This window comes from Camellia sinensis, chromosome 11, assembly GCF_055761805.1.
Source record: "Camellia sinensis isolate YWXY chromosome 11, ASM5576180v1, whole genome shotgun sequence".
Taxonomy (NCBI): domain Eukaryota; kingdom Viridiplantae; phylum Streptophyta; class Magnoliopsida; order Ericales; family Theaceae; genus Camellia; species Camellia sinensis.
The window spans coordinates 113,879,498-114,023,676 of NC_138971.1; the positions used below are offsets into that span (position 1 = coordinate 113,879,498).

The window sequence follows — 144,179 nt, forward strand, 5'->3', positions numbered from 1 at the left end:
GAAGTCCTGATGTAACGAGTGAATTTGATATATGAAGGACACTCCCAGCAACAATGAAAAATCCTAAAATTGTAAGAATAATGTTGGTTGCATACTTACACATCTCAGCACACTTGAATGCAAAATGATCGGTAACACTCTGTTTTGCATTTGTATGTTGATGTTGATGGCTAAATGAGCATGACTTTTGTTGTCTAATTGACACTAATCGACACAGTGTTAAGCTCATTTTTGTTGCTATTATGTAATTTACAATTATGTCGAAATGTTTGGGTTTACTATTTACAAAATGTACGATATGACATTGACTGAATATGTATGTATAACATTTGGGAGTATGTCAGCTATGGACAACCAAGTGGGACAACAAACTACTGTTACAAAAAAAAAAAACAATTGCACACTGCGATATGGTACTTTGATGATCAATTCAATAATAAGTAAATATAAAGTATGGACAGTGTGGTAATGTAATGTTTTTGTAACCTGTCATTTGTTTCATTTTTGGTTGTAGTTCCTTATTTGTGAGCACACTGACATTGTGGAACCTGGTCGGCGTAATGTGTCGCCCAGGTTTTGTCGGTGGAACATCGGCAAACTTGTTGGGAAGCTAAAAGGTGTAGACTTGTCGGCGGACAATTCTGTAGAGGTATGAATGATGAATTGGTGGTGGTATGTTGTATACGTTTGATTTATTTGTTTTTTTTTATTTGTTTGAGTTGTTGGTTGCAGGTTAACTGTGAAAAAATTTCTAGGTCTGTCGTCGAACGTTATTTCATGCAAATGGTACCAGACGTCCATGTACCTATCAAGCGTGATGAAAAGTTGTTAGATGTTGATCCGGTGAATGTATGGGATGGGTGACGTCTTAATATTGGGGGTGAGAATGTGAACGTTGTAGAGCTAGGGGTAAAGTCATGTACTGGGACATATCAGTTTGTGATTGTAATTATGGTAATGTAACATTGTGCATGAAATTACGGTGGTATTTTCTAGTGATATGTGTTTGTTGTCATCATATATTAGTGTAAGTGCAACGATGAAGTCATTAATAAATGGGTTGTCTTGTTTTGTTACAATGTCGAAAAGAGTCCCTTGTTTGTTCCAGTTGCATGTGTGTTGTAATGATGTGAATTGCGTTAGATGACCATGTTAGTGGGAGGGAAATTTAATTGATGATGTAGATGCTCAAGATGTTTAATGGAATCCTTCGGAAATGTGTTCTGTTTGAGTAGGGGTTTGTTGTATCGGTGGTGAAAGATTTTGTCGACTTTTGTATAGGATTTGATTGCAATTGTCCACATAAATGTTAGGATGTGTGACTTCCATGTTAGCAAAAATTAACCAATTTCAATGGAAGCAATGAATCCATTACATGAGTCTATGCAATGATAGGTATGTTAGAGTTTTTATGGAATGTTAATGACTTGCATGTTATTGGCAATGATTTGTTGGAGGTGTACATGTTACTAACTGAAAGTGCATGGTAATGAAGGTGCATTTGTCAGAATCATGTATGTAACGGGTCTTGTGTGGGTGGTAGTGTTAGAATCAAACAATAAATAAATAACAACCAACAACAACACCACGATTCCACATCAGTTCCCCCTCATCAAATGGCTAAACATCACTAACCCCACAAATCACTCCATGCAATCCTCCACAAAAATTTCAAAAATTAACACCATACCATAACCAACCCACCCAAACATTAGGAAAAAAATCACAACTAAAATCACACTCAAGGGTAAACAATTAAACTCCAGAATATACCATAAATAAAAAGACTAATTGGTTTGAAAGAAAACTTTCAGGACTAAATGGAGCAACATTTTCCTAAATGGGATTTTGGAGTAATTTTTCCTTAAATTTAATTGCGATATATGCCACGTGTGATTTGAATGCTAATTATGTGTTTTGTAAGATTTTGGAATCAATATCTATTCATCGTAGGAAAATTAGTTCTGAATCCTGCTAAAATTTGAAATTGAGGGCCGTAAAGGAGACAGAAACTACAAATTGATTACTTTATTGTGATCAGCGTAATTTTTAGAGTCTATTGTGAAATTTAATTAAAAATTAATTCAGATTGAATTAATTAGATTAAATTCAATTAAACTAAGCTCTAATTATTTAATTTAAGTTTTGATTAACTAATCAACCTAATTGAGCCTAATTCACATTAGTACAATTAAATTTAGCTTAATCTAAATTATAGTTTAATGATTTAATTAAGTTTATAAGTAGTGGAATTTAATTATTGCTTATAATTAATTAGAGCTTAGAGGAGGTTAGAGATTAATTAAGCTTCCTAAACCTATTCATCAATTTAAGTAGAAAAGAAGTTAGTGGGTTTTGTTGGAGAATATATAACTAGGGAGAGAGTTCTTGAGAGAGGGCTCAAGAAAGAAAGAAAAGAAGAGCAAGAAGAAGAATATGGAAGAAGAAAAGCTTTGATCTCCACAAATTCATCAACTTAAGGTAGGAATTCTCTTCTAATTTCATGAATTTGACTTTGTTATACTGATGAACCCATGGAATCCAAGTTTAATTAAGAAGAATTCAAGTTTAATTGGTGGCTTTATGGAAGTAAGTTGAAGCAAAATATATGTATGAACAAGATAAGCAAGAAAGTGTAAGAATTAGTTTAAGAACATGACATGCATGGCATACTTCATGGAAATTTTCTTCATACATTAGAGTTCATGCATACTTCATGAAAATTGGTGAGAAAACTTCCATGATACTGAAGTTTGAGTTCATAGTTTACATGTTTTATAATTTTCCATTTTAATTGAAGTTTTGATCCTTCAATTGACAAATTGAGTTCATAATGTTTTTACATGCATAGCTTCATTCTTTCTCATACAATTGAAATCTTGCTTGGTTCCTCAAATTTGAGGAGAAAATCTCACGGATTTTGATTATGGAACTCAAGATTGTATGGTTTATGATTTTACATGTTAAATTCAAGATTTGACCTTTTGCATGGAAGTTGAGTTTCAATTTGAAGTCATGATTTTTGTTTAAAATTATATATGATGAATTCAAGATGTTTTTGAAAGGTTTTGGGTCATGACATGCATGAGATTGAAGTTACAGTTACAAAAAAAAATTAGGTTTCAAAAACTTAAACAGATTTTCGGATTTGAGAAGACCTAGAACCGCACGTGCGGCTCCAAGCCGCACGTGCAAAAATCAGAATAGATAGAAGCTTGCTTTCTGCTTTAATTGCACGTGTGGTGGTAGTTCCTCACATTCGGTCAATGCTCCCGCACATGCGGATTTCAGAATAGTCCTGGTTTTGTTTTTGCTCAATTTTTCTATCTTCTGGGCCTCTGCTTGCATGGTTTTAACGTGCTCTTCATTGCATTCGCATCTCATGAACACAAATGAAATAAAGAACAAAAAGCTATAATCGAACGAATTGGCAACAAATAGAAACCGAATAAGTAGAAGTACTAAACTGAATAAAAATGACTGAATGACATGAATGTAATTGAGTTGTGCTTAAATTTGTTTGTTTAGATCGAACACCACATCTTTAGTGCATCTTTAACATGTGTTTCAAAGAGTTCACTATGAGTAACACTGTTGTAAAGCTATGTTCAATCGTAATTATTTTCTGATTGATTAAATGTATTGTTTTCTAAAGGAAAACTGTTTATTGAATGAATGATTGTCCTGTTTTTTGAACTGTACTTGTGGCATCCATAGTATATTACTATTATTATTGCTATTATTACAGAGATCTCTGTCAATTCCAATTCTTGGAACTATTGTTTATTGTATTGATAGCCATCAATTGATTGTTTGGTCTTTAAGACCTACTGAATTGTTCTGCTATTGGATGTACCACGTATGATCATTATGAATCCTAATGATTGATTGGTACGAGATATTGATTGAGAAAATGATTTATTGATGAACTGATTGTTTCAATTGCTGTAAGGACATCATTCATAACCCCTTTACACAATTGTTATTTACTGGTTTTAGCTCACTGTTTATTACATGTATGTAGGTGAACAAGCACTGGATCAGTCTTAGCGGCGTCGACCCGAACCTTGTTTTGTCAAACCAACTACTGTGGCTCACCGTGAGGTTCCGAACCATCACGTGCTGTGGCTTTTGATTGTTTCTACCTCGCCCACTTGTGGCTATGATCCTATGTTGTGAAGTTTTTGTTTCAAACTTATGTTTTCATTTTTGTTTAACCATTTTGTTATTGGGGATTTAATTCTCTCAGTTATGTCATGTGTTGTATCTATGTTTGGACTTGGACTCATGTGACTGTCTATAAATGCAAGTTTGTTTGTTCATTTAAGTTTTCACAGCTCGTTGGACATTATATTGTTTTGTTTATTGGCTTATGTCAGCCCCCTTTTACTGTAGTATTGTTATTACTGTTAAGCAAGCCTTTGATAATCACAGATTACTGGCCGGTTACGATGCTAAACTTAAAAAGCGGGTTTGGGTTCCACCTTCTTCAACCTATAATTTATTCCAAATGTGTTTGTATAGTGGAAATTAAATTGATGAAGTGTGGGATCCATGAGTAAAATCAATTTGAATCATTAATTCTTTTTTCTAAGTAAATTATGGGTTCATAAGTTTGGGTTTGTAGTGTTGTTGTAATACTAAATTGAGGATACAATCACTTTCAAAAAAAATCTCAACCATATAAAATCACTTTAAGATCATTATACAAAAAATCACTGTAGAGGATACGTATTCTGAAAATATGGTAATGCTATGGTACATGAGCTCTAATCCTTTGTAGTGGTATCCTATAGTGTTGCAAAATAACGTTGTTTTGGGAGCAAACTTTAAGAAGAAGAAAAAAAAAAAAACCCATTACTGGATATTTTAATTATAACCAAAATCACATAAGGTATAATAAAAAAAATTTTAAATCATAATTAAAATAATATTATAATCAATATCATAATAAATAATAACTATAATTAAAAAAAATACAACCATCACAGTTAAAAATGCACATGATACCAACCATAAAATGATTCCCAAAAAAAATATGAAGAAAAGAGTGGTATGGAATCCCACCATACTTCGGGTGGAGACCAAGGCTTTAAGTGGGACCCAACGACCCACAGGCAATCCCCACCCATAGCAACAACCCCCAAACGCCTTTAGACAGCAGCAAATGAAACCTTCCTTCGTTTTCACCACTTCCCCTCTCTCTCTCTCTCATATTTCTTGTCGATCTGGTTTGGTCTGTAATTCAAACCTCTGCTCTGCTCCAAACAAGACTAGGATTTGGATTTAGAAGCCTCTCTCTCTGTCTCTCTGTCATCTTCTTTCTCTCTCTAAACTCAAACATGGATCCGCCTACTTCTTGGGACTCCCTTCGAAAACAGGTACACAATTTTATACACGTATATATATATATGCATATATCTTATGTGTTGTGAATTTCGATATTTGGATTCATTTCATCGATCAAGTCCCAATTTTTCTTCTCAAATCACTAGCACTCTCCCTATATATATATATATATATAATTATATGGCTTTTGGCTTAATGAATTTCGAATTATTTGCATTGCTTGTTTTGTGATTTGCGGGCGTTATGTAATTTAGAGTTTGGGTTTCGTTAAGGGTCTGAAATTTTTATATTATTCCATTTGTAAGTGATGGAATATTTGGGATTCCGAATTCTATGAATGGAAAATACCATAAAGTCTAGGTTTTTTGTTTTTTTTTTCCCCCATCTATTGCACTGAGATCTGTGAATTTGGAATTGCACCTGTGACTGAATGGGTCATTGATTCCATTGAAATGTTTAACAACAGAAGGTCATAGTTGTCGGCAAACCTATTTTGTTGTGTCAAGAGTTATTTAGAGCATCCTTCTGAATAGTGTCACCTGAATTTCAACCCGTTTGGGAAGAAGGGTTGTAGGTTTTTTTGGCTATTTTAGCCACAAAAGACAAAATAGGCTATTTTAGCCACAATCAACAAAACATCACATCCAACCTATAATCATTATGCTCTTCTCTCACAAAAAAAATCAAAAAAGCCAAAAAGCCATTCCCAAATCAAGCTTTTTAGCCCAGGCTAAAATAGCCAAAAAAACAAAAAAGCCAAAAAGTCAACCCACTTCCCAAATCATAAAAAAAAAATAGTGTCACCTGAATTTCTCTGGAAGGAACAAAAATTGCCAAGACATGAATGTTTCTTTTGAGAAAAATGTTGAGTTCCTCAATAGCTAAGGTTGTTAAAATCGGGATCCTAAGTAGGATCGATGAGAGGGTCTGGTGGATCGGATCGTAGGATCGGATCGAGGATCGTAAGATCCTACTTTCTATTAAAAAAAAGGATAAAAATTAAAATTAAAATGATACATATTAAAAATAAGGTGAAAAATCATAAAATCTACGATCCTACTTGCTATCCTACCTACGATCCCATACGATCCTACACGATCCTACTTGCGATCCTATTATAATATCGATCCTACAACAATTTGGATAGTTTTGGCAAAGTAGGATCGTAGGATCGTACGATCCTACGATCCGGATCGCGATTTTAAGAACCATGTCAATAGCCTTGTTTTGAATGGTTATGCAAATGGTATGGTAGAGATAGTTTGGAAACTAGGGCAGGTGTAGTAGTTATTGTGTTTTGGGATGAAAGGGAACATAAAGGAAACTTGTGACGTATGGCATTTCTCTTCAATTAAATGTTGTGGAGCAATCATACTCTTCATGGAAAACCCTCATGAATGATGCCATGAATCTGATGTTGATTATCTCCTCTCTTTTCATTTTAAATCCAAGTGATCATCATCACTTTATCCTTTTGCTTTAATATTGCTATTGCTATATCGAATTCATGGTTATGAAGATGAGTTTTCTTCTGTTTAACTGTTTTTGAAGAATGGCATTATCTGGCATCATGTAGGCAAGGAAGCTTGAAGCACAGTTGGATGAACAGATGCATTTGTATCGTAAATTAGTTTCCACAAAAACTGATGATGGGACCGATAAAGATCTTGAATTGGGGATTGATCAACTACTCCAACACCTTCAGCAAGTGAATTCACATATGCAAGCTTGGGTGTCATCAGGAGGCTCAAAAATATTTTCTCATACATTGACTCGGCATCAAGAAATTCTTCAAGACCTTACTCAGGTATTGTTACTTTTAAATGCTTAAGAAAACATTATTAGAGTCTTAATAAACAATACAATTTTGGTTGTATGTATATTTGGAGTGCAATACATATGTGTGTGTGCAAGTGTGTTTATGGTTATATACAATAAGGATTCATAAATGCAAGCACCACCAAGTACAAAATCCTTACTACCTCAAATTATAATACTTCTACATAGAAAATTAATCAATAAATTAGCTTAATGATTTGATGACAATCATCTAAGTAGCACGACATGACACCAACATGCCGACACGTCAATTTTCAAAAAATGCAAGACATGAGACCCTTAGGACGTGTTAAAATTTTATACTTTTATAATTTTTTTATGTCATATATATGAATAATTTATACAAAGATAATTAAAAAATGCAGCACAACACATTTTCTTCATTAAAAAACTATATATTTCATCAATTAAACATTAAGATATCATTTATATAGCAATTACATTCTAAACAGTGCAAAACAATTATATAATATTGTATTGCACATAATGTATTCATCTTATAGATGTTTCAAAACATATTTAGGTTGCATAAGTTGTGTTATGAAGAATGAAGAATATTATTATAATGAAGAGATTCATTATATAGGACGTATTTGGAGAGTTCAAGAAATGTCATCAAAGTATCCGTGAAGTGTTGCTAAAGTGTCCTATGTTACGTTTTTTTTTTCTTCTCAAGACACGTTGAAAGAAGTGTCAAATGCGATTTTAGGAGTATCCAAAGAGTGTTGTGTCAGACAATCATATTAAAGGAAAATTTCCTCTTGAGTTCATTTTATATGAGACTGTTGGACAACCTTCTGGTTTATTGCCGACTGACTTACAGTTTAAAGGATGACCCTGAGCTAATTTAATTAAGTGACTATTCTATGGTGATGTTGAATACACCACCTCATAGATGGTAAATAGGTCTTTCTTTTCTTTGGAATGACATCAAGCATGAGGAGACGATGCTGCCACTACCACCCTTCACAAATTAATTTGAAGGCTATGAAGCAATACTTTGCCAAACTATAGCCTTTTGTTAAAGAATTGACTACCCTGAAAGCATAAGCTATTAGAGAACAATGTACATCAATGTTTTTCTCATGGTCCATTGAAGTTTCCTATAGCTGTGGAATGATTTCATTGCCCTGTAGTACGAAAAGGTTTGGTTCACCTTCTATTCCAACCTTTTATCTTGTAATTTAATCCTGAGACGGGGGGTTTTTAGGAGGACTAGATCACATACTAAAATCGTATGGTGCATCCACTTTACTATGGCGTTGTTTGGCAAACGGAAATCCAGGCTATTGTAGCCTCTTGAGAAAAAAAATCCAAAAACCAGTATTGTTGCTCATCACTTCCCACGTGATGCACAGGTGTAATGGACAGAGTGTAAAATGACTCTTTTGCCCTTTTAATTGTGAAAAATTCACGACAGCAGCAACAATACACACGGGCATTTTGGTCATTTGCTATCCCACATCATTTCAAAGCTGTAATGGACAGACTGTAAAATGACGCTTTTGCCCTTTTAATTTTTGAGAAACCCATGACATCAGCAACAATACACCTAGGGGCATTTTGGTCATTTACTATCCCACATCATTTCAAACACATTTTTCAATACATCAATCAAACAAAAAATTCAACTCATCTTCCCAAACACAAAAACTAAAATAGCCTACTAAAATAACCAAATAGCCAAAAGCCAAAAAAAGTAGCCACTTCCCAAGCGAGGCCTATAGCTAAGTGCATAAAACATAGGGGATTAGAATGGATCATTTCCTTTAAGAGAACCTTCTGTTTACCCATAGGTAAATTGTCTGGTTATTTAAGATTCTAGTGAACTTAGAGAGTTTTTCAGAAACCTGATGACTTGGATATATCAGATATGGGGTTTAATGTAATTAGATGAATATGGATTCTTATCTAAATTGATAATTTTTTAAAACATTCAAGCTATGTAAATATGCTCTTCTTCGTTTGGAATTGTAGTACTTATTCCCAGGAAAATGCCCAAATTGCTTTGGAATATTGATTTCTTCATCATGAAGTTCTTTATGTCATGCTTTTGTGGTAACAGCATGATGATGGTAGCATGTGATCTAGCAATTCTACCAATAATGTCAATTGGCCAAGAAGATTTTGCATGATGATACTTATGCTGTGCTTAACATGATTTAATTGCAGGAATTTAATCGGCTCCGCTCTAGTCTTCGAGCTAAGAAAGAGCATGCTTCGCTTCTTGAGGATTTTAGGGAGTTCGATAGGACAAGATTGGATCTGGAAGAAAGTGGGGGATCTTATGATCAGGCTCTCCTTAAGGAGCATGCATCCGTCAACAGAAGTACAGGGCAGGTACCTTGAAGCAAGTTGTATTTGATTTTTGCTACTCAAGAAATTCCTGTTCTTCTTTAGCTAGATATATGGATGTCTCTTAAATAGACTAACAGAGTAGAGTGTTTAAGATTTCACTCCATGGCTAAGTTGGCCAATTGGCTTGACACTAACAGACTGTATTGCTGGACCTTTTTTTTTTTTTTTCCCTCAACTGTACATGACCTAACGTCATCATTACGGTTCTTTTGCTTGTATATGCCATGCTATCCTATCCTGCTTTATTTTATGGCCTTCAATTTTTATTTTATTTTTAAATTTTTTTTGGGGGGGTCATTGATTTATTTCCTAACCTATTGTATTGAGTAGGCTATTGCAAACTCCATTCTTCTCTGGAGTTGAACTTGTACCATTATCCCTTTTTGTTGCAGCAGTAGATAGCACTTTTATAAATTTATTTGTAAGTAAAATTGTATTATAGAAAGTGCAGAAAGGGAAGTACCCTAATACAAGAGGAGAAGAAAAGAAAAGAAAAAAAAAAATAGGAAACAAAAAACTAACTAAAGCTATGACTAAAACTACCATACGAACCTTGCTCATGCCTACTTGCCAACAGATAATCCAAAACTAGGCCTCTGTTTTTCTTCGATAGATTTTATCATCTTCAAACCATCATCCTCAAATTCATCGCAAGGAAACTCGACAATATGGCTCACGCATCTAACTTTCTTCAATACCCACTCCAACACTTCTTCCTCCATCACTATTACTTAGAAAATATGAGGAAGAAGAACTCCGAAAATATGAGGAAGAAGGAATATATTTCTGTTATATTCAAAACTTCTTATTTTACAAGACCAAATGACACTCCTTATATAGGAGATATTACAAACATCATCATAACCCATTATATGCCACTTACATATTATATATTACCACTATCTACCACTATCATATTATATACATGCCATTATCTACCACCAACACCACTATCATATTCTATACATGCCACTATCTACCACCAACACCACTATCATATTCTATACATGCCACTATCTACCACCAACACCACTATCATATGCCACTATCTTATTATATGCATTAACACAAATTTCCAGCACTCCCCCTCAAGCTGGTTTGAAGATATCTTCCATAGCCAGCTTGCTAGTCAGCTTATCAAATTGCTTCTTGTGTAGTCCCTTCGTTAGCACATCAGCTAATTGTTCACCTGTTGGAAGGTAGGTCATACAGATTATGCCAGCATTGATTTTCTCCTTGATGAAATGTTTATCCACTTCTATATGTTTTGTGCGATCATGTAGAACTGGATTATGAGCTATAGATATAGCTGCTTTGTTGTCACAATAGACCTTCATAGGTGTCGGGTGAGAAAGCTTTAATTCTTCAAGAATTCTTTTAATCCACATTACTTCACAGATTCCATGGGCAACAGCTCTGAACTCTGCTTCTGCACTACTTCTAGCTACCACATTCTGTTTTTTACTCCGCCATGTAACTAGGTTCCCACCTACAAAGGAGCAGTATCCGGATGTTGATCTCCTGTCTGTAACACTTCCTGCCCAGTCTGCATCTGTGTATACTTCAACTTGAAGATGTCCATGTTTCTTGAACAGTAAGCCTCTCCCTGGAGTTCCTTTCAAATATCTTAAGATCTTATAAACGGCCTCAAAGTGCTCTGCCCCTGGTGAGTGCATGAACTGACTTACCATGCTGACTGCAAAGGCAATATCAGGCCGCGTATGAGACAAGTAAATCAATTTCCCGACAAGTCGCTGATATTGTTCCCTCTCTTTGACTTCTTCAGCCTTAGTAGCTTGTAACTTCAAGTTAGGCTCGATCGGAGTCTCCACCATCTTACAACCAAGCATACCTGTTTCTCCAAGGAGATCAAGAACATATTTTCTCTGATTAACGAATATACCTTCCTTGGATCTTACAAATTCCATTCCGAGGAAATACTTGAGAGCTCCCAGATCCTTAATGTGAAATTCTTTTGCGAGTTTCTCTTTGAGGGCTGCTAACTCTGCTTCATCATTACCAGTTAAAATGATGTCATCAACATAAACAATCAAAATTGCAATTTTACTGTTTTTTGAATGTTTATAAAATATTGTGTGATCTGCTTGACTCTGCGAGAAGCCACAACTGATAACTGCCTTCCCAAAGCGTTCAAACCATGCTCTTGGTGATTGTTTGAGTCCGTATAATGACTTGTTCAATCTGCATACTCTGTCGCTTCCAAGTCTCTGCTCAAATCCCGGCGGTAGGCTCATGAACACCTCCTCTTCAAGATCACCATTGAGAAATGCATTTTTAATGTCAAGTTGATGTAGAGGCCAATCTGAATTTACTGCAAGAGATAACAGTACTCTGATGGAATTTATTTTAGCAACAGGAGCAAACGTCTCCTGATAGTCGATCCCATAAGTTTGAGTGAAGCCTTTAGCCACCAGTCTCGCCTTGTATCTCTCAACGCTTCCATCTGCGTTACATTTTATCGTAAACACCCATTTACACCCAACTGTTTTCTTGTCTTTGGGTAGATCAACTATCTCCCAAGTACCACTTCTCCTTAAAGCATTCATCTCCTCCATGACTGCTAATTTCCAATTCGGATCATCCAATGCTTCCTGTATATTCCTTGGAACAAACAAGTGTGAAATCCTAGATGTGAAAGCTCTATGGTTTTTAGACAGTCTTTGATAGGAGAGGTAATTTGCAATAGGATGTTTAATGCAATTTCGGACACCTTTCCTAATTGCTATAGGAACATCAAGGTCGGAAATAGAAGGAATAGGATTACCTAAAATTTCGATGCCAGAACTCGGGTGGACATTCGGGTCATTAGGATGGACATTCGGGTCATTATTCCTCTGATGAAATCGCTTCCTAGTATAAACCTGAAGCTCAGGATTTAGATCATTTTGTAGTACTTCTCCCCCTAAACAAGAATCTTCTTGACTAGGCACCATAGAACTTGGTTCTCCTAAGTGATCATTATCAGACAAATGTGGTTTTTGTGTAGGATAAATGACATTGGGGAGCGGGATAGAAATATCCCAAAAACGGTCTTCTACTCCACTTGTCTCCCCCTGAAGAGAAGTGTTGGGGAAATAGGATTTTGTTTCCACAAATGACACATCCATACTCACATGAAATTTCTTGGTTTGAGGATCGAAACACTTATACCCCTTTTTGTTTGAGGAATAACCCAAAAAAACACATTTTATAGCACGGGGGTCAAGTTTTGAACGAAATTGACTAGGAACATGAACATAGGCAGTACATCCAAAAACTTTGGCGGGTAAATCAGAAAACAACCTCGTGTCAGGAAAAAAAGTTTTGAGACAATCGAAAGGTGTTTTGTATGTTAACACCTTTGTAGGCATCCTGTTTATCAAATAAGAGGCTGTTAAAATTGCTTCACCCCATAAATATTTAGGAACATGCATGTAAAACATTATAGCATGTGCTACTTCAAGTAGATGTTTATTTTTTCGTTCTGCAATGCCATTTTGTTGAGGGGTATCCCGACATGTAGATTGATGAAAAATCCCGTTTTTTTTCCAAAAACTCACCCAACTGCTCATTGAAATATTCTGTTCCATTATCAGAATGTAAAATACCAATTTTGGTTTGAAATTGGTTTTCAATCATATTGTAAAAATTTGTGAATAAATTTTTCACGTCAGATTTTTTATTCATCAAATAAATCCAACATAAGCGGGTATGGTCATCAATAAATGTAACAAACCATCTTTTACCAGAAAGAGTAGTGATTTTAGAAGGGCCCCAAACATCACTATGAATCAAATAAAAAGGTTTGGAAGCCTGGTAAGGTTTTGGCAAATAAGTAGAGCGATGAAATTTTGCAAAAATGCAACTTTCACAATGAAAAGAAGAACAATCAATCCCTTTAAATAATTCTGGAAATAAATGTTTCAGATAAAGAAAACTAGGATGTCCTAGCCTATAGTGCCATAGCATTATTTTTTCTCGAACAGAGATTGAACTAGTACTATTAAAGCTCTGAGCTTTTTTATTACTAACAGGTACTTCATCAAAGTAGTAAAGACCTTCAAGCATCCTAGCACGCCCAATCATCATCCCCGAGTTCTGGTCCTGAAATTCACAATGGGATTCAAAAAATGTAACACGACAATTAGAATCCTTAGATAGTTTACTGACAGACAAAAGGTTACAGGCTAAGTTGGGGACGTGAAGAACAGCATTGAGATTAATTTTCTCAGTTAGTTTAATAAATCCTTTTCCTGCAATAGGTGAAAAACTACCATCGGCTATTCTGATTTTGTCATGACCAGAACAAGGGAAATAGGTACTAAATAAATGGGAAAAACTAGTCATGTGATCGGAGGCACCGGAATCTATGATCCACGGAGAGAAGTTTAGGCAAGAGAAGGCTTTAGGATTTCTACCTGTTTGTGCCAACAAAATACTAGGAGTACCGGATGAGGAGTTGGATTTTATCAGCTTTAAGAGTTGATCAATCTGCTCTTTGTTGAAGGGACCTGAATCGGCTTCATTAGCGGTAGGAAAGCCACGATTCTTCTCTCCTTGTTTGCTGCTTTTCCAGTTGACAGGTTTGCCATGGATCTTCCAACACGTTTCGCGTGTATGGCGAGGCTTGTTGCAAAAATCACACCAGACCCGTGGCTTATCATCAAACCTGCGCTGGTAATTTGCAGCCTTGTTGGCCGCAGCATCGCTAATTAAAGCAGAAATTTCAATTGATTCACCAGTACCTTTTTTCTTAAGCATGACGCTCCTTCGGCTCTCTTCCTTTCTGACTTCGGCAAATACTTCGCCAATGGATGGGAGAGGAGGTCTGCCAATAATTCTTCCTAGCACTTCATCGAACTCAATGTTGAGGCCGGCAAGAAACTTGTAAATACGGCTGTCTTCCACAGTTTTCTTGTGGTGGTTGCAGTCGTCAACCGATTTCCATTCGTATGTGTTGAAGATGTCAAGATCCTGCCACAACCTTTTCAACGAATTGAAATATTTGGTGACGGAATCATCTCCTTGACAAATCTCTCCCAACTTCAAAGTTAATTCGAAAACTTGAGATTGATTTCCTAGGTCAGAATACATCTGACTAACATTATCCCACAATTCTTGTGCAGTAGGATAGCACATGTAATTAGAGCTTATATCCTCCTCCATGGAATTGACCAACCATGTCATAACCATGGAATTTTCAGCGTCCCAACTGTCGAACAGCGGATCATTAACAGCAGGAGCCTTCTTGTCACCAGTGATGTAACCGATCTTTCCTTGCCCACGGATATACATCCGAACAGATTGTGACCAGCGGAGAAAATTATCACCATTTAGGCGGATGGTGGTGATTTGGACAGAGTGAGAGTTTGACGTTTTCACCGGAATGGCAGCGGCAGGGGTTGAAGTGGTTTCGGACGTGACTTCCGACATGGCTATGACGGTTTTAGGGCTGCTGTGTTTTTTGTAGCTCTGATACCAACTTAGAAAATATGAGGAAGAAGAACTCCGAAAATATGAGGAAAAAGGAATATATTTCTGTTATATTCAAAACTTCTTATTTTACAAGACCAAATGACACTCCTTATATAGGAGATATTACAAACATCATTATAACCCATTATATGCCACTTACATATTATATATTACCACTATCTACCACTATCATATTATATACATGCCATTATCTACCACCAACACCACTATCATATTCTATACATGCCACTATCTACCACCAACACCACTATCATATTCTATACATGTCACTATCTACCACCAACACCACTATCATATGCCACTATCTTATTATATGCATTAACACAAATTTCCAGCACTATTAAAAGCATAGTTGTACGTTCCCCCACCCCTTCACCCCAAATTTGCCTTATTGCTACCTTTTTCCTTCCTAGGACCTAATGACAATACCACAGACCCGCCATCTTCATCACACGTGCCTTCTTACCCACCATGGCCCTTCAACTGCTTTGGGTTTTGGGTTCTCATTTTGAAAGAATTCCATTAGGTGGAGTTGCAAATATGCCCCCTCTCCCATTCTCAGTAGTACCATGACCTGGCTCCTCCACTTGTGTAATAACCATAGGCAGCTTTCTCACACCAACACTCTCCCAACTTTGCAATTGTCTTCACTGCTACCATCTAAAACATCAGAAGCCCTCCCATTACAACCTCTAGGCCTAGATGAGATTGTTCCAAAACAACCGCCACCTATAGCTAAGTTATTACACGTTGATCAATGAACTTCATCGATGCGGCTATCCTTGGGAAGAAAATCCATAATCACTTTCTCAACTTCCTTTTCTTTCATGAAAATCCATAATCACTTTCTCAACTTCCTTTTCTTTCATGAAATGGTTCTGTACCCTTTGTTTTTCTCGACCTTTGCTTGCATCTTGGTTTCACATGACAACCGAAATGTGAATCTACCTAAGTTGCTAGTGGAGTTGGGCCTCTCTTCATTGATTCTAGGCTTTCATCCTTTTGGTGATAAGTTTGAGCTAGTCTTTGTCCACCCCCAAAACCACATGGCTTTGGGCCTACTAGATGAATTAGGAGCCTACCTATCAACCTCATTTCTCTTGAGAAAAAGACCTCGCCCAACTTGTTTTATTTTCTCCTTGGGCTAGGGATCTATTACCATGTGAAGCAACCGATTGGGCTCCCACTTTTGCCCCCTGCTATATTCTGCAATTCCCCTTATTATCATGTGATGTATATGGTTCCAAAGCCCTCCTCCTACATGATGCCTCCTGCCTCCATAACCGACTATTAACCCTCTTAATAATACGAGAACCCATTCAAGAAAATTTTTCTCCCTTCATGCGTGTTATAGTAGCAGGAAACTCCTACTTAGGTGATATTTCTTACTAAGAAACGCATTTTTGCGCTCTCAAGTAAGAAACTTGTAAGAAAATTGCTCCCGTCGAGGAAAAAACTTGCTCCCAATGGAGTTAGAAACTCTTAGACATACAAATATCAAAGAAATAAAAGAAAAACAACCTAAACTTATTATATTACTTTCTATTTACATAATATTTATTTGTACTGCATAAAGACAGTTTGTAGTTGACATCAATCTAAAATATTTGTTCATATTTTAACACTTTTTTTAGAACTAAGCAGAAAAAATAATTGTTAGAATATATTTGTATATATAATATATACATGCTCCCATAGGTGCTTCCAACCTTAGAAACTTCTAGAGGCCCTTGCTTTCGTTTGTGCAACTAAGGTCTGGTTCAACAAAAGGTTAAAGTTTGTGTTGCATTCTCCTCCTACTCCTACCATGCACATGGTGATCCTCATCTCTAAGAGCACCACAAGCCTCTCTTGCAGGGAACCCCCTAGCCTAACAATTTTTTTTGGCAATGATCTTTGTTGACCTTGCCACGCCACAAACCTTGCGTAACAGTTTTTGGAAAGTGAGACTTGGACCCTTTTCAACCCAAATAGGTGTCTCGTACCTCCATCCACCCTAACCAACTCTTTGCCATGGTTGATCCTTCTTCCTTCGGCCACCACTCAATCAAAACCTTGCAACACTCTGACCAAACCCACCCAACCATCATTGTATACTAATTTTGGAAAAAAAAAGGAAAAAATATTGCTCCTCCCCAATGACAATGCCAATGCCAATGCCAAAAGTTGATCACATCCCCTATTTGTAAGGCTATGGCACTCCAACATTCAAATCCCTCCTTTGACTACCAAAATGCCACCTGTGTTACCTTTGCAACACCTCCCTCAATTTGCCACTCAACCACCAAACTTCAAATCCAAACAATGAAAGAGCTTGCTGCAAACCTTTTATCCATTCCACCATCACCACACAACTCCTCCCATCGGTTTCGTTTATGAAAATAAAGGTCTTTGTAACTTGTTGTATGATCTTTCTCCTTAGGGCTTTTCAATATAGTTGTCAAATTGGGATTCGTATCGTGAATCGAAATAGCCTTGTACCAAATCGCGAATCGAATTGTGAATCATAAAGATTCGGTCACTTTTTTTAAATTACTTAAAAACATATATCGACATATTTAGATGTTAAATATATCTTATAAATATGAAATATTTAGATTTACATAGTTTAATAGGTAAGAAGTTAACAAAGATTCCTATGTAAGATCACTATCTTACCTTTTTTCTTTTTTAGATTTCTTATCAACCATTCTTAATAAAGATAATAACCAAATAGACAAACTGTCAATTTCTAAAGTAACAATAATTAACAACGATATTGATATTTGGACAATAAGGATACATACTTTCTAAGTAACAGTGAACAAATAATAAGAAATAATTATTTAGAATCTTTTATTTTAAAGCTTAAAACATTTTAAAGGGTATAACTGATTTCACACATGTAATATTCAATTCAATAAAATAGCAATAGATAATCCATAGTGTAACTTTAATCTTAAACATCTTTAGAAGATATATTATGATTTTTAAAGGGAAATTTAGCTATAAACCCCTTTTACCTTCCTTTCATTGTTAAAAGGACTAAGAAAAAAATTATACTTTCTAAACCCCCTCATAATTATAAAATCTTACATAAAGGACAATTTATTATTTAAATATTTTATCAGACTATTATACCCCTCAACTAAATCTTTCCACCTTCTTCGTCCTCTCTCTCTCTGTCTCTCTCTCAATTTTCGCACAATCATTGCAGAGACTTTCTTCCATGAAACCCTAAATTTTCGATTTCACAACTCTGCTCAGAAACCACAAATGAATAGCTATTGAATCGTCTCTACAATCTCCAGGTACAATCGATTCAATACCTATCCGGTTATGTTAAATTCACAAATCATTCGAATCTCTTCACATTTCGTGATTTTTGTTGATGTTTCTACATAAATTTATCGACTCTCATCTTTAATTTTGTTGAAATTGAATGAGGATGTCGTTGGAGATTCGAAAGCTAGGGTTTCGGAGCAGATGGGGGAGATTCGGAGTGCGGTGGAGATGGCTCAATTGGAAGCGGAGAAGAAACATGATGAGGTTGTTGATGAGATGCTGGCGATGTTGAATGCGAAGGCTGAAGCTTCGAGATTGAAAGAAGTTGAACAGGAGGTTGGGAAGGATGTGGATGAGGAACAGTAGAATATATATATATATATATATATATTTGTGTGTATGAGTGTTGTTGAACACATGTATTCTTTTCATTGAGATTTGTGATTGTTGATCGAGTTTTAGAAGTTTTTCTTCTCAATTAGATATGTTGATTTGTTGATTAATTTGTTTTGTTTTTGTTTGTTTGTTTGTTTTTTATTTATTTTTGTTGTTTTTTATCGAATTTCATTTGACAGAACCAGAGTAAAATTTTACTCTGGTTCTATTGCTCTGTTTTTTTTCATTTGACAGAACCAGAGTAAAATTTTACTTTTATACAGAGTAAAATTTTACTTTTGTGTAGAGTCTAACATTTTACTCATTTTTCAGAGTAAAATTTTACTTTTATACAGAGTAAAATTTTACTTTTGTGTAGAGTCTTAACATTTTACTAGTTTTTCAGAGTAAAATTTTACTTTTATACAGAGTAAAATTTTACTTTTAGTTTCAGAGTGTAACATTTTACTCTTATTCAGAGTAAAATTTTACTTTTATACAGAGTAAAATTTTACTTTCATACAGAGTAAAATTTTACTTTTAGTTTCAGAATGTAAAATTTTACTCTTATACAGAGTAAAATTTTACTCTGAAATATATAGTGAAGATGACTTAATAGGAGAGCTGATAGATATGAGGGTAATATAGTAAAATATTAGGGGGTTTTGAAAATACTTATATAATTCTTGTCCTTTTGAAAGACAAATTAGATAGTGAGGGGGCTATCACCAAATCCCCATTTTTTAAAGGAAAAAAAAATGAGAAGAAAGGTTAAAAATATGTTGGGTCTAACTAAATCTGATTAAATCCTATTAAAAACTCCATTATCACTAAAATAACAACAAATCATGTATATATATTGGTTATTTTGGTATTAAACACTATTAGAAGTTGGATTATGTCATTTTTACCAAAAAATGGAGGAAAAAAAATAGTCAAAAATATGCCGGACACAATAATGTCAAAAATTGCATAAATCGTAAAAAGTGAATTGAATCATGAATCGATTGTGAATCGTGTAATTCACCAGAGTTTTACTTCCAAAATAAATTCATCTATAGAATCATATCGATTTTGCAAAAATTGAGAATCGAATCGTGAATCAAATCGCAAATCGTAAGATTTTGATAATAGAGCTTTTTAGTGCTCAAGCATATAAAAGAATTAGGACCGAGATATACCACTTGACCTATAATTTTAGTTACGTTCTTAATTTTGTATTTATGATTTTAATTATGTTTGTTTGGACAGCTGCCTTGGGTTTTATCCTCACTATTGATAACTTGATTCGGCTGCGGTGGTATGTGTTGGTAAATTGGTGTTGTATGTGTTGCTGGGGTCTGTGTTGGAAGTGTTGCTTAGCTGGGGTGAGGCAAGGGTGGGTAAGAGGCGTCAGAAGGCTTGGTTATTTGCTTTCCATTGCTTGTTTTGGTTGGTTTGGTTGGAGCGTAACAGACGCACTTTTCATAATATGTGTCATTCAATTCTTTGTTAGAAAGTAAGCTTTTTATGGTGTTGCATAGTTGGGTTACAGGTTCGGTTGATCCTGATATTTTGACTTTTGTACATTTTGTGGAGGATTTGCTTAGTTAACTTTTGCGGGCCATTGTGGGCTGCTATTTTCTTTGTATTGTTTGCATCACCTTCATGCTTTTCTAATAAAGTTTGCTTATTTATTCAAAAAAAAATAAAATAAATAAATAAATAAATAAATAATATTTGTTAAGTAGCAAGGCAATCACTCTTACATTTGGTAAAGTTTTATTGGGACACTTTTTCCATATTTCCTTCAGAACTATATTTCTAATCTTAGCCCATAGTTGTCTGAACTAATTACCAACAATTAGTTATTGGCCTCATTTGGCTAAACTTAGAAGTTAGTTTTTTAGATTATTGGCTTAAAATGGTTTGATTAAGTTTTAGAATTGTTTGGTGAAACTTCTTGCATAAGATGTAAAAAAGTTGAATTTGTTTGGTAAATAAGTTGTTATGCATCTTTTTGCCTTGTAAAGTTCAAAATGCCTACAGCTTTTTATATCATAACAACTATTGTATATTCCATTGGGCATTTTTGTCAAAACATTTAAAAACTAGAAAGTTAATCCAAAAAAGCACCCGAGGGTAGCTTAGAAAAAGTAAGTTGATGAAGTTGTATAAGTTGAGTGCAATAAGCTTTGCAAACACTTGTGACTAGCTTTTTTAAGACTATAATCCAAACAATCCCACTTAAAAGTTATGCCAAATAGCTTCATTGTAAGCGATGGTTGGTGAGGTTGGTAGCCATGGACTTTGGGAGGATGACGGGCAATTTAATGGCTGGGAGTTGCCAGAGGCAGAAGACGAGAGAAACAAGGTGATTTGGGAGGGAGAGAGGGTGGCAGTGAGTAAGAACCTTGTGGAGGAGCAAGAGGATGAAGATGGTGATTAAAATTTAGGGATGATGTTTACGTTGCGTGGATACCCCATTATGTAATGTTAGACTGTTGGAGGCCAACTCACTTGTGGAGTCTATGGATCGGTTGTCAATTCACTTGGCCTGACATAGTGGAGTTATTAGGTCTACCTCTGCGTCCTATGATTCAGACACTGGGATCGTATTGTGGGAGTTGCAGAGTTAGGTGTAATACCTAGTAGGATGTATCATGGCTTGACGTAAGTGGTAGGTATTATACCTGTTTTTGAGGTATCAACTGTTTGGGTCAATGCAACACAATCTCTCTCTCTCTCTCTCTCTCTCTCTCTCTCTCTCTCTCTCTCTCTCTCAGATCTATCAATGAGGGGCTGCTCCCTATGGGGAACGAGCCAAGCAACCTTGACAAACCCCTGGACCTAGATGCCATAATCCTCTAGCGATCTCTAGCAGTGGATATTTAGGTTCTTGTTCTAGCCATAGATGCCAAAGTTTTGGTGATGGAGATGATAATAGTATTAGAAGTCCCATCTAAGGGGTGCAGGGCATAGAGGAGACATGGCCATTAGTGGAATACCAAAACCTTGATGTTTCTATGGAACCGCACAGAAACACACCATAATGGTATGAAACATACCCAAATAACAAATTGTTTCGACACCTATAGGAATATCCAACTATGGTCATTTCCATTTGCATGTTAATTGTTAAAATCCACTTACTCTCCACCTACTTCACCCACTTAAACCTACTCCACTAAACCTAACCCACTACACCACTACCACCTCCACTTCACCTACTCCTTACCTACTACACACTCACCCTCTTCTATATATAGGAATCATGAATCATTGTAATAGACAATCAATATTCATCAATCAATAATACATATATTTTTACATGGTATCAGAGCAGTGTTAAGAACCTGATCATTCTGCTTCACCGGCGGGCGGCAGCCTCGCCTTGGCCGCCCGCCGGACCTCTACACATACCTTCACTCCTCTACCAGAAAGTCATAGCTGACCTCTTCTCTGACCTCCTCACCTTTTGAGTATCAACTTCAGGATCACCTTTTACCAAACTTTTCCACCATTCCATATGGTTCTGTTTGGTCAGAAGTACAGAGATGGATTTCTGATCCTCTAAGCTCCAGAAGCAGTCTTCAACCTTGATAGACTGAAACAGTTCACCATCAATTATTGGAGGTTGACCCTTAAGTCCAACTTTCAGATGGTTCTTCTTCATCTCACATGCAATCTCCCTCGATTTTGTTCCAGGAGGGACTGGAATATTAATTGTAACTTCTTGCAAGGTTTGAACCCGAGAGTACTTATCCAGATCAAGACCATTGCCTTTATTGGGGGCTCGCTTGCCGTCAGTCTCCTTCCCATCCTCCGTCATCTCTTCCAAGTACCCACGAAGTTCTGGATCAAAACTTTCATGGGCGTCGGGTACGGTTTCCTCTCGGATTTCGTCCTACAAGGCTTCGGCACATCTGCATATACAGGATCATCTTCTTCTTCCACCCGTAGGGTTAGGGTTCTTCTTGCAGTGACAAAATGAAAACCTAGGTACATTCGACTATTCAGTACCTTGAAGCCATGAATTTCTGATAGTCTCTTTCGCTGCATATGTTTTTTTTTTTTTTTCCGAACCCTAGTTGAATTTGATTAATATGGTCGGTAACCCAGGAGAGAACCAGGTCGAACAACAGATCTAGATCTGAAGCTTTTATTTTCATATAATATTTATATAATATTATAATATCACCCACCCTCTTTTCATGATGAAAACATGTTTTTTACTTAACCCACTCTCTCTCTCTCTTTCTTTTTGGCAGTTTGAAATCACATGGGATTGTTCCCATTCCACTCAGCTTTCTTTATTTTATTTTATTTTATTTATTTATTTATTTTATTTAAAAAAAAAAAAAAAAAAAAAACAACAACAACAACAACAACCAACCACACCAACACCACTCGTCACAGTGGGATTTTTCTTCTCTACTCTGCTGCCGGTCTCTTCTTTTTGCCTCCGTCCTGGGCGGTCCTTGCCGGTGCTGCCTCCGTGTTTCCCACTCCACTGGGCACGATCACTACTCCCTGCTCCTCCACTGCAGCATATGGCGGCCCTCCAAATCGGAACATCACGGTGGCCTTCCGCTTCAGCTCCTTATTTTCTGCTTTCAGCACACTTATCTCTGCTCGCGCATCCTTATACATGCGTTGGAGCAGAGCCAGCTGGGCGGTTAACTGCTGCACCTCATTTGTCCTACTCTGCAGCCGGTTCGACAAGTTTGTGACCGCCGTCATGCTTTCCACACATACCTTCAGAGTATACTGATTGGCCTCAATATCAGTTTGCACCGCCATTTTTTGCTCCACAGACCGCATCGGAAAGTTCAACGGAGTAAACTCCGGGGCGCTTGGTTGAGGTTCCAGTGCCACCGCACCAGTTGTCTCTCTTGTTGACTCGTTGAGGTCGGGAAAGAGAGTGAGCAGACTCCGGGAAGATGACGCCATTTTCTGGGCAACAGAGTGTTACAGAATATCTCTCGCAACAGAGTTTTTCAGACTCTCTCTCTCAGCACAACGAAGTTTTTTTTTTCAGAGGTTTTTCGCAGTTTTTCTCTGCCTCAGCCTCCGTCTTATAGCCGAGGCAGCCACGCGCATCGCGCGCCTCTTGCCACCAGCCGACAAACGGGCGCGCAAGCCAAGGCGCCCACGTGCCTCGCCATCATGTCCGGCACACCTTTTGATGAATTGGGCACGCCTTTTGATGGCACGCCTTTTGACAGATTGGGCACACCTTTTGAGGGTGCGACTTTTTAAGGGTCCGACAAGACTCTGTAAACTGTCCCGACATTGATTCCGGTTAGTTTCTACAAGGGTCCGACAAGACTCTGTAAACTGTCCCGACATTGATTCCGGTTAGCTCCTTTATGGGTCCGACAAGACTCTGTAAACTGTCCCGACATAGATTCCGGTTAGTTTTTACAAGGGTCCGACAAGACTTTGTAAACTGTCCCGACATAGATTCCGGTTAGTTTCTACACGGGTCCGACAAGACTCTGTAAACTGTCCCGACATTGATTCCGGTTAGTTTCTACAAGGGTCCAGCAAGACTCCGTAAACTGTCACCACAACTGTCACAATAGTGTCTGCTACAACGGTCCGACATGACCCCGTAAACTGTCTGCTACAACGGTCCGACATGACCCCGTAAACTGTCTTCTACACCGGTCCGACATGACCCCGTAAACTGTCTTCTACACCGGTCCGACATGACCCCATAAACTGTCTTCTACATCGGTCCGACATGACCCCATAAACTGTCTTCTACATCGGTCTGACACCACCATACAGTGTCCTCTACAACGTTATGACACCCCCATACCGTGTCCTCTACAACGTTATGACACCACCATCCAGTGTCTTCACCAATGGTCTGACACGACCATACAGTGTCACTTATCCTCTTTTATTTTTATGTATTTTCTTGTTTTGTTACTCTCTCCAAACTCAAGTTGGTTAGTTCCTATCCCCCTTGAGTTTGCGGGGGCTGTTAAAATCCACCTACTCTCCACCTACTTCACCCACTTAAACCTACTCCACTAAACCTAACCCACTACACCACTACCACCTCCACTTCACCTACTCCTTACCTACTACACACTCACCCTCTTCTATATATAGGAATCATGAATCATTGTAATAGACAATCAATATTCATCAATCAATAATACATATATTTTTACATTAATTTTATTTTTTATTTTTTATTTATTTATTTATTTTTTTTTAAGAAAAAAAAAATTTGAGAACAAAGAAAATTCTTATATTTATTAGAAAATATGAGAAACTAGAGAGAGAGAGAGAGAGAGAGAGAGAGAGAGAGAGGATAAAACAAGCATGATTGAGTCACTCATTCTATTTCTTTATTACCATAAAGTACTTTTTTTAAAAAAGATTGTCACCTCTATTTTATTTATTTATAATACTGCTAGAATTTTAATTTTGTTTTATTTTGTATTTATGTTTTTCTTTTTATAAAGGAAAGCCCCTTTTGACAACTAGGCCTTTAAACTTTTTTGTCTTATGAACTTCTAATATTCATAGATATCTTTCTGGATTGTTAGAGCAAGAAGCGTAACTAAATCAACATGTTGGATTTTGTAATTATTATGCATTTTGTACATAAGTTTAAGTTTCTATTTCCAAATAATTTCATACGCTTCCAAAGTTTTTGTAATTTCCCTTATGTTTTGAAATGTTTCCTTTTCCAAGCTAACTGACACAACATATTGTAGGGTGTTGTGCCATGGAATTGTTGAGTGAGCATGGGATGGGCAAGGGTGGCTTGGCTTCGTCAAGCAGTCCCTTGGTCATGCCTCGGGGCTTCCCATTCTTTGGCTTATTCACTTGGTGCTTTGGCCTGCAGCTAGGGCGCTGTGTGCCCTAGTAGTCCAAGGTAGTATACGTTGGTGATTGATATACCCTCGTGTAGGCTAGGCACATAACCCTAGTGAATTGCATAAGAGATTTTGTGCAACCCTTGCTGGCTTGCCATGTGGAGGGTGAAGACCCTGAAATGGCGATGATGTGGCATCCATAGGGCCTCGTCACATAGAAAAAATTATCCATGTACCCATAGTTAACCAACCAACCAAACCAAAACCAAACCAAGCCTTAAATCTCATCAAATGGGGTCGACTATATGAATCCTTCTTCTCCACGCAGCTCTATCAAAGGCCATTTTGTTAGTTAAATTAAGTATATCCATATCTCTATTTACAACACTAGCCAACATTAATCTAGGCCTACCTGGTCCCCTAACACTTCCATCTATCTTCACTACATCGCATCTCTTCACTACTTCCTCTGTTGGTCTCCGTTGAATATGACCAAACCATCTCAATTGATTATCTCTCAACTTTTCTTCTATCGGTGCTACTCTTACCCATTTCCTAATACACTTATTCCTAATTTTGTCTTGTCTTGTCTTGTCTAGTCTTGTCACACATCTACCTTAGCATCCTCATCTCAGCCACACTCATCTTATTCACATGTTGTTTCTTGTTTACCCAACACTCCATCCCATACAACATCGCTGGTCTAATAGTCGTTCTATAGAACTTACGTCTTAGTCTAGTGGGTATTCATTTATCGCACAGTACCCCAGATGCATTTCTCCACTTACACCATCTCGCCTTAATCCTATGGGCCACATCTGCATCAATCTCCTCCACCGTTGTAATAATCGACCCTAAATAACGAAATTGTTCACTCTTAGGCAGTTTTTGGTTCTCAATCTTCACTTTTCCTCTGCTTTCATTGTTACTGTTACTAAATTTACGCTTCATGTACTTTGTTTTAGTTCTCCTTATCTGGAATCCTTTAAATTCAAGTGCTTTTCTCCAAATCTCCAACTTTGTGTTAACTCCTTCATTAGTCTCATCCACTAGCACGATATCGTCCGCAAAAAGTATATATCATGGCACGTCATCCTGAATATTTCTCGTCAACTCATCCATAATTAAAGTAAAAATATAAGGACTCAAGGTAGATCCTTAGTGTAACCCTATAGTGATAGGAAATTCAGTTGTCTCTCCAGCAGGCGATCTAATAGTGGTCACCACGCTTTCATACATGTCCCTAATCATATCAATGTAACCTTTTGTCACTCATTTTTTCTCTAACACCCATCATATTATATCCTGAGGCACTTTATCATATGCTTTCTCAAGGTCGATTAACACAATATGAATGTCTCTTTTCTTTTCTCTATACTTTTCTATTACTCTCCTCAAAAGATAGATCGCTTCCATTGTTGACCTGTCAGGCATAAAACCAAATCGATTCTCTGACATCTATGTTGTATCTCACAATCGGCATTCCATCACCCTCTCCCACACTTTCATTATATGACACATTAGCTTGATTTCTCTATAGTTATTGCAATTATGGACATTTCTTTTATTCTTATAGATTGGCACTAAAATACTCTTCCTCCACTCATCTGGCATATCCCTAGTCAACAAAATTTTGCTAAACAACCTAGTCAACCAAGCAATCCCCTTTTTATCCAAATACTTTCAAGCTTCAATAGGAATATCATCGGGTCCTAAAGCTTTATTTGATTTCATCTTCTTAAATGCAATCTCTACTACAAAATTCCTAATCCTACGATAGAATCTATAGTCTTGGTTTATTGTACTATTGGCTATTTTTTCCCTTATTGACGTACCTTTATGTTCCTCATTTAATAATATCTCAAAATAGTTCTTCCATCTTTCCTTAATCTCTTCATTATTCACTAATACCTTAGAATTCTCACTCTTGATGCACTTAACTTGATTAAAATCTCTTGTTTTCCTCTCCCGTATTTTAGCAAGTTTGTATACCTCCTTCTCTCCCTCCTTACTATCTAGTTTAGTGTATAGGTCATCATAAGCTCTCAACCTAGCCTCTCACTACTTTCTTAACCTCCTTATTAGCCAATCTTTAGCTCTTGAGGTTTTCCTCAGCTCTATCATTCTGCCACTTTTTAAAGCACTCTTTTTTTGCCTTAACTACCGCTTGAACCTCTTTTCTCTACCACCAAGTTTTCCTTGAGCTGGGTCTCATTCCTTTCGACTCTCTAAGCCCTTACCTTGAGATTCTCCTTATACAATTGGCCATCGAGTTCCACATAGTGTTAGCATCATCTTCCAAGTCTCAAGTACCTTCCTTATCCATTCTATTCTTAAGTATTATTAGTTTATCCCTTTTAGGTCCCACCATCTCGTCCTAGGATGCCCACCATCCTTCCTAACTTGGTATTGCCCTTTAAAACACAAATCTAGTACCAAAATCCTATATTGAGAGGCCAGACTTTCTCCAGGAATCGATTTACAATCATTGCATTTTAGGCGGTCCACTTTTCTCACTAAGTAATCTATTTGACTCTTAATTGACCCACTCTTAAAAGTTATCAAATGCTCCTCCCTCTTCTTATACATAGTATTGGCCACCACTAGGTTAGAAGCTAATGCAAAATCTAAGATACTCTCTCCAGCCTCATTTCTGTCACTAAAACTATATCCATCATACACCATTTCATAGCCTAATTTATCTATGCCTACATGGCCATTAAAATCTCCACCTATAATCAGGTTCTCTCCTACGGGTATCTACTGTAAGATTTCATTCATTTGCTCCAAAAAATCCCTCTTAATCTGATCATCTAATCCTACTTGAGAGGTGTATGCACTAATAATGTTCACTTTATTCACTCAAATAACTAGTTTAACTAACATAATCTTATCTCCTTTCCTAATGATAGTCATTACACTCTCCACAAGACCCTTGGAAATTATAATTCCTACTCCATTCCTACGTCTATCCTTACCACTATAATACAGTTTAAAATCGGTATCCTTAATTTCCTTACCTTTCTCATCCGTTCACTTAGTTTCTTGTACGCAAGCTATACTAACTCTCCTCCTAATTATAGCATCTACCAATTCCATCGTCTTACCAATTAAGGTTCCTATATTCTAAGTGGCTACCCTAAACCTATAGTTTTGGATTAGCTTCTTTACTCGTGCTCGTCCAGGAAAACGCTAGAATCTTTACCCATTTTTCACCGCACCCCGGCGTTGATGCGGCACCCCTTGCTCACTTTCGAAACACCCGGAGGCGGGCGCAATGCGTCACTTGAGGGGAACGATCTAGCATTTAAACGATTCAAAGTAGGATTTATTGTCATAAGGGATCCGAGTGGCTTTTTTACGTGTTGGTTGTTGGCTACCTAACACAACCCTCCTCCTTTTTCTGGGCTTAGGACCGGCAGAGTTGTACACATCCCTGGCGGAGTTATCCATGTACCCACGGTTATCAATGAAATTATTCCAGTGATAATTAAATAATATTTCTATAGTTTGATGAGATTAATTCCTGTTAAATATACCTTTGTTTTTGCGTTTGATTATTAATGTCTAAGTGCGTGTAATGAAGCTTTATCTGGCTTCATGTGTGTGAGGTGAGTCTCAAGGCTTAATTCTCCTTTGAAAACTATGTTTATAGACAATAAATGAAATTCAGTATAAAAAGAAAGTAGACTGCAAGTACAGGAGAACAGATCAGCAACTGAGTATAAAACGATATATGTAATGAAACATGAAAAGGAGCACAAAAAAGGAAAGATATGAATGTGAAAACAACCAATATCCCTAAAGAGTAGTGAAGGGCCACAAGAAATTAGCAAGATGAGTGTGTCTCTCGTTTAGGTGGTTCAGCCTCTTATGTTGGTGCCTTCAGGATCAATTGGACCATCATGTTAGATGCCAGGTTCTGCACTTCTCTGCGTATGTGATAGCTCACCAAGGCCTTTGTGAGGAATTGACTCCTGTTTAGCTCCTTTTTTTTTATTTTTTTTTATTTTTAAAAGTATGTGGTATTATCCTCAGATCTCTACAATTTCATCCCCTAACAATTTTCTTCTCATGTCTTAGAGAGTACTGATTGAAGTTGAACTTCAAGTGCTTTGAATCTGGACACATCCATTGTTAGAATTTACCATCACCTACCACCAATTTACCATCACCTACCACCACCTACTCCTCACCTACTACACTCACCCTCTCCTATATAATGAGCCACTCACCATTTGTAATTGAAATCATCAGATAACAATCAATAATACATAAATTTTTACATGGTATCAGAGCCAGCTGGGAGTTTAACTGTTGCACTTCATTTGTCCTGCTCTGCAGCCGGTGTGATAAGGTTGTGACCGCCGTCATGGTTTCCACACATGACTTCAGAGTATACTGATTGGCCTCAATATCAGTTTGCACCGCCATTTTTTGCTCCACCGACCGCATCGGAAAGTTCAAAGGAGCAAACCCAGAAGTGTTTAGTTGGGGTTCACTGGCCACCGCACCAGTTATTTCTCTTGTGGACTCGTTCAGTTCTGGAAAGAGCGTAAGCAGACCACGGGAAGAGGAGGCCATGTTCTGGGTAGCTGGACGGGAAGAAGAGGCCATGTTATGGTTGCTGAGTGTTTCAGAGATGGGTTGGTTACAGAGTGTTTACAGAGTGTTACCAGTGTATCTCTCTCAGCCCACGAAGAGTTTTTCAGAGGTTTCAGACTGGTTTGATTTCCACATGTTCTCTCAGCCTCCGCCTTCATTTATATAGCACATGACGAAGAGGCCGACACGCGCACTGTCGATCACGTGCATCGCCGCGTGTCTGGCGGGCCTTTTGATGGCACGTCTTTTTATGGATTGGGCACGCCTTTTGATGGCACGCCTTTTTATGGATTGGGCACGCCTTTTGATGGCACGCCTTTTGAAAGATTGGGCACACCTTTTGAGGGTGCGACTTTTTAAGGGTCCGACAAGACTCTGTAAACTGTCCCGACATTGATTCCGGTTAGCTCCTTCATGGGTCCGACAAGACTTTGTAAACTGTCCCGACATTGATTCCGGTTTGTTTCTACAAGGGTCCAGCAAGACTCCGTAAACTGTCACAACAACTGTCACAACATTGTCTGCTACAACGGTCCGACATGACCCCATAAACTGTATTCTACAACGGTCCGACATGACCCCATAAACTGTCTTCTACATCGGTCCAACACGAGCCAGTGTCTTCTACATCGGTCTGCCATAACCATACAGTCTTCTACAACGGTCTGACACGACCATACAGTGTCTCCTATCCATTTTTTATTTTTCAGATTATTTTCTTGTTTTGTTACTCTCTTCAAACTCAAGTTGGTTAGTTCCTATCCCCCTTGAGTTTGCGGGGGGCTGTTAGAATTTACCATCACCTACCACCAATTTACCATCACCTACCACCACCTACTCCTCACCTACTCCTCACCTACTACACTCACCCTCTCCTATATAATGAGCCACTCACCATTTGTAATTGAAATCATCAGATAACAATCAATAATACATAAATTTTTACATCCATGTATCAACAAAAGTTGAGGAAAATTTGTGTTATGGCATTAACTGCCAGTAACTAATCATATGCAGTAGTTCTGTCCTTTTCAATTCTTGATGCTCAAAAGTTAACATTGGAGTGTGGAATTTAGTTACTTTCTGCAAAGAATCAGACTTCCTTCCACTTCTTATTTTCCTAGTCCTTCAAACAGACATCACAGTTACTTCTGTGAAACATATTCAAATTGTATGTTCAAGATCAGATATGATCTTTTGTAGGAGAAAACTGTGATTTTTTATTGATTGCCAAACATGTTTTAGCTATAAGAGCTTTTGCTGTAGCACATACAAGTTTCATCTTTGCATATTCAATATATGATCTTGTGTTATATTGTTTTCAAGTGCTTGACCTGTCAATCTTGTTACAAGTGCTTTGCGGAGTGCAAGAGACACGGTACATAGAAAAGAACAACAGACTTGTTAACTTGGTTTCTCTCTGATATATGCCACTGTTAATATTTTCTTGAAGCAGAATTACATGATGAATACTCGATTTAAAATTTGATTAGGTTTTTAAATGCTGTGAGCCACAATTTGCAGATGTAAATCACCAGCTAGGTTTTAATTTTTCTGTGCTGTGATCCAGTCATTGTACTATTGGGATCCCTCATTTCATTAATACTCTATTACATGGTTGTGTAGAATGTAGAGTAACCAAGGTTCTTAGGTGCTTGCTAATACAGATGTTGGTAATGTGTAAGGCCACAATTTCATAAACTTAATTCTTCCTGAGCAAATGCAACCAGCTGGCGGAAAAGAGTAGGCAATTTGAACTTAGTTATCATATATATCTACTAATATATATTGACAAAATGATGAATTTCAATTACTATACTTTCTTTGCTAGTTTCTCTTTAATTTTAACAATTACAGATTTAAAGAAGAGATACTGATCCAAAAATAAAGGCTTATGGTTATGGATTTTGTATTTTAAGATGAATTGAAGAGGGGAAAATTTGTCCAAGAGCTAGGTGGTGAAACTTTAAGGAGAAAAACAACACAATGGTAAGTAGAGAAAAGTGAAATTCAAAATGAATGATCACTGTTAAGTACCATATGAGAGTCTGAAGTGAATCATTCTTCTAAAGTTAAAATAACTATCAGACCAAACTGAGCATATTATCGAGCCTGGCCAAGATGAAGGTAGGGTGGGGTAGGTGGGAGGGGGCATAAAGCAGTAAGTTGAATGTACGTGGTGATTTGATCATAAGTTTGGTGCTGGGGAGATAAAACACATTACAAACTTTAGTTTGGAAGACAATAGAGATGGATCATTAGAGTTCTGTGCATCCCTCTCATATGATATTTGATCTTCTATTCAGTAATTTACTTTTAGGTTCTTGGCTCGTTATTTTTGCCACATGAGTATTCAAAGTGATCAGATTATGAAAATACTGTACAAACTTATTTATATCCAAAAAAAAAAAAAAATGCTGTGCAAACTTCTTAAAAGAAGTGTAATATAACCTTAGTGAAGTTGAATAATGCAAATGCCAATACCTCAAGGGAGGTACATGATATTTGTTTCTGCTTTGTGCATGTGTCTATTTGTGTCCACTAATGTGGTTTTGCTGCAGATGGATTCGGTGATTTCTCAAGCACAAGAGACCCTCGGTACACTCGTCTTTCAAAGATCAACATTTGGAGGCATCAATTCAAAGCTTAGCAATGTCAGCAGCCGACTTCCAACGGTATGGGAAATAAGTTGCCACTTGGTTTTGCATTCTTATAAATGCTGGTTTCTTGTTAATGATTGATTGGGTGTTTAGAAAAAATATGGGGGAGGGAGAAAAGTGGTTATACCATTTTGGTTTCCATAGCATTTGACTGTATGCGGTGCCTTAAAGAAGTCACCAGAACAAAACAAATTTTACTGTAAACTTGGACATGGAGCATTTTGAATTGCTCTGAAGCCAAGAATCATTGAAAATGCTATGGACACAAAATGGAATGAGTTGTGTGAGTGCCAAATATGGTTCTGCGCCAAGGGATTACTTCAGTGAAATTTATTGTTAGCTGGGTAAATTCGTATTTTGCAGGTGAATCATATTCTCTCATCAATAAAGAGGAAAAAGTCCATGGACACTATCATCCTTTCCTTGGTTGCTTCTGTCTGCACATTTCTCATTTTGATTTATTGGATGACCAAATAGGTAATGTTGCGAGCCTCGCTACTGGTCCTCCTTCCATTATATTGTTTGTAAATACCCTGTTGGTTTGTCAATAATTTTTGTTATATTCTTTATATGTATCATGGTATATTACTTGTGACATGGCATTAGAAAATCAGTGTCATTAAAACTTCATACCTTTGAACTTTACTCATGCTCCAATTGTCTGGCAGAAATTGCATTTTATGTCATTTCTGATTACTTCAGTGGCCAATTTAATATGAAATTACTGCATTGAGTTGTGGTCTTGTGTTAGAGATATATTGTGTATGAAGGAGTCAAAAAGTTACTGGATTTGTTACTTTGTAGGAACTGAAAGGTTGATTATTATTGATGTTGATGGAAAAACTACATCAACATGCTCTACAAGAACAAAGTGATTACATGGTGCTCATCGAGAATTCTTTTAGACTGCATTTGGTAGTGTGGAATTTGTGCTTTGGAATTGGAATTGCAATTGCGGTTTCTATTAACTGAAATCCAAACTTTGAGCTAAAATTACTTGTAATCTCAATTTCACTCATACCAATCTCTTCACCCGATGTCACCATTATCTACCTTATGTTTAACATTTTATTCTAGTAATGGTAAGATCAGAGAAATCTTTCTTAAAAGTTTCACTGTGTTTGGATCTAGGATTTAGGGAGGGATTTGTGAAGAGGAAGAGAAGGCGAAAGCAACAAAAAGGTAATATTAGTGATAAATTGCTATATCTTGATATCAAGGTAGCTATTACTATTTCCTCATAACTAGAAGGCAGAGAGAAAACCAAATGGAAAGGAAGAGAAGAATGCAGGGAAATAAAAAGGGTGGGGTGAATATAATAGCAGAAAAAGCAATGACTGCAGGGAGAAAAATGAACCGTCAAAGGAAAGAAAACAGTTGGAAATTAGGCTCAGGATAGTATCTGAACCAAATAGCAGTTGCAAGTTTGTTTTTCTAATTTTTAATTATTATTATTATTATTTTTTTTTAAAAAAAAAAAAAATAAACAAAAAGCATAGGCTCTAGGATGACAAACTAAGAAGTAGGAGTATTTACGTATAGGTCTTAGGCTAAGTTTGGCTACTCTTAAAAAATTCAAAAAGTCAAAAAGTCACTATCCTATTTAAATCACATCATCTTATTTAAGTCACATCACCTCTTTAACACATCACTTCAAACCCAACCCAAACTCAACTCATATTTCATAAAATGTCAAAAAGTGTACTTATTTAGTCTTCCCAAACTTGGCCTTAATAAGTGGATTTATTATTTAATAGGTCTTATGAGAAAAATTTGTCATAAAAAAAGTCACTAATTGTAAATTTTAACAACAATTTATAAAAAGTATGACAAAAAAAGTCACTAATTGTCAATTTTTAGCGATATATATAAAAATTTGTCACAAAAAATTTATTTTTAGCAACAAAATCATTAAGATTTATTTTTAATAAGACTTGATGAGAATTAAGTTCAACTATTAAGATCTATTGATAGTTTACCCTAAAAAGTATTGCCAACCAAGTCATACCTATTGGAGTGGTGGGTCTCGTGAACAAGCAACACTACTTAGCTGATTTAGGTTGGGAGAAATTTTAGAGTTCACACACATTTATTAGCATAGTCTGATTTAGAACTCATACGACTTAAAAGTTTAAGTTATGAGGTCTATCTAATATGGGAAATTTGGTTATAAATTTCCTTTACCTTCTTTTCATTGTTAGAAGGACTAAGAAAAAAATTATATTTTTTAAACCCCCTCATAATTATAAAATCTTGCATAAAGAACAAAATTTATTATTTAAATATTTTATCAGATTATTATACCCTCACATATACACAATCCAGATACAAAATTTATCTTCTCTCTCGTTTCTCACTTCTAACACTAGCTTCCTCCATGGCCGGAGCTGTGTCATTCATAAGCTCCGACGATCTCTCTCTGCATCTTCTCAACTCTCCTCCTTCAACTGTTCATCTTCTATCTCGTCTCTCTCTTCTAATCCTAGCTTCCTCCATGGCCGAAGCTGTGGAGAACTTACAAATCGTGCTGATACATATATATATCTATATATATGTGTGTGTTTGTGTGTTTTGAGATTTGAATTCGAATATATATATATATATATATGTGTGTGTGTGTGTGTGTGTGTGTGTGTGTTTTGAGATTTGAATTCGAATATATAGATTTTTGAAAGCTCAAAGTTTTAAAAATCTGAAAAATCTGTAAAATCTGAAGAACCAGGGTATGAAAAATTGAGATTTCTCTAAAATTTTCAGATTATAGGCCTGATTAAAGGATTATAGGCATGATTCAATGTTTTTCAAAGTAAACATCGATTGATTCAAGGATTATAGGCCTGATTCAAAGTTCAAAGTTCCATCGATTTTTCAGAGTAAACATCAAATTTCATTTGATAGAACCAGAGTAAAATTTTACTCTGGTTCTATTGCTCTGTTTTTTTCATTTGACAGAACCAGAGCAAAATTTTACTTTTATACAGAGTAAAATTTTACTTTTAGCTTCAGAGTCTTACAGTTTACTTATTTTTCAGAGTAAAATTTTACTTTTATACAGAGTAAAATTTTACTCTGAAATACATAGTGAAAATGTCTTAATAGGAGAGCTGATAGAAGTTTTAAAATATCAGGAGGTTTTGAAAGTACTTATATAATTCTTGTCTTTTTGAAAGAGAAATTAGATAGTGAGGGGGTTATGACCAAATTCCCCATCTAATATATGTGTGTGTTTAGAAAGGTGACTATTTTAGTAGATTATTTTAATTTTTGACTATTTTAGTAGGTTAAAATTTTTGTGTTTGAAAAGATAATTGGATTTTTTTTAATTGGATGTGATGTTTGTGAAAGAAAAAATAAAATGATTATAGGTTTGATGTGACATTTTATCTTATTAGTTATTTTAATTTATTTTTTCTTTTTGTGAATTTTAGCTCAAAAAGAAAAAAAAAAATAGTCTTTGCCAAACAGGGCCATCAAGACATTATTTATTTATTTAATTATTTTTTTTTGTCTGATGTGAGACTATAACAGGTTAGAGGTTGGGATTGATTATGAAGTCAAGACATGTGTATTCAAGTGAAATCAAGAAAATTATAGATTTGAGTTAATAATAATAAGTTATATTATGAATGTATTATTGAAAGGTGAGTTGTCCTCTTTTTGAGTAGTTAACCATTTTTCCGATATTTTATGGGTGCCAAGTGTTGGAAGACTGTTTCCTTTGTTTTTTTTTCTTCTACTTTTTCAAACATGGTTTGTTTTGCAACAATACATCCCACTAATTTGGGAGTACTAATGGACCACTAATGAGGTGGAAATTCAAAAAAAAAAAAAAACTTAAAGCCAAAACATCACATCAGTTAATGGAACTCACTCTCTAGAACTCCTTTAGTGCTCCCAATTTAGAGTTTTCAGACATTTTTCGTTTGTTTTGAGAGAAAGATATATCTAAGTAAAGAGATATTGATCCAATATGATTAGACAAGAGCAAATGGAACATGGAATCATATGGAGTGTCTCCATTTTACACAAGCCAATGAAAATGTAATGTTAAACTACACTCAACCATTTCTTTTTATTTATTTTTTTTAATGTGGGTGGGGTTTCATTAGGAGAAACAAGTTTGGTTAAAATGAAAGTAGGAGCTACTTTGCGAAAATTATTAGATTAATAATAAATAAAGCTAAGATTATACCTATCTCATGGGTTTACTTTGTAGATTTTATGATGTTAAAATAATCCCCCAATACTTTTCGGTCATTTGTTGCTATGCTATGCTATGCTATTCTTTTGACTGCAACGTATACGATGCTTTATTTTTAAATTTATTTTGTTATTAGTAAATATCTTTTTATTATTTTTAAATAAAAGTATCTTTTTAAAATCTGTTTAGACAACACCATCCTAAAAAAAATTATTTTTAAAAAATTGTACCTAAAGACAAAAATAAGCTAATTTTTATATATAAAAAAAAAAAAATTAACAAGATTTACTTGCTGTGTAGTTAGTGAATTTTTTTTGAATTTTATAAAAATTTTATAGTCATTTAGTGATCTACCTTAGATGACTTTTGAAAAAAAAAAAAAAAGCGAAATAATTTTTTAAAATTCATTAAAAACAAAAATAAGTTCAAAATAATAATAATATTAATAACTTATAAGTTGCAGCCAAATAGGGGTGCTCGTGGTTCAGTTGCTGTCGAGAAATCTTCAATCAATCTTCAATTGAAAACACAAACAAAATAGCTAAACAAATTAAAAACACAGAGTCTTACAAATTAGTAGGGGTGCTCGCAGTTTAGCGGTTCGGTTTGCAGTCAAAGTAATTTCAAATTCGCCATCCGTCCAAAACTAGGTGGATTGAAAAAAATCTATCTACAACCGTCTGCTCATCATCATATACCCGTTCAAAATACAGCAGATTAATTTAATTCAGTCAATTTAAACGAATCAAAATATTCACTAAGCACACTTATTGCCAAAGGTTGGCGACTAAAATTACATTGCTTATCTACACAATTACTTGTACTTGCCAAAAAAAAAATTAATTAAGTAATTAATTAATAGTATATTTGGATGATTATAGTAATAAAATAAAAGATAAAGCTGTGGAAATTTTTATGTAACAAATCTTGAACTATCTAGAACATTACTCATGTAATTGGGAAAACTTGAGAGAGATGCCTGATTGACTGATTGATCGAAACTTTAGTCGTGTAAGTTTGTGACGCAATCCACGTTTGTTTCACTTTAACATAAAAATTTCGTTCCAGATAGTGAGATGTTGCTTGAGAGCAATTCATGATTCATGTGTGAAAGTGAAAGTGATGTTAACTATCGTAATTTATTTTTTATTTTTACTTGGTAATTAAGGCAAATTACAAATATATCTTTGGATTTGTATAAAATATAAAATTTTCGCTCAAATTTTGAAAAAATATATTTCACTTATTGAGGTTTCAAATCGCGTGACAAATACCCATTTTTATTTTTTAGTCAATTGTTAGGTCAATTAACTGATTTTACTAATGTCGGTAATTTTATTTATCAAAATTAGTGACAGAGCTAGAAATTTAATGTGGAGGTGGCACACATCAAGCACATCACTTTGCTTGGTTCCTCTTTTTCAAAAACACTTTTCAAAAAATTCTACTTTCTTATTTTTCATTTTTTTTTTGTTTTTATTGAATTTTTTTAATATTTTAATTTTTTTTTTTACTTTTTAGACATACCTAACATAAATATACCTAAAAAGTAAAAAAATTGTAAAAAAAATCTTTTAAAAATTCACTAAATACCAAAAATAAAAAAAAATAAAAAACAAGAATTCAATATATTTTTTGTATTTTTAAGTATTTATTAATTTTTTAAAATATTTTTTCATAAATTTTTTTACTTTTTAGATACATCTAAGTAAGGTGCATCTAAATTTTTAAAAAAAATATGTTTAAAATTTTAAAAATATTCACTAAAAACAAAAAAAACAAGAAAATCAAAAATCTCAGTTTTCAAAAAACTTAATTCAAAAAACTCAAACCAAGCACACTGATTAATTTTTTTTTTCTTTTCATAACAAGTAACAACGAGATATTATTAAACTTAATACATTTTTATTTTTACTATAATTATCCTGAGATTTACATCCATCCGATTTATAAATTCACAATCAATAACTAAATTCTATTAACCCAACAGTATGAACAAACAAATAAACAAATAACTAAATCTACAATAAATAAGTTCAATCCTATCTACTCAACAAAAGAGCCCCACAATGAAGAGAAATGAATTATTAATTGATTCAATTCTTGCCTTGACATGTTGATTAAAAGTGTACAAGAATAACCAAAAGAATAGAATAGAACATTTTTAAAATTTTAAAAATACAAGGAGGTTTACCTGATTTAAAGACGGGCATTATTATGATTTTATAAGGGATAAACAATATATAATTTTTATATATATGGATAATAGTATAAATATCGAAAGTTCAGGGGGGAGACACAGGACCTCCTAGGTCTTAGATGGCTCTACGCTGATTAAAGTACTTATTTAACCATCAATACTCTTTTAAAAAAATAAAAAATAAAAGGGAGATGCAGTGAAATAACACTGGAATGGAGAGGTAAGGAGGCAACGGTGGAGGGTTGGGTAACGATTTGGGGAGCTGATAAAGGTGATGGTGTTGGAAATGGTTGGGAAAATTCTGGGTAAATCAGAATTTTTTCTTAACTTTAGTCTAATATTTAGGTGGGATCCAAGCGTCGATTTTCGCGGGTCTAAGTGGTAACGCGTTCAATGCCGCGTTGTGATTCACATGGTATATTTGGTTGCTCAAAACCATTATCGAGTGAATGGAAAATTGAAGCTAAAGTGTGTTCCATGAAAATAGAGTTTTGGTGGAAATTCCTTAAGGTTTGTGTAAATGGCTTGTCCCACATTGATTTGGTGGGAAGTTTTAAATGAGTTTATATAGCTTGGACTTATAACTTGGGGAGGACCTCAAGGTGCATCCCAAGTTTGTAGAAGGGAGAAGTTATGGACAAAATGGGCTAGACCCATTGGATCCAAAAATCACCACATGCGTGCGTGTCGTTGTCCGGCCCAATACTAATCTTTTTGGGCCAAAAATATTTGAATTCAATTTATTTTTGATAGAATAAATTCTGTCCAATTTAAATTTCAATTTTTTGAATTCAAATGTTTATTTGCACCTCTTCAGAAATTCTGTACAAGTTCAGATCTGTCCAAAACCGATTCTGTTCAGTTCAAATTTAAATCCACCTGAACAAATTTGAAATTCAAACAAATTCGGTTATCTGTTCAAATTCAAACCCAACAGGTACAGTACCTGTTCAAATATGTATGCTACTTGTTCAATTCAAAATTAAAGGGTGCCATTACTTCTATAAATAGACCAGTCCTCATTTGATCAGATTCACTCCAATTTTCGTCCATAAAATTATGCATTTATACTCTTCATTTTGCTGCATTATTTTCTTGTGAGAGAGAGTATAAAACACTTAGTGTGTTCGTTGTACAAATATATTGTAGTGCTGCATATATTTGTTATTAATCATTTCATCCTGAGAGATAGACGTCCATATTCTGAAAATACCGAGGAGAGGACGAATTTGTCTTAAGGACACAGTGTCAAACACTGGACTTGATCAGATTATTATTCGAAAAAATTAACCAAGTAAGTTGTTTAATTTATTATTCTGTTTTATTTGTTTATTAAATCAGATTTTATTTTGTTTTTGTAACAAAATAAAATCTATTTTTATTTATTTAATTTTATTTCTAGTTTGATTTTTATAATCAAATATTTTCTCTCATTTCCTTTATTTTTTGTATATTCTATTTGTTGTTAAGTACACAAACAAAATTAATTAATTACAGTGAAGATTGTCCAACAGATGATTGTCTTGGTAGAAAAGTGGGAGATGAGAGGAGTAGCCACAGTGTTGGTTAAAAAAAATAAAAAATAAAAGTGAGGATCAAAAGATAAAGATAGTAGTCATTTTCTTTACGTATTGTAGACTAATCAAGTATTTTAATGTTGACATTATTAAAAATGAATAGTTACCCTTGAAATTGTATCTGTCCTCCATATTTTTAAAAATAAATATGATTCAAACATATAACTAATGATATCCGATTATCTTAAATTTTTGAATGAATATTCTACTCAATAAGTCGTAAAAAGTGAACAGTTCAGATTAGTAAGGTTGGCCTCCAAAAAGACTTACCAACCCCAAATGCTCTCTCAAGTTGAGATGATCAACTTAAAGTAATATAATTCCTTTGTCAAACTAGAAGGAAAATCGGTATTTTAAATAAACCCTTCAAGAAATGTAATGTAATTTATCCTAACAATTAATAGGATAAATTGCAAATGCACTCCCTAGTATTTGCCTAAAATATAGATTATCTCATGTAGTTATAGAAATTATAAATATCTCTTTGTCAAAAAATTTTATTCAATAAAATTGCTAAAAAAATGAAATTTCTAACTATCCTCTTATACGACAATGAAATTATTAGAACCGTTAATTGAATTATATTATTAATATCATTAAAAACTGTTAATTGACTTAATGATTAATTAATGAAAGTATTACTATTTGTTATGTGACTAAAAATTTTAAGAGGTGGAATATAATTTCTATATTCATATAGGAAAATTTATATTTTAAGTAAACTTTAAGAGACATATTTGCAATTTACCATAATTAATAACTTAGTGCAGGCTTGGTGTACTCCGAACCTGAAGAGGCAACACACGTGCATTCCACAGCGAATGAAATAGTGCAGTTTCAGGAGTTTATATTAGATGTAGTGATAGAGAGAGATCATTAGTCATGTTAAATTCTTAAGCTATTAATCACTCATGATGGTTGAGTTTTTCTTTACTTGAAAATAACATATTGTTTTGAGTGGAAAATATTTGGAGAATAACATATAACTGGGCGTTTCAAAAATAATTTATAAATTAGTAAATAACTTTATCAATAATAATCAAAATCTAAAACTTTTCCATATATTTGTAATATTTTTTTAAAATCACCCCTAGATGTTAATTCCCTCAAAAATATTTTGTATCACATGTATATGTAAGACTTGATGTGATTACTCTTTCGGTTAAAAGTAGCATCAGAGCTTAATGTGGTCGAACACTCAACATCTCAAGTCAACATTAAATGACGTCTCAATTCTGCATTTACTACATAAAACATAATAAGTGAAATGGTAGAAAACACGACAGTTCAGCCAAATAACATACTCGTTACATAAAATACTTTCTCTTTATATTGTTTTATTTACATAAACTAAAATAATATACATAAACTAGGCATGATAACCATTATATTATTTTATTTACATAAATTAGGCATGAAGTGTGCACATTAAAATTTAATGGGAAAATTATTTGATTGACTAATTTACTTACCATCTCTTAATAACAGCTTACTCATTATCTTGTGGTTGCGTTTGAATTAGAAATTTATAGAAATAAAAGAGATATGAAGTAAAGATTATAACTGTTTGCGAAACTAGTTTTGAAAATTATTTTCTAAAAATACTCCACCTTCTAGGAAAGACACGCAAAAATAAAGACTATTTTTTTGAACTTCTCATTGTTTATGTTTCGTGAACATAAAAATATAAACAAAAACAAAAAAAATAAAAACGAAATTAAACATGTTCTTATTATCTTAAAACACTTGGGCGTGTGTGGCATCTAATGTTACTGTCATTGATTAAGTCATTTAGTTGATTGTTGGAATGCTATAGTTGTTGAACTATGACGGTAAATCTTTATACAATCAGCTCTTAGGAACCATGACCAGTAGATTAGTTATACAGTTATATAGCATTGTTTAGTTTCAATCAATTGAATTGAAACCAAGTAATCTCTCTCTCTCTCTCTCTCTCTCTCTCTCTCTCTCATCTTTACAAATTTCATATACTCCCCAATGGAACCACAAAGAGAGAAACCATGTCCTTCCAAGTCCTCAAGCACCACCTCTACACCAGAGGCTCCTCCATGTCCAGACACTTCAATGGAGAACACACAAGAAGAAAGAAAAGTAGTAGTAGTAGTAGTAGAAGAAGAAGAAGAAGAAGATGGACAACTAGAGAAGATGATTGATCTCAAGCTCTCTTGTAAGGACTCCAATGATATGTTCAAACCAGAACTCAATCTTATTGATTGTTTGAACATGGATTCAACTCGAACTTCATCAGCAAATCCCCAAAAACCGGCGGCCGAGCCAAGGGTTTTCTCATGCACCTATTGCAGAAGAAAGTTCTTTAGTTCACAAGCACTTGGAGGACACCAAAATGCACACAAAAGAGAGAGGACTCTAGCTAAAAGAGGACTTAAAATATGGTCACCTGTACCACCTCATGGGCACTCTTATTGGCACCATGATCAGCATGACCATTATTCTAGCTTGGCTTCTCTTCCCCTTCATGGTGCTTATAATTATAATTCTAGGGCTCTTGGAATACAGGCTCATTCGATGATCCATAAGGCTTCTAACATGCCAAGTTCTTCAGGATTTAGGAGTTTGTATGGACATGGTGGATGGTCAAGGCTTCCTATTGATCAACAACCAGCTGTTGGGAAGCTAGCCACACAGAATCACCATGCAAATCCATCATCATCAACTGGACTTTCTTCATCTCGAGGTGGCGTTGGAAGATTCGACGCGGTGAGGATGATGATGACCGGTTCTCCCGCCAATGAGGTAATTGGTGGTTATTGGTGGGCAGGTGGTGGCAACAGCCGGTTGAAGACCAATCAAGATGAGATGCAAAAGCTTGACTTGTCCCTCAAGCTCTAAGTACCCCCTTTTTTTTTTTAAAACAATCTCATTTTAAAGCTTTGATCTTTCCCTTGGTTGAGTTGAGGATTAGCTATAGTTTTTTTCTTTGAAAGTAATTTTGTTGTTTATTTATCATAGGGAAGTCTAGAAATTTGGTTTCTTTGTTCTAGACTTGGAACTGTTTAGTTCATACACGTATATATGTTCAATTTTTTGGTATTATTTTGTACTCATATTAGATGATTGCTTAAGATGGTTTAGTCCTCCGTGCCTCTAAATGTATAAAGGTGATACTAAATGTTGTAGCTGTACTTCTGTCTCTAAATTTAAAGGTAGAGTCGAAAACATTGTAAGGAATATTGGCTCCGGATCCTCAATCCCCAAAATCAATCCATGTCCCCTGATTCTAATGCACTTTCATCTGTATGTTCACATTTCAAGATTTTCATCACATCATGCGATTGAGAATGCATTGGAGACATAAATTTTGATACCCCTAGATGTTGCAAATGTAGAAAAAATTTCTCCCAATAGCTTTCTTGCTTATTTGTCAGTCCTTATCAACAACATAGTTGGTAAAGCTTTTTATGAATTTTTCATATCACAACACAGATTCAATTCTTCTGTCTTACCAAACTAAACACCTAACAAAAGGGAGTACTAATACTTCAAGACTACAAACATATGTGTTAACCTAATAGGAAATAGACCTAATATATATTAAGCTATCCAATACCATTCTTCACGTGTAACCCTGTTTTGCACATGGAGATGCAAATGTCCATATATTATAGAGAGAAGAAATAACGCAAACGAGAGAGAAATAATGCAAATGGGAACTAAATACAAATAGAGAGACTTGAACCCAAGATCTCTTCCAACTTGAGTTATGATACCACGTTAATCAATTAGAGAGAAAAACTAAAATTGTATCATTATTACATAATCAGATGTATAATACAAGAGAGTCTAACCCCAACAATAATAAGATAAAATGACTAAACAAACCTCAAAAGAAAATATACAAAATACATACCTCCAACAATGTGGATCAAATCCACACAAATTGATTGATATAGTGGCATATACTAAGACATGAGTTCTAGGACATCTATTAATGATTGATGAAGTGGCATTGGGTCCACGTGCAACACCTTGGAAAAACCATTCCACTACCATGTGCGACGACATGTCGTACATGGCATCCACACCTTTCATTGATGTGGGCCCACACAATATTAAAAGATTTAAAAACGGCATCCACATCGTTCATTGGTTGGGCCCACACAGTATTAAAAAAATTCTAAAAATACTGTTAACAATGAGATTACATGGAAAATGTGAACCTGTCAACTACAAATAGTGTGTGAAAAAATCAAAATAATGAGTTGGCTAACACTTCCAAAACAACACTTAAATAAAAGAAAAGGCCATTACTTTGTCCTTGTTCACAATTGTTAATGTACAATGTTCTATATTTCTTGATTAACTAATGGATGATATATTTGTTTTCTTTCATGGTTAGACGCAATTACTAAATCTTAACACAATCACTATATTTGTCTTATTAGTTAATTAAATGCTATCACTAAATCTAGGAAGATTTTGCTGTAATGTTCAAATCTAATCTAGAAGTACCTTATTCTCCATCACAACATATTTTTCTTAATTTCTTATTGAATATTTTTTTAGGGTGACCTGAATGATTATCATTTTGTCAGTGGACTCTGAATTGCCATGTATTGAGTTGTTCTTCTTTAACTATAGTGTGCACATAGACTCCACACAATATAGAAGTAGAATTCTTCCATACCTAAACCAGGTGATGCAACAAAGCTTTAAAAGCCTGACTAGATTTAGGAGGCTGAAAGAAGAGTACTTCCGAGAACTTAAACAGGAAGTCGACTCAAACTAATACTAACGCGAAGCACAGGAAGTCAAAGTGGAGTGTGAATGACTGCTGTGAAGTTCCCTGAGGCTGTCCTTTGTTCTCATAATAACATGTTCTCTGGTGGCATTGGCAATGCGTTTGTTGGCATTGCCAGCAAATATTGGCAGAGAACCCTGCTGACTAGTAGTTCAATGAACTATTAGTTCTAAATATTCTGAGAAAATTCTAATAAAGGGAATGAAACTTGATCCTAACAACAGCTGTAACAAATCATTTACTTCTGGTTTTTAATGGGGTGGGTGTTTCTCATCAAAGTCTTGAGTGTAAGTGGATATCATGGTCTAGGCCTTTTTGTTAGCACAAGTTAATTTGGAGTTTATGAATGATTTAAACACAAGTAATCTAGTAAACTTTACCAACCTTTCTTTTTAACTCACACGTGACAATTGGGTTGTCCTCGTCACATTATTCTAGTAGACCCAGTTTCAAATATCAAAATTTCACTATTCCAAGTCATATCTATCAATAAGAAAAATTTGTAAAATTTTTAGGAGCTCCTACCCTCTGGGAGTTGGACAGGATTATAATAGTATGATTCGCTGCCATCCGACCCCTTATAATCTCATCCACCTGTGCTGCACCTCCAAATTCCAATCAGGTTAGATTCAACTACATCGATTTTGTTCTTTGTAAATAATCACCATCCCTGAACTGAACAAATTCAAATTGTTTTTCCTTGTAACCAAGAAGTATTAGAATTCAAAATATCCTATGACATTCAAAAGAAGCATAAAAATGAAGCAATTGAGTTGAATTTCATGGGCCATAACAGTTCTTTCCTGCTCTTAGTTACTCTTCTTTTTAAGAGTCAAATATTCATTAGTTTTAGTAGAAGGGAATGGACTTTTTGGCCTCTGATTTCCACATAAAAAACACAACAACAAAGTTTTTATTATTTTTTTTTTTATTTTTAAGAATAGTGAACAACAAAGTATTTTTAATATGTATATTAAGAAGAAAATTCTAAGATCTTATCCTATAGAATTCCCAAATAAAAAAACAGGATCTGCCATCTGACAAGGGGAAGTTCATCCAACTTGCGCTGTGTTGATGCTACCTACTCTCACACGTTTGCTGCAAAATATAAAATCAAACACTAGACCAAGAAATTTTCAAATTCCAGAAAATTTCTTAAATGGTTCCGTAGTCTCAATCTGTTCCACGTGCTTAGATTTTGGTTAAAAAAGTAGACTAACAACAGGACAACAGGCGTACCTAGTTTGGATCCATGGTTTCAAATCCGCAATAACCTATTTAATTATTCAGTAGTCAACCAATCATAGGTATTAAAAATTGTTGGTGATGGTATGCATAAGATTTAAGTATTCATAATTTCCTATAAGAACTTACTAAGAAGAAATAATATCCATGAAAAATTAGAGGCATACTGACCGTGGACTAGGAGCACAGCCCACCATTGTTGACCCGAGGAGGGAACCAATTTGAGTCTTCCATTTCTTCATTTTTGTGATCTTCATGTCTTCTCTCATCCCTCCACTCTTATCTACCCTCATCATCTCATCATAACAGTTGATTGCCATTCCAAATCCTTTGTGCAAGCAACCACGTAGACTGTCGTGTAGGGCTCCAAAGCTAAGAAATATGTCAGCTTTTCACAGTGGAAATAAAATTACAAACGCTGTGTATCAATCTGACAAATTGTGCCGTTGGTTTTCACTTGTTGAGATTCAATTGGCGACCAACAACTTCGATGATGCTTTGGTCATTGGGAAAGGCGGATTCGGTAAGGTGTATAAAGGGTTCATCGACGGTGGAGCTACCACTGTTGCCATTAAGCGATCGAATGCAGAGTCCAAACAAGGGGCAGCAGAGTTTTGGACTGAGATCAAGACGCTTTCCAAGCTCCGACACACACATCTTGTGACTCTGATTGGCTACTCTGATGATTGCGAGGAGATGATACTTGTTTATGAATACATGGCCAATGGGACACTCGCCGATCATCTCTACAAAAGTAGTAGGAAAGGAAACGGGAATGATATTTATCATCTTACTTGGGAGGAGAGACTCAAAATTTGTATAGGAGCTGCCCATGGATTGGACTACCTTCATACGGATACTGAGCAAGGTGTCATACACAGGGACGTGAAGACCACAAACATTCTGTTGGATGAGAATTGGGTAGCTAAGATTTCAGATTTTGGGTTGTCCAAAATGGTAAACACAAGCCATACACGAACCCATGTTAGTACAGATGTTAAAGGCACTTTTGGTTATTTAGATCCAGCCTATTTCTTGACTCGTAGACTGACCAAGAAATCAGATGTGTATGCCTTTGGTGTGGTTCTATTTGAAGTGTTATGTGCAAGGCCACCGGTGGATACAAGTGTTGAGGAGGACCAAATGGGTCTAGCCCTATGGGCTCAAAAATGCATCAAAAAGGGAACCCTTGACCAGATCATTGATCCCTCTATAAGAGGACAAATATCACCAAATTGTCTAAAGGTGTTTGCAGAAGTTGCTAACAAATGTTTACTTAATTATCCAAAAGGAAGACCTACAATGAGTGAAGTTGTGGGGAGCCTCAAGCATGGATTGGCATCACAGGGCAATATTCGTATATCTCGACAAAAGGGAATAATAAGCAATCTGTTTTTAAGTACTGCACATGTAGTGGCTAAAGGTATTGATCTTGGGTGGAGGAAGTGGAAGAACAACGGTCCTAAGAATGGCATGTCAAGGCAGTTGTGGAAGGATCCAATTGCAGATGTCATCCAATTATACCGTCGTTTCTCTTTTGCAGAGATTCGAGCAGCCACAAATAATTTTCATGAGATTCTGGGGATTGGGCTCCGTGGTGATATCGAAGTGTATAGAGGCCATATCAGCCGCGAGAATCTTGATGTGGCAATTAAAAGGTGGAAAGAAGGAACATCAAGAGAGAGGAACTTGGACCAATTTAGGGCTGAGATCCAGGTGCACTCCTATATCCGTCACCTCCACGTTGTTTCTTTAATTGGATACTGCATCGATAAGCATGAGGTGATCCTTGTGTACGAGTATATGGCCCATGGGTCACTCTACTATCACCTCAATGAAACCAACAAGTATTCACTTAACTGGGAAAAGCGACTTGAGATTTGCATTGGTGTTGCACGAGGACTGCAATACCTCCACGCAGGTACCAGGCAAACAATCATTCATCGCAACCTGAATCCGACCAATATTTTGTTGGACGAGAATTGGAATGCCAAAGTGGTGCCCAAAACTGAACCGTGGACAAGCATCGTGGGATATATGGATCCAGAATACCTTGGTAATGCACAATTTACTATAAAATCCAATGTGTACTCATTCGGCGTCATCTTACTTGAACTATTATGTGGTAGGAAGCCAATGATCTACTCAAGCGACGAGGATCAAGTGAATTTAGTTCGTTGGTTCAAAACTAATATCAAAATGGGTACAATAGATCAGATCATTGATCCGTATCTTACTGACAAAATAGCGCCCGAATGCTTGAAAGAATATGTAAAAAATGCAGAAAATTGCGTGTGTGATGAGGGGATTGAGCGTCCATCGATGGATGACGTGTTGGGTAACCTCCGGTATGCACTGCAACTGCAGGAGACTTGGCGGAATATTAATGAACAGTTCGGCACAGATACGTCCCCTGAGGCCGTTCCACTTCAGGATGGCATTGTGTTTGTTGAATTAGCCAGTGGAAGAGCTATTGATGAGATGAGTTTTACGAGCATAGGGGATTCAGATTGTTTTTCGGGTAATCTGGCACGGTAGCACAACTCTGTGGCCTTTACAATGGCCTTTCCAAATGAAACAGCATAATGCTGGCCCTGTTAGTGGATTGCTTTCCTATGTATGAAGTCTGAAGCTATCCACTTGCTATGTTAAAATAAACTTTGTAACATAATGTAATCCACATATTTTATAGACTTTTGTGTATTGTACAATATGGTGTTCCAACTCTTGAATCAGTTATACATTCTACCACCAACTCAACATCTTATTTCATTGACATGAAAAAACTATTTAGACCCACCAAATGATTTAGCTCTTGCCTCGAGGGAATTCATTTCAAGTCAAAATTCTCAGAAATACTGACTTCTTTTCCAATTACCTCATTTTCTGAGCAAATAGGTACATAAGAATCAACATTAATACGCGTATTTAGAAACTCAAAAATTGAAAAAAAAAAAAAAAAAAAATTGAATTAAATTAAATTAAATTTTAAAAAATGAAACATTAGATCCTCAAGAATGGAGGGAGATTACCTGGTAGGAAGTGGCGTATTGGAACTGGTACTAGATCTAGTAGAGGAGAGTCCTTAGATCCAGTGTATACATCAAAAAGGGAACCCTTGACCAGATCATTGATCCTTCTATAAGAGTACAAATATCACCAAATTGTCTAAAGGTGTTTGCAGATGTTGCTAACAAATGTTTACATAATTATCCAAAAGGAAGGCCTACAACGAGTGAAGTTGTGGGGAGCCTCGAGCATGGATTGGCATCACAAGACAATATTCGTATATCTCGAAGAAAGGGAATAATAAGCAATCTGTTTTTGAGTACTGCATATGTAGTGGCTAAAGGTATTGATCTTGGGTGGAGGAAGTGGAAGAACAATGGTCCTAAGAATGGCATGTCATGGCAGTTGCGGAAGGATCCAATTGCAGATGCTGTCATCCAAATATACCGTTGTTTCTCTCTTCCAGAAATAATTTCCATGAGCCTCTGGATTAGGTTTGGTGGCGACATCAAAGTGTATGGAGGCTGTATCAGCCACAGGAATCTTGATGTGGCAATTAAAAGGTGGAAAAAGGAACATCAAGACAAAGGCATTTGGACCAATTTAGGGCTGAGGTCCAGGTGCACTCCCATCTCCGTCACCTCCACGTTGTTTGTTTAATTGGAAACTGCAACGACAAGCAAGAGTTGATCCTTGTGTACCAGTATTTGGTGGTCTCTCCATCAACACCTATATGTAACCAACAATTATCTGCTTAACTAGGAAAAGCGACTCAGATTTGCATTGGTATTGCACGAGGACTGCAATACCTCCATGCAGGTACAAGGCAAACAATCATTCATCGCAACTTGAAGCCGACCAATATTTATGTTGGACAAGAATTGGAATGCCAAAGTGGTGCCCAACACTGAACCAAGTACAAGCACCGTGGGATATATGGATCCAGAATACCTTGACAATGCAAAATTTACTATAAAAAACGATGTGTACTCATTCGGCGTCATCTTACTTGAACTATTTTGTGGTAGGAAGCCAATGATCTATTCAAGGGACAAGGATCAAGTGAATTTAGTTCGCTGGTTCAAAACTAATATCGAAATGGGTACCGTACATCATATCATTGATCCATAGCTAACTAACAAAATAGCACCAGAATGTTTGAAAGAATATGTCAAGAATGCAAAAAATTGTGTGTGGAATGAGGGGATTGAGCGTCCATCGATGGAGGATGTGTTGGGTAACCTCCGGTATGCACTGCAACTGCAGGAGACTTGGCGGAATAGTAATGACTAGTTCAGTACAGCTAAGTTCCCTAAGGCCGTTCCTCATTCAGATGGCATTGTGTTAGTTGAATTAGCCAATGGAGGAGATATTGATAAGATGAGTTTTATGAAAGGGGATTCAGATTATTTTTCGGGTAATCTAGCATGGTAGTACAACTCTGTAGTCTTTACGATGTGCAAACATAAGGCCTTTCCAACTGATGCTTCTGTAAAAGTTGATAGTTACATGAAACAGCATAATGCTGCCCCTGTTAATGGATTGCTATCCATTTGCTGTGTTACAAAACTTTCTAACATAATGCAATCCACAGATTTTATACATTTATGTGCCTTGTACAATATGTTGTTCCTCCTCTTGAATCAGTTATACCTAGCAAATTCTACTACCAACTCAGCATCTTATTTCATTGACTAGAAAAAAAGATTTTGACCCACCAGATGATCTAGCTCTAGGCTCTATGGAATTCAATTCATGTCAATAGCAATGCCAAAAGACATTGTTTACTCTCATGAGTAAATGTTTTTATTTTGACTCAACCATGTGGATGTGGAATTTGGAGAGAGATTATTAATTCATGGAACTGAGGTGAGGAGTTCATGGCTCCAGACTTTGGCACAGCTACACAATTCACTAATATGAGTCATCATGTACTGGAGGGGCTCCAAAAACTATTCTAAGAGTTTATTTGGGTCTTCATTCCCATGTGTATAAATGTTTTTTTAGTATTTATAACTCAAACATACTAAACTAGAAGCATGCATGAGCAGAGAGCACAACACAAATTCTAGAGCAAAACTTTTTGTAATTGATGCAAAAGTTAGAAATACAGCACCAAGTATAGTAGAAGGAAGAAGTTTTCGAATTTTCCAAAATTATTTATGCCTCAAGAAAGAGTACCATGTGAAAATAATGAGTTTTTTTTATATCCCCCCCCCCCCCCCCCCCCCAAAAAAAAAAAAAAAAAAAAAACTAGTTTCGAAATTTTTCAAAAAACAATGCCATCAAATGTATATGAACCATTGAATAATCTCAATTCTATCATTGTTCATCATAAATTCATGCAAGAAAACAGAGAGTTCATCATTTACCCTCCTAGCCTTCAAGAACTCAAAAAGTGCATTTTGAAGCTTATTATCCAAATCCCTGAAAGCAACCAAATAAAAAACCAAACACGGTTATGAACAAATCACAAGATTGTAGACCAACACACATTTATGCTTGGTTAGGAAGAAATCAAGAGAAAACGAAGTAAACAAGGACTCTCTCTTATGAAAATGGCCCAATCAGTAAACCAGAAAAAGATCAAAAGCATTCATACGATGACCTAAAATCTATAAATTTTAGTATTCAGAGACTAGCTTCCTCATTGCCCTCAATCAGCCCCAAATTGGTTTCTCAAATTAATTTGAAGTAGAATTGGGTTGGAAAGAAAAACATACATGCATATTTATTGAAAGCTTTATATTGAGAAGAACAAGAAGAAAATTCAATGAGATGCTGAAATATTTTAACAAGAAATAAATAATCAATTCAGCTACTCATCAGCCAAAAACTCTATAATTCAAACTAAAAGATCCAAAGAAAAAGAGAGAAAGATTAGCCTACGTTTGGCAAGATGGGTTTGGAGCTTTTTTGGCTAAAATAGCCACAAAAAACAAAATAGGCTTTTCAGCCCAATAAGACAAAACATCACATGAGGTCCCACGTAAAGCCTCAATTTTTATAGTTTTGTTTGCTCCAAATTTGCCTCTTAATGTAATCAACTGTTTGCAAGGTCGATCTTCCTCATTGAATGCATTGAATTCCATAGTCGGCTAGAGAATTTTAAAACAGAATGTGATACATTAATACACAAAGAATTAGATTTTAATTGACGGGATTGATTAGGGATTTCAAGGACTAAAGAATAATTGATAATGTTCTGTTTGGTTGCTGAGAAAATGAGACAGACAGAACAAAAAAAGAAGTAAACAATTGATATCCCCCTTCCAAGGCGTTAAAATGTAGGAATAGATAAGGGAATCAAAATTGAGAACAAAAGAAGCTCTGTTTGGCTTCTAGGAAAATGTCAGAAAAGAAAAGACATAAGAATGTGGAACCAATATTTGTCATTTACCTATGACCCAAGAAAACTATAACCTCCAGTTAATTGAGCCTAGTGAAAATTCAAGAAGACTAAAACTCCAAGTAATTGAACCTAGCAAAGACTATTTGGGTAGATGGAGATTAGTTTTTCGTTTAATTAGTACATAAAGATGTTCGAATTTCATTTTTTCTTCAATTTCTCCTTAGGTGTGGTTTTTTTTTTTTTTAGTTAATTGGGTTGGCTAATTCTTATTTCAATACATCGAAATTCTCAGCAAATAGCGTACATAAGAATCGACGTTAATACGTGTATTTAGATACTCAAAAACTGGAAATAATTAATAAATAAATACAGATCCTCAAGAACATAATGGAGGGAGATTACCAGGTGGGAAGTGGCCTATTGGAACTGGTACTGGATCTTGGGTTTGGAAGGGAAAATTGGGTATGGGTCTATTTGGAATTCAGTCATTCGGGTTTGCAACTTGCAAGGACAGACAAGTAATTCTAATTAGGCTTTGAGCCTTTTTAATTCTGTTAATTATTTTATGTAATATATAAGAAAAATAATAAATAATAAATATGTAATTAATAGAATTATAATGACATATCACGTAATCTTTTGTGCGGATCTATTGGAATAATTTTTTTCAAAATACCCACACCTGGTTATCCCTTCAAAAGATAAAAAAAGTTTGGGTAATTCTATTTCCACACACTAATTCTACTCAGTTCACACAATGAAAATTTTCATTAATACAATTTTGTTCTAGAATAAAAATACCATAATACCCTCGTGTTCTTCTACTCAAACCCTATTTCTAAAATGCCACAACCATCCTCTATCGCAAGCGCCACCTCTCTCATCCGTCATCCCCTCCCGTTGCCTCTTTTCTTATCCGCCTGCGATCATTTTCCGCCATGAACCATACACTCCCACAAGTCTCTCACCACGAATCACTCGTTGTTGACTGTGGAGGTCTAGGATGGAGGGGGATGAGCCAGAAGTGGCGATGGTGGTGGCGATAGAGGGTTGAAAGTGGCAGCAACGATAGTAAAAGATGAAATGATTATGGTGTCTAGATCCTTTAATCTTTTACTTGGTTTAATTTTTCGTTTATACCCTAAATTTTATTTTATTTTTATTCTTAAACAGTTAATTTTATCTAATTGGTCCCTAAATTTTATATTTTACTTCATGTGATCCAATTAGAAATAATTATTCAAATCATTAAACATTAAAACTTAATTTAATTGCTCCAAAAGTCATTTCAAAATTTATATAACACTATGTTTGTCAGGGCGAAAAATAATTTCTAATGAAAATTATTTTTTACAAATTTTTTTTCCCCAAAAAATGTTTCCTAGAGGTAGTGGAACAAAGGTGGAAGTGGAGGTAGAAGTAGTGGCATGGTGGTGGGGGGGTAGCTGCTGTGATAGCAACGATAATGGTGGCAATGGTGATGATAGTGTGGTGGTGGAGGTGAGAGTGGCAGTGGTGTCGTGGTGACATTGGTAAAACTTTAGTCTGAAAAACGTTTTCCACATTTTAAAAGTGGAAAACATTTTCTACCCATATAAGCTTGTTTTCTATTGACCACGAAAAATGTTTTCCATTTGACTTTCATTTTCCATTATACCAAACACCAGAAAATACGAAAATTATTTTTCAAAAACTATTTTCAGCCTAGACAAACGGAGCGTAATTTAAACCATACAGTCAAATACTTATTTTTTTATGAGCTAATTACATCAATGATCCTCCTAGTTTCGTCTAAGTTTCAGTTTGGTCCTTATACTTTCTCTCTTTTTCCACTTTGGTTATTTTTGCTTTATAATCTTGACTCTAAGGTTTTAGTTATTATATTCTTGCCTCTTTAAGTTTTGTTATATTATAAAAATACATTTTTATTTTATCACACTATTTTTTCATTTTTATACTTTGTAGAGTTTTCCCTGCAATGAGAAAGATAATTATTTGTCGTGTTTTTTTACTTATTTGCTACAATAAGTAATTGCTTACCTTTATCTAATAGTAAATGTCCAATTTCATTATAATTTGTAGTTGATTTTTCTTAAGATTTTCGTTGAGTTCTTTTAATAACATTATTATTATTTTATTCAATTATTATTTGTAGTGCGGTACTATTATTTGAATTATTTGATTCGACTTCTTCATTATATCTAATGCTCATATATTTATATTGGCAAGCCTAATAAATTAGATTCTAACACCAATTCTAAACACATGCAATTTTACAATGGTTTCATAAGTATACAAATAGGAAAATACGGCCCTATAGTAATTAATAGAACTTTTGGGTTTATACTTTGTTTCCATGTTTTTTTTAGGGACTAAATTGATTTGGAATTGAATCTTGAGGGATTTAATTGGCACAATTAGAATTACAAAGACTAAAATGAAACAGATGTCAAACTTGAGAGATTATGACTATAATTCATCCTTCTTTTATCCATATGAGTAACGAATATAAAATGTCCTATAATTCTAACATAATTACACTGATCTCTATTTTAGTAAGGCTATAAGGACTATAAATAATGCAATTGGTTACACTGGCTTTTTGAAAATTGGATTTTTTGTTTTCTAAGTTTTTTTTTTTAATAGATAATTTTTGTAATATTTTAAGCAAATTTTTTATTTTTTAGATACAATACACTTAAAAAATATAATATTTGTGAAAAAAAACTTTAAAAAATTTACAAAAAAAATAATAATAAATTCAGTACATTTTCGTATTTTATTGTATTCAGTGAATTTTTAAAATATTTTTGCACAAATTTTATATTTGTTATATTTGGTAAGTATATCAAGATTAAGTGGATCTGGAAAAAAAAAAATGATTAAAATATTTTTAAAATTTACTAAAAATAAAAAAATATATATAAATTAGAAACTCAAAAAACTGCTTTTGAAAACTCCAAACCAAATAGGGTCATTGTTTTTTATCCATATGAATAATGGACTATTGATTAGAAGTGAAGGGGGTGCTTGATAATTAGATCCAACACTTAAAACTGAATGTATTAAGTGATAATCCAATTTTGTGTATAATTTCTAGTTGATTTTTCTTAAGATTTTTGTTAAGTTCTTTTAATAACATTATTATTTTGTTCAATTATTATTTGTAGTGCAGTATTGTTATTTAAATTATTTAATTCGACTTCTTCATTTTATCTAATGCTTATATATTTATATTGGCAAGACTAATAAATTAGACTCTAATACCAATTCTAAACACATACAATTTTACAATGGTTTCATAATTATACTAATAGAAAAATACGGCCCTGTTGTAATTAATAGAACTTTTGGGTTTATACTTTGTTTCCATGTTTTTTTTAGGGACTAAATTGATTTGGAATTGAATCTAAAGGGATTTAGTTGGCACAACACAATTAGAATTACAGGGACTAAAATGAAATAAGTGTCAAACTTGAGGGATTATGACTATAATTCACCTTTTTTTTAGAGTGCTACTATTAGCACCTACTTAATTTCTTTGGATCCTCCAATTCTCACATTTTCTTTTATTACAATGATACCCTAAAGTAAAATTATATTAAAGGATAACTTTTAATAGAACACCCACCCACCAAATAAAAACAATTAGACTGATACTCTACAATATTGTACACCCACCTCCATCCCCATCTATACATATTCCTTACTAAACCCTAATCGTATTCTTCTTCATCACCATCCTAAACCCACGTATTCATCTTCAATGAAAAACATTTGAAACCACCTAATTAGTTAACATTTTGTTCGGTGGTTTCAAATGTGTTTGGTATTCCAAATCAGTTAACGTTGCAAACAACCTTATTACAGATTTCAAGTTTCTACATTTGTGGTCGTTTTCACCATTCGTTGATACATATAGAGCAATGAAAGAGGATGACAACAACTTTGATGAGGTTAATGTTGCATTGATAAGTTTATCTATCTTGCATTAACAATTGTGGGTTGTTTTCAGTTTGGTATTGATTTGCCGATTGTTAAGGTTCTGTTCAGTAATACAATGCTAAACATAAAGATTTTGTTCAGCACTAGAATGCTGAACGGTTCCATTTCGTACCCTATTTTTGTTTTGTTTTTTTTTTTTTAGGATTTTTCCTTATAGAACCCCTTGTATTGAGGGTTTTATCCCAAAATAAACGAAAAAATAATATATGATGGGGAGTTGGAGATTGCTTGAGAGAAGAAGAAAGAGACCGTCGAAGAGATTTCCGACGAGATTTCTGACTGAGATACCATCGTTCACGGTGACAAGGAAAAAGAGACCATCATTTATGAGGGGAGAAGAGAGGGAAAATCGATTTGTCTCTCAATCATTTGTTGTTCTCAATCATCTCTCAATCGTTCATTGTTTACTAAGAGAAGAAGAAGAGATGGTATGCAAAATTAGGTGAGTGTACACTTGGGTGTGATACGGGTAAAACTGGTATTAAGTGCAATATTTAAAGAAATCTTATTAAAATTTAAGGTTTAAAGAAATGGGGGGTCCAAAAAAATTAGGTAAGTGCTGATAGCAGCCCTCTTTTTTTATCCATATGACTAACGAATATATAACAAGTCCTATAGTTCTGACATAATTACACTGATCTCTATTTCAGTAAGGCTATAAGGACTATAAATAATGCAATTGGTTACACTGTTTTTTTGAAAATTGGGGTTTTTTTTATTTTTATTTTATTTTTATTTTTAATAGATAATTATTGTAATATTTTATGCAAATTTTTTATTTTTATTTTTTAGATACACCTAATTTAGATACACTTAAAAAATATAATATTTGTGAAAAAAAAAACTTTAAAAAATTCACTAAATACAAAATTTACAAAAAAATAAATAAAAATAAATTCAGTACATTTTCGTATTTTATTGTATTAAGTGAATTTGTAGTGTATTTTTGCATAAATTTTATATTTGGTAAGTATATCAGGATTAAGTGAATCTAAAAAGTAAAAAAAAAAAAAAATAATTAAAATATTTTTAAAAATCACTAAAAATTAAAAACTTAAAAACCTATTTTTGAAAACTCCAAACCGAATAGGGTCATTGTTTTTTTTTATCCATATGAATAATGGATTATTGATTAGAAGTGAAGGGTTGTTTGATAACTAGATTCAGCACTTAAAACTAAATGTATTAAGTGATAATCCATTAAACCCATTTGATAATCATAATTGATATCACTTAAAAATTGAAGTGTCTCTTAAAATGTAGGATAATTTAAAAAAAAAAAAAAAAAAAGTCATATGAAACTTATTTAATTCTAACTGAATTTATTAATATTAAACATAAGCATCAATATATACTATTACAAAACGTTTAAAAATATACACTATAACAAACTCACCACCACCACCACCAACGCCACCGCCACCGCCACCGCCACCGCCACCGCCACCATTGCTATCATTATCATTACCACCATCACCATGCCACTGTCATCATTACCACTATCACCGCCACCACTACCACCACTACTACCACCACCTTTTTCACCATTGTTAATAACCACCATCATTTTACTACCACTATCATCGCTACTACTACCACTACCATCGCTACCACTACCACTACCATGCCACCTCCACCACTATTAATGCTACCACTACCACCACCACTATGCCACTACCACAACTACCACCACCTTCATTACAATTTGTTATGATTGCTAGAAACACTAGCATTATTTTACTATTGATATTGGTACCACCACCACCACCATTACTATCACTATCACAATATAAAAATTAAAATATATAATTTAAAAATAATAAATTTCAAATTTGATTGTATACGTATCAAACAATTTATTTTTAGTTCAGCATTTAAATTTTTATCAAATAGCTTTTCAACTTAAAAAATTTAGCATTCAGTTTTCAATACTTAATTTTCCGTCTTCAATTTTCAGTTTTCAGCTTTATCAAATACCACCTAAGTGTTAAGTGAATTAAAAAAATTAAAAGAACCCAACATAATATGTCTGTATCCGTGTCCATGTCCATGCTTCATAGTTTATAATTGATTATGGGTTGTAAAAGCATGTCTACGATATGGGGTTGGTAGGGTTTGGTATCTCCTTCGTAAATTTCGAGAGTTGTATTTCATAGGCCATAACAATTCTTTCCTGCTCTTAGTTACTCTTCTTTTTAAGAGTCAAATATTCATTAGTTTTAGTAGACGGGAAAGGACTTTTTGGCCTCTAACTTCCACATAAAAAACACAACAACAAAGTATTATATTTTTTTAGAATAGTGAACAACAAAGTATTTTTAATATGTATATTAAGAAGAAAATTCTATGATCTTATCCTATAGAATTCCCAAATAAAAAAACAAGATCTACCATTTGACTAGGGGAAGTTCATCCAACTTGCCCTGTGTTGATGCTACATACTCTTACACGTTTGCTGCAAAATATAAAATCAAACACTAGACCAAGAAAATTTTCAAATGCCAAAAAATTTCTTAAATGGTTCCACAGTCTCAATCTGTTCCAAGTGCTTAAATTATAGTTAAAAAAGGTAGACTAACAATAGGAAAACAGGCATACCTAGTTGGATCCATGGTTTCAAATCCGCAATAACCTATTTAATTATTCAGTAGTCAACCAATCATAGGTATTAAAAATTGTTAGTGATGGTATGCATAAGACTTAAGTATTCATAATTTCCAATAAGAACTCACTAAGATGAAATAACATCCATTAAAAATTAGAGGTATATTATTTATCCCAAAAAAAAAAATAGAGGTATATTGACCGTGGGCTAGGAGCACAGCCCACCATTGTTGATCTGAGGACGGAACCAATTTGAGTCTTCCATTTCTTCATTTTTGTGATCTTCATGTCTTCTCTCATCCCTCCACTCTTGTCTTCCCCCATCATCTCATTACAACGGTTGATGGACATTCCAAATCCCGTGTGCTAACCACATATTCCATCAAGTAGGGATCCAAATCTGAGAAATATGTCAGCTTTTGACAGAGGGAATACAACTACAAACGGTGTGTATCAATCCAAGGAATTGTGCCGTTGGTTTTCATTTATTGAGGTTCAATCGGCGACCAACAACTTCGATGATGCTTTGCTCATTGGAAAAGGTGGATTCGGTAAGGTGTATAAAGGGTTCATCAATGGTGGAGCTACCATTGTCGCCATTAAGCGATCGAATTCAAAGTCCAAACAAGAGGCAGCAGAGTTTTGGACTCAGATCAAGACGCTTTCCAAGGTCAGGCACACACATCTTGTGACTCTGATTGGCTACTCTGATGATTGCGAGGAGATGATACTTGTTTAAGAATACATGGCCAATGGGACGCATGCCGAACATCTCTACAAAAATAGTAGGCAAGGAAATGGGAATGATATTTATCATCTTACTTCGGAGGAGAGGCTCAAGATTTGTATTGGTGCTGCCCATGGATTGGACTACCTTCATATGGACACTGAGAAAGGTATCATACACAGGGACGTGAAGACCACGAACATTTTGTTAGACGAGAATTGGGTAGCTAAGATTTCAGATTTTGGGTTGTCCAAAATGGTAAACACAAGCCATACACGAACCCATGTTAGCACAGATGTTAAAAGGCACATTTGGTTATTTAGATCCAGCGTATTTCTTGACTCGTAGACTGACCAAGAAATTAGATGTGTATGCCTTTGGTGTGGTTCTATTTGAAGTGTTATGTGCAAGGCCACCGGTGGATACAAGTGTTGAGGAGGACCAAATGGGTCTAGCCCTATGGGCTAAAAAATGCATCAAAAAGGGAACCATTGACCAGATCATTGATCCCTCTATAAGAGGACAAATATCACCAAATTGTCTAAAGGTGTTTGCAGAAGTTGCTAACAAATGTTTACATAATTATCCAAAAGGAAGGCCTACAATGAGTGAAGTTGTGGGAAGCCTCAAGTATGGATTGGCATCACAGGCAATATTCGTATATCTCGACAAAAGGAAATAATAAGTGTTAAAATATATCATCACCTACCACCTCCACTCAACTCACCTACCACACACACTCACCTACTCCCCAATCCTCTCCTATATAATGAGTACCTCACCATCTGTAATTTATACATCAATCTACATCAATCAATAATACATCATTATTTTACATGGTATCAGAGCCATAAGATTTAGGCCTATACTCCTTTCTTTCCGGCGGGCAGCCGGCCGGCAACCTTGCCTTCGCTGCCCGCAGGAGTTTGTCAACACATATCACAAACACATACCTTTACTATTACTCACCACTCTATCATACGCCATTATTCCCTCTAACCTACGCCAATATGGATCTTCTCCTCCTAGAGAAGAGCCTCTTGGGCCTCTTCGTCGCCGTATTCCTTGCCATCACCATCTCTAAATTGCGCGGCAAGAAGTTCAAACTCCCTCCGGGTCCCATACCCGTGCCCGTATTCGGCAACTGGCTCCAAGTCGGTGATGACTTGAACCACCGCAACTTGACCCAATTAGCCAAGCGGTTCGGCCAGATATTCCTGCTCCGAATGGGCCAACGCAACCTGGTCGTGGTCTCTTCCCCGGATCTCGCCAAAGAAGTCCTCCACACCCAGGGGGTCGAGTTCGGGTCCCGAACCCGGAACGTGGTATTCGATATTTTTACGGGTCGGGTCGTGGAGGATGTGAAGAAGAACCCGGAAGCGAAGACCAATGGGATCGTGCTGAGGAGGCGGTTGCAGCTGATGATGTACAATAACATGTACAGGATTATGTTTGATTCGAGGTTCGAGAGCGAGGAGGACCCGTTGTTCGTGAAATTGAAGGCGTTGAATGGAGAGAGGAGTAGGTTGGCTCAGAGCTTTGAGTATAACTACGGCGATTTTATTCCGATTTTGAGGCCGTTCTTGAGAGGGTTCTTGAAGATCTGCAAAGAAGTTAAAGAGAGGAGGTTGCAGCTTTTCAAGGACTATTTTGTCGATGAAAGGAAGAAGTTAGCAAGCACGAAGAGCATGGACAACAATACTCTAAAATGTGCGATTGATCATATTTTTGGAGAGCTCGAATGCTCAACAACAATGGCAGATCTTGCAAGTAAACCAGACACGGAGGGAAGTGGGCAAGACCAAATAGAATACTACAATGATAATATTATGATAAAGAATAGAATAGAATATTATCAATGGAGATCCACCGACCCACTGATTGAATATATATATATATATATATATCTATCTATCTATATATATTTGTTTAATAGCTGGCACCACACCCAACCATTTCTCTTCTTTTCTTTCTTTTCTTTTCTTTTTCTTTCTTTCTTTGCTTCTCCCACCGCCCCACTCCAACCCCTCTTTTCCTTTCTTTTATTTTATTTAACCAATTGCTGTCACCCACTCACTTCATTTTTTTTTTTATTTTATTTCCAAAAAAAAAAAAAAAAAAAAAAAAAAAAAAAAAAAAACACAATTGCTGTCGCCCATCCTCACTTTCTTTAATATATATTTTTTTATTATAATATATATTTTTTTTTCTATCCCTACTTTTATTTTATTTTATTTTATTCTATTTTTTTATCTTTTGTATAATCCTGAAACATTGATTAAAAAAAAAAAAAAAAAAAAAAAAAAAAAAAAAAAAAAAAAAAAAAAGAAGAAGAACTGCACACCACACTCATTTTATTCATGTTGGGGCTCACCCCGATCACCATTTTACACAAAAAAAAAAAAAAAAAAAAAAAAAAAAAAAAAAAACACAAACCACCCACATCCACAGGTGGGATTTTTCTTCTTTACTCTGCCGCCGGTCTCTTCTTCTTGCCTCCGTCCTGGGCGGCCCTTGCCGGTGTTGCCTCCGTGTTTCCCACTCCACTGGGCATGATCACTCCCCCATACTCCTCCACTGCAGCATATGGAGGACCTCCAAATCGGAACATCACGGTGGCCTTCCGCTTCAGCTCCTTGTTTTCTGCCCTTAGCACGCTTATCTCTGCTCGCGCATCCTTATACATGCGTTGGAGCAGAGCCAGCTGGGAGTTTAAATGCTGCACCTCATTTGTCCTACTCTGCAGCCGGTTCGACAAATTTGTGACCGCCGTCATGGTTTCCACGCATGACTTCAGAGTATACTGATTAGCCTCAATATCAGTTTGCATCGCCATTTTTTGCTCCACCGACCGCATCGGAAAGTTCAATGGAGCAAAACCAGAGGTGTTTGGTTGCGGTTCACTGGCCACCGCACCAGTTATTTCTCTTGTGGGCTCGTTCAGTTCTGGAAAGAGCGTGAGCAGGTTCTGGGTAACTGGACGGGAAGAAGAGGCCATGTTTTTTGAGTTGCTAAGTGTTTCAGAGAAGGGTTGGTTTCCGGGTGTTTCAAGATTTGCAGAGACAAGCTCTCCGAGCGTTCAGAGGTTTCAGACTCGTATGCACAGCCTTCGCCTCAACCTTGTTTTAAATAGCCAGGGCCAGCCACGCGCATCGCGCGCCTCTTGCCGCCCGACAAACTGGCACGCCTTTTCATGGCACATTTTTTGATAAAGTGGACACGCCTTTTGATGGCACGCCTTTTGATGAATTGGGCACGCTTTTTGATGGCACGCCTTTTGACAAAATTAGGCACACCTTTTGAGGGTGCAACTTTTACAAGGGTCCGACAAGACTCTGTAAACTGTCCCGACATTGATTCCGGTTAGCTCCTTTTCAGGGTCCGACAAGACTCTGTAAACTGTCCCGACATTGATTCCGGTTAGCTCCTTTATGGGTCCGACAAGACTCTGTAAACTGTCCCGACATTGATTCCGGTTAGCTCCTTTATGGGTCCGACAAGACTCTGTAAACTGTCCCGACATTGATTCCGGTTAGTTTCTACAAGGGTCCAGCAAGACTCCGTAAACTGTCACAACATTGTCTTCTACAACGGTCCGACATGACCCCATAAACTGTCTTCTACAACGGTCCGACATGACCCCATAAACTGTCTTCTACAACGGTCCGACATGACCCCATAAACTGTCTTCTACATCGGTCTGACACCACCATCAGTGTCCTCTACAACGTTATGACACCCCATACAGTGTCTTCACCAACGGTCTGACACGACCATACAGTGTCTCCTATCTTTTTTTTATTTTTATGTATTTTCTTGTTTTGCTCCTCTCTCCAAACTCAAGTTGGTTAGTTTCTATCCTCCTTGAGTTTGCGGGGGGCTGTTAAAATATATCATCACCTACCACCGTAATCTGTTTTTGAGTACTGCACATGTAGCGGCTAAAGGTATTGATCTTGGGTGGAGGAAGTGGAAGAACAATGGTCCTAAGAATGGCGTGTCATGGCGGTTGCGGAAGGATCCAATTGCAGATGTTATCATCCAATCATACCGTCGTTTCTCTCTTGCAGAGATTCAAGCAGCCACAAATAATTTTCATGAGATTCAGGGGATTGGGCTCCGTGGTAATATCGAAGCGTATAGAGGCCACATCAGCCGCGGGAATTTTGATGTGGCAATTAAAAGGTGGAAAGAAGGAACATCAAGAAAGAGGAACTTGGACCAATTTAGGGCTGAGATCCAGGTGCACTTGTACCTCCGTCACCTCCACATTGTTTCTTTAATTGGATACTGCATTGATAAGCATGAGGTGATCCTTGTGTACGAGTATATGGTCCATGGGTCTCTTTACAATCACCTCAATGAAACCAACACGTATTCACTTAACTGGGAAAAGCGACTTGAGATTTGCATTGGTGTTGCATGAGGACTGCAGTACCTCCATGCAGGTAAGAGGCAAACAATCATTCATCACAACCTGAATCCAACCAATATTTTGCTGGAAGAGAATTGGAATGCCAAAGTGGTGCCCAAAACTGAACCAAGTACAGGCACCGTGGGATATATGGATCCAGAATACCTTGGCAATGCAAAATTTACTATAAAATCCGATGTGTACTCATTCGGTGTCATCTTACTCGAACTATTATGTGGTAGGAAGCCAATGATCTATTCAAGGGACGAGGATCAAGTGAATTTAGTTCGTTGGTTCAAAACTAATATCGAAATGGGCACCATAGATCAAATCATTGATCCGTATCTTACTGACAAAATAGCACCAGAATGCATGAAAGAATATGTCAAGAATGCAGAAAATTGCATGTGTGATGAGGGGATTGAGCATCCATCGATGGATGATGTGTTGGGTAACCTCCGGTATGCACTGCAACTGCAGGAGACTTGGCAGAATAGTAATGAACAGTTCGGTACAGTTAAGTCCCCTGAGGCCGTTGCTCGTTAGGATGGCATTGTGTTTGTTGAATCAGCCAGTGGACGAGATATTCATGAGATGAGTTTTACGAGCATAGGGGATTCAGATTGTTTTTCGGGTAATCTGGCATGGTAGCACAACTCTGTGGTCTTTACAATGAGCAAACATAAGGCCTTTCCAACTGAAACAGCATAATGCTGGCCCTGTTAGTGGATTGCTTTCCATGTATGATGTCTGAAGCTATCCACTTGCTATGTTAAAATAAACTTTGTAACATAATGAAATCCACATATTTTATAGACTTTTGTGTATTGTACAATATGGTGTTCCAACTCTTGAATCAGTTATACATTCTACCACCAACTCAACATCTTATTTCATTGACAGGAAAAAGAGATTTAGACCCACCAGATGATTTAGCTCTAGCCTCTAGGGAATTCATTTCGAGTCAAAATTCTCAGAAATACTGACTTCTTTTCCAATTCTCTCATTTTCTGAGCAAATAGGGTACATAAGAATCGACATTAATACGTGTATTTAGTAACTCAAAAATTGAAAAAAAAAATTGAATTAAATTAAATTTTAAAAAATGAAACATTAGATCCTCCAGAACATAATGGAGGGAGATTACCTGGTGGGAAGTGGCGTATTGGAACTGGTACTAGATCTAGTTGTTGAGAGTCCTTACATCCAGCGTATTTCTTGACTCGCAGACTAACCAAGAAATCAGATGTGCATGCCTTTGGTGTGGTTTTATTTGAAGTGTCATGTGCGAGGCCACTGGTGGATACAAGTGTTGAGGAGGACCAAATGGGTCTATGGGCTCACTCAGAAAATATGAGGAAGAAGAACTCCGAAAATATGAGGAAGAAGGAATATATTTCTGTTATATTCAAAACTTCTTATCTTACAAGACCAAATGACATTCCTTATATAGGAGATATTACAAACATCATTATAACCCATTATATGCCACTTACATGTTATATATTACCACTATCTACCACTATCATATTATATACATGCCACTATCTACCACCAACACCACTATCATATTCTATACATGCCACTATCTACCACCAACACCACTATCATATTCTATACATGCCACTATCCTTCACCAACACCACTATCATATTATATACATTAACACAAATTTCCAGCACTCCCCCTCAAGCTGGTTTGAAGATATCTTCCATAGCCAGCTTGCTAGTCAGCTTATCAAATTGCTTCTTGTGTAGTCCATTCGTTAGCACATCGGCTAATTGTTCACCTGTTAGAAGGTAGGTCATACAGATTATGCCAGCATTGATTTTCTCCTTGATGAAATGTTTATCCACTTCTATATGTTTTGTGCGATCATGTAGAACTGGATTATGAGCTATAGATATAGCTGCTTTGTTGTCACAATAGACCTTCATAGGTGTCGGGTAAGAAAGCTTTAATTCTTCAAGAATTCTTTTAATCCACATTACTTCACAGATTCCATGGGCAACAGCTCTGAACTCTGCTTCTGCACTACTTCTAGCTACCACATTCTGTTTTTTACTCCGCCATGTAACTAGGTTCCCACCTACAAAGGAGCAGTATCCGGATGTTGATCTCCTGTCTGTAACACTTCCTGCTCAGTCTGCATCTGTGTATACTTCAACTTGAAGATGTCCATGTTTCTTGAACAGTAAGCCTCTCCCTGGAATTCCTTTCAAATATCTTAAGATCTTATAAACGGCCTCAAAGTGCTCTGCCCCTGGTGAGTGCATGAACTGACTTACCATGCTGACTGCAAAGGCAATATCAAGCCGCGTATGAGACAAGTAAATCAATTTCCCTACAAGTCGCTGATATTGTTCCCTCTCTTTGACTTTTTCAGCCTTAGCAGCTTGTAACTTCAAGTTAGGCTCGATCGGAGTCTCCACCATCTTACAACCAAGCATACCTGTTTCTCCAAGGAGATCAAGAACATATTTTCTCTGATTAACGAATATACCTTCCTTGGATCTTGCAAATTCCATTCCGAGGAAATACTTGAGGGCTCCCAGATCCTTAATGTGAAATTCTTTTGCGAGTTTCTCTTTGAGGGCTGCTAACTCTGCTTCATCATTACCAGTTAAAATTATGTCATCAACATAAACAATCAAAATTGCAATTTTACTGTTTTTTGAATGTTTATAAAATATTGTATGATCTGCTTGACTCTGCGAGAAGCCACAACTGATAACTGCCTTCCCAAAGCGTTCAAACCACGCTCTTGGTGATTGTTTGAGTCCGTATAATGACTTGTTTAATCTGCATACTCTGTCGCTTCCAAGTCTCTGCTCAAATCCCGGCGGTAGGCTCATGAACACCTCCTCTTCAAGATCACCATTGAGAAATGCATTTTTAATGTCAAGTTGATGTAGAGGCCAATCTGAATTTACTGCAAGAGATAACAGTACTCTGATGGAATTTATTTTAGCAACAGGAGCAAACGTCTCCTGATAGTCGATCCCATAAGTTTGAGTGAAGCCTTTAGCCACCAGTCTCGCCTTGTATCTCTCAACGCTTCCATCTGCGTTACATTTTATCGTAAACACCCATTTACACCCAACTGTTTTCTTGTCTTTCGGTAGATCAACTATCTCCCAAGTACCACTTCTCCTTAAAGCATTCATCTCCTCCATGACTGCTAATTTCCAATTCGGATCATCCAATGCTTCCTGTATATTCCTTGGAACAAACAAGTGTGAAATCCTAGATGTGAAAGCTCTATGATTTTTAGACAGTCTTTGATAGGAGAGGTAATTTGCAATAGGATGTTTAATGCAATTTCGGACACCTTTCCTAATTGCTATAGGAACATCAAGGTCGGAAATAGAAGGAATAGGATTACCTATGTTAGAATTTCCCATCTTTACCTTCACCTACTCCACTACACACTCCACTTCACCTACCTCCACTTCACCACACACTCCACTTCACCTAACCCACTATCACCTCCACTACACCTACTACCACATTTTCTTCTATATATAGATTGTATAGGAATTGTAATTAATCAATCTTGTAATACATCAATATAAATCAATCAATAATACAATTCTCTATTTCTCTTTATACATTAAATTTCTACATGGTATCAGAGCTATAGGTTAAAGATCTTGGTGTTCTTCGCCTTCCGGCGGGCGGCAACCTTGCCTTGACCGCCTGCCGGACCTCAACCTATTCCGCTTATTTTCTACACAACACATACCTTCACTTTGAAACCAGAGAACATTTTGCTTTCAAGCCCTCACAGTGATGCAGTGCTAAAGATTGCTGATTTTGGTCTCTCAAGAATTTTACATCCTAATGATCACGCAGAGACAGTTTGCAGGTCTCCACTGTATATGGCCCCAGAAATTCTGCAATTTCAGCAATATGATGCCAAGGTTGACATGTGGAGTGCTGAATGTCCAGTCGTGTTCATGTCTTCCATTTTCCGAGCTCATCCCTTACGGTAATGCCAGGATGAGAGAGAAAGCTACAACACCCATCTCTTCTTTCTTTCAGATTCCTTTTCTCTCACAAGCATATGTCTCACAGACCCATCGTTCCTCACTCTTCTTCAATACCCTTCACTCTCCACACTCACTCCTCCATCACCATCATCAAAACCATCATTCACAATGGACAACTTTCTGAATATAATATAACCCACTATGTTTGTCCTCCACAATGGACAACCACCCACATGCCTTCTCTCTCTCATCTTTTCACTTTCCAACCCACTTTGCATCCACCGCCACTTTCCCCACTTTCCCCACTTTCTTTATTTTATATATATATATATATATATATATATCTCTTTTTTTTATTATAAAAAATAAAATAAAATAAAATAAAAAAAAAACATCATCTCTCCTCCGTTTGATTTCAAACTCCATTATTTTTATTTATTTTCTCCAAACCACTTTCCTTATTTCCCCATCTTTCATTTTTGATTTCAAATATATTTTTATTATTTCTTTCTTTATTTTTCTTTCACCTTATTTTTAATCTTTTTCCAATTCCATTCATACCATCTAGCTTTGCACACCAAACCATATTTTATTCATCTCAGGGATCAACCCCGATCACAATTTTACAAAAAAAAAAAAAAAAAAAAAAAAAAAAAAAAAAAACAAACAAACAAACAACCACATTCACAGGTGGGATTTTTTCTTCTCTACTCTGCCGCCGGTCTTTTCTTCTTGCCTCCGTCCTGGGCGGCCCTTGCCGGTGTTGCCTCCGTGTTTCCCACTCCACTGGGCATGATCACTACTCCCTGCTCCTCCACTGCAGCATATGGCGGCCCTCCAAATCGGAACATAACGGTGGCCTTCCGCTTCAGCTCCTTATTTTCCGCCTTTAGCACACTAATCTCTGCTCGCGCATCCTTATACATGCGTTGGAGCAGAGCCAGCTGGGAGTTTAACTGTTGCACCTCATTTGTCCTACTCTGCAGCCGGTTCGACAAATTTGTGACCGCCGTCATGCTTTCCACACATGCCTTCAGAGTATACTGATTGGCCTCCACATCTGACAGCACCGCCATTTTTTGCTCCACCGACCGCATCGGAAAATTCAACGGAGCAAACTCCGGGGCACTTGGTTGAGGTTCCAGTGCCACCGCACCAGTTCTCTCTCCTGTTGACTCGTTGAGGTCGGGAAAGAGGGTGAGCAGCCCGCGGGAAGACGAAGCCATTTTTCTGGGCTACAAAGTGTTCCACAGTTTCTCTCTCCGAAGAGGCAGAGTTTTTCAGAGCAAGTTGGTTTCAGAGGTTTCAGAATGGTATGCCTCAGCCTCAGCCTTCGTCTTGGTTTAAATAGCCAAGGCCGATCCGCGCATCGCGCGCCACTTGCCACCAGCCGACAAACGGGCACGCAAGCCAAGGCGCCCACGTGCCTCGCCATCATGTCCGGCACACCTTTTGATGAATTGGGCACGCCTTTTGATGGCACGCCTTTTTATGGATTGGGCACGCTTTTTGATGGCACGCCTTTTGAAAAATTGAGCACACCTTTTGAGGATGCGATTTTTTATGGGTCCGACAAGACTCTGTAAACTGTCCCGACATTGATTCCGGTTAGCTCCTTTATGGGTCCGACAAGACTCTGTAAACTGTCCCGACATTGATTCCGGTTAGCTCCTTTATGGGTCCGACAAGACTCTGTAAACTGTCTTCTACAACGGTCCGACATGACCCCATAAACTGTCTTCTACAAACGGTCCGACATGACCCCATAAACTGTCTTCTACAACGGTCCGACATGACCCCATAAACTGTCTTCTACATCGGTCCGCCATGACCCCATCAACTGTCTTCTACATCGGTCTGACACCACCATACAGTGTCCTCTACAACGTTATGACACCCCATACAGTGTCTTCACCAACGGTCTGACACGACCATACAGTGTCTCCTATCCTTTTTTATTTTTATGTATTTTCTTGTTTTGTTACTCTCTCCAAACTCAAGTTGGTTAGTTTCTCTCCTCCTTGAGTTTGCGGGGGGCTGTTAGAATTTCCCATCTTTACCTTCACCTACTCCACTACACACTCCACTTCACCTACCTCCACTTCACCACACACTCCACTTCACCTAACCCACTATCACCTCCACTACACCTACTACCACATTTTCTTCTATATATAGATTGTATAGGAATTGTAATTAATCAATCTTGTAATACATCAATATAAATCAATCAATAATACAATTCTCTATTTCTCTTTATACATTAAATTTCTACAACCTAAAATTTCGATGCCAGAACTCGGGTGGACATTCGGGTCATTAGGATGGACATTCGGGTCATTATTCCTCAGATGAAATCGCTTCCTAGTATAAACCTGAAGCTCAGGATTTAGATCATTTTGTAGTACTTCTCCCCCTAAACAAGAATCTTCTTGACTAGGCACCATAGAACTTGGTTCTCCTAAGTGATCATTATCAGACAGATGTGGTTTTTGTGTAGGATAAATGACATTGGGGAGCGGGATAGAAATATCCCAAAAACGGTCTTCTACTCCACTTGTTGAAATTTCTGTAATATTGATTGATGTTTATTGATTGATATATATTGGATTACAAATTACAACTTCTATAAATAGAAAAGAAAGTGGTAGTAGGTGTAGTGTAGTGGAGGTGGTAGGTGAAGTTGGTGCTAGTGGAGATGGTAGGTGTGGAGAGAAATTCTAACAGCCCCCCGCAAACTCAAGGAGGATAGGAACTAACCAACTTGAGTTTGGAGAGAGTGTACAAAACAAGAAAATACAGAAAAATAAAAAAGGATAGGAGACACTGTATGGTCGTGTCAGACCGTTGATGAAGACACTGAATGGTGGTGTCATAACGTTGTAGAGGACACTGAATGGCGGTGTCAGACCGCTGTAGAAGACAGTTTATGGGGTCATGTCGGACCGTTGTAGAAGACAGTTTATGGGGTCATGTCGGACCGTTGTAGAAAAACAGTTTATGGGGTCATGTCGGACCGTTGTAGAAGACAGTTTATGGGGTCATGTCGGACTGTTGTAGAAGACAATGTTGTGACAGTTTACGGAGTCTTGCTGGACCCTTGTAGAAACTAACCGGAATCTATGTCGGGACAGTTTATAGAGTCTTGTCGGACCCATAAAGGAGCTAACCGGAATCAATGTCGGGACAGTTTACAGAGTCTTGGCGGACCCTTAAAAAAGCTAACCGGTATCAAATGTCGGGACAGTTTATAGAGTCTTGTCGGACCCTTAAAAAATCGCATCCTCAAAAGGTGCGCTCAATTTTTCAAAAGGCGTGCCATCAAAAGGCGTGCCCTAATTCATCAAAAGGTGTACCGGACATGATGGCGAGGCACGTGGGCGCCTTGGCTTGCGTGCCCGTTTGTCGGCTGGTGGCAAGAGGCGCGCGATGCGCGTGGCTGCCTCGGCTATAAGACAGAGGCTGAGGCTGAGGCTGAGGCAAAAAACCTGCGAGAGAAATTCTGAGAGAGATTTTGGAGAGAGATTCTGTAACACTCTGTTTTCTGAGAGAGAGTTTTGAGAGAGATACTGTGTAACACTCTGGTGCCTAGAAAATGGCTTCATCGTCTTCCCGCGGGCTGCTCACCCTCTTTCCCGACCTCAACGAGTCAACGAGAGAGAGAACTGGTGCGGTGGCACTGGAAACTCAACCAAGCGCCCCGGAGTTTGCTCCGTTGAACTTTCCGATGCGGGCTGTGGAGCAAAGAATGGCAGGGCAGTCAGATGTTGAAGCCAATCAATATACACTGAAGTCATGTGTGGAAACCATGACTGCGGTTACAAATTTGTCGAACCGGCTGCAGAGTAGAACAAATGAGGTGCAGCATTTGAACGGCCAACTGGCTCTGCTCCAACGCATGTATAAGGATGCGCGAGCAGAGATAAGTGTGTTGAAAGCAGAAAATAAGGAGCTGAAGCGGAAGGCCACCGTGATGTTCCGATTTGGAGGTCCGCCATATGCTGCAGTGGAGGAGCACGGAGTAAATGTGCTCGGTGGCGGGGGAAACACGGAGGCAACACCGTCAAGGGCCGCCCAGGACGGAAGCAAAAAAAAAGAGACCAGCGGCAGAGTAGGTCGGTGGGTGACCGTCTGCAGAAAAAGAAAACAAATCTGTTGTTTGTGAGTGTTGGATGTTTTCTTTTTTTTTTTTTTTTTTTTTTTTTTGTGTAAAATGATGATCGGGGTGAACTCCCATGAATAAAAGAAGGTTGGTGTCCATGTCTTCCGTTTTTTTTTTTTTTTTTTTTTTTTTTTTTTTTTTTTTTTTTAATCAAAAAAAAAATATATATATATATATATATATATGTTATAGACTCTAGTGGAAGGAATGATGAGTGTGGCGACAGCACATCGTGGGAAGTCTGTTAAAATAAAAAATGAGAATCATGATGTCTGTGCAGAGAGAGGGTCGGGTGTAAAAGAAGGGAATAATAATAATAATAATAATAATAATAATAATAGATGAATGGGAAAGCCTGGTGGGACTTCAGAGCTGTGATTGCCGAAGAGGTCGTCTCGATGCCCTCAGTCGAATCGCTAACAACGAGAGGAATCTCTGGCACCGACTCGATTCGGGGGCCGCGAGCCAGGACGAGGGAGGGAACGGCGGAGGCCATGGCAGACGAAGCCATAGAACAATTGTCCTCCGTTATTCTGTTGATGTTGCCAGATCTCAACGTCGAGTGTGATCTTGCCACTCCTTCGAATAAGGTTTCAATAAGGACGGCAGTCGATCTGACCTTGCCGGTGAGGGAGATCAGAGAGCGATCGAGATCGCAGAAATCGCGGCGACTGGCAGAGACCATCGGTGCTTCGATCATCCGCAACTGGCGGAGATTGAGGCGGCGTTAGAGAAGAGAGATGACGGCGTAGATCTAGATTAGATTTGCGGCGGAACTCAGACGGTGAGGGCGGCGCCACCGCGAGTGATTTTTGGCTCTGTCGCCTTGCAAGATCGACGACGACGACGAAGGGAGGGAGAGAGACCGACGGGCGCGACGGAGGAGACAGAGTAGTTAGATGAGAGAGATGGGCAGTTCGGATAAGGGAACAGGTGTGGTTGATTGCAGCGTTGGAACAATTGTATGGGTTCGGCGACGGAATGGCTCTGTTGCAGTAAGCCACTATTACCATTCAGTGACCGTTGGGAGTCGATTTTCGGAGATGGGGCTTGTGTCTAGTGTTTGTGTTTGTGCTTGGACAGCAGCTGGGGAGGAAGCACATGCAGAGTGATCAAGGTATGTGTAGAGGTCTGGCAGGCGGCCAAGGCGAGGCTGCCGCCCGCCGGTGAAGCAGAATTACTAGCTTCTCAACCTTGCTCTGATACCATGTTGAAATTTCTGTAATATTGATTGATGTTTATTGATTGATATATATTGGATTACAAATTACAACTTCTATAAATAGAAAAGAAAGTGGTAGTAGGTGTAGTGTAGTGGAGGTGGTAGGTGAAGTTGGTGCTAGTGGAGATGGTAGGTGTGGAGAGAAATTCTAACACCACTTGTCTCCCCCTGAAGAGAAGTGTTGGGGAAATAGGATTTTGTTTCCACAAATGACACATCCATACTCACATGAAATTTCTTGGTTTGAGGATCGAAACACTTATACCCCTTTTTGTTTGAGGAATAACCCAAAAAAACACATTTTATAGCACGGGGGTCAAGTTTTGAACGAAATTGACTGGGAACATGAACATAGGCAGTACATCCAAAAACTTTGGCGGGTAAATCAGAAAACAACCTCGTGTCAGGAAAAAAAGTTTTGAGACAATCAAAAGGTGTTTTGTATGTTAACACCTTTGTAGGCATCCTGTTTATCAAATAAGAGGCTGTTAAAATTGCTTCACCCCATAAATATTTAGGAACATGCATGTAAAACATTATAGCACGTGCTACTTCAAGTAGATGTTTATTTTTTCGTTCTGCAATGCCATTTTGTTGAGGGGTATCCCGACATGTAGATTGATGAAAAATTCCCTTTTTTTCCAAAAAACTCACCTAACTGCTCATTGAAATATTCTGTTCCATTATCAGAATGTAAAATACCAATTTTGGTTTGAAATTGGTTTTCAATCATATTGTAAAAATTTGTGAATAAATTTTTCACGTCAGATTTTTTATTCATCAAATAAATCCAACATAAGCGGGTATGGTCATCAATAAATGTAACAAATCATTTTTTACCAGAAAGAGTAGTGATTTTAGAAGGGCCCCAAACATCACTATGAATCAAATAAAAAGGTTTGGAAGCCTGGTAAGGTTTTGGCAAATAAGTAGAGCGATGAAATTTTGCAAAAATGCAACTTTCACAATGAAAAGAAGAACAATCAATCCCTTTAAATAATTCTGGAAATAAATGTTTCAGATAAAGAAAACTAGGATGTCCTAGCCTATAGTGCCATAGCATTATTTTTTCTTGAACAGAGATTGAACTAGTACTATTAAAGCTCTGAGCTTTTTTATTACTAACAGGTACTTCATCAAAGTAGTAAAGACCTTCAAGCATCCTAGCACGCCCAATCATCATCCCTGAGTTCTGGTCCTGAAATTCACAATGGGATTCAAAAAATGTAACACGACAATTAGAATCCTTAGATAGTTTATTGACAGACAAAAGGTTACAGGCTAAGTTGGGGACGTGAAGAACAGCATTGAGATTAATTTTCTCAGTTAGTTTAATAAATCCTTTTCCTGCAATAGGTGAAAAACTACCATCGGCTATTCTGATTTTGTCATGACCAGAACAAGGGAAATAGGTACTAAATAAATGGGAAAAACTAGTCATGTGATCGGAGGCACCGGAATCTATGATCCATGGAGAGAAGTTTAGGCAAGAGAAGGCTTTAGGATTTCTACCTGTTTGTGCCAACAAAACACTAGGAGTACCGGATGAGGAGTTGGATTTTATCAGCTTTAAGAGTTGATCAATCTGCTCTTTGTTGAAGGGACCTGAATCGGCTTCATTAGCGGTAGGAAAGCCACGATTTTTCTCTCCTTGTTTGCTGCTTTTCCAGTTGACAGGTTTGCCATGGATCTTCCAACACGTTTCGCGTGTATGGCGAGGCTTGTTGCAAAAATCACACCAGACCCGTGGCTTATCATCAAACCTGCGCTGGTAATTTGCAGCCTTGTTGGCCGCAGCATCGCTAATTAAAGCAGAAATTTCAATTGATTCACCAGTACCTTTTTTCTTAAGCATGACGCTCCTTCGGCTCTCTTCCCTTCTAACTTCGGCAAATACTTCGCCAATGGATGGGAGAGGAGGTCTGCCAATAATTCTTCCTCGCACTTCATCGAACTCAATGTTGAGGCCGGCAAGAAACTTGTAAATACGGCTGTCTTCCACAGTTTTCTTGTGGTGGTTGCAGTCGTCAACCGATTTCCATTCGTATGTGTTGAAGATGTCAAGATCCTGCCACAACCTTTTCAACGAATTGAAATATTTGGTGACGGAATCATCTCCTTGACGAATCTCTCCCAACTTCAAAGTTAATTTGAAAACTTGAGATTGATTTCCTAGGTCAGAATACATCTGACTAACATTATCCCACAATTCTTGTGTAGTAGTATAGCACATGTAATTAGAGCTTATATCCTCCTCCATGGAATTGACCAACCATGTCATAACCATGGAGTTTTCAGCGTCCCAACTGTCGAACAGCGGATCATTAACAGCAGGAGCCTTCTTGTCACTAGTGATGTAACCGATCTTTCCTTGCCCACGGATATACATCCGAACAGATTGTGACCAGCGGAGAAAATTATCACCATTTAGGCGGATGGTGGTGATTTGGACAGAGTGAGAGTTGGACGTTTTCACCGGAATGGCAGCGGCAGGGGTTGAAGTGGTTTCGGACGTGACTTCCGACATGGCTATGACGGTTTTAGGGCTGCTGTGTTTTTTGTTGCTCTGATACCAACTCAGAAAATATGAGGAAGAAGAACTCCGAAAATATGAGGAAGAAGGAATATATTTCTGTTATATTCAAAACTTCTTATCTTACAAGACCAAATGACACTCCTTATATAGGAGATATTACAAACATCATTATAACCCATTATATGCCACTTACATATTATATATTACCACTATCTACCACTATCATATTATATACATGCCACTATCTACCACCAACACCACTATCATATTCTATACATGCCACTATCTACCACCAACACCACTATCATATTCTATACATGCCACTATCCTTCACCAACACCACTATCATATTATATACATTAACACAAATTTCCAGCAGGCTCAAAAATACATCAAAAAGTGAACCCTTTGTCGCGTCACCCGGGGGGTACCAGAGCGCGCTAAATAGTTCGAACACTTAATTTCTTTGATCTAGTTTCACAAGTGCAATGTGAAACATAGATGAGAACCCAATCCGGCAATTTTTATAAAAAATCCATTTTATCGCAAAACCTTTGCCAAAAATGGACTACATCACCGGATCTTAGAGTTGTCACCTAATATTTTGAGAAAATTAAGAACCCCATGACTCATGCCAAGGCTACCGTTCGTCGTAACCGAAGCTGTCTTGGTTCGGAACTTTAGTTATGAGAGGGGAAGATCATTAATTGAGCACTCCTGCTCACCCGATCAAAAGATCGGCCTCTACTAGACTATGGTACGAGTTTTATTGACTTTATATGTTCATATTTCGATTATTAATAATGCTAAAATTTACAATGTAAAGCAATACAGGTACAGACTAAGGCATTTATTTTGGAACATTTGATTTCATGTTTTTCAAAGAGTTTTGAATAATGTGTAACTCAACCAAAATTGAGTTTACAAACATAAAAAATATTATTCCAAATTAAGCGACACAACTTCCATCCACCGACATTCATAGAGTTATATCAAATAAGCAAATAGTCTCATGGTAGAATATTAAACATAATAAAAAACAAAATATGTACAGGCAGGATACTAAGGCTATAAATATGCAAGATACTATACAAAATACAGATGCAACAATAAAAAAAAGGGCAAATTATAGCGGTAGTCCTTGTAGTTTACCCGTTTTATCATTTTGGTCCCTGTTGATTCAATTTGATCAATTTTTCCCCTGAATTTTACGGATTGTGTCATATTAGTCCAATAAATAACGGCAGTTAACTTTGATGGACGGAAAATCAAATGGTGTGTCAATTTGGTCCTGTAGTTTACAGGATGTGTCAATTTTTTGACTTTCCTATAAACTACAGGGACCAAATTGACACATCCTGTAAATTACAGGGACCAAATTGGCACATCATTTGATTTTCCGTCTATCAAACTTAATCGCTATTATTTATTAGACTAATATGACACAATCCGTAAAATTCAGGGGCAAAATTGATCAAATTGAAACAACAGGGACCAAAATGATAAAATGAGTAAATTACAGGGACCATTTGCATAATTTGCCCTTAAAAAAAATATTCAAAATTTCATAATTCTAACTTCACGGTTGCGTCCGGACCAGTCCGTTTAGCTAGGACCAACCTTCGTCGCACTTCCGGAGGCCTCACTGAAAAATTCTCCCGAAATCTGGGCTACAACTACAACACATTTGTTTGAAAATTCTGGGCTAAATTGCAATTTTCAGAACTCAGTGAATACTTTGTTGACACCATGGAATATTCCGTCCACTACAATTGACGCCGTCTGCCTAAGTCAGCAATGACACCATCACTGCATCACACTAACGTCATCCTCCACCAAAATAAAAAAACCAAGAGATGTTGCTGAGAGGGTTTGAACCCAGGATCTGAGCCCCAACACACAACATCTTAACCACTGAGCCAAGCCTTGCCTTATGTTATTTTCCCTCAGATAATATTTAAACACTAAAACCAGAGAGCGAATTACCCAAGGCTGGAAATCGGGGCAGACGCCTGGGTGGTTGTCCAGCGGACGACTGCTAGTCACTCTTTGCCCAGGTTTGCCCAATTTCGGTCAATTTTGCTGAGATCGATAGATATGAATGAGAATTGTTTTCAAAAATTCACCTTTAAAAGAAAGGATTTTGATCAACAAACTCTTTTCCTAACACCCTAAGGGTTATGGAGTACACTTAGAAATCTCAGCAATATAATCAAGTTTAAGCTTCATTGCAGCTTTTCGGTTTAGGTGAAATATAGAAAGATAGGTTGAAAAACACTCTCTTTTTTAAAACACTCTCATCAGAACTGGCCAGAAAAAGAGAAGAAATTTTTAGTGTTGAGCCTCCTCTCTGTCCCCCTTGAAAAGCAATTTTTCTCCTCTCTCAAACTTTTTTCCTTTTCCCTTTTTTGAAAGCAATCTTCCTCCTCTCTCTGACTTTTTCCTCTCAATTCCCTTCCCCCTTTTATAAAACCCATGCTTTTCCTCGCTCACCACACCCAATAATTCCTCACAAACCACATGACAACCCACGAGGTTTCTCACAAGCCATGTGGTCATCCCACGACGGAATGAGGCTTATTTTCCGAACATGCTCTGTTTTTCAAATTTTGTCCACAATTTTTTTTTTAACAGGTCTAAAATAATTTGGCCAAAACGAGTGTAAGGTTGGGATTACAGCTTAAACTTGATTTTTCTGCTGAGAAATTCATAAAATAGCATTTTTCAATTTTTATCATTGGGTATTTGGCAGAAAGCGATCAAGTCTTAAAACTGGTCAAAATGGGGTGTACACACCCTTGACCAGATCATTGATCCTTCTATAAGAGTACAAATATCACCAAATTGTCTAAAGGTGTTTGCAGAAGTTGCTAACAAATGTTTACATAATTATCCAAGAGGAAGGCCTACAATGAGTGAAGTTGTGGGGAGCTTCAAGCATGGATTGGCATCACAGGACAATATTCGTATATCTTGACAAAAGGGAATAATAAGCTATCTGTTTTTGAGTACTACACATGTAGTGGCTAAAGGTATTGATCTTGGGCGGAGGAAGTGGAAGAACAACAGTCCTAAGAATGGTGTGTCATGGCAATTGCGGAAGGATCCAATTGCAGATGATGTCATCCAATTATACCGTCATTTCTCTCTTCCAGAGATTCAAGCAGCCACAAATAATTTTCATGATCCTCTGGCAATCAAGTTTGGTGGCGACATCAAAGTGTATAGAGGCCATATCAGCCACGGGAATCTTGATGTGGCAATTAAAAGGTGGAAAAAGGAACATCAAGACAAAGGCACTTGGACCAATTTAGGGCTGAGATTGTTGGCACATAAATTTCAACTAAATTTATGACGTGTATAGAGCCTATGATAGGAAGGTTGTAGGTAATCACTCCCTAAAAAAAAATCAATATGATCCGTTGAAGTACATAAATAAAACGACGTTGTATCTCAACAACGTTATTCAAGATACTCAAATGACACGTGGAGCCTACGAAAGATAACACCTATAGAGCCTACAGCAAGGACACCACACAGGATGAAACCCCAAAGATCAATCCGCTTAATCAGATATACGATTAATCCGATAGCGCTATTATTCAAAATTTAAATGGCGCTATCTTTCAATTTGAAATTCAAATTGAAGATGAAGCATTCCTATCACCTGATGGCCTCCATAAATATGAGGACCATCACACAAGACGAGAGATCGGAAGAAAAATCAGAAGTGAAGATCAGAGAGAGAGAGAGAAAGAAATTGAGAGCTAAAGAAATCGTTACAAGAAAGAAGAAGAGAAGCCTAAAAAACTCAAGCGCCTACGCTAATGGCGATGAATAGGTAAAGGGTTCCAAACCCAAGAATTGTATTTTGTATTCGAGGGTTCAAAACCCATAACAAATTCAATAAAATATTTATTCTTCTTAAATTGTCTTTTGTTGTTTATTTTGTTTTTCATTAATCGGAGGTTTCATTTGTCTAAAATGTGTAATTAACGATCTGAAATACAGATCGGAAATAAGAACATGCTATTCAAACAATCAACACTGTTTAGTCCAAAAACTAAACAGTAGACATTTGTAACATAAAATTTTGAAATGTGTTGAAATACTTCATGTTTCAAAATTTGTGTCTACAAATTCTGGCACGCCCAGTGGGACTTATTTCTCCTCCCATCTTTCGAAGAACAAAAAAAAATATATATGTATATAGTTGAAACTTACTGACGTATTCTTTTGTTAGAGGAATTCTGAAGCAACTGTCAAGAGACAAACCTACACTCCAGTGGTTCCGAAATCACCAAGGGTGGAGATGGCACCCATCACCCAAGGGGCTCCGGAGCGAATGCTCTTGGCTATCCCAAAGGTAGAACCGGCGAAATCCTGGAAAGATGCACTTCTTTCCCCTATCACCCAAGGGGCTCCGGAGCGAAAGCTCTTGGCTGTCCCGAAAGTAACTGGTGTGACGAAGAAAGTCACACTTCTCCAGAAAGCTGAAAGTTTGAGAAAGATTACTAAAGATTATGTGAAAGCGTCGAAGCAGTACGCAGCTGTAAGGGCCACAGCCCGAACGAAGAGCTTTCTAATTCAGGCAAAGGAGGCTAATCAGTTTGCAACTACAACTTTTGTTGTAGCTTCAACGGGGGCAACAAAAAATGTTGTGGCCCAACTACTCAAAAGGGTAGAAGACTCCATTAAAATGGTGGAGTTTGCCCAGAAGAAAGCCTCTGCTGAAAACATAGCCATCATTAAGGCCATTGGGAAGAGGGTAATGACCCAAACTCCTATTGATGAAAAAAAGGCCCCTGTTGTTGAAAAAACAGTTGCGGCTTACAAACCGATAGTTCTGTTCAGAGCACAAAATCGGTCAAACCAAATCTCAGTCAACTCTCAAGAGCCAAAGGAACACTCGTTGGCTCGACAGGGTTCGAATAAGGAACACCTGTTGGCCCGACAGAATAAAGAACACCCGTTGGCCCGACAAGGTTCGAATAAGGAACACCTGTTGGCCCAACGGGATTTGAATCAACATCAATTGGTCCGCTCAAAAAATGTAGGGAGTGTTTTGAAAATTCATGAGGAGTTTGCAAAAAAAGCAAACGGTTCCTTCTATGCCCCCCTAGGGGCTCAACTTGATATGTCATCCGGTCCAGTTTCGAAAAGACAAAGGCGAAGAAGAAATAAGGCCTTAAAGAAACTGGAACTAAGAACAGTGGCAACAAATGTTATAGGAGCTATTGAAAGGGCTCTCTCGAAAGATGAGCCCCAAAAACAAATCGAAAGTCCTGTCTTTATTGGAAAATCCAAGGTGGAGGAGGGTAAGCAACCCTTGGGAAATATTTCTACTTTGGTTGAACTATCTATGGAGGGAATAAGAAAAGGGCCTGTAACAAGGTCCATAACCCATCAGGCTCAAAACAAAACATCGCAGTCAGATTCTTCAAATATGAGTAATGTTGTGGGGGTTGATAATCCTTTATACGAACAAGATGATTCTATCTCGTTTGTTTCAACGAATATTGGAAATAATGAATTGAAAGATATCAACAAAGTTGCAGTTATGATGACTGAGGTTGAGAAAGAAGGTGAAAATTCGCAAGTCCAACAAGACCAAGGTCTCAAGGAAAAAGTGGTGGCCCTACAAGAACAACTCGAGAGAAGAGAACGGGAAATGGCTGCTATGTTGGAGCAAATGCAACAGTTGCAAGCCCAAATGACAGGACCAGGAAGTACACCCAAACAAATGACACAACCTGTTGTGGGGACATCTGTAGGCATACAAAGTACACTAGCCCCAGGGGGCAATGGTCCTTGTTACTCTGATCTAACTAGTGGTGGTATGAATCCAATGCTCATGGCCATGATTGATGATATGGTGAGGAGACAAGTAAAGAAAGTCAAAGAAAAAGGTGATGAGAACTTTCAAATAATTACAAAATCTTACCCAGCATGGGTAGATGCTGTTCCATTCCCTTCTGGTTTTTCCCAACCAGATTTCAAAATGTTTGATGGAACAGGAGATCCAAGACAACATGTGGCTCATTTTCTTTCAAGGTGCGGGCCAATAGCCCATAATGAGGCCCTATGTCTGCAGCTATTCGTTCAGTCACTTGAAAGTTCTGCATTTACTTGGTATGCTAACCTTCCTGAGGGATCAATCCTAAATTGGGATTCCATGGTGAAGGAGTTCCTTAAACAGTTCTGCAACACACAAAGGCGAGTTGGAATACCAGAACTGATTGAGACCAAGCAACGTGACAATGAGTCTGTTACAGATTTCATTGCAAGATGGCGAGCTTTGACATTTGCTTGTCTTCAAAAGTTTACGCAATTAGAGTTAATTCGGATGTGCCTTAACAACTTCCGACATGAGCTCTCTACGGCTCTTATGGCTCAAACTTTTGAAGGATTCAATGATCTATGCACTAAAGCTCATGATATGGAGCTGCATCTAGCTAAACGAAGGAGGCCTAAGGCCGTTGAAAGGGTTGAGTCCTCAACTGCAGCTACAATCGAAACCAGAAAGAAGGGTCCCGTTGTAGTAGGGGCTAAAAAGCCCAAAGAATTTAAAAAGGTGACTATGAAAGAGAGGTTGGAGAAGAAATATTCTTTCAAGGATGATCTGGTCGAAGACCTATTTGAAGATCTGTTGGAGCAAAAGTTGATTGCTCTCCCTGAGGTGAAAAGACCACATGAGGTAGGAAAGACCAACAATCCAAAGTATTGCCCCTACCATCCAGTGTTTTAAAAAGCCCTAGGCGCATCGAGGCGCCAAGGTCACCTGGAGCCTAAGCCCCGAGGCACGAGGCGAGGCGCGCATCTCACCAAAGCGAGGCGCATGTTATAAAAGTTAAGCAAAATATTAATAAAGCACAATTTTCTATATAAACAAATATTTAATATGTATATTATTAATTTTTTTAATAAGAAAAAAAAAACAATTAATTTTTTAATATATATATATATTATTTTATTTATTTATTATATTTTTTAAATAATGTGTTTTAATTAATTTTTTTATTTTATTTTATATACATGTGTTTATTTTTAAATAATTAATGTATTTTATTTTACATATTATCTGTAAGTATATTATATATTATATAATAGGTATTGTATAATATTATATATATAAATCAATTATATTTTATATATTATAAGTATATTGTATATTATATATTATATAATAGATATTATATAATATTATATATATATATATGAATAGAAGATAAAGGGAGAGACAGAAGAAAGAGAGAGATAGATCGTCAGCGCGAGAGAGAACACGAGAGAGAGATCGCGATCGCGAACGAGACAGGAGAGAGAGAGAGAGATCGCGATCGCGAGAGGGAAGGCGACAGAGAGAGAGCGAGACAGAAGCGAGAAGAAAACAACGAAAGGAAGAAGAGGAGAAGAATCGAACCAGAGGAGAAGAGAAGAATCGAACCAAAAAAAAAAAAAAAGGTTATAACAGAACCAAAAGAGAGAAGAGAAAAAGAAGAGAAGAGAAGAATAGTCAAAGCAGAAGAGAAGAGAACCAGAGAAGAGAGAAGAGGAGAAGAGAGAGAGGAGAAGAGAACCTGTGTTTTTGCTTTGTTGACCCACGTTTGTATCATTTTATGATGTAAATGAGATGTTATCCCATGTGGGTATCCACACAGTAAACAAATGGGGGCTGCTGGAGTGAAAAACATTTGAAGCGCATGAAGCGCACGCCTCAGGCTTTATAATAAAGCGCGTGCTTCGTTGCCCAAGCTGCGCCTCGCCCATGTCGCCTCGCCTCGCCATGCTTGAGGCGCAAGGCTGCGCTTCATCTCGCCTTGGGCTTAGGCGCGCGCCTAAGCGCGCTTTTTAAAACACTGCTACCATCGTTTGATTAGCCATCCGATAAAAGAGTGCTTTGTTCTGAAAGATAAAATTCAGGAACTTTTGGACTCTAAGATTATCGAGCTCCCTCCTCAAGAGAAAGCATCTGCTAACCCAATCACTATCGACAATGATAATGAAGGTGAATGGGTTGTTTATCAGTCAAAAAGTATGAAGAAAAGACAAAATGTCACAGTGAAAGCTAGAAGTGTGGTTGATTCAACAACACAAGGGCCAAAAGTTTCCAAAAAGCAAAAACCAAAAGTTTCCAAAAAACTGAAGAAAGCCAAAGTAAGTAAGAAAGAAAAAAGGAAAGAAGAACCCAAAGAAGGAAAAGGGGGAGAAATTGGTCCCTGATGAGTAGTTAGAGCAATGTCCCCTTGTCCCAGTCACATTGGAGGAATTTCTACCTTCAAAATTTCAATCTGTGGAGTCGCAGACATACTTTGATAAAAGGAGGGAGGAAAAGCTTACTTTGGCCCCTTGCCTAACCATCATTGTTTTGAGTGATGACGAGGAAGATGAGGGTGAAGTTGGTTCAAAAGTTAGGGAAGGAGATTGCATTACATCTCCTATCTGCATACCTGACTCACCAGAATATACACCAACTTCTCCTGAATACACACCAGCCTCACTAGAATATATACCAACTTCTCCTGAATACACACCAGCCTCACCAGAGTATACACCAGCTTCTCCGAAGTACACACCAGAATCCTTTTCTCCAGAATATTTGCCAGTACCACCAATGTACTATCAAAGCACTCCAGAATATGTAAGGGGAGCAGAACAAGGAGACACCAGGTGTAGGTCCGACTCTGAGCTTGTGAAAAAGGCGAAAAAACAACTACACTTCAAGGATGATGAGGTGAATGGCAGGTGTATGTTGGATGATGAAGTATAGAAGCATTCAAGTAAACAAGCAAAGTCATCTCAAGTTGAGGATCCTAATGAAGATTGGGAACTTGACTTTTCTCCTCATGGTTCACCATACACATCCCCAGTTAGGACATACGATGGAGAAAGTGTATCAAGTGACCACTTTGACTTTCCTTGTAATGTCATCACTGTGGATGTAAATTTTGAAGAGCGAGAAATACATTTCATTCGCAATCCAGGTGATGATGAGAAAGCAAAAATTGAAGCTAGAAGGGAAGCGGAACATCAGGCAAAAGTAACAGTCTCTTTGAAAGATGAGGGTTTTGAAGCCCATCAAAATTTGATTATTAAAAGAAATCAAATTTCTGGACACCCTTTCCCTAATTGGGTCAAATGGGTTCAGTTCCCATGAGGATATGCAGTACCTCGTTTTCCTTTACATAATGGGACAGGTTGTCCAAGGCGCCATTTGGTTCGTTTCCTTGCACAATGTGGAAACACAGCAAAAAGTCAGGCGTTACTTCTACGGCAATTCGTTCTTTCTTTGGAAGGATGGGCAGCAAATTGGTACTTTAGCCTGCCACCTAATTCAATCCCAGATTGGGACACCATGGCTAATCGATTCTATAGGACATTTTATAAACCATGGCCAATAGAAATTGAGATGTCAGAACATTTGGATGACGAAGGTACATCTTCTCAAACATATGATTTCATAGAAGGCACAATTGAGGAGAAGATTAAAACTGCTCTTGATCTTCGAGAGATGGGCACTTATCGCCCAAGGGATTTGTTCCCTTTATGGGTAGAGCAAACACCATTTCCTGAAGGATACGAACTTCCAAATTTTGTCCTATATGAAGGGTATGGAGATCCTCAAAAACATATTAGGCGTTTTTTGAAACAGTGTGGGGAAACAGCTCAAAATCAAGCACTTTGCCTAAAATAATTCCCCTTTTCTTTGGAGGGGATCGCCTTTGACTGGTATTGCTCCCTCAATGGAGTCGTGGTGCCTAGTTGGGAGGCCATGAAGAATGGTTTTGAAGAATCTCAATGCTTTTATAGGCGTGACTCCCGGTACCTAAGAAATGGGAGAAGAATGCAGCTCCAGGAAGATGGAGAAGTGACTGATGATGATGATCACCCTGCAGTTGGACCAGTTAACATGGTCCAAATAAGTGAGGGAATAAAGGAAGTTGAGGTCAACAAAAAGGCGGTTGCTGAAGTATGCCAGACTTACTTGACCTGCCGGAGGAAGTTACGAAATCCTCAAGACCCTCAAACATCAGAAGTTCCACAGGTTTTACTGGAGGAAGAGCAAGTGAAATATGATGTACTAGCTCATCTAAAGAAAATTCCAGCATTGTTGAGCGTATATGATGCACTGAAGATGTCTCCAGAGCATCGAAAATCTTTAATATATGCCCTGTCCAAGCCAGAGGATTTCCACAAAGAAATTGAGGGTAGAAATCAAGAGAAGACAACTACATGCATGGCTATGGTAACCTTTGATGACAATGACGTGTGCTGAAATGGCAGACCATAATCGGCCTTTGTTTATAACTGGGCTTATCCATGATGTGAAAATTTCTCGAATTTTGGTTGATGAAGGATCTGCAGTAAACCTCCTGCCTCGAAGGGCCTTAAACCTGTTAGGGATTCGAATTTCACAACTACGCCCAAATCGTCTGGTCATTCAAGGATTTAATCAGAATGAACAACGCCCAATGGGAAAGATTGAATTGCGAACCAAGTTTGGAGATATTGAAGAAAGCACTGAGTTCTTGGTCATTGATGTAGACACCTCCTACAATGCTTTGCTTGGGAGACCATGGATGCATAATCATCATGCAGTGCCATCAACTTATCACCAATGTATCAAGTACCCGTTGCCTTCACCCAAAAAAGAGGGGACAATTGTGGCTGACAATGATCCATTTGGAGAAGTAGAGGCTTATTATGCTGATGCTCGCTTCTATACAAAGACTTCACAAAGAAAGGGAAAAGATGTGAAAAAGTCTGAAAATACTCCGAATGTCAAAGACACTCTAGAGTCTACTCCAGTTTCAACAAAAAAAACTTTTCGATATGTGCCAAAGCCGAAAGGAAACTGGGGGCAAAGGCTCTAGCCCCAATAAATCCAATTTTGGATCTCAAGGGTGAGTTCACGTTGCCATTAAGGAGGACAAAATGCACCTATGTGGAGAAATATAATAAGATTGTGGTCCCTTCTAAAGGAAAAGGGTTGAAACCCATCATATTTCACTCACTTGGAGATGTTGAACAGAAAGTGAAAGTTGAACAAGTGCCAGAAGAAAACATCTCGAGTTTTGAGAAGCCTACCTTCAGTGCAAAAATTACACAGATGTTGGTAAAAGTTGGTTTAGATCCTAAAAAAATACCAAGAACAATGACACCCTTTGACTTTGCATTAACACCTTCACAGAGGCAGGCTATCTAGCAAGGCGGTATTATCACCGCTAGGACAGAAGGGTTAGGCTATCGGGGGGATGAGGAAAAATTTCCAGTAAACATGACTATCACTCAAGATGTGTTGGAAGATGTTAACCAAGGTGAAGCTCAACCTGCACCAATAGAATTTGAAGCAGGAGGCCAAGCCACCGTGGATGACCTTCGTGAAATAAATCTGGGTGATGAAGGAGAAAACAAACCAACCTTCATTAGTGCAAATTTAAAGGAAGAAGAAGCTCGGCAATATATTTCCTTCTTAAGGGAGTATCGTGACATATTTGCATGGAACTACAGTGAGATGCCTGGTCTTAATCCAGAGATTGCAGTCCATAAGCTTGCAATTCACCTTGAGAAACGGCCAGTTAAACAGCCTCAGAGGCGAACTCGACCAGAGCTTACAACCCAAATTGAAGCCGAAGTCAACAAGCTTATCAATGCAGGATTCATCAAGGAAGTCCAATATCCAACCTGGCTAGCAAACATAGTGCCAGTCAAGAAAAAGAATGGTCAAATCAGGGTCTGCATCGATTTCCGTGATCTTAATGAGGCTTGTCCTAAAGATGACTTTCCCTTGCCCATCACTGAGCTTCTTGTAGATGCAACTACTGGGTATGAAACCTTGTCTTTTATGGACAGATACTCAGGATACAATCAAATCCGAATGGCACCTAAAGATGAAGAAATGACTGCATTCAGTACTCCGAGAAGAGTCTTTTGCTATAAGGTAATGCCTTTTGGCCTGAAAAATGCTGGGGCCACGTATCAAAGGGCGATGACTGTAATTTTCAGTGATATGCTCCATGACACCATTGAATGCTATGTTGATGATCTTGTTGTCAAGACGAAGGAGAAGGAAAACCATGTGGAAGATTTGAGAAGAATCTTCGAACGTTTGAGGAGATACAAACTCAAGATGAACCCACTAAAATGTGCATTTGGAGTTTCCTCAGGAAAGTTTCTAGGGTTTGTGGTTCGAAACAAAGGGATTGAAATTGACCCTACTAAGATTAAAGCCATTGCTGAAATGCCTCCTCCGCGAAATTTAAGGGAATTGAAGGGGCTACAAGGGAGGTTGGCTTATATCAGAAGATTTATTTCGAACTTGGCTGGTCGATGCCTAGCATTCTCAAGATTGATGAAAAAGGGTGTTCCATTTGAATGGGATCAGTAGTGCCAAAATGCTTTTAATAGTATTAAGGAGTATCTTTTGAAGCCTCCAGTACTCATGAGCCCAATAAAAGGGAAACCACTCTTGTTGTACATAACAACCCTGGATGATTCATTAGGGGCACTGTTGGCACAACACAATGAGCATGGGAAAGAAAATGCCTTCTATTACTTGAGTCGTACTTTGGTTGGACAGAAGTCAATTACTCTCCTATCGAAAAGACATGTCTCGCCTTGGTGTTCGCCTTGCAAAAACTAAAGCACTATGTCTTGGAACACGACGTCAAGTTGATATCAAGAGCAGACCCCTTGCAATATATACTTTCACGGCCCATACTTTCAGGGAAAATTGCAAAGTGGGCTGTAATTCTCCAACAATTCGCAATTGAATATGTTCCCCAAAGAGCTGTAAAGGGGTAGGCTCTAACAGATTTTTTGGCAGCACATCCTATACCTGATGACTCACCTCTAGTAACTGATTTACCAGATGAAGAAGTTATGCAAGTAGAAATTCAGAAAGGATGGGAGATGTATTTTGATGGAGCTTCAAGGAGTCTAGATGGCAAGAAGCAAAAAAATTCTAAAAACAATAAAGCTGGAATTGGAATTGTGTTTGTGACTCCAGACAATGCTATAATCACCCATTCTTTCGCCTTAAGTGAAGGATGCTCCAATAATGAGGCAGAATATGAAGCTGTAATTGCTGGATTAGAATTGGCATTACAAATTCCTATTGAAGAACTCTCAATTTATGGAGATTCGGAACTGGTGGTAAAGCAACTCCGTGGAGAATACATTGTTAAGAAAACAAGTCTCATCCCGTATCATGAAAGGGCTGATCAATTGCTTTCGCAATTCAGGAAAACATATATTTTCCACTTGAAGAGAAGAACAAATGCTCGAGCTGATTCACTTGCAAGTTTGGCTACATCACTCACCCTACTAGATAGCAAAACAATTACTATCACGGTAGGTGAAAGAAGGGTGTTACAACCTTTAAAAGAAGTTTTTGACTTGGTTCCAATCTTGGTCGTCACCACGAAAGGAGAAAACGAGGAGGATTGGCGGGAACCATTCATTGCTTACCTCCAACATGGTAGGCTACCTGAAGATAAAGTAAAAAGAATTGAAGCGAGACGCAGGGCTACCAAATTCGTCCTGTGGAAAAATGGAACGTTATACAAAAGGTCTTTGGATGGAATGTACATGCGGTGTATAGCCAAGGAGCGTATTGAAGAGGTAATGGTAGAAATACATGCAGGTGTTGTTAGCATATTATATTAGCCGAAAGTTTCACTAAGGTCTGTCTGTAATCATTTTGTGCCCTCAGGGATTATCTTGTAATTGACTTTCTTGTAAACCCTAATCTTCATTTATAAATAGGGGGTGATATTCTATCATACCCTAAGCTGGTTACTCAAGCTTCATGGTATCAGAGCAGCACCTCTAGGGTTTCGGCTCACCCTCGTTGGTAGACCTTTCCACCAACGACACTCTAGGGTTCGAAGCTTACCTGGGTGGATCATCACTCAGCCGTCAGCTCGTCTCCCTCACCTCGTCGATCTCCTCGCCTTCCTCTGTCGATCGTCACTCAGCCGTCAGCTCCTCAGCTCGTCAATCTCCTCCAGTCATTCGTCGCTCGTCGTCATCATCCTCAGCCTCTGTCTCACTGTGGTATGATCTCAGCCTTGGTATATATAAATATATATATATATATATATCCTGATATATATATAAATATAGCCTGTTATATATATTTATATATAAATACATGTATACATAAATAAATCAATATATATATATAAAAAAAAAAACAAAAACAAAAACAAAACAAAAAAAAAAAAATGATTTCTTAATTTTGTTATGTCTTTATAGTGGTCATTGTGCCTGTTATCTCACTACCACCTTCCGGGTTTGTGATTTCCACTAGTTTTGTTGCGGGTTTGGTATTATTGTATCCATGACAGATTCCACCAGTGTGTCCCCTTCTTCTCAAACACCAAAGAGTGAGAGTCCCATTCTACCTACTACCATGACTGAGAACCCCAACCCTAGTCTGAAAATCACCACCTCTCTATTTAATGGTCAGAACTACCTAGCATGGTCTCAAAGTTTGACTATGTTTTTGAAAAGCAGAGGGAAGATGGGGTATGTTGATGGCAGGATACAGGCACCTAGTACCACTGACTCAGGTTATGACCAATGGGAGATTACCAACTCTTTGATTATGAGTTGGCTTATCCATTCGATGGTTCCAGAACTTGGTGAGGGCTACTTGTCTATGGAGACTGCCCAGGACGTTTGGGAGGCTGTGGCTGTTACCTATTCCCGCAAAAGAAATTTTTCACAAGCATTTGAGTTGCGCCGATCTATTGAGAGCTCACTTCAGGGGGAGCAGACTGTTCTTCAGTACTTCACTTTCCTCACCAACGGCTGGAAACGCCTTGACCACCTGGAAGACTATAAGCCCGTTTGCCCTGCTGATTCTGTCAGGTACAAGAAGTTCATCGCACGGGAACGGGTCTTTAAATTTTTGGCCGGCCTAAATGTGGAGTATGATCCAGTTAGGGATCGAGTTCTGAGTATAGACACTCTTCCTTCACTTCAGGAGACATTTGCCTATGTACAAAATGAGGAGAGTCGTCGGTCTGCTATGATGTCCCCTGTTTCTACTGACCGTTTCGCATTACTGTCTACTCCTCGAGATGGCCTCAGCCTGCCTCCTCCGTCTGCTGCTAAGGAGTCTGTATTCTGTGATTATTGCAAGAAGCCGCGGCATACTCGTGAGACGTGTTGGAAGCTTCATGGGACTCCATCCGGGGGTCGAGGTGATCGGTCTGGTTCTCGAGGAGGTCGGTCAGGCCAATCTCGAGGACGTGGTTCCTATTCCCGGGCTCATCAGTCCAGTGCCGTTGATACCCTTGATTCTAATTCTACTTCTGTTACCCAAGCTTCTGATACTGAGCTGGAGGATGCTTTGCGCCAATTGTTGGACCGCCGATCTTCTACTGCTCTCAGTACCGCTTCCTCGTCCTTTGCCCGCTCAGGTAACTTAGCTTCTTCTCCTTGTGCTTTCCTGTGTCATACAACTTTGCCTTGGATTATTGATTCTGGTGCCTCAGATCATATGTCTGGCTCCTCTGATCTTTTCTCTGTCTATAAGCCCTCTTCAGGTCAGGACAAAGTTAGGATTGCCGATGGTACTGTTTCTTCCATTTCTGGAAAAGGTTTAGTCCAAGTCACTCCTACCATACATCTATCTTCTGTTCTCCATGTTCCCAAGTTTTCTGTTAATCTGTTATCCTTAAGTCGTCTTACCCAGGATTTGAATTGTAGTGTGACGTTTTTTTCTGATCATTGTCTTTTTCAGGACCTTGTCACGGGGAGGACGATTGGCAGTCTTAGTGCAGAAAATGGTCTCTACTTCCTAGATCAACCGGACAAACTTGCTTATTCTTCCACCACGTCTTCTACTACCCCCGCTGATTTATGGCTGTGGCATCGGCGTCTTGGGCATCCCTCATTTCATTTACTTAAGCATTTATTTCCTTCTAGTTTCACAAATCATCACGTGTCTGACTTTCTTTGTGAGTCTTGTCAACTTGGCAAACAACATAGAGCTTCTTTTGCTCCCAGTTTGAATAAAAGTTTCGTTCATTTTTCATTAATACATTCTGATGTTTGGTGTAAGAAATAATGTATAGAGAAAGAGAGAGAATAAATTGTATGTATTATTATTGATTGATATTTTGATATCTATTACAATGATTCATGATTCCTATATATAGAAGAGGGTGAGTGTGTAGTAGGTAAGGAGTAGGTGAAGTGGAGGTGGTAGTGGTGTAGTGGGTTAGGTTTAGTGGAGTAGGTTTAAGTGGGTGAAGTAGGTGGAGAGTAGGTGGATTTTAACAGCCCCCCGCAAACTCAAGGGGGATAGGAACTAACCAACTTGAGTTTGGAGAGAGTAACAAAACAAGAAAATACATAAAAATAAAAGAGGATAGGTGACACTGTATGGTCGTGTCAGACCATTGGTGAAGACACTGTATGGTGGTGTCATAACGTTGTAGAGGACACTGTATGGTGGTGTCATAACGTTGTAGATGACACTGTATGGGGGTGTCATAACGTGGTAGAGGACACTGTATGGTGGTGTCAGACCGATGTAGAAGACAGTTTATGGGGTCATGTCGGACCGTTGTAGAAGACAGTTTATGGGGTCATGTCGGACCGTTGTAGCAGACAATGTGGTGACAGTTGTTGTGACAGTTTACGGAGTCTTGCTGGACCCTTGTAGAAACTAACCGGAATCAATGTCGGGACAGTTTACAGAGTCTTGTCGGACCCTTGTAGAAACTAACCGGAATCTATGTCGGGACAGTTTACAGAGTCTTGTCGGACCCTTGTAGAAACTAACCGGAATCTATGTCGGGACAGTTTACAGAGTCTTGTCGGACCCTTGTAGAAACTAACCGGAATCTATGTCGGGACAGTTTACAGAGTCTTGTCGGACCCATAAAGGAGCTAACCGGAATCAATGTCGGGACAGTTTACAGAGTCTTGTCGGACCCCTAAAAAGTCGCACCCTCAAAAGGTGTGCCCAATCTTTCAAAAGGCGTGCCATCAAAAGGCGTGCCCAATCCATAAAAAGGCGTGCCATCAAAAGGCGTGCCCAATTCATCAAAAGGTGTGCCGGACATGATGGCGAGGCACGTGAGTGCCTTGGTTGGCGCGCCCGTTTGTCGTCTGTCGGCAAGTGGCGCGCGAGGCGCGGATCGGCCCTGGCTATTTAAACCAAGGTTGAGGCAGAGGCTGAGGCAGACAAAAAACTTCTGAAAATCCTCTGAAAAAACTCTTCGTTGTGCTGAGAGAGAGAGTCTGTAACACTCTGTTGCGAGAGATATTCTGTAACACTCTGTTGCCCAGAAAATGGCCTCGTCTTCCCGGAGTCTGCTCACTCTCTTTCCAGACCTCAACGAGTCAACAAGAGAGAAAACTGGTGCGGTGGCACTGGAACCTCAACCAAGCGCCCCGGAGTTTGCTCCGTTGAACTTTCCGATGCGGTCGGTGGAGCAAAAAATGGCAGTGCAAACGGATGTGGAGGCTAATCAGTATACTTTGAAGGCATGTGTGGAGTCCATGACGGCGGTCACAAACTTGTCGCACCGGCTGCAGAGTAGGACAAATGAGGTGCAGCAATTAAACTCCCAGCTGGCTCTGCTCCAACGCATGTATAAGGATGCGCGAGCAGAGATAAGTGTGCTAAAGGCGGAAAACAAGGAGCTGAAGCGGAAGGCCAGTTTTATGTTCCGATTTGGAGGGCCGCCATATGCTGCAGTGGAGGAGCAGGGAGTAGTGATCATGCCCAGTGGAGTGGGAAACACGGAGGCAACACCGGTAAGGGCCGCCCAAGACGGTGGCAAGAAGAAAAGACCGGCGGAATAGGCGAGAAGAAAAATCCCACTGTTCCGATTTGTGTTGGTTGTGTTTTGTTTTGTTTTGTGTTTTTTTTATTTTTATTTTTTTTATATTTTTTTTTATTTTTATGGTGTAAAACGCTGATCGGGGTTGATCCCCGGCATGAAGAAATGACAAGTTTGTAAAATGTTGTTTTTTTTTTTTTTTTTTTTTTTGTTTTTGTTTTTGTTTTGGGAGTGGTTTGTTGAAAAAATAAAAATAAAATGAAAGAAAACAAGGGAGAAAGAAAATAGATAAAAAATATTTATAGATGGATTATATGAAAAACATCAGTGCGATTGTTTCAAAATAAAGTGGGGTATTTAAAAAAGAGGAAAAGTGACTTGGAAAAAATAAATAAAAATAAGTGATTTTTGAAATCAAATGGAGGAAAGAGAGGGACAAACCCATGTGATAAAGTGGAGAGAGAGTCGGTGAGTGGGGTGCAAAAGGTGAAGGAGAAATAATGGATTGAAAATGGTTTGGGTCAAAAGTGGACACTGTTAGTGGGGAACATGAGTGCATTGATTATTTGATATAATAATAATAATAATAAAAATAAAAAGTTAGAACAGTTGGAGAGAATGAGTGGAGTATGGTAAGGGTTTCATCCAAAGCCAAAATTCCTGCAGCGAATCACTTCGCAAATCCTAGTATGAGCTTTTTCTCTTTCCAGGCTTATTCATGAATTTCCTGGTGATTTCAAGAGCCTCTGGTGGCATTGTGGCAGAGAACACCCCAACCTGGATTTTGGGTGGCAGCAACTGAGAACACCCCAACCTGGATTTTGGGTGGCAGCAACTGGAAAATATCATAGATCTGATTTTTAAAAACCTCGTGACAGCATTTGATCAGCTTCATCCAAGACAAACATTTTGATGTAAACAGGGCGAAGTGATTGTCTCCGCAACATGTCAAACACACGACCAGGAGTACCAACAACAACATGAACCCCACTGGAGAGAATGCGCTGATCTTCGCGCACACTAGTCCCTCCAACACAAGCATGAACCTTCACACTTTGCTGGGCAAGTTCAAGAGTGGGTGGAAGAACCAAAGCTTGGCACTCAACCAAGCTATAATCTAGCTGCTGCAGAATTCCAGAGCAGAATGTTGCAGTGTTTCCAGTTCCAGACTGTCTCGTCATATGAGGTGAAGAATTCTTCTCCATCAGCCTCACACATGACTACAGTTGCACAAATCTTTGTTGATTTTATTAGCGGAATAGGTTGAGGTCCGGCGGGCGGCTAAGGTGAGGTTGCCGCCCGCCGGGGAAGCGAAAATACTAGGTTTTAAACCAGCTCTGATACCATGTAAGAAATAATGTATAGAGAAAGAGAGAGAATAAATTGTATGTATTATTATTGATTGATATTTTGATATCTATTACAATGATTCATGATTCCTATATATAGAAGAGGGTGAGTGTGTAGTAGGTAAGGAGTAGGTGAAGTGGAGGTGGTAGTGGTGTAGTGGGTTAGGTTTAGTGGAGTAGGTGAGGTGGTAGTGGTGTAGTGGGTTAGGTTTAGTGGAGTAGGTGAGGTGGTAGTGGTGTAGTGGGTTAGGTTTAGTGGAGTAGGTTTAAGTGGGTGAAGTAGGTGGAGAGTAGGTGGATTTTAACATTTGGGGTCCCTCTCGTGTTCTGTCTGTGAAAGGTCATCGCTGGTTTGTTACATTTATTGATGATTTTTCTCGTGCTACTTGGGTGTATCTCATGAAAGATAAGAGTGAGGTTTTCTCTGTGTTTCGCACTTTTCATAAGATGATTTGTACTCAGTTTGGGGCCACTATCAAAATATTTCGTTCTGATAATGGCGGGGAATACATAGATTCTGGGTTAGGACAATATTTCTCTACTCATGGCATTATCCATCAGACCTCTTGCACCAATACCCCTCAACAAAATGGGGTGGCCGAACGCAAGAATCGGCATCTTCTTGACATGGCTCGGTGCATGTGTTTTTTTATGAATGTGCCTCGGCCCTATTGGGGCGACGTTGTTCTCACCGCTGCCCATCTTATTAATCGTCTCCCTACCCAAGTCTTGGACAAACAGGCTCCGCTTCACGTCCTCCTCGGTTCTCCGTCCTTGTTTTCTATTCCTCCCAAAATATTTGGTTGTGTCTGTTTTGTCCATAATCACTCTCCCTCTCGTGGTAAGTTGGACCCTCGCTCCCTCAAATGTGTTTTCCTTGGTTACTCTCCTACTCAAAAGGGGTATAAATGTTACCACCCTTCTTCTCGTAAGTGGTTTGTGTCCATGGATGTAACTTTCATAGAGTCCCAGTCCTATTTCTTGTCCTCTCCGGGGTCACCGTCCTCATTTCCGGGTGAGCCTTGGTGTGAAGTGAGTCCTGTGCCTCCTATGGTGGAACCAGTTCCTGTGCCTCCTATGGTGGAACCAGTTGTTCTTGCACCACCCTCTACTACTGTGCTTCCTATGGTGGAACCAGTTGTTCTTGCACCCCCCTCTTCTACTGGGACTATAGAACCCACTGGCACCAAGAATAAGGACGGGCATGTTTATGTCCGGGACATAGATAGAAAACAAGTTAACTGGATACACGGGACCGTTTCTGCTACTCCACTGCTATCTCCTGCTTCTGATGAGAGTCTAGGTAACTTTGAATCTCTTGAGTCCATTGATCTTGATGTTCCTATTGCCAAGAGGAAGGGTGTGAGATCTTGTACTCAACATCCTATCTCACAGTTTGTATCATACTCTCATTTGTCATCCTCATATAGAGCGTTTGTGTCCAATATTTCCTCTGTTAGCATTCCTAACCATTTTCAGGATGCTCTTGCTACCTCTGAGTGGAAACTAGCCATGATTGAAGAAATGAAAGCACTTAGGAAGAATGGCACTTGGGAATTGACTGAGTTACCTACGGGCAAACGACCTGTGGGATGTAAATGGGTATATACTGTGAAACACAAAGCAGATGGGTCTATTGAGCGTTACAAGGCAAGACTTGTGGCAAAAGGGTTTAGCAATGCATGCGTTTTCCTTTGTCTAGATTCAAAAGAATGCATATAATTTTAAGATTCAACTAAAATTATTCACAGTTATTTGATCTATTATGGACAATTACAAAAATTATGTATACTCAGACATATGGCATTGATTATCAGGAGACCTTCGCACCAGTGGCTAAAATGAATTCAGTCAGAGTACTTCTCTCTCTAGCAGCTAATCTAGATTGGCCGCTTTATCAATTTGATGTCAAGAATGCTTTTCTCCATGGTGACCTCGAAGAAGAAGTATATATGGACATTCCTCCGGGTTTTGAGGATCATCAAACAGAAGGCAAAGTATGCAAACTACGGAAGTCATTATATGGTCTCAAACAGTCTCCAAGGGCTTGGTTTGAGAGATTCACTCAGGCTATGTTTAAATATGGCTTCAAACAAAGTCAGGCAGATCACACATTGTTTGTGAAACATTCCTCACGCGGTAAGACTACAGCACTTATTGTTTATGTAGATGACATAGTTCTTACAGGCAATGATAGTGGGGAAATACCTCTGTTGAAGAAATATTTAGCTAAAGAATTTGAAATCAAAGACTTGGGAAGCTTGAAGTATTTTCTGGGAATTGAAGTTGCTCGCTCTAAGGATGGGATATTTATCTCACAGAGAAAATATGTGCTTGACCTGTTGAAGGAAACTGGGATGCTTGGCTGTAAGGCATGTGCCACCCCACTGGAACCCAATCAGAAATTGGGGGATGATGAAGGAGGAGAAGTTGTGGATAGGGGGAGCTATCAACGATTAGTGGGTAAGCTCATTTACCTATCTCACTCCCGTCCTGATATTGCTGTTGCTGTCAGTGTAGTTAGTCAGTTTATGCATGCTCCTCATCAGATTCACTTTGATGCTGTCATGAGAATCTTGAGGTATTTGAAGTCTGCTCCTGGTAAGGGTCTGTATTTTTCAAAATATGATCATCTTCGTGTAGAAGCCTATACAGATGCTGACTGGGCTGGGTCAGTAACTGATAGGAGATCAACTTCAGGGTATTGCACATTTGTTGGCGGCAACCTAGTTACTTGGAGGAGTAAGAAACAGAATGTGGTTGCCAGGTCAAGTGCAGAAGCTGAGTTTAGAGCTATGGCACAAGGTGTGTGTGAACTTTTATGGATCAAATTATTGTTGCGTGATCTAGGTATTGATCAGACGGACTCCATGCGGTTATACTGTGATAATAAGGCCGCCATCAACATCGCTCACAATCCAGTTCAACATGACAGGACAAAACATGTTGAGATTGATCGCCACTTCATTAAGGAGAAACTCACTAGTGGTACCATTTGTACTCCTTTTGTCCAGTCTGGTGAACAACTTGCTGACATTCTCACCAAGGGGATTGGGAATAAACCATTTCATGACATATTAGGCAAGCTGGGCATGAGAGATATCTTTGCACCAGCTTGAGGGGGAGTGTTAGCATATTATATTAGCCGAAAGTTTCACTAAGGTCTGTCTGTAATCATTTTGTGCCCTCAGGGATTATCTTGTAATTGACTTTCTTGTAAACCCTAATCTTCATTTATAAATAGGGGGTGATATTCTATCATACCCTAAGCTGGTTACTCAAGCTTCAGGTGTATGTGGGGCACACCAAAGTGGTCCTAAATTACATATGCGGCTAAAACGATTGGGATACTATTGGCCGACTATGATTGCAGATTGCATAGATTATGCTCGAAGATGCCAAGTCTGCCAATTCCATGGGAACTTTCTCCACCAACCCCCAGAGCCTTTACATTTAACTTGTTCTTGGCCATTTGCAGCATGGGGTATGGACATTATTGGTCCTTTTGTACCTCCATCTTCAGCAGGATATCGATACATCCTAGCTGCAACTGACTATTTCTCAAAATGGGCAGAAGCCGTGGCTTTAAAGGATATAAAAAGCACAGTTGTCTCTAAGTTCATCCGAACCCATATCATTTACAGGTTCGGGATTCCAGAAAGTATCATCATGGATAATGGACAGCCATTCAGGAGTGATGCTTTGAACAAGTTATTTGCCAAGTACAAAATCAAAACAACCATTCATCAAGATATCATGCACCTGCCAATGGTTTGGCAGAAGCTTTCAACAAGACACTGTGCAAAATTCTTAAGAAGATGGTGGATAAGAACAAAAAAGCTTGGCACGAAAAGTTACAAGAAGCTTTGTGGGCTTATCGGACTTCGCACAGAACTCCTACTCAAGCAACCCCTTATTTGTTGGTTTTTGGAGGAGAAGCAGTGTTATCACTTGAGGTTCAAATACCATCATTGCGAGTGGCAATACAAGAGTCCCTAACAGAAAATGAAAGTGCAAGAGTGAGGTTGGCTGAGCTGGAGACCCTGGATGAAAGAAGGTTGTATGCTCAACAGAACTTGGAGATCTACCAACAAAGGATGGCAAATGCATTCAATAAAAGAGTGAGGCTTCGTTCCTTTAAAAAAGAGAGACTTGGTACTAATGGTTAGAACACCCATAGTAGTCTCACGAAGAACCAAAGGAAAGCTTGAGCCCAAATGGGAAGGCTATTTGTTGATAATGATGGATGGTGACAGAATTATTCCCCCAACCAATGCAAGGTTCTTAAAGAGATATTACCCTTAAGAAAGCCTGCTAGGTTGAAAACCCGAAAGGGCGGCCTAGGCATAAGTTAGGGCAAAAAAAAAAAAAAAAACTCACCAACGATATTGTATGTGGTTAAACTGCTAAAATATCCCACCTAAATCTAAGGTGGTAAAACATTGGATACTCCTAGCCCGCAAGAGTATAAACTGTGTACGGCCAAACAAAAGTCGAAGACCACCAACGGTATTGTATGTGATTAAACTGCTAAAATACTTCACCGAGATCTAAGGTGATAAAACATTGGATACTCCTGGCCCGCAAGAGTATAAACTGTGAACGGCTAAAATAAGACAAATCAATATATTGTATTGAGAAATTTCATATAACAAATATATCTATCACTGAGCGAAATTTCATAAATACATTATGTTCGGATGAATAACAAAATAAAAGTGCATTCATTCATTAAGAGAAGCCTTAGCCATTTCAAAAGCACGTTCCACAACACTGTGTTGTCCATTCTTCTTCTTGTGTTGGCTCAAAACATTCAGAGCAGTTTGCACGTCTTCTTCTGATTTAGAAACACTCTCGGAAGCTTGTGCAAATCACACATAAAGGATGCATGTTCCGCTTGACGGACACATTCACTGCCAAGGTTTCAAGCCATTGGGGTGAGGGACACATTCACTGCCAAGGATTCAAGCCATTGGGGTGACGGACACAATCACTGCCAAGGTTTCAAGCCATTGGGGTGACGGACACAATCACTGCCAAGGTTTCAAGCAATTGGGGTGACGTTCACTGCCAAGGTTTTAAGCCGTTGGGGTGAAGGACACATTCACTGCCAAAGATTCAAGCCGTTGGGGTGACAGACACATTCACTGCCAAGGATTCAAGCCGTTGGGGTGACGGACACATTCACTACCAAGGTTTCAAGCCATTGGGGTGAAGGACATAATCACTACCAAGGTTTCAAGCCACTGGGGTGACGGACACATTCACTGCCAAGATTTCAAGCCGTTGGGGTGAAGGAGACATTCACTGCCAAGGATTCAAGCCGTTGGGGTGAAAGGACACATTCACTGCCAAGGATTCAAGCCATTGGGGTGACGGACACATTCACTGCCAAGGATTCAAGCCATTGGGGTGACGGACACATTCACTGCTAAGGATTCAAGCCGTTAAGGTGACGGACACATTCACTACCAAGGATTCAAGCCATTGGGGACACATTCACTGCCAAGGTTTCAAGCCGTTGGGGTGACGGACACATTCACTGCCAAGGATTCAAGCCGTTGGGGTGAAAGGACACAATCACTGCCAAGGATTCAAGCCGTTGGGGTGACGGACACATTCACTGCTAAGGATTCAAGCCGTTAAGGTGACGGACACATTCACTGCCAAGGATTCAAGCCATTGGACTGAAGGACATAATCATTGCCAAGGATTCAAGCCATTGGGGTGAAAGGACACAATCACTGCCAAGGATTCAAGCCGTTGGGGTGACGGACACATTCACTGCCAAGGATTCAAGCCATTGGGGTGAAGGACAAAATCAATGCCAAGGATTCAAGCCCTTGGGGTGAAGGACACAATCACTGCCAAGGATTCGAGCCATTGGGGTGAAGGACAAAATCACTGCCAAGGATTCAAGCCCTTGGGGTGAAGGACACAATCACTGCCAAGGATTCAAGCCATTGGGGTGAAGGACAAAATCACTGCCAAGGATTCAAGCCCTTGGGGTGAAAGGACACAATCACCGCCAAGGATTCAAGCCGTTGGGGTGAAGGACACATTCACTGCCAAGGATTCAAGCCGTTAGGGTGACGAACACAGTCACTGCCAAGGATTCAAGTCACTCATTGCCATTAGGCTAGAAGGGGCAATGATACCTGCAAACAAACTCTGACGCCTTGCGGGTTGCCTGTAAAAGAGGGAAAAAGACATGAAATAATCGTTAACCAAAAAAAGAAAGAAATTAGTCATCATGATTCGTACAATTAAAATTCACTTGCACGAATCACGAGGGGGTAAGGCCGATTCGACTTTTAACAAAAAAATTTGGCTAATTGTACAAAGGGCTGCTACTAATACAAAATAAAATAAAAGGTAGCAAGCTTAAAAAAAAAAAAATTTGTTCAAAAAAAAAAAAAAAAAAAAAAAATCTGCTATACAACACAGCAACAAACAGGTTGCTGCTGTAAAAAAAAAGGGGCTGTCTTTGCAAAAGTTTGCTAAATAAATAGATAGTTTGTTCCCCAAATGATAGGCAAAGCAACCTGTGTTGGTTGGTTCTATCAAAAGAATATAAAAACTAAAAAATAAAAAAAGAAAGGAAAAATTCTTGCTGCTTATAACAAAAGAGGGCTCTTTTGTTAGTATAGGGCAAGGACTTTATTTGGGCTAGTTAAGTTCATGATCTAACAGCAAAATATATAAGGGGCAGCAGCTAAAAGGGGTTGCCGTTTTTTTTACATGGTCTTTGTTTGTTAGAGTATTTGGGTCTAGCAAAATGGGCCGTCTTTGTTGCCATCATATAAAAAAAAGTCTGTTTGGTCTGATGACTAGAAGCTATGAAGCACGGACACGGACACGCGACACGACACGGACACGACACGGACACGCCGACACGCAAATTTTCAAAAAATGGGGGACACGACACGCTGGGGACACGTTCAATATATATAATTAATTTTATTTATTATATGTCACAAAATTAGTAAAAAATAATTAAAAAAATATTGAAATAACATAAAATTGCATTCCATCAATACATAACATGTCATTTGAAGCTACCAACCATCATTTGTTACAAAATGCATGAAAATCAAACCACAAAATATAAAATGTAGAAATTTAATGTATAAAGAGAAATGATTGTATTATTGATTGATGTTTGTAATTATTGAATTATTGAATGCTACAATGATTCCTATATATAGAAGAGTAGGTGGTAGTAGGTGGTAGGTGGAGCAGGTGAAGTGGAGGTGGTAGTGGTGTAGTGGGTTTAGTGGAGTAGGTGAGGTGGTAGTGGTGTAGTGGGTTAGGTTTAGTGGAGTAGGTGAGGTGGTAGTGGTGTAGTGGGTTAGGTTTAGTGGGTGAAGTAGGTGATAGGTTTTAACAGCCCCCCGCAAACTCAAGGGGGATAGGAACTAACCAACTTGAGTTTGGAGAGAGTAACAAAACAAGAAAATACATAAAAAATAAAAGAGGATAGGAGACACTGTATGGTCGTGTCAGACTGTTGTAGAAGACCGATGTAGAAGACACTGGCTCGTGTCGGACCGATGTAGAAGACAGTTTATGGGGTCATGTCGGACCGTTGTAGAAGACAGTTTACGGAGTCTTGCTGGACCCTTGTAGAAACTAACCGGAATCAATGTCGGGACAGTTTACAGAGTCTTGTCGGACCCATGAAGGAGCTAACCGGAATCAATGTCGGGACAGTTTACAGAGTCTTGTCGGACCCATAAAGGAGCTAACCGGAATCAATGTCGGGACAGTTTACAGAGTCTTGTCGGACCCATGAAGGAGCTAACCGGAATCAATGTCGGGACAGTTTACAGAGTCTTGTCGGACCCATGAAGGAGCTAACCGGAATCAATGTCGGGACAGTTTACAGAGTCTTGTCGGACCCCTAAAAAGTCGCACCCTCAAAAAGTGTGCCCAATCTTTCAAAAGGCGTGCCATCAAAAGGCGTGCCCAATCCATAAAAAGGCGTGCCATCAAAAGGCGCGCCCAATCCATAAAAATGTGTGCCGGACATTATGGCGAGGCGCGTGACTACCTTGGCTGGCGCGCCCGTTTTGTCGTCTGGCGTCAAGTGGCGCGCGAGGCGCGTATCTGCCCTGGCTATTTAAACCAAGGTTGAGGCGGAGGCTGTGCAAACCAGTCTGAAACCGCTGAACATTGGCATTCTGAAACACTCTGTAAACACTCTGTAACCAACCCGTCTCTGAAACACTCAGCAACCCATAACATGGCCTCTTCTTCCCATCCAGCTACCCAGAACATTTCCTCTTCTTCCCGTGGTCTGCTTACTCTCTTTCCCGACCTCAACGAGTCCACAAGAGAGATAACCGGTGCGGTTGCCCTTGAACCTCAACCAAACACCCCTGAGTTTGCTCCGTTGACCTTTCCTATGCGGTCTGTGGAGCAAAGAATGGCAGCGCAATCAGATATTGAGGCGAATCAGTATACATTGAAGTCATGTGTGGAAACCATGACTGCGGTCACAAACTTGTCGCACCGGCTGCAGAGTAGGACAAATGAGGTGCAGCAGTTAAACGCCCAACTGGCTCTGCTCCAGCGCATGTATAAGGATGCGCAAGCAGAGATAAGTGTGCTAAAGGCGGAAAATAAGGAGCTGAAGCGGAAGGCCACCGTTATGTTCCGATTTGGAGGTCCGCCATATGCTGCAGTGGAGGAGCAGGGTGGAGTGATCGTGCCCAGTGGAGTGGGAAACACGGAGGCAACACCGTCAAGGGCCGCCCAGGACGGAGGCAAGAAGAAAAGACCGGCGAAATAGGCGAAGAAGTGAGGTCGGTGGGTGGCCGTCTGCAGAAAAGAAAACAAACCTTTTGGTGTTGTGTTTTGGTTTGTTGTTGTTGTTGTTGTTGTTGTTTTTTTTTTTTTTTTTTTTTTTTTTTTTGTGTAAAATTGTGATCGGGGTTAATCCCTGAGATGAATAAATTATGGTTTGGTGTGCAAAGCTATATGGTATGAATGGAATTTGAAAAAGATAAAAAATAATGTGAAAGAAAAATAAAGAAAGAAATAATAAAAATATATTTGAAATCAAAATGAAAGATGGGGAAATAAGGAAAGTGGTTTGGAGAAAATAAATAAAAATAATGGATTTTGAAATCAAACGGAGGAGAGAGAGGGGACAAGCCCATGTGAGGGAAAGAGGGGTTTAAAGAAAGTGAGGGAGTGGGTTGAGTAAAAAAAAGGATTGTGGGTTTGAAAGTGGAAAGATGAGAGAGAGAGAGAGAGAGTGAATTTGTTTGCTTTAACAAGATGACAAACTTGGGCACAAGTCTTCCACTGTGAGAATAAACCCATAAGTTCTCTTAAACATCTCCCGAAGACCACCATATTGTTTAACAGAAATGCCACATAGAACTAACACGTAGAATGCCCGCATGGATGCCCACAAGAAGAAACACACAACTGGTTTCCAAGAGAAACAAATTAGTTGCACTGGTTGATTTTTCAGTTCCTTCTGTTGACCTGTCAGTTCACAGGAATTCCTTTGCAGTAACAATTTCCTTGGGGGAGCATCTGGACCATAACCTAATAAAAGAATCACCGGTACAATCAGAATAGCAGGATAAAGGGACAAATGTGTTGCTATAACCCATCCAAAAGCTGCCAATGGAATTTGTCGTGTACAAGCTCCATAAAGTGACAGTATGATGACCAAATTTTCAATTGGAGAAGTAGACAAACCCACACAACTGACTATGGTAAAAGGATTCCATAAGTACACCAGAGCAGCCATATCCCCAGATGAAAGAATCTCTGAATTTTCCAACAGTCCAACAAGGCCTAGTGATTTCAATCTTTGAGAATATGCTTTTTGAAGATTCAGGCCAGTTGAACGAATAAGCATTGCAGTGACAAAATCTGCATAGGGAGACATCGAGGACTGTTTCAACCAGTAACCTTCAGCCAGGCGGCGGAGGGAGGTGAGAGGAGTGGAGACTTTGGGACGAGAGGACATGTCTTGTGTTCTTACATCTGAACACATACACGGCACCGAGACAGTTAGAACAGGTCGGCGGCAGCACATGTAGCTCGCATGAGCAGTGAATGAGAAGGATGATGGATGGACCAACGACGTATTGGGTAGGCGTCGTGGTCAGCAGTCACGGCTGACAGACGCAGCAATATTGCAGGTGCTGGACACGAAGCATGCAAACCATGCGAGTTGGGATGGTCGGCGACGGTGCCCGGAGTTGCAGCAAGGCAATCTGTATCTGCAGTAGGCCGAAATGAAACACTCGTTGCGAGAAGAGTTGGCGTCAATTCGAGCTAGCAGTGGTTTGAGTTGCTGCAGTGGTTGCAGGTTTTGGTAGGTTTTAATTGGTTGAGGTCTGGCGGGCGGTTAAGGCAAAGTTGCCACCCGCCAGAAGGCGAAGAGCACCAAGAGCTTAACCTTGCTCTGATACCATGTAGAAATTTAATGTATAAAGAGAAATGATTGTATTATTGATTGATGTTTGTAATTATTGAATTATTGAATGCTACAATGATTCCTATATATAGAAGAGTAGGTGGTAGTAGGTGGTAGGTGGAGCAGGTGAAGTGGAGGTGGTAGTGGTGTAGTGGGTTTAGTGGAGTAGGTGAGGTGGTAGTGGTGTAGTGGGTTAGGTTTAGTGGAGTAGGTGAGGTGGTAGTGGTGTAGTGGGTTAGGTTTAGTGGGTGAAGTAGGTGATAGGTTTTAACATAAAATTATCCAATGTACCAATAACTATCATCTATTACAAAATCCATAAATATCAGAAAATGTGAATTTAAGTAGAGGAAACTATTACAACATCTTCACCACCACCTCCATCTTCTCCTTCATCTGTAAATAGGACCGCCTCCATAGCCGGTTCATCAAGTGAGAGGTTAGCTATCCCAAGCATTCCAATATCATCAAGTGAGTCAAAATTATCTCCAGCAATGTCCCACATTTTTGTCTCTCCTTGCAAGTATTGGGAGCTCCTCCTTGATAAAAGACGAAGATTGCTATGAATGAACACCAAGTCCTCCGCTCTTTGAGGGACCATTTTGTTCCTTCTCACTGAGTGAATAAAGGAGTAAGTACTCCAATTTCTCTCACAACAAGATGAAGAGGCGGGTTGCACAAGTAATCTCAAAGCTAGTTTTTGAAGAGATGGTGCATATGCACCATATGCACACCACCAAGTATAAGGGTCCATGTGCCACCTATTATGAATAGAATCATACTCCGAGAATGCTTCAACATAACCCGAAAATTTTCCAAACTCAGTTATCACCTTGGTTCGCTCTGTGATATCTTCAAAATACCTCTTAAAACACTTGTTCCTCTCACGTGTCACCTCTTCATCCCTATGTGGAGGAACTCTATTTTGATCCTCATGGAGCCACTCATCACTATAATATCTACAATACAAAATAGGAAAAAATAATTATTTCAAGAAAGACTAGATAAGTCCATTAAAATGAAATATCTAAAACAAATTTAAATGTGATACTTACTTTGGATTCAATGAATGTGCCATACAATGGAGAGGAGTATTGTTTTTATTCCAACGATCCACGAGAATTTGATGTACCACATTGTAAAATGTAGATTCCTCATCTATTCTTTTCCCTTCATGCCTATATATTGTCATCTTCACTTTCTCTATCATTGTGTCCCACATATCATACACTAAGTGAAGGCAAGGTTTGTCCGTATCACAAGCCCTAAGCATGTCATATATAGGACCCGTGAAGGAAAGAATATAATCAATGTAGTCCCACCACACATCATCCAAAATCTTTTCTTTTACAAATTTGGCCTTCCCAACATCATCCTCTCTATAGCAATTCCACTTGTCACTAATTACCATTGCTTGAAGTCCATGTTTTATAAGCTTCAACCTCTTGAGCATCACAATTGTGGAGGCAAATCGTGTTTCGGCAACCGATAGCAACTTCAATGACACAAATTCATTGTACATAGCCAATCGCATTGAGTGATTAGAGATAAAATTTTTAATCATCAAACCATCTCCGGCAATATCACTAATCCAACTACATTCTTCATATGTGACCTCATTCCTCTCAATATTCTTTGCCGCACAAATATTTTTCAAAGCTAGATTTAATGTGTGCACTACACAAGGAGTCCATAGAATATGAGAGAATTGAGCTTCAATGAGTTGTCCAGCTGCCTTACAATTAGGAGCATTATCCGTGATGACTTGAACAACATTACTAGCCCCAACCTCATTAATCACTTCTTTCATCAAATTTGCAATAAAATACTTGTCTTTAGTTTCTCCAGAACAATCAACTGCCTTAATAAACATAGGCCCACTTTCACTCACCGCCATAAAATTAATCAAAGGCCTCCTTTGAGAATCACTCCAACCATCACTAACAATGCTCACCCCTTTTTCCTTCCATGTACCCCTAATTGGTTGCAACAATCTATCAATATTTGCCCTCTCCTTTTGAAGTAATGTGGTTCGTAACAAATTATAACCGGGAGGCAAATATCCAGGAATATTATGGTTTGCAGCAAATGTGTAAGAGCTAACACAGTAAGGATTTCTTGCAAGATTAAATGGTACCCCCCCTAAGTAGAACATCCTAGCAATTTCAAAATGTAATTGCTCTCTATCCTTCATGTTGAATGCTTTCTCAATAGCACTCCCACTCCCAGGCGCACTTCCACTCCCACTCTCACTCCCACTCCCACTTGCACATGTCCTCCTTTTCTTTGATTCATAAGCATAACTACTACCAATTGATACACTAGAAGGGGGTAGTGGTACATTTTTGGGATGAGCATTTTTAATTCTCAATTCAGCAGCATCATTCTCATTTTGCAATTGTGAAAGTTTTTGACTTGTAATTTTCTTACAACCACCAATTCCCTTTCCTGGAAGTTTTAATAGATGTGCCCTTGCTCTTGTATATGAACCTTTGAAAGTATTATTACAAAAATTACATTGTAATTGGCAATTTCCTCCTCCTCCTTCCCCAGGTTTTGCTAATTTAGTTACATACTTCCACAATGGTTTGTTCTCATCAAAATAATCATCAGGTACATCATTAGAACTACCACCCGCAGTAGCCATTGTTTCAGAATTACAAATTTGTTCCTATAATAAAATTAATAAACACACATTATTATTAAAATTAACAAAACTAATAATATATATATATATATATATTAACAAAACTATTTCAGAATATATATATATTAAATACTGAAAAAAGACTTATTAACAAAACTAATAAATACTGAAATAAATACTAATAATATATATATATATATATATATTACATATTAACAAAACTAATTAATATATATATATATATTCTGAAATAAATACTGAAAAAAAAACTTATTAACAAAAATTAATTAATAAATATATATATATATATATATATATTCTGAAATAATAGAGGGGAAAAAAATATAAAAAGAAAATAGAAAAAAAAAAAAAAAAGAGAGACCGAAGTCGAAGATGGACGAAGACCAGACACAGAGAGAGAGAGAGAGAGAGAGGAGACCTCGACTGACACAGAGAGAGAGAGACATCGACTGGCGAAGACCAGAAGAAGAAGGAAGAAGACCGAAGTTGAGGAAGGAAGAAGATGTACCTTACGAGCGAGGAGCGACGGCCGAGGAGCGACGACGAGCGACGAGCAGCGACGAGCGATGACGAGCGACGGACGAGCCCAGGTTCAGGTTCTCTTTCTCTTTCTCCTCTGTTTCTTCGCCTTCTCTCTTTGTCTTTTTGTTCTGTACTAAGCTCTTACATCGATTAGGGCTTTTGATCGATTTAGGGCAAACAGAATTTTTTTTGCTTTTTTACAGATTGACCCCAAAAATATTTTGTAAATTCTGAAATTGACCCAAAAAATGTTTTGTAAATTCTGAAATTGGCCCCGTGCGTGTCCGAAAGTGTCCATAACGTGTCCTGGACGTGTCCGGCTTCAGAAAAAATAAAAAAAAAAATTGGACACTCTCTAGTGCGTGTCCGACACGTGTCCACCGCGTGTCCGACGCGTGTCCGTGTCCGACACGTGTCCGACACTGGTACGGAGCCCTCGGAGAGGTGTCCGTGCTTCATAGACTAGAAGCAACAAGGAAAAAATGGGGCAGCAGCTAAAAAAAGGGGCCGCAGTTAAAAAAAAGGGCTGCAGTTTTTTGTTTTAGGTTTGTTGTCTAGCAAAAATGGGCTCTCTTTATTTCTAGGCCATATTTGCTAATGGCAACAGGTTATACACAAGGTTCATATGGGTTATAAAAAGGTTCATGGAAATTTTCATGGGTTATAAAAAAGGTTCATGGAGAAGAAAATTTCTGCTAGAAGGTAAAAAAAAAAAAGAGAGCAAATTAAACTGTGAAAAAAAAAAGGTCTTTGGGCTAGGAAAAAAAATCTGCTGGAAAGGCAGCAGGTTTTTTTGTTCAAGTAAAAATAAAAATAGTAAAATAATAAAAAGAAAAGAAGCTACAGCTTTTGTTATGAAATAAGGCAGTAGCTTATTCATCCTTTCAAGAAGGGTCTTTGTCGGGACTACTTGGACTTAGGGTCTAGTAAAAATTTTTGGGAAGGGCTGTCACATGGTGATATACATGCTGAAAGAAAATATTTTATGGAGAAGAAAGCATACCTAATTTAAAGGAGTTTGAAGAGATTCTTTTGTGTCTTCTTTAAAGTATAAGAAGAACAACTTTTGTTGGAAAAAGAAGAAAGATAATGGCTGGAAAGTTGTTGGAAAGATACTAAAATAATGAAGACCTAATATGCAGAGAAAAAAAGAGAGGCTGCTGGAAACAATCTGCTGGGAGAAAAAAAAAGCTACAGGGAAAATATACGGGCTGTATCTTTTGTATACTCAAAGAACAATTGCTGCTGGAAAGATACCAAAATAATGAAGACCTAATATGCACCACAAAATCTGCAGAGAAAAAAAAAGAGGCTGCTGGAAAGAATCTGCTGGGAGGAAAAAAAAGTTACAGGGAAAATATGTGGGCTATATGCATGGATAGGTGTCATATAAGCAAAAATTCTTGCTTAAAAAAGGAGGTAGTGTTCACCTAAAATACTTAAAACAAGCAAGAGTTTAGGTAGGATTTGAAATACTAAGTAAGAGTTTGTGTAGGATTAGAAATCCTGCCAATGCCAATCCATCCTATTCCATTTAGACAAACTCCTAAAATATATATATATATGTTGTAAAAAAATCCTAAAAATAATAAGTGGCAAGTTGGAGGCCCACAAAAGAAAAGGCCCAATTAAAAAATGATGGCCTAGAAAAAAAATCTGCTGTAAAAAATGGTGGCAAGTTGGAGGCCCACAAAAGAAAAGGCCCAATTAAAAATGGTGGCCTAGAAAAGGAAAGGTCTATAATGGCCTAGAAAAAATCTACTGTAAAAAATGGTGGAAAGTTGGAGGCCCACAAAAGAAAAGGCCTAATTAAAAAATAGTGGCCTAGAAAAGGAAAGGTCCATGTTGGTCTAGAAAAATCCATGATGGCCTACAAAAAAATCTATTGTAAAAAAAATGGTGGCAAGTTGGAGGTCCACAAAAGAAAAGGCCCAATTAAAAAAATTGTGGCCTAGAAAAAGAAAGATCCATGATGGTCTAGAAAAATCCATGATGGCCTAGAAAAAAAATCTACCATAAAAAAAATGGTGGCAAGTTGGAGGCCCACAAAAGGAAATGCCCAATTAAATCTTGGACCTTACACATGACCCTTCAAAAAAAAAAATTAAGTCCATAAAAAGGACTCATGCAACAAAAGTAAATGGCCCATGGACTATAAAGGGCAATTAACCCTTTATTTTAAAAAAAAAAAAGATCAAATCCACAAAAAGGACCCATGCAACAAAAGTAAAAGGGCCCACGAAAAAAGAGCCGTCAACCCCCCCCTCAAAAAAAAAAAAAAACAAAAAAAAAGGCCAGGGACCAAAGCAAAGAAATAATCCCATCAAAGACCTAAAGATCATCCAGATAAAAGTGCCAAAATTGTCATGACTCGCACAGTTAAGAAAATTCACTTGTGCAGGTCACGAGGGGCATTTGTTGGCATATAAATTTCAACTAAATTTATGACATGTATAGAGCCTATGATAGGAAGGTTGTAGGTAATCACTTCCTAAAAAAAAATCAATATGATCCATTGAAGTACATAAATAAAACGACGTTGTATCTCAACAACGTTATTCAAGACACTCAAATGACACGTGGAGCCTACGAAAGATAACACCTGTAGAGCCTACAGCAAGGACACCACACAGGATGAAACCCCAAAGATCAATCCGATTAATCAGATATACGATTAATCAAATAGCGTTATTATTCAAAATTCAAATGGCGCTATCATTCAATTTGAAGATGAAGCATTCCTATCACCTGATGGCCTCCATAAATATGAGGACCATCACACAAGACGAGGGATCGGAAGAAAAATCAAAAGTGAAAAGATCAGAGAGAGAGAGAAAGAAATTGAGAGCTAAAGAAATCGTTACAAGAAAGAAGAAGAGAAGCCTAGAAAACTCAAGAGCCTAATCTAATGGCGATGAACAGGTAAAGGGTTCCAAACCCAAGAATTGTATTTTGTATTCGAGGGTTCAAAACCCATAACAATTTCAATAAAATATTTATTCTTCTTAAATTGTCTTTTGTTGTTTATTTTGTTCTTCATTAATCGGAGGTTTCATTTGTCTAAAATGTGTAATTAAGGATCTGAAATACAGATCGGAAATAAGAACCTGCTATTCAAATAATCAACACTGTTTAGTCCAAAAACTAAACAGTGGACATTTGTAACATAAAATTTTGAAATGTGTTAAAATACTTCATGTTTCAAAATTTATGTCTACAGAGATCCAGGTGCACTCCCATCTCCGTCACCTCCACATTGTTTCTTTAAATGGATACTGCAACAACAAGTAAGAGTTGATCCTTGTGTACGAGTATTTGGTCCATGGGTCTCTCCATCATCACCTATATGTAACCAACGATTATCCGCCTAACTGGGAAAAGTGACTTCAGATTTGTATTGGTATTGCACAAGGACTGCAATACCTCCATGCAGGTACAAGGCAAACAATCATTCATCACAACCAGAAGCTGACCAATATTATGTTGGACGAGTATTGGATATGTTGGACGAGTATTGGAAGGGCAAAGTGGTGCCCAACACTAAATCAAGTATAAGCACCGTGGGACATATGGGTCCAGAATACCTTGGCAATGCAAAATTTACTATAAAATCCGATGTGTACTCATTCGGCGTCATCTTACTTGAACTATTATGTGGTAGGAAGCCAATGATCTATTCAAGGGACAAGGATCAACTGAGTTTAGTTTGTTGGTTCAAAACTAATATCGAAATGGGTACCGTAGATCAGATCATTGATCCATATCTAACTAACAAAACCAGAATGTTTGAAAGAATATGTCAAGAATGCAGAAAATTGCGTGTGTAATGAGGGGATTGAGCGTCCATCGATGGACGATGTGTTGGGTAACCTCTGGTATGCACTGCAACTGCAGGAGACTTGGCGGAATAGTAATGACTAGTTCAGTACAGCTAAGTTCCCTAAGGCCGTTCCTCGTTCAGATGACATTGTGTTAGTTAAATTAGCCAATAGAGGAGATATTGAGATTATTTTTCGGGTAATCTAGCATGGTAGTACAACTCTGTAGTCTTTACGATGTGCAAACATAAGGCCTTTCCAACTGATGCTTCTGTAAAAGTTGATAGTTACATGAAACAGGCGTAATGCTGCCCCTGTTAATGGATTGCTATCCATTTGCTGTGTTACAAAACTTTCTAACATAATGCAATCCACAGATTTTATACATTTATGTGCCTGGTACAATATGTTGTTCCTCCTCTAGAATCAGTTATACCTAGCAAATTCTACTACCAACTCAGCATCTTATTTCATTGACTAGTAAAAAAGATTTTGTAGTGATCCCGATTTTGACCCGGTCAGCTTACGGGGGTTGAGCTGCTGGGTTAGCTCGCCGAAAAAAAAAAATGCAAAATGCATGTGTATGAACAAACCACAAGATTGCAGATAAAAAAAAAAAACACGGTCATGAACAAACCACAAGATTGCAGACTAACACACATTTATGCTTGGTTAGGAAGAAATCATAAGAAAACGAAGTAAACAAGGACTCTCTCTTAGGAAACTGGCCCAATCAATAAACCAGAAAAAGATCAAAAGTATTCATACGATGTCCTAAAATCTATAAATTTTAGTATTCAGAGACTAGCTTCTTCATTGCCCTCAATCAGCCTCAAATTGGTTTCTCAAATTAATTTGAAGTAGAATTGGGTTGGAAAGAAAAATATATACGCATATTTATTGAAAGCTTTGTACTGAGAAGAACAAGAAGAAAATTCAATGAGATGCTGAAATATTTTAACAAGAAATAAATAATCAATTCAGCTAGTCATCAGCCAAAAACTCTATAATTCAAACTAAAAGATCCACAGAAAAAGAGAGAAAGATATTAACAACTCATAGAAAAACCAAACATTTACATATGTTATTGTGATAATAATGCTAGATCATGTGAAATGAGGTCACATGGGGTCCCATGTAAAGCCTCGATTTTTATAGTTTTGTTTGCTCCAAATTTGCCTCTTAATGTAATCAATTGTTTGCAAGGTTGATCTTCCCCATTGAATTCCGTAGTGGGCTAGAGAATTTTAACACAGAATGTAATACATTAATACACAAATAATTAGATTTTAATTGAAGTGACTGATTAGGGATTTCAAGGACTAAAGAATAATTGATAACGTTCTGTTTGGTTGCTGAGAAAATGAGCCAGACAAGAACAAAAAAAGAAGTAAACAATTGATATCCCACTTCAGAGGCATTAAAATGTAGGAAAAGATAAGGGAATCAAAATTGAGAACAAAAGAAGCGCTGTTTGGCTTCTAGGAAAATGCCGGAAAAGGAAAGACATAAGAATGTGGAAGCAATATTTGTCATTTACGTATGAGCGAAGAAAACTATAACCTCCAGTTAATTGAGCCTAGTGAAAATTCAAGAAGACTAAAACCCCAAGTAATTGAACCTAGTGAAGACTATTTTGGGTAGATGGAGATGAGTTTTTCATTTTAATTAGTACATAAAAATGTTCAAATTTCCTTTTCGTTTCTTCAATTTCTCCTTAGATTTGGTTTTTTACTCAACTGGGTTGGCTAATTTTTATTTCAATAAATCAAAATTCTCAAAAACACTTCACTTCTTCTCCAATTCCCTCATTTTCTGAGCAAATAGGGTACATAAGAATCGACGTGTATTTAGAAACTCAAAAACTGAATAAATAAATAAAGATCCTCAAGAACATCATGGAGGAGGGAGATTACCTGGTGGGAAGTGATGTATTGGGAGAATCCTGAGGATATTTGATTGGGGATTCTCAGTGGATAGATCCGGGTTTGAGCGGGAAAATTGGGTATGGGTCTGTTTGGATGGCGAGAAAGTTGTCGTTACTGGAATGTCATTCATTTGGATTTGCTAGAGAGAGATGTGTTTGCCCAAAAAGCTTGCATAATCCGTTCCAAAAAAATAAATAATAATAATTGCTTGCATAACCCGAGCCATCATGAGGTGTTTAGCATTTGCTCATTTGTATTTTTTTTTTTTTTTTACTTTTTTCTTTTTACTGATTTTCGTCTATAATGAATTTTTTTTTAAAAAAGTTTTAAAAAAATAGTGGACAAATTTTTTTTAAAAAATTAAAAATTCCAAAAAAACAAAAAACAAAAAACAAAAACGAAAAGACAAAAAAATAAGTAAAAAATAATGGACTTTTTTACTTATTTTGATTTTTTGATTTTTGATTTTTTAAGTTTTTAATTTGTTTTACTTGTGATTCATCTACACAAAACGGAATAAAAATAAAAAAAAAGTTGACATAATTTTTTTATAAAAAAAATCCACTAAAAGCAAAAACAAATCCAAAAAAGAAGTCACTATAAATAAGAGTGATAAACGAATCGAACGAGTCGAATAGTTAATTGTTCAAGTTTAGTTTGATAACTTTAACGAGTTTCAAAATTTGTTCAAATTTGATTCGTTAAACTTTTGATCAGATCTCAAACGAGCTTTTGTCAAGCCGTGTTTGAGTAATTTAATATTTTATATAATTTTAATCTTATTTAATCGAGTTGAACAAGCAATTGACAGTTCAAACTTGATTTGAAAATCTTAATGAGTTCTAAAATATGTTCAAGTTTGGTTTGTTTATTTAACAGATTGAGCTCAAACAAACTTTTAACAAGTTAAACATGAATCGAGTTTGAAACTATTTGGTTCATTTATCACCCCTAACTATAAGCTACCATTGCCGCACACCCACACAAATGTCATTCACTCTGTACTTGGTTTAATTTTTTGTTTATACGGTAAATTTTATTTTATTTTTATTCTTAAACTATTAATTTTTATTTAATTGGTTTCTATTTTTTTATTTTTTATATGTCAGTTCATTTGATATAATTAGAAATAATTAGACAAATCATTAACCAATAAAATTTAATTTAATGGCCAAAATGTCATTTTAAAATTTAAATAACTTACATGATACAATTAAATAGTCATTTTCAATTCAAATGCTAATGAATATATTGCAAGTCCTGTAGTTTTGGTATAACTACAAACTACATTGATCTTTCTTTTAGTATAACTAAAAGAATCCAAAATAATACAAATTGTGTGAAAATACAAGGATAAATGATGAATAATATGCATTTCATTATAAAATAAATGACAATATTATTTTCTATCTATATGCAATGGCAGAGGGAGCATGTGACCAGGGGGGTCACGTGCCCTCCCTGAATTTTGGATTTTTTTTTTTTTTTTGGAAACATAAAAAAAAATATTTTAAATAAAAAATTATAAAAATATTATTAGAGTGAAATGTCAATGACATTTTAAAAATTATGAAAATAATAATTGTTGTTTTGATTGAAAATGAAGAGACTATTATAAATAAATCATATTAGTTATGAAAATTTTTAAATGTAACAGTAATGTCATTATTAGTGATATGCAAGTATAAGTAATCTCACTATAAAGATATGAAATTTATTAGATTGTTAGTTACATTTGACATGTGAAGTTCACTCTTTATGCGTTTATTTATCATTAGTGGATGATATCACATACCAATGATGACGTGGTATTACCATTATATTGAATTTTTAATCAAATTTTGTATCAAGAAATAATTTATCATTATATAATTTATTTTAAGGCTTATATCCATTTTTTTTTTTGTATTGTCCATGATACACTAATTACAAATAGCATTTGTTTCCAGTTTTCAGAAAACAGTTTTCAAAAAATTTACTTTTTTATTTTTCATATTTTAATGTTTTGAATGAATTTTTTTAATATTTTAAGAAATTTTTTTTTAATTTTTAGACATACCTAGCATAAATACACTTAAAAAGTATAATATTTATAAAAAAAATATTTAAAAAATACATTAAATAACAAAAAATACAAAAAAATACAAAAAACAAAAATTCAGTATATTTTTTGTATTTTTGTGTATTTATTATTTTTTTAAAATATTTTTTACAAATATTTTACTATTTAGGTACATCTAAGTTATGTGCATCTAAAAAAGTAAAAAAATTATTTAAAATTCAAAAACTATTCACTAAAAATAAAAATAAAAAAACTCAGTTTTTAAAAAACTGAATTCAGAAAGCTGAAACCAAACACACTAATTATTTTTTTTTTTTTATGTTTCTTGAAATCAATTGTAAAAACTTACGTGAAATATTTTTGTAAAAATTATTGTAATTAATAAATGCCCCCTCTAATTTAATTTTCTAACTCCACCACTGTCTATATGACTAATAGATAATTAATGAAAAGTGAGTTAAGTAGTAAATACTTGGCCCTAAATATCATTTTTTAATTCATTTACACGAATGTAGTACATTATAGTCCTGTGTCATTGAAATACATTTATAGATGATGTTTTATGGTTCTCAAATATTTTTTCATAGGCAAAATCAAAGTCACAAGTGTCAATTATACTTTATCCCTTCAAGTACCACCATTTTTTTTTCTTTTATTTATTGATAAATTATCAATTCCATCAGTCTAGTCCTTGAAGTTTTTGCATTTTATTTGATTTCATTTTGTGTTTTTTAATTGAAGACGGTTGTACAAATCAACAATTATTTAAACCTAATTTGATAGTAAAAAGGTCATTTTAAAATTTATATAATTTAACCATACAACCAAATATCCATCAAAATTAGTTTCAACTTACAAGATGTAATATGTTTAAAATAGTAAGAAAAATAATAAATTACATTAACCTTTCTTGAGATATAGAGAAAATATAACAAATCTTATAATTTTGGCATAATCATATTAGATTCTTGAGTGATGCTAGGTGTTGGCTCAACTTGACCCAAATGATGTGGCAGTGATGTAGAATTTACTATTATTTTTTTAATTTTTAATTTTTTATAATACTAACCCTAGTTGTTGTTGATAATATACAATTTCTTAAGATATTTTATCAACTCTTTTTTTTTTGTGTGTGTAAATTCTATCTTTAGCAACACTAGCATTTAGCATATTTTGTAAAAAATTACAACGTTAGTGACAGTTTGCGATTAATATTAGTGCTTGATTGTAATCTAGCAATAGATCTTGGATATAGAAATGGTGATATAAACTCATAAGAAGGAAAATTTTATTTATAATTTTAAGATGCTTATACTTTTAAAATAAGAACAGTATCTAAAGATTTTGATCGTTGTCGGCATAGGGCTCTGGTGTTGGCAAGCTTCCAGTTTACAGAAGTGGTTAACCTTAACCTTTCCTTCCTTAGATCAGGCTCAGCACAGATCTATTTCGTTTCCTATCTCAGATCGTGACTTCAGAAACTACTTCTTTTGTTATTCAAGAGACCTAAGATCAACAACTTCACATACAATAGTAACACATCCTTTTCTGGAAATGAAAATTTTTTTTATTTATTAAACAAAAATTTATAAGGAAAAGGGTGTCTGTAGACTACTGGATTGTTAGAGTATTGTTTGCTCTAATAAAGCCTGAGAACCAGACTTCTTTTTTGGTTTCAAGTATACTCTAAGTAATCTGTATCCCCTTTTGCTTTCCCTCAAAGCCTTTATATGGGCACCTTGGGGACTTCAACCTAATCTATAAACATAAAATATTTTACATATTATATTTTATTGTTATTAGAAGACAAACAAGCAAGTGGCCACATGCTAATTTATTTATGAACAAGAGACATTTGGTGGAGTAGTCACATGGAAGTGTATTCTTCAGCCCATAGTTTTGCTCAATTGTCCATAATTTTGTAAATCCATTGCATTGTCTAGATTCCATACCCCATCTATGATATCATTAAGATCATAGTTTTCGTCATATTCTTTAGACATCTCATCACATCCTTCTAGATCTTGTTCCATTAGATATTTTTCCAAAAATTTACATTCTCTTTCAAATAAATACGTCTCGGAATCTACCTATTCCAAATAATCATATACTGATTCACAAGGCAATCCTGAAACAATTATTTTTTCTACCAAGGATGGTGTTATTGCAAACGTAGCCCTTTCATAATGAAATAATTTAAACCCAACTCTTGCTAATTCTATAATTTCGTGAGATATTATGAAAAATCCTCTTACCGTTGCTTTTGTTGGATCTAATATAAAAGGCTTGTCTCAATCTTTGAACCAATCGCATTTTCTGGGAATCATGTCTTTCTTGTCTTTGACTTGTATTAGATAATGAGCTACATTTAGACGTTCATCCTTTACCTCTATTTGGGTAGTTGTAAATGTGATGGGTGCCATGCTTGGATAATCTTTATAGACTTCATAAATTCTCCTAAACATGAATTGTTGGAATTTGGTGAACTGACAGCACATAGTACTCTGTGGGTGAGGTGAAACGTCGAATGTATTGATTATTCCCAATTTTCATATTTGAACCAAAGGTTCTTTTGGGCTAATGACCTTATTTGGATCGAATGAAACTTTCAACATTCTATAACTGTACAAGGTTGTCCGTCTATTGAAGTAGGACCATTGAGTTTCCAGATAGATGACACATTCTTCATACCTTCTCAGAAATAACTTAATAAACATACATCTTCTTCTTTTATCTTTGATGTCATAGGGGAGTTGAAGAAACAAATATAACACTTCTAATTGTAAAAAAGTTTTGGCTACTAAATGGGTTCTCCCAATGAGCTCGTTCATAGAACAACTCTTCCCTGCTGCCTGCATTTTTTTGATAATTTTAGCACTATCTTGTGTCACCAAGTCCAACATTTCTTGAGTCTCTGCCAAGAGTGTTTCCTTCTTTGGCGGTGTAAGTCTTGTGGATGTGGATGCCACTTGCAATATCTGCTAAATTATTTTTATTACCATTAATGTGTTCTATATCAAAGGTAAATTGTTTTAGCCAGAGTTGCTATCGTAAAAGCCTCATTTGCACCTGCATGTTAAATAAATTCTTATTTACGAAGCCTAATAGGCCTTTTGTAATCAGCTCTTATTAAAAACGATTTTGGTACCAAAAATATTAAAAACTGTTCTATTCCTTTTATTATGACTAATAATTCTCTTTCCATGGTGGGATAATTACATTCAACTTGATTAAAACTTCCATTACAATTACATAGTCGATTATTTTATTTTATTATTAACACTGCGCTCTAGTGATTGTTACTTGCATTGGTTTCTAGTACTAGCTCATCATTTTTGTTAGAAAGAGTTAGAGTAGGTAAATCTTTACATTTTTCTTTTAAGAATTTTACTAAAGTGGAGTCAGTTGAGTTCCAAATCCAACTTTCATCCTTTTTTAGTTCTTTTGCAAAGGTTTTCTCATTTTGGCTAAGTCTTTTACAAAATCTGAGGCATAAATTAAACATCCTAAAAAATTTTCTAATTGTTTCTATCCGTGATTTTATCAAGAAATTTATTTATTTATTTATTTTTTTGAGAACATGACTTTGCATTTTTATTTATCCTATCTTGATTTCAAGTCCTAAAAATTCTACTTCCTTTTATGCATACACGCATTTCTTTTCACCTAACACTATTCCAGGTTCTTCACATTTTTCTGTTATTATTTTGATATCTATTCTATGTTGTTGTATGGATCTAGAAAAAAAATTAAAATATCATCTATAAATACAAGACAAATATTATTCAATTCTTTAAAGATATTATCCATTCTTCTTTGAAATATTTGAGGTGCATTTTTTAACCCAAATGGCATTACAAGCCATTCATAATGTCCTTGTGGTGCACTAAAGGCTGTTAGTATAATACTTTCTGTAATGAGTTGAATCAAATTTAATTTATACTTTAATCTCAGTTAAGAATTTATTTTAAATTATTAAACTCCATTCATTTGGACCCAATTGATTGAATTGTGACCTGTTAGTAACCATGTAATATAGTTATGGTTTTATTATTATTATTATTTAATTACCATAAAAGAGTTGTGAATATTTAGGTTGTATACCATTAAACGAAATATATTTGTGGTGAGAAAATATTATATTCACTTTTGTCATTAAAGATGTTGAAATGTATTTTTAAATTTATATACATATATATATATATATAGGTGTGTGTATATATATATAGTTAGATATTTGTTTAGTTAGATATTTGTTTAGAAAATATCTATAAAAGTAACCAAAAGGATTTTTTTATTCAACTTTTGAGAGTTCTTGGAGTTCTTTCAGTGAGAAATAAAAGAGAAAGGGTTCCAATGTAGGTTTTTCATGGGTTTGATCTAATGTAAGTCATTTTTGACCCCTAGTGCTTTGGATCAAAACGTAGAGGGCGAAAAAGGCGTCGTTTGGCTTCCAAAAAAATTTAGGCCTGGTTTGTCATCCCTTAAAAAAGTCAAAAAGTCACTATTCTATTTAAGTCACATCATCTTATTTAAGTCACATCACCTCTCTACCACATCACTTCAAACCCAACCCATACCCAACCCATATTTCATAAAAAGTCAAAAAGTACACTTATTTAGAACATCCCAAACAACCCCTTAATTTCTATTGCCGAAAAATTTGAAAGCTTCTTGGCTTGAGGTAGGGACTTTTCCTACAATTCTTTATGCACTTTTACTTGACTATATGGAGCTTAGAATTGTATATAATTTAATTAGAATTTTTGAAAAATTTGTGATTTATTTGCTTAAAAGAGAAATTTTGAGAAAAATAAAGAGTTGATGCCCAAATTGCAAAAGTGTAAACTTGGAATATGTTTGTAAGGTTATGAAAGAGCTATGTTTTAAATTTAAACAAAAACAGACTTTGATTCGATTGGTTTTGAAATTTTTACTATTTTGTGACCAAAAGAGCATTTTTAAAGAAAACAAAGGAATTACGTTTAACTTTTGGGGCTTTTGATCAAAATAGGATGTCATAGTTGAATAATACTTGGAGAATGAGTTTGGAAAGAAAATTGTGTTTTCTTGGGCATTAACGATATTATTTTGTTTAATGTATCTGTTGGAATAAAACCGACACGGTTAGAAATGGACCTTGAGAGGTTACCAGACGTGATTGTGATATAAAAACTAGTGTAGTTGTTCATATTTGATGAGATATGGAATAGATTATATTTATCGGAATTTTTGAAATTTAATTGTTTAAATATCTATTTAGAAATATCTGTTTTGAGCTATCGGTGAATGATAGCCATGATTGTTCTAGAAATGCATGAGACTTAGGCAAATTGAACCACATTTCTCATTTGTTGCATTGGACATTGCATTACGTTCATTTCATTGGATATGTATCTATTTTTGAGAAATGTTTGGAAATGTATCTATTTGCAAAAAAAAAAATGAATACTTAGTGAATCTGGGTAGGGGGTGTGGAACCACGTGATTAGGTGTCGAGCCTTCCAGTTTACTAGTAAAAATGATAGTGGTAGTGCTTTAGGGCCTACTTGCAGGCACTCACCTAGAGATTCACAGAGCCTGTATTCATGTAACAAATATGGTTTAAAATGAAAATGGCTTTATATCTATTGTTGTATCTCAGCATTGCATGCTTTATAAAAAGATAGATAAAATGTTTTATCATGAGCATAATCCTTTTTAGTCTTGTCATGGTTCATATGTTGTGTAGTATATCTCTACTGGGCTGTGGCTCACCCTATAAGGGAAACCATTTCAGGTACAGGTGCTATATCTCTGCCAAGGCATTGACTTGGGAGGACTCAGAGCTGAGGCTTCATTTTTATTTTATTGTTATTTGTTGAATGTAAGCCCAATGAGGTATTTGCGTTGAGTTGAAACTCCATTTTGTGTAACCAAGAATGTTCTTGGATAAATTTGTAAGCCTGTAGGGCACTTATTATCTGTTTGGCTTCCATTTCATACTTGTTGTAAAATGCATGCTTGGGATTGGAACTGGGGCATTGAGGTGTGAACAGCATGTGTTTGGCATTTGGGATTTAATGAAAATGGATGTATGGAATAGTTAGCTATATATATGTGTTTGTCTATCAGGTGGGTTTTGCTGCATACATAGATATATCCTGCCCAATTTTCGGGGCGTTACACTTTCTTTATCCATTTTTATTTGCCAGTATCCACTTTTATAATCCATTTTGGAGAACTAGGAGGCACCCTATATTCTTTTAAAAAGGACTTGCTTATTTGGAATAAAATAGCCATCTCTTTTAGTATTATCATTTAATGTTTTTGTAATTTTTTACCATTCTAGCTTTTCCTCTTTTAATATCAGTATGATTTCTAACCACAAATGTCGGACTACTATGTGGATTTTTACTATCTCTAATTAATCTTTTTCATTTGAGATCTTCCATCTCTTTTCTGAATTCCTCTATATCATTATAAGTATATACCATTTGTTTTACTCTAATTATTTTATTAGGGTCGCTTAGGTCTAATTTAGCTATACTTTTATCTTTATGCCAAAATTTTAACGGATCTTCACTATATAAATTTTTTCATCTTTCTTGTTGCTCTTTTTGAATTTTCTTGAATACTAATTTATTTAATACTTAGTGCAGTTTCAAGATCGGTTGGAGAGATTACCTCATTACCATGCTTGCTGCATACAAAGTCAATGTTGTGATGTGTAACAAGTATTTTTAGTTTTAAGACTTCTACTGGTTTATTATTATTTGTAAAAATAAAGAGTGCAACGTTTGAGTACAAAAACTACATAATCTTTGAAAGTTATTTCCGATGATTACATCATGTGATGGTTGATTGGTTGCCTAAAGTTTGGGAATGATAAAGGCAACGGAATTTACTTCTATAACTAAGTTTTCTATAGCATCATTATGGATCATTGTACTATTATTAGCTATTTGAACTATTAATGGTCAATTTTTCTTTTTCCACACATACTCAGGAAAGAGTTCATTTTTCCAAAATACACAAAGCATCCATTGTCCAAGTAAGCACATAATTCGTAAGTATTAAATCCTTCTATGTGTATTTTTATGGGTACATATATACTAGACATTTTATTTTCCTCACTCTTTTTGTTGTATCTTTTTATAAACGTGTTGTATTCTTTTTGCACCTCTTATTCATCGTCTTTTGTCAAAACCATAAGATTTTCCTCATCTTCATATACTAATACACTCGTAGTTCTATATCCTATTATTCTTTTACTAGTTGAACTTCAACTAGAATGTATACTAGAATTATCTACAGAATGTCTTCCCGATGATATACTTACATTATCCATTTCATCATTATTTTCTATTGTGCTAGGAGTTTCTATTTTAATATTTCCGGTATTATTGATTTTAATTATATTTTTTCTTTTTATAATATTTTTAGGGTTATTGAAACATGTTATCCATCGATTTTCTAACTTGATCTCGTTAGGATTTATTCTTTTAAGTGTAATTCTATCTATTAGTATTCCATTGGTAGGTTTAAATTTATCTGCTTCTATAATTTTATGTTGCATTTTAGGATCTATGGTATTATCTAACTTATATATTATTTTGCAAAATATCCTTAATGGATAAGTGGTTTCATGCATATTGATTCCTACAGTTTTTATTTTGAGATTATTTCATTTTGACCCCTATACTTTGTCACGTTTTTCAAAGACCCCCCCAAACTACTTTTATTTTCACGCATACCCCTATACTATGTGAATTCTTTTCAATTTTACCCCCGCCGTCTATTTCCGTCAAGGAAGTGGACGGAATGGGTGAAGTGGCCCCCTATACTTTCACATGGAAGGAAAATTAAACGACCTGGCTAAGCATAATCAAGTTACATACATTAGGGTTGCTTAAAACTCCCCAAATCACATTTAGGGCTTTTAATTTGCTCACAAAATTCCAAAATCAAAGCTGAGAGTGAACAACGACTGTGAAATCACATTCAAATCAAAGGTTGATTGATGGATTGGGTGCTAAGAGAAAAGAATAACGGTGGAGGAAGACAAACACTTGTATATGGTATGTGTGTTTTTTTTTTTAAAGTTATTTTTTGTTGTTGTTGGAAATCGCATGTGTTTGATGTTAATATTATTTTAGAAAGGTAAAATCTTTGTTTATTTCTATGTGACATGGATTTGTTAATGAAATTTTTTTATGTTTGTTTCGGTTTGAACAGTTTTACTTTAAGAAAATCTTTGTTTATGTTTGTTTGAAATTGATGAACCCATATGAAATCTTTGTTTTTTTGGTTGTTTGTATTTCACAGGGATAACTACTTGTTTATTATTTATCTATCTCTACTGTAATGTAATAGGATTTTATCATTGTGAGTTCCATTGAATAGTAGTATTAATGACACAGTTCCAATACAAAATGCAGAAGATGGATCTAGGTATTTTACAATCAAAATGCATTATGGAGGTGTGGTGAGGTATATTCCATAGAGGGTTTACAGTGGTGGTATGGTAAGTCATTTTGACTTTTGTCATTCAGATCAAATTTCCATTACAGAGTTGTGTTGCATGGCTAAGGAATTAGGACATAGGCCAAGTAATAACTACTACAGTAATGTTAGTGGTTATGGTGGGATAAAGTTACTAAAATCTGATGCTGATGTATTGATGTTGGACAAATATGTGGATGAAAACAGAGTAATAGATGTTTATATAGGACACAATTTGGATGATTATGTAAGTACACAAAGTAGTCAAGTAGGCTCAAGTGTAGAAACAAGTAAGGGTAAGGGGGTAATGCCTGATGTTGAATTGGAGGAAGATGAAGATAATGATGCCTATGATCCTGACCAGTCAGACTCATCCTCTGATGAGTCTGAAAAATATAATGACAGTGACTATGAGCAAGGTGATGATGATGTTTTATATGATAAACATGTTGACAAAGATATGGAATTTGGTGGCTTAGGAAGTAGTACGGATGCTATGGGTGATATGGCTGACAATGATGACCTACAAAGCATGGACAACTCATCTGATGAGCTAAGAAGCCTTCATAGCTCCTCTGATGAAGATAGCGATTACATTAGGATTAAGTACCCTGGTTTTAGTGAGAGTGACATGCATAATCCTACATTCGAACTTAGTATGAAGTTTAAAACAAATGTGTTGTTTAGAGATGTTGTGAAGGAGTATGCTATTAAGTGGGGCAAACAAATCACATTTACTAAGAGTGACAAACAGAGGGTTAGGGTAGAGTGCCAACCTGGTTGTCCTTGGGTTTGCTATGCTTCTTTTGTGAAGGGTGAAGGGGTGTTTAGGATCAAAACTTTTGTAGATGAACACACATGCAATAGAACATTTGATGTGCCATATGTGAGTAGTAGATGGATTGTCAATAGGTATTGGGAAAGGATTAGGTTAAACCCTACCTGGCCAATTAAGTCATTGGCAGACACCATTACAGCAGAGCACAATGTCAAAGTTGACCTGCAGAAAGTGAGAAGGGCAAAAATTAAGACTGTCACAATGATTGAGGGTAATGCATCTGAACAATTTGCAATGCTTTAGGGTTATGTAGAAGAGATTAGAAGTAGTAATCCAGGAACAACAATTTCTATGAATGTAAAAGCAGTTCCAAAAGTTCATGAAGAGGATGAGCAAATGTCTAAGTTTAAGATATTGTATTTTTGTTGGGGTCCATTGAAGAAGTTTCCAAAATGCTTGTAGACCAGTCATTGGAGTGGATGGTTGTCATTTGAAGGGGCCACATGGTGGAGTGTTGTTGACTGTAGTGGGGATAGATGCAAATAATTGTATATTCCCATTTGCCTATGCCATTGTTGAGAAGGAGAAGAAGAAAACATGGTTGTGTTTTTTGAATTTGTTGGGGCAAGACTTGAATATTGTGAATTCTCATTGTTACACTTTCATGAGTGACAAACAGAAGAGCCTAATTGATACAGTGGCTGAGCTTTTTCCAAATGCCTCACACAGGTTTTGTGTAAGGCATTTGTACAACATTTTCAAGGGTCAATTTAAGGGTAGGGTATTGAAGGATTTGTTATGGAAAACAGTCAGGGCAAGCACTGTTAGTGTATTCACTAAAGTTATGAAAGAAATGAAAGCAGTTAATGAAGAAGCATGCAATTGGTTGGCTGGAAGAGCACCAATCCATTGGAGTAGGAGTCACTTCCATAATTTCTCCAAGTGCAGGCTAGGGATCAACATGTGTTGTCCATGTTAGAGAAGATAAGAGTTTTGTTGATGGAAACAGTTCAAAAAAGAAATGAAGCAATGAAAAGGTACAACAAAAGTGATATATGTCCTAAGATTCAGAAGATTTTGGAAAAGGTCAAGATAAGTGTAGCTAGATGGATTCCTAGAGGGAATGAGGGTTCCCAATATGAAGTTGTTGGCCCATATGGTGAGCAATATAAGGTGGACTTGAAAGAATGGACTTGTGGATGTAGGAAATGGGATCTATCAGGCCTTCATTGTGTCCGTGTTGTGGCTGCTAGAAATTATAACGGTGAAGAACCAAAAAAGTGTGTGCATAATTATTATAAAGTCGAAACCTACTTGAGGATTTATGAGAACATGTTGACTCCAATCAATGGTAGACAAATGTGGCCAACAAGTCAATATGGTAAAGTGCTACCACCTGATGTGAAGAAGAGAGTTGGGAGGCCAAGACTGAATAAGAGGAAGGACACAGATGTCCCAATTGATGCAACTGATTCAAGTAAGCTTGGAAGGAGGGAAACTCAGATGACATACAAGAATTGTGGCAAGTTGGGACACAACAAAAGGACATGCAAAGTCAAAGGCCAATTCACCTACCTGAAAGATCCTATGAGTTCCAATCAAGTAATTCATATATATATATATATATATATTAATGGATTTTGTTAACTTACACATTGCTAACTTTTGTTTTTTAGTTTTTGCAGTGCCAGCATGAAGGGAGCCAAACTCAAAGTCAGGTAAAAGGAAGCCTGGTTAGAAGTCAGGTTACAAAACCAACTCAAGTTAGGAAGTAAAAGCTGGCTGTAAGTTTCGCAAAGGCCCTATTTGTTAATTTACAGATGTCTTCCTTGCATATGTCCTAACAATGATGATGGCCAGTGTAGGTAACAAGGAGAAAGGTTATGAGAACAAGTGACTCAACTCCATTGCATGCAAGTCAGGATGTGCAGGGGTCTGTAGTAACTTCCAACACTAACATTCCTGTGCAAGCTCGAATGAGATGGAGAGGAAGAGTGGTGTACAATGCTAGTGTTGTCAAATTTGTTGTGGGTCAAACCAAGAATGCAGCTGATACAAAGTAATGGATGTGAAGGATCACTTTTTTTATTTTATTTTAATGTTGGAGAAGGTTTTTGCTACTTTTGTTCATGGAATACAATGTAATGGATGTGAATGTTTTTGCTACTTTTGTTCATATTCCATAACCTTCATAGTGGTAGGGGCTTTTTGTACATTTGAAGCCTGGTTTTTGTAATGGCTGCCCCTTTCTTAGTATATGTTTTGCACAACATGAATGATAAGTGTGTAACTGATCAACGTTTGAATGATAATTTACTATTGATTTGTTGCTGTTTCCAAGTCATGATGTTCATTGGTTATGTTCACAATTGTTGATATTCATTGTTCATTGTTCATTGGTGATGTTCATTGTTCATTGAATTTGGAGTGACAATTATGGTCACAGATTGTGTACCTACTTCAGTATGTTTCCTTTGTCTATGTCAGAGTCACCAAACACAAAATAATGGAGACAACATTAATAAGTCACCAAGCACACAATTTTCATCTCAAATACATATTTTCTATTAAAAACACTTCACCTATTGCATATTATTCATAAACAGGATATAGACTCCATTCATTCTTGCACTACCATACAACTTCAAACTTTACATTACAAACCATATTCCTACAACCAACCATGACAAAACCAAGCAAATCCATAGTTTCCTCTCTCTTCGAGTCCTTCTCTTTAGTTGTGCTTTCATCTTATTCAACTTCTTCAATAGTCCAAGAATGATCTGCACTGCCCGATTGCACATGGATGGGTCTATCCAGGTAAAGTGACAACAACCACAGTTAAGGCAACTAAGAAATCTCCTTCCAGGATTTGTGTCGGTCCATGCTGTGTGTTCAGCCTTCTTCTTCCACAAACACTGCAAAACATCTTGTCTATACCATTTGCATTCCCTCTACCTTGATTTCTTGAGCTTCGATTGTTCCTCATTTCTTCGCTCCAACTGATTTCATTGATGCTTTGTTTTTTTCTTCTATTTGCAGTCATCTTTGTTTTTATAGGTTGAAGGGAATACAAGGGAAGGTTAGGTTTTGGGAGGAAAGCCTTAATTTTCCCTTCATGTGAAAGTATAAGGGGCCACGTCACACATTCCGTCCACTTCTGTAACGCCCTCAAAATAAACCCATAGATCATACAATCTTGACATGCTTAGACATAAGAGAATAAAGCATAATTTCATTCATTAGAGTATTGATTACAAAAGTATTACATGTACACATCAAAAGTAAATGCCCCATGGGCTTACAACTTTTCAAGTCAACACTTGGTTACAAGAAGGAGAGTACTAACTCTACACAAAATAAGCCCTTGGCTTGATATACATGTAATACAACAAAAACAACAAAAAGAGTCTAACAGCCTCAAGGTTCCCAAGCTACGTCCTTGGAGGTGGCATAACACCTGTACCTGAAAATGATGTCCCATATAGGGTGAGCCAACGCCCAGTAGAGATATGCTAAACATAATATAAGCAAAAACTAAAACATTAGCATTCGATAAATGTTCAACTCATATACGCCAACTTATAACACATTTCAAATCCATGACCAATATGTCCATGTTTCATTTCATTTCCCATTACTTATCCAATTCTCAATTCATAACCGTGGCTCAGAACCTGGCCAGACAATTTGGGTGAGACTACATCTCATATCAACAATACTTCCATACATCACAATAGATACACATATTTGATGTATCAATATTACATAAAACACTTCCAAACTTCACAACAGATACACATATTCGCTGCATCAATACTTCAATAGATACACATATTTGCTGTATCAATGGAGTACATCCCCTATCTCCTCCTAAACAATATTCGGTTTAGGAGTCTATCCCCTATCTTCCCCTAAACCGTGGAGTACATCCCCTATCTCCTCCCACACAACACAATGTATATAAGCATCTATCATATGCATGTTCAATCAATACACAAATTTGATGTATTATTTCATTCATCATAATCAATGACATACAGTCAATTAGTTTTAATTTGCCTAATCATCATGCAATGTCTACAACAATCAAGACTATCCTCCACCGATAGCCCAAGCCAATTATTTCTAAACAGACAATAATTATATCAACAGCTAATTTATCAACATTTTCAAAGGGGAGTGATTAATGAATCCAACTCCACCACTCTACCTCATAATGAGCCAATTTCATTATTTCCACTCAATTTCATATTCCGATAATAAATGTCATTAATTACACTAATGACCCAAATATACCCAAACATGGCATTTTTTCCCTTTTCTCAACATTGACCCAAAGGTCCAAATATTAACAACAACATCAATCCTTTTTAAACCCAAAACACATATGTTTGAATCAAAAGAACAAAACCCCTCTTTTCAATATAACACATCACAAACCCTAACTTCCCAAATCAAACCATTTATACAAAAAGCTCAACGTCTATCTTAAAGCTCATAAAAAAATGAGTAGTTATCCCTACCTCAAATTCGGAGCTCAAAGGAAGAAGATGGAGAAATTCGAAATGCTCCAAACCCCAATATTTTCGGATCAAAGTGTAGCCCTCCACAAGCTCCACACTTTTTACAAAGGCCCAAGGGTAGAAGATCACTCCTACTAGATCAAACCCTAGAGAGAAGTTGGAGTTTTAGAGTGAGGTGCTCTCCAATGGAGGTTTTGAAAAAGTAAGAGAGAAAAATAAAGTGTGAAAAGTGATTTAAAATCACCCAGCTACCATCTGATATACAACTAGTCCGCTCGAGCGGAGAATAGGACGCTCGAGCGTCAAGCACAAAAACTGAACCCGTTCAAGCGCAAGAATACCCGCTCGAGCATCAAGACACAACTGCAAAACACACCCGCTCGAGCGTAGATTACACTCTTTCAGTATTTTTACAGACATTGAACACCCGCTCGAGCGCAAGGATACCCGCTCGAGCTTAAAGAAATCTGCTCGAGCGTGAAAAACACATCTGCAGTACTTTTACAGACGGACAAACTACTGAAGGTGTGCAAACTCCGCTCGAGCGGACCACCAAAAATCTGGGCAACAAGAAATGGGACTAAAGCTCAACCAACCTGTTCGAAACACGCCCAAGACATTTCTAAACTCCAATCCAAAGCATTAAAAGATGGAAATGAAATACAGACAACCACAACTATCAACGGAACCGAGTCCGAAATACAATAAATAAGGAAGGAAAAATCGGGATCGCTATAACCTCCCCCCCTTAAGGAATTTCGCCCCCGAAATTAAGTACAAGTTTTCAAAAACAAGTTTTTCTCAATTCTCAATAACATTACCAACCAACATTCCAAAACCTGACCCATTACCGGTCATCCCATCTCTTTTCAAAAGGCAAATCACAATTTATAACTCAATATGCAATTTTAACATGCTTTCCTTGTAATTCAACAAATTTCAATACATAATCCACAATTCAATTTCACATTCAATGCCAATAATACATTTGCATTTCTAAAACAAAATTAACATATGCAATGTTAAAATAAACTTCCATTTCAAGGCAAGTTCCATAATACTTCCATAAATCAAAACATATGCAATGTTTTACAACTTAAGACATATTCCATGCTCTTAAATTTCATCAATATTACAAAATTCCCAATACATGATTACACATCAACAAACATATCCGGATATTTTTCATGGACCTCCAACTCACGTTCCCAAGTGGCTTCTTCCACTCCGTGATGTTTCCACAAAACCTTTACCAAGGGAATGGTCTTGCCTCGCAAGACTTGCTCCCGCCTATCCAAGACCCGAACCGGTCTCTCCTCATATGAGGCATCCTCATCTACCTCCAAGTCGGTCCAATCCAAAACATGCGATGGATCCGGCTCATACTTCCGAAGCATACTAACACGAAACACATCATGCATCCCGGACAACTGTGGCAGTAAAGCTAAACGATAAGCAACCTCCCCAATCCTCTCAAAGATCTCAAAGGGACCGACAAATCGAGGGGACAACTTCCCACTCTTCCCAAACCTCATCAAACCCCGCCTAGGTGATATTTTCAGAAAAACATGATCACCCCCCTCAAATGCCAAAGGCCTCCTCCTACGGTCGGCATAACTCTTTTGGCGACTCTGGGCTGTAACAAGCCTCCTACGGATAAGCTCAACTTTCTCTGTCGTTTCCCTCACCAACTCCGGGCCCAACAAAGGCGCATCACCCACGTCGGCCCAACAAACTGGAGACCTACACGGTCGGCCATATAAGGCCTCAAATGGTGCGATATCGATACTCGACTAAAACTGTTGTTGTAGGTAAACTCCACTAAGGGCAAGTGCCTCTCCCACGACCCACTAAAGTCAAGGACACAACCTCAAAGCATATCCTCAAGGATCTGAATAACACGCTCAGACTGCCCGTCAGTCTGAGGATGATAAGCCGTACTAAAGGTCAATCTAGTGCCCAAGGCACTCTGCAAACTCTGCCATAACCTAGCAGTAAAACGTGGATCTCTATCTGAGACGATCGACACTGGGACCCCGTGCAATCTCACTATGTCCCGAATATACAAGTCGACAAGATGATCTACCAAATCTCTCACGCGCATAGGGATAAAGTGTGCCGACTTAGTCAACCGGTCTACAACCACCCAAATAGCATCACTACCCCGTTAAGTCCTCAGAAGGCCCACAACGAAGTCCATAGTGACATGTTCCCACTTCCACTCGGTAATAGGCAAGGGTTGTAAAAAACCCGCTGGCCTTTGATGCTCGACCTTCACTTGTTGACAAGTAAGGCACTTTGATATGAAGACTGCCACATCCTTTTTCATACCCTGCCACCAAAACTGGCGACCCAAATCACGATACATCTTGGTGCCTCCCGGATGCACCGCAAGGCGTGAATGGTGAAACTCTCGGAGTACCTCCTCTCGGCAAGACTCCGACACAAACAAACGGTCTCGGTATCTCACGCTCCGATCGGGATACACAGACAAACCCTTCTTAACCTTCCCACTGGAGATCTTCTCTCGGAGGGATTCTACCTCAAGGTCACCTCCTTGTGCCTCTAACACTCGAGTCACAAATGTAGGCTGCACAATAACAGAAAACAAGGCCGCAGCCTCAACGGATTCGCCCAGAAGCAAATCAAACTCGCCAAGTGCACCCAACATCTCCCACTCCTGGATGACTATACAAGTAACATCACTAATGGATTTCCTACTAAGGGCATCGGCCATAACATTGGCCTTTCCTAGGTGATAGTGTAACTCGAAATCGTAGTCCTCAATGAACTTCATCCACCTCCTCTGCCTCAAATTCAAGTCTCTCTGTGTAAACAGGTACTTCAAACTCTGATGATCCGAGAATACCTCGAATCTCTCACCATAAAGGTAGTGCCTCCAAATCTTCAAGGAAAAAATTATTGCTGCTAACTCTAGGTCATGTGTAGGGTAATTTCTCTCGTGTATTTTCAACTGACGTGAGCCATAGGCTACCATTTTCCCCTCTTGCATCAGCACACAACCCAAACCCTCTCGTGAGGCATCACAATAAACCGCATAACCCAAACCTCTCTCTAGGATAATCAAAACCGGAGTGGTAGTCAATCTAACTTTCAACTCTTGGAATGACTTTTCACAAGTCTCACTCCATACAAATTTGACCCATTTCCGCGTCAATCTAGTCAACGGCGAAGCTAGTTTGGAGAAATCTTTCACAAACCAACGGTAATACCCAGCTAATCTTAGAAAACTGCGAATCTCAAAAACACTCTTAGGCTGTGCCCAATCTTGCGCTGCCTCAATCTTGGATGTATCAACAGACACCCCTTCCCCGGAAACCACATGGCCTAAGAACTTGACCTCTCCTAGCCAGAACTCACACTTCCCAAACTTGGCATACAGCCTATGGGCTCTAAGCAACTCAAGCACCACTCTTAAGTGTTCCCCGTGCTCCTCCTCAGACGGTGAATAAATCAGAATGTCATCCACGAAAACAACTACAAAACGATCTAAGAATTCCCGGAAGATCAGGTTCATCAAATCCATAAACACTGCCGGTGCATTGGTGAGCCCAAATGGCATCACCATAAACTCATAGTGGCCATACCGCATACGGAATGCCATCTTCGAAATATCCTCCTCCTTGACCCTCAACTGGTGGTAACCCGATCTGAAATCTATCTTAGAGAAACAACAGGACCCTTTTAACTGGTCAAACAGATCATCTATACGGAGCATAGGGTACTTGTTCTTAACCGTAGCCTGATTCAATTCCGGTAATCGCTACAAAGTCTCAAGGCACCATATTTCTTTTTAGCAAAGAGGGCCGGTGCTCCCCACGGTGAAACACTAGGGCAAATGAAGCCCTTATCCAGCAACTCCTGGAGTTAAATCTTCAACTCACTCAACTCGGCTGGGGCAAAATGATAAGGTGCCATAGAAAACGGCGCCATGCCAGGCACTAAGTCAATAGAGAACTCGATCTCTCGACGTGGTGGCAAACTCACAAGATCCTTGGAAAAAACGTCTAAGTACTCACAAACCACTCTCGGCAATACAATCTGGGTCTCATTAGACTCACCACTCATAAAGCTAGCGAGAAGACCACTAAGCTCACTCCGCCCTCGCGGATCATACACCGGTGGCAACACACTACCAACCCGATTCCCCAAGAAATGAAAATAATCCCCGCTCAAGGTACATACTGTGACACGCTGGCGGTAACAATCAATAACTGCCTGGTATGACGATAGCCAGTCCATACCCAAAATAACATCAAAACCTGACATAGCCATAACTACAAAAGAAAATAGAAGTCGGCGATCGGCGACCTCTATATCGCACCCTCTACACCCTTGTTTCAAAATCAATTCACCCCCAACAGGTGATACTACACAAATAGGAGATGCTAACTGTGCCAACTCCTGCCTCAAAACAGATACAAATGCAGCAGATATAAAGGAATGAGATGCACCCGTATCAATCAACACATTGGCAACCGAGTAGTAAAACAAAAAGGTACCTCTCACAACAGATGGAGCCGGTACTAGATCCTGCGCGATAACAGCATACACACGCCCTGTAGGCCCTTGATCTACCTGCTCACCTCTCGGAGCAAAAGACTACTGCACAGACTGGGACGATGAAGCCCCTTGATTGGCCCTCGAGGCTTGAACTGACTGGGCTGGCTAAAAACTCTGCCTCGACCTAGATGCACCAAATGTGCCACTCAACTGTAGGCAAAACCTCTTCAGGTGTCCCGCCTGACCACACTGGTAGCAAGAAAGTAGCTAACCTCTGCCCAGACTCTGGCTCTGAGGTCGAGCCGAAGATGAAGCTGCTCTCTGACCTCCTCCCCTCTGCGGGCAAGCTAGAGACTTGTGACCCAGCTGACCACATTTATAACAGGTGATCTCTCATTGACTGCCTCTCCCAGAGCCTGCACTCGGCACCGGAAAGGTCGATCTAGCAAACGCACCCTGGGACTGCTGAGGGTTAGGACCCCTCTGCCTCCTACCGTCCCCCTGACCATCCTGACTCCTCTTGGAGCCCCTCATCCTCTTATCCTCCTCCTACATCATAATCTCCATATGGGCCGCAACATCCACAAGGTGCCCATAGTCTCGGGTCATAGAACCCCCAACTCTCACCTTGAGGCCATGCCTCAACTTCCTCAAACTCGATACAACGGCGTTCCTCAGCCGCCACAAGCTCAAGTGCGAACCTGGATAAGCTAGTAAATGCAGCCTCAAACTCGACCACTGATAGACTCAGCTACTTGAGCTGACAAAACTGGTCCCTCAGCTTCTCCCTGACAGCTGGAGATAAGAACTTCTCCTGGAAAGCATCTACAAAAGCCTCCCATGTATCACCAACACGACCTCTCATGAACTTCCACCACTGACCCGCATCCCCCTTAAGCTGGAAAGATGCCAAGGTCACCTTCAATGCCCCATCTTCGATGCCAAGCATCTCAAACGTCTTCGTCATCTGTTCCAGCCAGTTATCAGCCTTAAGTGGCTCCTTAGGATCCCCAACAAACTCATTCGGATTAGATCGGAAAAACTCTCTCTTCAGAAAGGAAGGCCTTGCCTCAGTAACATGGGCCTGGACCTGAGTCTTAGCTCTGAGAATGCCCAAGGATTCCCTCAAAGCTCCTGCCATCTCGCGGGCTAAGGCGCCCATGGCTTGTTGACCTACTGGCTCGCCACATTGGCCTGACCAACACCCTCCTACTGTGTCGGAACCTCAGCCGGTATAGGCATCTCCTGCCTACCACGCCTACCACGTCTACCACCTCGTCCTCATCCTGACATCCTAATAAAGGTAACGAAGACATTACCACATTCACAAATGTGCCGAAGCTATAACACTCGCGTCCTAAAACATTGGACAATTGTAATTCATTCCACGTAAGCACATAATCACATAAGCACCTACGAATTTCATTTCTGGATAATGATAGACCCGAGGCGTTACTAGAGTTCCAGTTAGAAACAGCATTGATCAAGTGCTTTTCCAACAAGACTCACAGAAACCCAAGGATCCAATCAACATCCTCGAAACTAAATCCCATACCCAAATAGTCACATAAACATGTTATCACATAAGCATATAACACTACATCTAAGTTTCTAATAAGCGAGATGAACCCACTGTGGTATTAACCACTTCCTGCGTACCCAAAGTATTCGAACCCGGTACGCTCTGATACCAAGTTGTAACGCTCTCAAAATAAACCCATAGATCATACAATCTTGACATGCTTAGACATAAGAGAATAAAGCATAATTTCATTCATCAGAGTATTCATTACAAAAGTATTGCATGTTCACATCAAAAGTAAATGCCCCACGGGCTTATAACTTTCCAAGCCAACACTTGGTTACAAGAAGGAGAGTACTAACTCTACACAAAATAAGCCCTTGGTTTGATATACATGTAATACAACAAAAACAACAAAAAGAGTCTAACAGCCTCAAGCCTCCCAAGCTACGTCCTTGGAGATGGCATAACACCTGTATCTGAAAATGATGTCCCATATAGGGTGAGCCAACGCCCAGTAGAGATATGCTAAACATAATATAAGCAAAAACTAAAACATTAGCATTCGATAAATGTTTAACTCATATATGCCAGCTTATAACACATTTCAAATCCATGACCAATATGTCCATGTTTCATTTCATTTCCCATTACTTATCCAATTCTCAATTCATAACCGTGGCTCAGAACCTGGCCAGACAATTTGGGTGAGACTACATCTCATATCAACAATACTTCCATACATCACAACAGATACACATATTTGATGTATCAATATTACATAAAACACTTCCAAACTTCACAATAGATACACATATTCGCTGCATCAATACTTCAATAGATACACATATTTGCCATATCAATGGAGTACATCCCCTATCTCCTCCCAAACAATATCCGGTTTAGGAGTCCATCCCCTATCTTTCCCTAGACCGTGGAGTACATCCTCTATCTCCTCCCACACAACACAATGTATATAAGCATCTATCATATACATGTTCAATATTCCATGCATCATAATCAATGACATACAGCCGATTAGTTTTAATTCGCCTAATCATCATGCAATGTTTACAACAATCAAGACTATCCTCCACCGATAGCCCAAACCAATTATTTCTAAACAGACAATAATTATATCAACAGCTAATTTATCAACATTTTCAAAGGGGAGTGATTAATGAATCCAACTCCACCACTCTACCTCATAATGAGCCAATTTCATTATTTTCACTCAATTTCATATTCCGATAATAAATGTCATTAATTACACTAATGACCCAAATATACCCAAACATGGCGTTTTTCCCCTTTTCTCAACATTGACCCAAAGGTCCAAATATTAACAACAACATCAATAACCTCCTTTTTAGACCCAAAACACATATGTTTGAATCAAAAGAACAAAACCCCTCTTTCCAATATAACACATCACAAACCCTAACTTCCCAAATCAAACCATTTATACAAAAAGCTCAACGTCTATGTTAAAGCTCATAAAAAAATGAGTAGTTATCCCTACCTCAAATTCGGAGCTCAAAGGAAGAAGATGAAGAAATTCGAAATGCTCCAAACCCTAATATTTTCAAATCAAAGTGTAGCCCTCCACAAGCTCCACACTTTTTACAAAGGCCCAAGGGTAGAAGATCACTCCTACTAGATCAAACCCTAGAGAGAAGTTGGAGTTTTAGAGTGAGGTGCTCTCCAATGAAGGTTTTGAAAAAGTAAGAGAGAGAAATAAAGTGTGAAAAGTGATTTAAAATCACCCAACTGCGATCTGATATATGACTAGTCCGCTCGAGCGGAGAATAGGGCGTTCGAGCGTCAAGCACAAAAAATGAACCCGCTCGAGCGTAAGAATACCCGCTCGAGCGTCAAGACACAACTGCAAAACACACCCGCTCGAGCGCAAAGGGAAACCCGCTCGAGCATAGATTACACACTTCTAGTATTTTTACAGACATTGAACACCCGCTCGAGCGCAAGGATACCCGCTTGAGCGCGACCCGCTCAAGTGTAAGGAAATCCGCTCGAGCGTGAAAAACACATCTGCAGTACTTTTGCAGACGAACAAACTACTGAAGGTGTGCAAACTCCGTTCGACCGCGAAGGGATCCGCTCGAGCGGACCACCAAAAATCTGGGCAACAAGAAATGGGACTAAAGCTCAACCAACCTGTTCGAAACACGCCCAAGACATTTCTAAACTCCAATCCAAAGCATTAAATGACGGAAATGAAATACAGGCAACCACAACTATCAACGGAACCGAGTCCGGAATACAGTAAATAAGGAAGGAAAAACCGAGATCGCTATAGCTTTTTTGACAGAAATAGATAGCAAGGGTAAAATTGAAAGGAATTCACATAGTATAGGGTACACGTGAAAATAACAGTAGTCTGGGGGTGTCTTTGAAAAACATGACAAAGTATAGAGGTAAAAATGAGATAATCTCTTTTATTTTTAAAGTTAAAAATCTATTTATGAATCCATCTTTTAAGCTAATATAATATCTTGCTCTGCAATTAAAACTTAATGATCCCCCACATAGATTACTTTTTATTCCACTGATTATCGACTTTCCAAAATTTCGTTGTCTAATATCACACAAAAATGCATATATATCTATATCTTATCCTTTATCAAAAAATGACGTAATTTGTATTTGTGCACTCCTTATATGCATATATTTATACTTATTATCTTTACTATTTTTTAATATATTTTCATAATTTATTAAATTTATTTCTCCTACATCATATTCTCAATCCTTAATTTCAATATTTCCTTCTATTCTTTCACATATACATTTACTTTTTAATTTGAAAATTGATTTTTGATATATTTCGTCTTTTCTTATTATTGGTAATATCCAATCTTTTTCTATTTATTTTGCTTGAGAATTTTGTATGACAAATTATTCTCCTCTTAAATTTTCTATATGTATTTCTTCTATCATCATAAAATTTAGCTCTTCCTTGGTATCGTTATAATCTTCGTCTTCGATTTTTATATCTTCTTCAATTAATTATATTATTCCTTTATTATTTTCTAAAGCCAATTCTAAAGCTTATTCTTCCTTTAATTCTACATAATCCAAACTTCCTAAGGCTTCTATTATTTTATTCTTCTTCTTATTTTTGCATTGATTGGCAAAGTGACCTATTTCTCCACATGCCAAACATTTACAAGTCTTTTTTCCTTCTAGACAATAATTATTTTTGTAAAAAATCTTCTTCTTTTGTTGAAATTATAGGGTTTTTTAGTAATATTTTCTTTTATATTTTTCTCCTCTTTGTTTATTAAAACTTTTTCTTTTATAAAATATATTTTTTTTCTTATTATATGTTTTTCTTCTTGAAGGCTCACATCCTAATGAATTAGATATTTGCTAGCAATGTAAATATTATTTTTTCATTTTTCTTCTTTGTTTTATTTTCATGCATTTCTGCTCTACCCATTCTCTTAGATATTTAGTTCTATGATCCAAGGTGTCGCTTGTGGCATCTCTTAATTCTTTTAACCATTTTTCATATTTTTCTTATACGATATGGTAATGTATTAAAAAATATAGTTTAATGAGTTTTATTTCTACCTATTTGATAATAGTAGTAAGAGTATTCGTACATATAATTTTATATATATTTCATATTACATATTTCTATGTTAATTTTTTGACCCATTTCTCGTTTTCTTTTATCCGCATCCTACTCTTTTCCTATGAATTCTTCTTCAATATATTTTACAAATAGGTTTAACATACCATCTGGGGTAGTTTATGCTGTTAATTTTTCTTTGTCACTTTCTCTCAAGTTGTCATATCAACTTGTTACTATACTCGTAAAGCTATGTTCAATATAATTTAGAAAACTTTGCGCACACCAACTGCTGCTATGGATATTTAAGACATGGTGCATGCCTCTCTTCCATTGTTTTATTACCTCACTTGTATTTGTAGCACAATCAATGTCTAATAAATACCATGTATTACTTATTGGTTTTAATGGTACCTCCCTGAAGAAGCCTTCCTTCATAGGGGTAAAGTTTGCATAATTGGATGTTCCCCTTGCAAAATATCCTCTATTTAGATAACTATAGTGTCACGTTCTTCTTCTATATTCATAATTTCTAGTATCATTTTTCAGTCATTGTTTGGTAAAATTTCTAAAATCTGGATAATTTGGATCATGTGGGGTAGACGAGCTACTTCTTTCTTGTTTTATTACTGCCATATCAATATCATTAATGTTATTGGTTTCTTCTTCTAAGGCATTATCATTTTCTTTTTTTTATATCTTTGAAGTTTTCCAGAATATTACTTTCTTCTTCTTTTTCGGCGTCATCTTTTTCCATTATTTGTTCTAAGTCCTTGTTAGGTTTTTATTCTTTGCAATCTCGTTTGAAAAAACTCCTTTCATTTGTAATTGTATTCGATCTTTTATTTCAATGAGATTATGAGTTTTAGATGCGAATCCAACCCGAATTGTGCCTTACAGAGATGTTTTAGAAGTTTATTCTTTCATGTTTGCCACTTTGCTGACTATGTCGGGGATTGAGCTACCTGGTTAGCTCCGCGAGGTCGAGGGGGCAGCGCCCCCGAAACTGTTGGCTTTTTGGCTTTCGAAGGTTATTATTGTGATTGCGAGCGTGCCAGCAAGGATCAATTTAGTTCTTACAGAAATTTAATTGCCAACCAATTATCAGACGACTGTATTTTAGTTCTCTCAGCCTCAATGAAGAGGACTTTTACTGGTGGCTTGATTTAGGAGAATTTAAACAGGATACCAATCAAATAAAGAAAATCTGAAGCATTTCACTAGAATGAAAAACTTACAATGATTCGAAGCGACGACCTATTTGAAACTACTCCTATGAATGAAAATGCAGTGCAGAATTTGAAGTACTGGAATGTAAAGAACAGGGTATGTAAAAGTAAAGTAGAATAAGACTGGTTTTTTAGATCTGAGTCCGGGGCTTTTTCCAGGGCCTTCTCTGCTATTTATACTACTCAAAGATGATAGTTGAACTGTATTTCCAACCGTCGAACTGCCCCCCCATGATCGCTGATTATGTAGCCTCAAGATTAGCTCCACTATGCCATCATTTGCAGTTAAGCTTCCCTCCTAAATTTGAATTTAAATAAGAGTAACCGCTGATGCCACATCACCTTGCATCTCTTTGTTGATCCACTGCTACTCAGATCTCATAACAACCAATATCAACTGTCACGTGTACGATCAGGATCGAAGACTTGAATGGTCTCCCCATATTACCCTTACTTTGCCACGCGTCGAATTGTAACTGGCTTGTACAAAATATGCAGCCAACATTACCCCCCGCACTAATATACCCAAGACTTGGTGATATTAGTGGATCAGGGTCTTTTTCCCACGTCTTAGAACGTGCATGGGTTTTTGCATCTTTCCAGAAATGTAACTGTCACTCACCATCTGTATTAAACTCTTGTTTAATCCTTTGAACACTTCCACCGTCTTAGCATTCGAACAGACTGATACATTTCATGGCCGAATTAATTTTTTCCTCCAACAATCGAGCACACGAAGAGTCATATGTCGATGCTATTCCTCCTCAAAAGAACGTCCATGCATTTATTAGCCACCTTTACCCACCTTTCTATATTCAGGTCATGGATGCCTTTGCAAATTATCAATCCTTGGACTTGGAACATATTGCCCTTAATCCTTCGATCTAGAAACTCACAAATATGGACATGGGAGGTTCTTCTTCTGTCTCACCCTTTGACTACGAACAAATAGCTCTCAATCCTTTAATTCAGAAAGTTACAAATATGGACATGGGAAATTCTTCTTCACAATCCTCCGCATGGGACAAGACTGCGACTTCTTCCTCTTCTGGTGCTTCCGACTGGACAAGTTGGTCAAAGCCTAAGTCTTGTGATTTGAAGGAATGAATTAACCATCACTTTGTCGAATTTACTAACCCTTTGGAGTTCCCTTCTTATGCACGAAGCTCGGTGGTCTATCCTTACGTACCCATTGACCATCGACGCAGTTTGGAGGAGAATCTGCTTGGGGCATGGTATTCATCCTCCATGCCTACAAAGATAGTGCACGTCACCCGACGCCTAGAAGAGGCACAAGGGTACAATCCATCATTCTTAGCCCAGAAGGCGAAGATTTGTTCTTTTGACTGGCTTGATTATATTAATGCCCTTGTTCTTTCTACCCTTGTTCCACCTCCTAAAATAGAAGCATCCACACTTTCTCCCCTGTCCAATCCTCGTTGGATAGAGAGATTGAGGCTTGCCCTCTCTATAGATAAGATCTTTCCACCTTACAAGCCTCCACCTTCCCCCACTCCTGCTGAACGGAAACAAGCTCTACTTCTGCTCGCGGCTTTCTCTCATTTGCCCTTCAATGTTCTTGAGGACGAAGTTCCTCTCAAGAACCATCGGTGGGCTTGTGATATTTTGACTCGGGGTCATGTTCTCAATCCCCTTGCCCAAGCAGAACTTTACATGTTTTTGGACCAGCTTCTGTTGCTTCTCCACTGGAATCGGACCTCTATGGCCACTACACGATCTTTAGACCAACTTTCGTTCCTTCGAATTCACGCCCAGTACGAAGCAGAAAACTTCATTGAAGAATTCGATGATTTTAAGAACAAAGATTCTGCGTACTGGGATGACTTAGAGATGGACGAATTGGAACAAGGATTGAGAGAAATAACTTTCAAAATAAAGGCTGAAGAACTCTTTTACGAAGTGAGAGCTCATCAACTCATGCAGCCAATGTTAGAAGAAATAGAGGACAGAATAAAGAAAGAACAGAAATTCATTGATTATAGCTTGACTAAATTTCATGATCTTGTTATTTATTCCATTCCTTATTTTTATGAGCTTGAGTTTGTACCCAAATAGGGCCATTCGATGTAACTGCTTTTGCTTTAATACAGTACTTCTCTTTGTTTGATATGG

General features: G+C 37.5%; 6 protein-coding genes, 2 long non-coding RNA genes and 1 pseudogene across 13 annotated transcripts; 5 read left to right on the plus strand and 4 right to left on the minus strand.

Moving 5' to 3' along the window:
* The first annotated feature begins 5,124 nt into the window (after positions 1–5,124).
* On the plus strand, positions 5,125–36,492 carry LOC114283263 (Golgi SNAP receptor complex member 1-1). 5 transcript variants are annotated; one of them, XR_014344347.1, is made up of 7 exons: positions 5,126–5,381; positions 6,926–7,156; positions 9,361–9,528; positions 32,669–32,782; positions 33,131–33,244; positions 33,899–33,949; positions 36,296–36,492. XR_014344347.1 is itself a non-coding variant. In XM_028226078.2 (6 exons), the coding sequence occupies exons 1-5, from the start codon at positions 5,343–5,345 to the stop codon at positions 33,242–33,244; spliced, it is 666 nt and encodes a 221-aa protein (XP_028081879.2). In that variant the 5' UTR covers positions 5,125–5,342; the 3' UTR covers positions 33,572–33,876. The 5 variants fall into 5 exon arrangements, 3 of the variants coding, with proteins under 3 accessions (XP_028081879.2, XP_028081880.2, XP_028081881.2); XR_014344348.1 differs by having other exon boundaries at positions 5,160–5,381; positions 6,901–7,156; XM_028226078.2 differs by lacking the exons at positions 33,899–33,949; positions 36,296–36,492 and adding an exon at positions 33,572–33,876 and having other exon boundaries at positions 5,125–5,381.
* A 2,998-nt stretch (positions 36,493–39,490) lies between these two features.
* LOC114274382 (zinc finger protein 3-like) lies at positions 39,491–43,955 on the plus strand. Its single transcript, XM_082894538.1, has one exon. It carries the CDS (start codon positions 42,744–42,746, stop codon positions 43,614–43,616), a length of 873 nt encoding a protein of 290 aa, XP_082750664.1. The 5' UTR covers positions 39,491–42,743; the 3' UTR covers positions 43,617–43,955.
* An 898-nt stretch (positions 43,956–44,853) lies between these two features.
* LOC114283242 (receptor like protein kinase S.2-like) lies at positions 44,854–49,481 on the plus strand. The gene has a single exon (XM_028226063.2). The coding sequence runs from the start codon at positions 47,152–47,154 to the stop codon at positions 49,306–49,308; it is 2,157 nt and encodes a 718-aa protein (XP_028081864.2). The 5' UTR covers positions 44,854–47,151; the 3' UTR covers positions 49,309–49,481.
* Positions 49,482–59,755: 10,274 nt separating this feature from the next.
* LOC114283265 (receptor-like protein kinase FERONIA pseudogene) lies at positions 59,756–61,963 on the plus strand (annotated as a pseudogene). Its single transcript, XR_014344349.1, has one exon. The product of XR_014344349.1 is annotated as a receptor-like protein kinase FERONIA pseudogene (transcript).
* Positions 61,406–64,893, plus strand: LOC114283243 (uncharacterized). Its single transcript, XM_082895297.1, has 2 exons — positions 61,406–62,576; positions 64,406–64,893. Exons 1-2 carry the CDS (start codon positions 61,478–61,480, stop codon positions 64,891–64,893), a joined length of 1,587 nt encoding a protein of 528 aa, XP_082751423.1. The 5' UTR covers positions 61,406–61,477.
* Positions 64,894–75,228: 10,335 nt separating this feature from the next.
* LOC145802081 (uncharacterized) lies at positions 75,229–115,532 on the minus strand. The gene is made up of 2 exons (XR_014344351.1): positions 115,315–115,532; positions 75,229–75,455 (listed from the first exon to the last, which is right to left on the minus strand). It is a non-coding gene; the product is annotated as an uncharacterized LOC145802081 (long non-coding RNA).
* On the minus strand, positions 94,782–95,479 carry LOC145802080 (uncharacterized). The gene is made up of 2 exons (XR_014344350.1): positions 95,412–95,479; positions 94,782–95,374 (listed from the first exon to the last, which is right to left on the minus strand). It is a non-coding gene; the product is annotated as an uncharacterized LOC145802080 (long non-coding RNA).
* On the minus strand, positions 102,954–106,617 carry LOC145802079 (uncharacterized). The gene has a single exon (XM_082894539.1). It carries the CDS (start codon positions 106,004–106,006, stop codon positions 105,224–105,226), a length of 783 nt encoding a protein of 260 aa, XP_082750665.1. The 5' UTR covers positions 106,007–106,617; the 3' UTR covers positions 102,954–105,223.
* Positions 106,663–109,650, minus strand: LOC114289531 (uncharacterized). The gene is made up of 2 exons (XM_028233280.2): positions 107,446–109,650; positions 106,663–107,349 (listed from the first exon to the last, which is right to left on the minus strand). Exons 1-2 carry the CDS (start codon positions 109,035–109,037, stop codon positions 106,731–106,733), a joined length of 2,211 nt encoding a protein of 736 aa, XP_028089081.2. The 5' UTR covers positions 109,038–109,650; the 3' UTR covers positions 106,663–106,730.
* Positions 115,533–144,179: the final 28,647 nt, after the last annotated feature.

Coding starts and splice junctions, on each gene's coding strand:
- LOC114283263 (XM_028226078.2), top strand. CDS start 5,343: ATGGATCCGCCTACTTCTTGGGACTCCCTTCGAAAACAG. Junction 5,382..6,925: donor GGGACTCCCTTCGAAAACAG/GTACACAATTTT, acceptor GGCATCATGTAG/GCAAGGAAGCTTGAAGCACA. Junction 7,157..9,360: donor TTCTTCAAGACCTTACTCAG/GTATTGTTACTT, acceptor ATTTAATTGCAG/GAATTTAATCGGCTCCGCTC.
- LOC114274382 (XM_082894538.1), top strand. CDS start 42,744: ATGGAACCACAAAGAGAGAAACCATGTCCTTCCAAGTCCTCAAGCACC.
- LOC114283243 (XM_082895297.1), top strand. CDS start 61,478: ATGGATCTTCTCCTCCTAGAGAAGAGCCTCTTGGGCCTCTTCGTCGCC. Junction 62,577..64,405: donor TTTATTTTATTTCCAAAAAA/AAAAAAAAAAAA, acceptor CTGCACATGTAG/CGGCTAAAGGTATTGATCTT.
- LOC145802079 (XM_082894539.1), bottom strand. CDS start 106,006: ATGTGCTGCCGCCGACCTGTTCTAACTGTCTCGGTGCCGTGTATGTGT.
- LOC114289531 (XM_028233280.2), bottom strand. CDS start 109,037: ATGGCTACTGCGGGTGGTAGTTCTAATGATGTACCTGATGATTATTTT. Junction 107,350..107,445: donor GCACATTCATTGAATCCAAA/GTAAGTATCACA, acceptor TTTGTATTGTAG/ATATTATAGTGATGAGTGGC.
- LOC114283242 (XM_028226063.2), top strand. CDS start 47,152: ATGTCAGCTTTTCACAGTGGAAATAAAATTACAAACGCTGTGTATCAA.